This window comes from Erinaceus europaeus, chromosome 13, assembly GCF_950295315.1.
Source record: "Erinaceus europaeus chromosome 13, mEriEur2.1, whole genome shotgun sequence".
Classification (NCBI taxonomy): Eukaryota; Metazoa; Chordata; class Mammalia; order Eulipotyphla; family Erinaceidae; genus Erinaceus; species Erinaceus europaeus.
The window spans coordinates 42,013,288-42,156,534 of record NC_080174.1 but is presented as its reverse complement, the minus strand read 5'-3'; the positions used below and the strand labels follow the sequence as shown (position 1 = coordinate 42,156,534).

Sequence of the window (143,247 nt, the reverse complement as noted above, 5' to 3'; positions counted from 1 at the left end):
ATCAGGGACTAACCCAGTATGCATTCACTTTTGCAGATTTCTACAAGTTCTAGGCTAATTGTGAGTAAATGTACCCCCTTCCCTCTATCAGGATACTTGAACTTTTTATTTTCTTTAATTTAAAACTTTGTTTAGAACTTGTTTGCAGCCACCTGAGGTGTCTCTGTAAGAGCTGAGCCTCTTTCTGAGAGGCCACAGATGCACTCCCACATGGGGAGGGAAAGGAAGCGGACGAGGGGGTTCTTGCGCACATATCTTCCCTCAAACAGGCCCCAGTGCTACTGGACTGGGAGGTAATGACATCTACCAAAATGGGGACCTCCAACTACACTGTCACTTAACAATGATGACTATGGTCTGAAAAGAAATGCTTTTCCTTTTCACATGGGACATGTTTGCTGTGCACTTAAGTAATCTGATTGTATCTTAGGGAGCAGGAAAGCCAAAGCTGAATGTGGTGTATATATCAAGAAAGACTAGCTAGCGCACTAGTGCCACTGTAAAGTGAAGGAAGGGCTCCTAGGAAGTGAGGAGGGCGCCGAGGTTGTGTAGGGTCCGCTGGAGAGGTCTTCTTCCTCAAAAAGGTGTCAGGGAAGCAGTGGAGTCCAAGAGTGCAGATCCACGGACTGGCTCTGAGGCTCCAAGTATCTGGGAGGAACTGGAAAGAATAATTCCAGGAGCTGTAATTACCTCTTTCCCATAGCCACCCAACTCCACCCAAACCCTTCAGCAAGTACCTCCTTAAGAAGGGGCCCTGGAAGGGGTGGGGGCTCCCAGAGGTAACCAGAGGCTCCCTCCGGTCTTTGTCCTTGGCTGGAATCCCCAATCGGTCTGAGCAGCTGGAATGGAATGTTCCAGGGATGAAAAGCCTGCCCCTCCCTCCACTTCTCCCCTTATGGAGTTCCCCAGAGCCCCGTGGTGGGGGGAGAAGGGGGACCAGTCTCGGGATTCCTCATATGGTGATGCTTTGGAGAAGCAGAGGCCCACTGGCTGGGGACTTTGTCCTGTTCTATCCTAGACTAGGCAGATTGGATCGTCAAACATTTACAGATTTCCACTATGCACTAAGCACTTTATATGACCTCTCACTTAAAACTTCAGAAGTTACTTCCTTGGCTCCCCATAAAACACACAGAGAGAATTTGCTCTGAGAAGTTTTCTACCCAGTATCTCTGAGAACTACCAGGACTAGATCCCAGGCCTGTCACACTTTCTGCTCCACTGCAATCACGCTTCTCAGTCACATTCTCCTTAGCACCAGGCACTGCAGTCTAGGTCTGCAAGGAGCAGAGGCAGCCCTCCATGGCGAGCTCAGGCCCTGAGCATCCTTGGCCTGCCCTTGCTCAAAGTCAGGTGTGCTGACTCAGCCTGACTCATGCCCAGAGCCCAGACAACCTAGCAAAGGAGTCAGCGCTGGGGGTGTGCCCAGACTTCAGGGGGCACCTTCTGCCACTCCACCTGTCTCATCACATCCCTCCCCAGAACAAAGAAAGGGCCACTATGAGAGTCCCAAAATTCCACCGGCCTCCCTCACCCAGTTTCTTCATCTGAGGAGACGGGTAATAACCGGTGGGAGGATTGGAACAGATAATAGATAAGCGTTTTGCACAAAACGCTGGCATAGAGGTGGTTCATATATTATTCCAGAACCAGTGACTCCCTTACTCACTTCTGGTCAGGGTATAGTCAAAGACTAATCTCCCAGTTTTTCCAAATATCTCCTCCCCTAAAACTGCAGAACAGGGAGCCACTTCTTCAGGTCTGAGAATCCAGGGCCTCTAGATTTTTCTCCAGATGCCTGGCAATCAAGGGAACCTCCTAGAACCGCAGGAGGCTTGGAGTACCTCAGTCACACCCAGTTGCTTAATCTCTAGGAGGCCACTTGGGTCCCCAAGTGGTGGCAGAACAGGGTGTTCAGATGAATTTAAGTGTCACAAATCTGTGAGCAGCGAAATAACTACAGACTTTTACTTTGATTACTACCAACAGAAACAACTTCTCTTTCCTGCAAAGCCTTTCCTTGAACTAGGCCAAAGAAGATCTCCTTAGTGCCCTGGCTCTAAGTGACCATCACTATCAGCTGGCTCCTCCAGACCCTTAAAGTTCAAGGTCTAGGAAGCCCCCTGCATTGTGGAAAAGAATATGGTTGGGGCCCACACCATGAAGGCCAAGCTAACTCTGGGCCACACACCCCCATTTCTCAGGAAGCAGCCCTATACTGCCCTCTGGTGGTGGTACCAAAAACTGCCATTGCTTGGCTGGAACTTGCAAAGAAAAATAAAAGGTATATCCAGGTACATCAGAGACTAGAACTCTGAACTGGCCTCCCAGAGCTAGCATTAGCCTGAAGATAGCTCCCTTCCCTGAATTCATTACAATGTTCGACACTGCACAGGTCTCTCAAGATCCCCTGTAATTCATCCAGTCCCCAGGGAAGGGGCCATGAAGAAAATGTTGAGAAAGTCATGTGGTGGGGTGGGATGGAGGAAGAGTCATTCTTCTACTACCCAGGGATTTGTTACTTGTGAAGCACTTAAGGCAGCCCCCCAACACTCAGCCTCCCAGAGGGTTCTCTCTGGGAAACGCAGGAGAAAGACTGGAAGACACGAGCCTTGGAGAGTAGAGATCCTCTGATTCAGTGTTGCTTCTTAGGCCCTGGGCTAATGATATCTATATCTATATGTATTTAATGGAAGAGAAAAATAAAGCCTCCTATGGTTGGGGTGGGTGATGAGAGGCCAGACACAGTGACTTATTAGTTGGTCAAAGGACTGTGGGCAGAGTACTGAGTTCCTAAAGGCCTGGGTGAAAAGAGTGGAATATCTGGATGTAGGGGAGAACAAGAAAGAACAGCCTGACTGTGGCACTAGGACCAATCTCTTTTTCCACCCCTCCCACCCCTCCAACACACACATACACAAACACCACTTTCTCCAGCAAAAGTCATCTAATTCCCTACCCTGAATCCAAATCAGGACAAAAGCTGATTACCAATAAATCCCAGAGAAAGGCAAAACTGTGATGACACAGCGCACTTTATACCATTAGCTAAAAGCTTCTCTGCACCAAATGCCCCTCCTCTCATGTGCAAACCAGAAAACAAACAGTCCTGGCTGCAGTGCAGCCTGTGCTCTCCTGGAAGCCCTGCTCAGTCCTGGCTCATGGCAGTGCTGGGGATTGAACCTGGGACTTGGGAGCCTCAGGCATGAGAGTCTCTTTGCATAGCCATTATGTTATCTGCCCCCACTCAGAAGCCCTGGTCCTCTCTGGGCCTCTAGACCCCAAACAACCCAAGTAATTTCAGAAGGTTTTTTCTCTCTGGAGAGGCCAGAGGATGCCAGGCCTCCTTGCTGCTCTTCTGTTCCCCCAAACTCTTCCTCTACACGTTCTTTCCCATAGTTAAGAATGAGTTCAGGGGGAGTCGGGCAGCAGCACAGCGGATTAAGCGCATGTGGCGCAAAGCGCAAGAACCAGAGTAAGGATCCCAGTTCGAGCCCCCGGTTCCCCACCTGTAGGGGCGTCACTTCACAGGCGGTGAAGCAGGTCTGCAGGTGTCTGTCTTTCTCTCCCCATCTCTGTCTTCCCCTCCTCTCTCCATTTCTCTCTGTCCTATCCAACAACGATGACATCAATAACAACAACAATAACTACAGCAACAATAAAAGGACAACAAGAGCAACAAAAGGGAAAATAAATAAAAAGAAAGAAAGAAAGAATGGGTTCGGGCAGGCATGACTGTTAGTGGTGAACCAGTCTAAAAGCTTGATACCCAAGATGAGAACAGGATGGGGGAAGGGGCAGAGGGATGAAGGTCCCTGAGCCTTTCAGACTCTGAGATTAAGCCAGATTCTAAAAATCTGATGTTCTTACCCCTAAGGCCTGCTTCCCATCCCCAGCCCCCAATATGAGGAAGAACGGCTATGTTCAGAAAGGGCCTGCATAAACTGTTGTTCTAGGTCACATAGCAGACTGGCCAGGCACCAGGTCTCCCTAGCCCCTACCCCTGGATGGGGAAGAGATGCTATGGGAAGGACACATACAGACCTGGACACCTGGTTCTGCCTGTTGGTGACTTTGCTATTCTAAAGGGAGGCTTTCAGCTCTCAGCTTCACTGCAAAGATTATGCCTGATGTGTTATTTCAAAGGATAAGAGGTGTTTCTATGATTGGGGCGGGGGGGGGGGGGAGAGTGTGCCCTACGTTAAACTCACTGTATTCCTTCCTGGAGGTGAAGACACTCACTTCACAGACTGACAGGTGAAGCCGCACTTAACTTAGCTGGTCAACAGCCAGACCCATTCACAACTGAGTGGGGGAAAAGAGATTGGGAGCCTGAAAAACATGTGATTAGGAAGAAAAGAGAAGAATGAAGAAAAAAACCTAATTTCAGATCTGGCCCTTTAAGGCCCCCTTTCTAGGAGCTGATGACACATCTGCTCCCCCTTGGGGCCTGTTAAAGGACACTGGTGTCACCTGGCTCCATCTCTGGCAGAGCCATCTTAAAGACAGGTTGGGAGGGGCTGGGGCCCAGGAGAACAGATAAGGCGGTGGCCAAACACCTATCTCCTGCTTTTTCGGTGTAGGGAAGCTGCTCCAGAGAAAAGGTCTTCCTCCTAGAAGAGGAAGGGTCTTAAATCCTCAATCTCTCTGCAAGTTCTTTCTCCCCAAATGAGGAACAGGGACTGAGAGAAAAGAACTCAGTGGCACTCCACTGTCAGCCCCCAGCCCACCCTGGAACCTTATTGCTCAGTCCTCCTGCGGGTTTGGAGCTGAACAGAGGCGAAAAGAAGCGGCAAATCTCAAAGGCAAGATTCTTATTCCCCAAGAGACCTAGGGCTCAACGCAGGTGGAAGAGGTGGGGGCGCTGCCAGTGCAGCTCCGACTTGTCAGAGCGCCGCTAAGACCCTCCAGGGATCTGGGCCGCTTGAGTTCGTCCAACTCTATAGCAGGGGCTTGGTGCCACCAGCTCGCTCCCCAGGTGGGCTGGGAGAGGTGGCAGCAGAAGACGGGCACTTTTACTAGGGACCCAAAGGCTCCAGAAGCCCCAGGGAAGGGAGACAGGGCCTAGCACCCCACACCCCGAGCCCCTAGGATGCACCAGCCGCGAAGAGCGCACCTCAACTTCCGTTACGGGGCCCCGGGCCCCCGACACTCTTCTGTGGTCAGTCTGTCCATCCGCGTCGGTGACACGGTCCATCCGGCCGGCGTGTGAAATCCATCGGTCGGCACCTCGGCGATGGCCTGTGGGCGGGCCCGAGGTCCCGCGCTGAGCTCAGCGCTGGGGGGAGGCAGGGCCGCGGGGCGGGCTTCGGCGGAAAGGGGAGTCGGGCTCGGGGCCGTGGCCGCGCCGCAGGCGCCCCGCACCCCAGGGCACGCAGCCGCCGAGGCCCAGCGCGGAGGCGAGCAACGCGGGCGGGCGGGCGCGTCTGCCTCGGCGCGGGCCCTTCTTGAGGCGGGAGCCGTGCGCCGCCAGGTAGAGCTCGGCCTGCGCCACGCCGCCGCCCAGGCGGCCCAGGCTCTCGGCGCGGTGCGCCAGGCGCAGCTCCGCGGCCAGAAAGACTCGGTGCAGCTGCAGCACGCGGCTCTCCAGCTCCGACACCAGGCGCCGGCGGCCCTCCACCTCCAGCAGCCGCCGCCGCGCTTCCGCCAACTCGAGCGCGCGGCCCCCGGCGCCCGCGCCCCCTGCCGGCCCGCTGCCCCCCGCGCCCCCGCTAGCGCTCGGGCGCCAGCGCTGCAGCTCCTGCCCCTCGGCCGAGCCCGCTATCGCCGGGGCCGCCTCCGCCTGGGGCGACTCTCGAGCCGGAGTCGCGGTCTGGGTCGGGGTCAAGGTCGGAGTTGGGGACGGGGGCTGAAGGGATGACTGGGGATCCCGGGGAGGCGGCGGCGGGGACCCCGGTTCCGCCGTCCCTTCCTGGGCCCCCGGGCCGCAGGCGCTGATGCGGCAGCCCGGCATCCCCCGCCCCCCCGGCGGCCTGCGGCAGTCGGTCCGCTAGTCCCGCGAGCTGCGCCCCCGGCACAGGGGAGGGTGACTCAGCGTTCGCTGAGAGACACCGCGACCCCCCACACTGCGCTGCGCCCGGCGCCGGTGCGCCTTATAAACCGCGGGGCGGAGCGATGGGCAGCGCAGCCAATCAGAGAGAATTTTGCATATGAGTGGTTTGGGACTTTGGGGGGGGATGCTAAAAGTAAGTCTACCAGATCCCCACCTGACACCAGTGGCCCTACGAAGATTGGCAGTAAAGATGTTAACAAAGAGAAGCCACTGGTGTCAGGTGGGGATCTGGTAGACTTACTTTTATCCCAGGTAGGACCTATGCTTCTTGAACAAACCACAGAACTGATTGACCTTGGCATGGGTTTTGGAAACCTTAGCACCCCCCCCCCAAAGTCCCAAACCACTTATATGCAAAATTCTCTCTATGCCCGTGCTCCTGTTTGCTCCTCCCAGGTTTCCCCACACCTTTGCCAGAGGGGTTAATCGGGTCCACCAGATGTAGTGATGCCTTGGTCCAAGGTCACATTGCAGTTACGTGACAGAATGGAATCAGCTCAGCCATTCATGCTCTCTGATAGTCAGATACCTGGCTCTGCTTGTCGGTGAGGAACCCCTTCTTGGGATGATGATGATCATGATGCCTCATCACTCTACATCTGCTTTTTCAGATGAAAGCAGAGAGAAGGAAAAAGACCACAGCACCCAAGCTTCCTCCACTTGACAGCATAATTCTGCCTCATTTTCTTTTCTCTTTTTTAAAAAATATTTATTTATTTATTTATTCCCTTTAGTTGCCCTTGTTGTTTTATTGCTGTAGTTATTGTTGATGTCGTTGTTGTTTGATAGGACAGAGAGAAATGGAGAAAGGAGGGGAAAACAGAGGGGGAGAAAAAGATAGATACCTGCAGACCTGCTTCACCGCCTGTGAAGGGACTCCCCTGCAGGTGGGGAGCCAGGGCTCCAACCGGGGTCCTTATGCCAGTCCTCAAGTTTCGAACCATGTGCACTTAACCCGCTGTGCTACAGCCCAACTCCCTTCTTCCCCCTTTTTAAGATTTTGTTTATTATTAATGAGAGAGCTAAGAGGAGAGAAAGACCTCTGGCTCCCCACCTGCAGGAGAGTCGCTTCACAGGCGGTGAAGCAAGTCTGCAGGTGTCTATCTTTCCCCCTCTCTGACTTCCCCATCTCTCTCCATTTCTCTCTGTCCTATCCAACAACGAACGACATCAACAACAACGACAACAATAATAACCACAACAAGGCTACAACAACAAGGGCAACAAAAGGGGGGGAATAGCTTCCAGGAGTAGTGGATTCATGGTGCAGGCACTGAGCCCCAGCAATAACCCTGGAGGCAAAAAAAAAACAAAAAAGAGAGAGAGCACTCTAGTACGTGTGCTGCCAGGAATGGAACTCAGGACCGCATGCTTGAGAGTTCAACACCTTATCTATTGTGCCACCTCCCGGACCTCTCTGCCTTCTTTTCCATTTGTTACAAAATGCCATCATCAGAAATGGGAAGTCTGAAGGGGAGTCGGGTGGTAACACAGCGGGTTAAGCACAAGTGGCACAAAGCCCAAGGACCAGTGTAAGGATCCCAGTTTGAGCCCTGGCTCCCCACCTGCAGGGGAGTCGCTTCACAGGCGGTGAAGCAGGTCTGCAGGTGTCTTTCTCTCCCCCTCTCTGTCTTCCCCTCCTCTCTCCATTTCTCTCTGCCCTAACAACAACAACATCTATAACAACAACAATATTAACTACAACAATAAGAAACGGGTGGGAGTCAGGCGGTAGCACAGCGGGTTAAGCGCAGGTGGCACAAAGTACAAGGACCGGCATAAGAGTCCCGGTTCGAGACCCCAGATCCCCACCTCTGGGGGAGTCGCTTCACAGGTAGTGAAGCAAGTCTGCAGGTGTCTATCTTTCTCTCCCCCTCTCTGTCTTCCCCTCCTCTCTCCATTTCTCTCTCTGTCCTATCCAACAACAATGACATCAATAATAACTACAACAATAAAATAAGGGCAAAAAAAGGAAATAAATAAATATAAAAAATTTTAAAAAGAAACAAGGGCAACAAAAGGGAAAATAAATAAATAAAAAAAGAAAAAGAAAGAAATGAGAAGTCTGGGGAGTCTGGCAGTAGTGCAGCGGGTTAAGAGCAAGGACCCGCCTAAGGATCCCCGTTAGAGCCCCCGGCTCCCCACCTGCAGGGGGTGTCGCTTCACAAGCAGTGAAGCAGGTCTGCAGGTGTCTTCCTCTCCCCTTCTGTCTTCCCCTCCTCTCTCTATTTCTCTCTGTCCTATCCAACAATGATGACATCAGTGACAACAACAATAACTACAACAATAAAACAAGTGCAACAAAAGGGAATAAATAAATAAATAAATATTTAAAAACAAAAGAAATGGGAAGTCTGGGGGTCAGGCATGGTACAACTGGTTAAGTGCACATGTTGCCATGCTCCAGGACCCTGGCTCAAGCCCTGGGTCCACACTAGGGCAAGGATCCCCCACCTCCCCACATGCAGGAAGGGTAAAGCTTTACAAGTGGTGAAGTAGTGTTGCATATGTCTCTATCTTCTTTCTCTATCCTTCCTCATCAATTTCTTTCTTTCTTTTATTTTTTTTCTTCCTCAGGGTTATCTCTTGGGCTCAGTGTAGGTATTAGGAATCCACTGCTCCTGACGACCATTTTTCCATTTTATTAGATAGGACAGAGGGAAATTGAGAGAGGAGGGGGAGATAGAGAGGGGAAGAAACAGACACCTGCAGGCCTGCTTCACCACTTGTGAAGTAACCCCCTCCTGCAGGTGGGGAGGTGGGGGGAATCCTTGCCTGCGTCCTTGCACTTAGTACAGTGTGAGCTTAATCCAGTGCGCCACCACCTGGCCCTACCACTGCCCGGTCCCCTCGTTTTCTTTCTGTCCTATCCAATTAAACAAAGTTTTAGTTTTTGTTTCTAAAAAATGGGAAGTCTGTGCACGAATAGAGTCATCGTGAAGAAAAGGCTGCATGGGAAACTGCACTCCCTTTCCGTATAGCCCTCCTCCATACATGTTCTCTAAGTGCTGTCAGGTGCTCGAGATTGAGTGATGGGGCTTCGTGGGCGAGACAGCTTGGCTCCTGCGAAGTAGCTCAGAAGTAGGGGGACATCAGGTTTTAAAAAGAGGAGTACTTAAAAATGAGGGGAGGAAGCTATTCGGTGACCAGGAATTACAGAGCCTTGGAGGGAGGAGGGGACAGGAGACTCAGAGATAGGCTTGGGGAAGGTGATTAGTTTGGTGAAGTGGGCGAGGTTTAGTGAGTGCTGGAGGAAGCTTGCCAGGGGAGGAAAGGAGATAAAATAAAGGGGTGGGGGCTAAGGGACTCATTAAGTCAGAGGGACTTAATGAGAGTGACTCAGAAGTTGCTAGGTCTGCCTCCTGCAAGGAGGAAAACTGCTGAATGGCGTCATCCATTTGAACGGTTTCCTCTGTCATCAGATCTTGTGTTTTATTCTCTTGGCAAAAGCACCCCACTGGCACTGTGAAGAAATTGACAGCCGCTTTCCTGCCATCAGGCAGTTCACTAATTGCAACCTTAGTAGAAATCTAGGGGAACAAAACCGGAACTACTCTCCCATCCCCCACAACCAGTCAGATCCAGAGAACCAGCCATGTTTGAGTTTAGATTCTATACCTGCTGCCCAGCTGGGTGACCTTGGGAACATAGTTTCTCTAAATAGGAGGCTCTCAACCTGTATTTACTGAGTGGATGAAGCTTGCCCAAGGTCTCACAGCATGTAAGTAGCTAAGTAAGGACTCAAATTCTGGTTCACCCCAGAGTTATTATCCCTCACCTCCTTGTTAGTCTCTGTGCATTTCCTATTCATGTCCTCTCGCATTTCCCACAAGTTATCAATGTATGTGTATTTGATGATGATGATTTTACCAGAGCACTGCTCAACTCTGGCTTATAGTGGTGGTTGGGGGGGTTAAACCTAGGACTTTGGAACCTCATGTATCTAAGTCTTATTTTTTAAATGTATTTATTGGGGCTGAGTGTTAGTGCATTTGCTTGAGTGCACATGTTACCATGTGCAAGGAACCAGGTTCAATCCCCCAGCCCCCACTTCCAGGGGGGGAAGCTTTCATATGTGGTGAAACAATGTTGTAGGGTTCTCTCTCTCTTTCACTCTCTCTTTCCAGAGCACTTCTCAGCTCTAGGGATTTTTTTTTGTTTTGTTTTTGTTTTTGCCTCCAGGGTTATTGCTGGGGCTCAGTGCCTGCACCATGAATACACTGCTCCTGGAGGCCATTTTTTACCCCTTTTGTTACCCTTGTTATCATAGCCTTGTTGTGATTATTATTGTTGTTGTTGATGATGTCGTTGGTTGTTGGATAGGACAGAGAGAAATGGAGAGAGAAGGGGAAGACAGAGAGGGAGAAAGACAGACACCTGCAGACCCGCTTCACAGCTTGTGAAGTGACTCCCCTGCAGGTGGGGACCTGGGGGCTCGAACCGGGATCCTTATGCTGGTCCTTGCGCTTGGTGCCACGTGCGCTTAACCTGCTGTGCCACCACCCGACCCCCGTTTTTTTCTTTAATGTTTTTATTTATTTTGATGAAAGAGAAAGATACAGAGAGCGATCAGAGCCCTGCTCAGCTTTAACTTATGGTGGTGCTGGGAATTGAACCTGAGACCTCAGGCATGTAAATCTCTTGCAAAACCATTATTCTATCTTCCCAGCCCTCAGACCTGATTTATGGTGGTCCAGGGATTGCAGCTCGGGTTTTAGAGCCTCAGACATGAGATTCTCTTTGTATAACCACTATGCTATCTCTCCTACCCATCTCTCTTCCACTCTCCCTCTCTATCTCCTACTTCTCAATTTCTGTCTCTATAAAAAAATTAAATTTGGGGAGTCAGGTGGTAGCACAGCGAGTTAAGCGCACATGGCTCAAAGCGCAAGGATTGGCGTAAAGATACTGGTTCAAGTCCCTGGCTCCCCACCTGCAGGGGAGTTGCTTCACAGGCCATGAAGCAGGTCTCCAGGTATCTATCTTTCTCTCTCCCTGTCTTCCCCTCCTCTCTCCATTTCTCTCTGTCCTATCTAACAATGACGACATCAATAACAACAACAATAATAACTACAACAATAAAGAGGGCAACAAAAGGGAAAAATAAATAAATATAAAAAATTTTAATTTTATTTAAAAAAAAAAAAGCCTGTCAGGAACAATGGATTCACTGTGCAGGCACCAGTCCCAGCAATAATCCTGGTGGCAAGAAAAAATAAAAATAAAAGAATTTAAGATGCAAATGCCATCAACAATTGTATTGTCATTATTGTTTTGTTTTGTCTTTTAACTTTAGTATTACCTTATTAGAGAAATGTTGATTTACAATATTGTTGTTTTGAGGGTACATTTCTCTATTTCCTCAAGGTACATCAATAGCTTTAAAAGCAGTTTAATGGCTAGATACAGAAGTGAAAGCGGGGAGTTCAGAGGAAGAGCAAGCAAAAGAGGATGGGCAGATAGGGAGGGAAAGGTTCTGCCAGGAATCCATTTTTAAACTATTGTGAGTTTTCCTGATCTTTACAAATGTTACTCAGTCCTTTTGTTGAAATGATGGAAAACAAAGAAAACACTAAGATATACAAAACAATATGAAGAGACAAGCTATCTGGGATCAGACTTGAAACTGAATAAAAGTTCAGTCCTTTCCTAGCTATGCAACTTTGAAAATAGTGCTTTTCCCTCTCTGTAAATTCAGAGTCTAAGAACTAGAACTATAGATCCCTGTGGGATAGATAAAGACAGATAGTTGCACAGATTAATTCAAGGTTTCACAAGCTGATCAGATCTGTCTGTGGCCTGAATCACAGACCCTAAGCTAAGAAGAGGTAGTGAGGTGGAACCTGGTTCCAGAGTTCTGGCCATTCTTTTTTTATTATTATTATGTTTTTTAACTTTATTTATTGGATAGAGACAGTCAGAAATCGAGAGGGAAGGGGGAGATATGGAGGGAGAGAAACAGAGAGACACCTGCAGCACTGCTTCACCACTTGAAAAGCTTTCCCCCTGCAGGTGGGGACAGGGGACTTAAACCTGGGTTTAACATGTGCACTCAACCAGGTGCACCACTATCCACTCCTGGCCATTCTATGCACATTCTTTCCCAAATAGTCACCAGCAGACTCAGCCTTATGTAGGGGGTGAGGAGTGTGCCTCTGGCCTCTGTAAGATTGGGCAGGAGGTCAAGACCAGAGGTAACTACTTGCATTTCAGCCTAGAAGATTTTGGGCTTCTGCTAAGAGATCCAACCCTCCCTTTCAGTTTCTTCCTGGCAACCTGGCCTGGCACCCTCTAGAATGTGATATCAGTTTAATAATTTAGCAGATGCAGACAAAGATAGCAGCTCTGAAAATAACCCAACAAAGCCCCAGCCCCCATCTCCTCTTTCCCAGCAAACATCCTGTCTTCCCCCCAAGGTCTCTGTTGCCTCCCCCACCCCACCCCCACCCTGCCCTCTGCAGGCTTTCCACTTGTCAATGTCCCTGTCTACCATGAACGTTTGATTGAACACCTCCTCCTGCTAGGTCCTTTTCTCTCTTTGTCCTTCCCTTTTCTGGATCTCCCTTTTTGTATTCAGAACTTTTATATTTATTAGAGCTTAAAGGATTTGTGCTAGGAACCGGAGGCCTTGAGTTTCATTTATTTTTTTTAATTTTTTTTATTTTTATTTTATTTTTCCCCTTTTGTTGCCCTTGTTTATAGTCACTGTTGTAGTTATTATTGTTATTGCTGTCGTTGTTGTTGGATAGGACAGAGAGAAATGGAGAGAGGAGAAGACAGAGAGGGGGAGAGAAAGATAGACACCTGCAGGCCTGCTTCACCACCTGTGAAGCGACTCCCCTGCAGGTGGGGAGCCGGGGGCTTAAACTGGGATCTTTACGCCAGCCCTTGCGCTTCACGCCATGTGCACTTAACCCGCTGCGCTACCGCCCGGGCTCCCAAGTTTCATTTATTATGTGTTACCTTCCTTCTCTACTCTAAGCCTCTGTTCCTTCACTTTACTAACATAGCCTCTGGATTCCTGAATGTGATCTGATAGCAATGTTTGGGGAGAGTGTGTGGGACAGGGGACAGACTGGCGGTCTTTACAAGGAAGGTACAACTGCAGCGAGCACCACAGCACAATAGTCCAGCCTGAAACTCCAAGCAGAGGAGCTCCAGCTCTTCTTTGTTTTTTTATTTCTCTTGTGATGAAAAAGCTTGCCCTGGTTACCATTCCTAGAATAAAAGGCTGTGACTTGTGTTCACAGTAGATATAGTAGGTTTCATGTGCTTTTGGCACTTCATCACATTCCTAACAAGTAGAATTTTTACTTCCTTCTGGGAAGCTGGAAAAAGAAATACTCCTCCCACCATAGAGTTTTGCTTGAATTACCCCAGTATCATGAGTCACAGTTTTCACATGTCTAAAATGGCCAGTTGTTAGGTTCCATGATCACGTGACTGTGTTTGTATGTATTCATTCAATTGTAACTAAGTACATACTGTGGACCATGCACTGTAAGCTGCTAGAAGCAAAACAGTAAGTATTCACTCAAAGCTTACATTTCAGAAATCAAAATAATTAAAACCAGTGAAAGGTGTAGCGAATGAATAATAAAATACCTGCTAGTTAGGGTAGTATTATTATCATTTTAATTTCTTTATTGGGGGATTACTATTTTACAGTCGACAGTCAATATATTTGTACATGCATAACATTTCCCAGTTTTCCACATAACCATACAACTCCCACTGTCAACTGTAATTTTTAATAGCTGAGTAGTATTCCATTGTGTATACAGACCATGGCGATTTCACCTTTTTCAGTCCATCTTGGATAGAGCTTGAAGGAATCATGTTAAGTGAGATAACTCAGAAACAGAAGGATGAATATGGGATGATCTCACTCACAGGCAGAAGTTGAAAAGCAAGATCAGAAGAGAAAACACTAAGCAGAACTTGGACTGGAGTTGGTGTATTGCACCAAAGTAAAAGACTCTGACGGGGTGGGGGTTCAGGTCCTGATGGCAGAAGACCCAGTGGGGGTTGTATGGTTATGTGGAAAACTGGGAAATGTTATGCATGTACAAACTATTGTATTGACTGTCAACTGTAAAATAGTAATCCCCCAATAAAGAAATTAAAAATAATAATAATAAAGTTGATAAGAGACAAAACAAACAAAAAATACCTGCTAACATGTACTTAATGCTTTTTCTGTGCCAGGTACTTATCCCATTATTAGCATATTATTATAAGCATTAGCAGAACTTGGACTGGAGTTGGTATATTGCACCAAAGTAAAAGACTCTGGGGGGGGGGGGATTCAGGTCTGATGGCAGAGGTCCCAGTGGGGGCTGTATGGTTATGTGGAAAACTGGGAAATGTTATGTATGTACAAACTATTATATTGACTGTCAACTGAAAAATAGTAATCCCCCAATAAAGAAGTTAAAAATAATAATAAAGTTGATAAGAGACAAAACAAACAAAAAAATACCTGCTAACATGTACTTAATGCTTATTCTGTGCCAGGTACTTATCCCGTTATTAGCATATGCCATTTCACAAGTGAAGAACTGAAGGACAGAGTGGTTAAGTAAATGTGGCCATCCCCACCTGCAGGGGAGTTGCTTCACAAGTGGTGAAGCAGGTCTCAGGTGTCTATCTTTCTCTCCCCCTCTCTGTCTTCCCCTCCTCTCTCTATTTCTCTCTGTCCTATCTAATAACAACAACAATAACAACTACAACAACAATAAAAAACAACAAGGGCAACAAAAGGGAATAAATAAATAAAAATAAATATATAAAAAAAAAGTAAATGTGGCCAAGGTTACAATGGCACAGAATGACCAAATGGGGATTCAACACCCAGGCAGTCTGTCTCCAAAACCTGTTTTGAACCAGTGTTGCTGGAGTATTTCCCTAGAAATTATGAACATGGAATGAGCTGGTAACATAATTGAAAGGGACCCAAAAAGGCTATCTCCCTAGGGTATTTAGGCTGAGAGTAAGAATCAGTTACATGAATTGAGACTTTCTAGTTGGAAAAACAATAGCAAGTTCAAAGGTCCTGAGACAGACAAGAAAAGATAGTGCATTCAGAGCCTGGTGAGCCATCAGGGAGAACTGAGGTCAGAAGAGGAGTCTGGGCTGGAATCAGGACAAGGATCTAGGCTTTTCCACTAAGTGCAGGGGAAACCTGAAGGGTTTCAATGGGGATTGACATGATCTGATTTGTTTTTAAAGTAACATGCTTTTTGCTATATAGGAAATGAGCTAAGAGGGAAATGAGGGAGACCAGTAGGAAGATTATTGCAATAATCCAGCTGAGAGAGGAAGAGGACCAGGCCAGGAGTAATGGTAAGAGATGGGAAAGGGTTGGAGTTTAGTTTTACTAGGAGGTGGACTGAGAACACTTGTGTATGGACAAGTGTGAGTCTGAAGCACTACCTCCTGGATTTATGTCTGGAGCAGCAGAAGACTACTTGACTGAGATGAGAAAGACCAAGTGAGGATTGGGCTTAGCGGATAAATCAAGAGCAAGAGGTTTGGGCTTTTTTCCCCTAAATAATAAGTGCCTATTACAAAAGTAAAAACAGGGGGGCCGGGCAGTAGCAGCATGTTAAGCACACGTGGCACAAAGTGCAAGGACACGTGGTGCAAAGCGCAAGGACCGGCATAAGGATCCCGGTTACAGTCCACGGCTCCCCACCTGCAGGGGAGTCGCTTCACAGGCAGTGAAGCAGGTCTGCAGGTGTCTAGCTTTCTCTCCCCTTTTCTGTCTTCCCCTCCTCTCTCCATTTCTCTCTGTCCTATCCAACAATGACGACAACAATAACAACAATAATAAAGTAGGGCACCACAGTAAAAACCCTGTGGTGAGAAGGAGGGTGGACATGCGGCTTCCTAGGCCGGTGGGTGTGGGTGGGCGTGATGAGACACAGTCTTTTGGTGGTGGGAATGGTGTTTATGTACACTCCTAGTAAAGTGTAGTCATATAAATCACTAGTTAATTAATATGAGAGGGGGAAAATTAATTGTATGTCTCAAAGTTTTTAAAACACAGAGTCTTTTTAATATATAGGCTGTATATTTGATATGCGGACTCTCTAGACCAAGTAGATCAGAAGCAATCAGTGGCACAGCTATATAAGATACTAGGTACTATACAGCAAACCCTGACAAAAGGACATTTCAAAGTTAACCCAATTACCAAATAATGTGATGATAACATTAACTATCCATTGTCTTTTTGAACCCTAAGACAGCAGGAACCTCACATCTCCACTATAGAGCCTATATTTCCCCCAGTCCTGGAACCTTAGGATAGGGCCCACTTTCCCGCATGCCTCTCCCAATCCATATCAAATAATATTGCATCTGCCGATCACAACCTAATCAACACAACGATTGCCACCTCAACATGCTTCAGCTCAGACTGTGTCCAGAGACACATTCCACACCTGAATGTCTCTGGACATTCAGGTGTGGAATGACAACCCTTTAGCTTCATTACTCAGGTGAGACCTTTCCTTTCATAGTATTCTCTAATTCCATCACAGGTGGACTTTCTAACAAAGTCCCAAAACCTAGATATAGACCAGGTTCTGTGAGAGAGAGCATATGTTCACACGTATCCATAAACTAGTGCAAAATATATACCTGAAAGAGAAGTACACTAGAGTTTGCAGTGAGTACCCCCCGCCCAACACTTCCTCTCCATTATTCCAACCTTTGGGTCCATGATTGCTCAACAATTTGTTTGGCTTTGTATGTTAACTCTCTTTTCAGCCCCCAGGTTCCAGATGCCATCAGGATGCCAGCCAGGTTTCCCTGGACTAAAGACCCCACCAATGTGTCCTGGAGCTCCACTTCCCCAGAGACCCACCCTACTAGGGAAAGGAGAGAGGCAGACTGGGGGAGTATGGACCGACCAGTCAACGCCCATGTTCAGCGGGGAAGCAATTACAGAAGCCAGACCTTCTACCTTCTGCAACCCACAAGGACCCTGGATCCATGCTCCCAGAGGGATAGAGAATGGGAAAGCTATCAGGGGAGGGGATGGGATATGGAGATTGGGTGGTGGGAATTGTGTGGAATTGTACCCCTCCTACCCTATGTTTTTGTTAATTTATTCTTTCTTAAATAAAAAATAAATTTTAAAAAAACAATAACTACAACAATAAAAAAGGGCAACAAAAAGGAAAATAAATAATTAAGTTCAGAAAAAAAAAGAAAAGAAAGTAAAAAAACAAAAGGGTTTCCATTAGTAAGCCATTCATTACCTTTTCTCTATATTTCTCTTAAATTTCTCTAAGAAATAGTATATATTGCAGAGGGTGTACATTCAGTGTCAAAGAGGGAATATAATGTGAAATAACTGGCATTAACATAGGATTCAGATAATATGGTTTAAATTATTATGTACTGGAAAATGAGCACCTAGTTTTCAACTTCATATTGATTATGCACCAGTCTAATGTGGAAAGGCAGAATCCAGCTTAAAAAACAGTACAGAGGGAGCGGGGATGGGTAGATAGCATAATGGTTATGCAAAGAGACTCTCATGCCTGAGTCTCCGAAGTCCCAGGTTCAATCCCCCATGCCTCCATAAGCCAGAGCTGGGCGGTGCTCTGGTGTTTCTCTTTCTGCATCTCTCTCAAAATTAAATAAATAAAATATATATATATATAAAGAAAAAACATTCTTAAAAAAAAAACACAGTACAGAGGGAGTGGGCGGTAGCGCAGCAGGTTCAGCGCACATGGCACAAACTCAAGGACCAGCATAAGGACCCCAGTTGGAGCCTGTAGCTCCCCACCTGCAGGGGAGTCACTTCACAAGCTGTGAAGCAGGTCTGCAGGTGTCTGTCTTTCTCTCCTCCTCTGTCTTCCCCTCCTCTATCCATTTCTCTCCTATCCAACAACCATGACAACAGTAATAACCACAACAATAAAACAAGGGCAACAAAAGGGAATAAATAAATATTAAAGAAATATATATATATATTTAAAAAGTACAGAGTAGCAGGAGTGGTACCTCAATGGTAGAGCACAGAACTTGTATGCAGAAGGTCCCAAGTTTGATTCTCAGTGCTGCATGTGCTGATGTGATGCTCTAATTCATTCTCTCTTAAACACCCTCCATTAATAAATAAACCGGGGGATGGGCAGTAGCACAACGGGTTAAGGCGCACTTGGCACAAAGCGCAAGGGTAGGCCTTAAGGATTGCGGTTCGAGCCCCCATCTCCCCAACTGTAGGGGGGGGGGTCGCCTCACAGGCGGTGATGCAGGTCTGCAGGTGTCTATCTTTCTCTCTCCCTCTCTTTCTTCCCCTTCTCTCTCGATTTCTCTCTGCCCTGTCCAATAACAGTAACAGCAACAATAACATTAACAACAAGGGTAACAATAAGAGCAACAAAATGGGAAAATGGCCTCCAGGAGCAGCGGATTCATAGTGCAGGCACCGAGGCCCAGTGATAACCCTGGAAGCAATAAATAAATAAATAAATAAATAAATAAATAAACCTAAAGAGATGCCAGAGGTCCCAGGTCCAATCCCCAATGCCACCATAAATCAGAATTTACTTCAACCCGTGATAAGATAATAGGATCCAGTACACAGGTGAAATTTACACTAGCAGCACTTGATTAATTACATGAGGCATACTGATATTTTCTGGCCTAATCTATTCTATGCAACTTGATTTTTTTTTTAAATGTTGACTGAGAAGATAGTTCAGTTCACTAGGCCACTGGACTTGTTTGCCTGAGGGTCCATCTCCAGCACTAACTTATGTTGAAATCAAGATTCGACTTCCGGAGGCGGAGCTACGAGCAACAGATTGCTTTCTCTCCTCTCCTCTCCCAGATCAACTAGGAATACCAAAGGAGACCACCCGGGACCGAAACAAGACAGGACTAGAATGACCACAGGAACCCAGTAAATCACCGGTGAGTACAAACACGTGTGGCTGGTGACAGAGAGGAGAGGGGCCTAAGGAGAGATTAAGTGACTGCTAACAGTTCAGCAGTTTATCAGTTGAGACACCACCTCCAGTCTGCTCCACCAACAAGGGGACAGCTTAAGGGAGGAGAGGACTCCCCAGAGACTCACCAAGTGCAACTCTGAGTCTCCATTGCTACTACCCTCAGAATCTGGAACAGCGACACCAGGGGACAGAGATCTAACCAGGAAACTCAGAAGACCTATACCTCGGTGGCATAGCTGAGGGGCTGTGAAAGTCTCTTTGCATAACCACTGGATTATCTCTGCCACACCCTGCTTTATCTCTTGGTCAGGAGTCAGTGATTAAGCTAAGAAGCCTATTGACAGTTTAAAAGCCCTAAGGCTCCCATAGCCTACAGGAAAAAAAAAAAAAAGAAAGAGGCTTTTAAACCACTGAGCTCCATCTCAGGGATTGAAATAACTGTTAACTTCCACCACTGTGAACCCTTTAATTAACTTACTTAGACACAAATCAATCCAGGCAATAGTGATCAATAATTTGAAAAGTACTGATAAAGGGAACTCATAACATAATATATAAAATGGTTAAAACAACAAGAAAAATACTGGAGAATCAAACCAGGACAAGAGCCCAGCTAAAAATCCTCCAGAGGGTGAGGCACAAAATAACGAGTTCAACATCCAAACATTAGATAAGGAAATAATAACAGGAGTGAGTAAAGAATTTGAAAAAATTGTAATCAGAAATGCAGGAACAACAAATGAGAATATGGAAGTAAATACTAATTATCTCATGGTCATTAGAGAGCTGAAAGCTGAAATCGCTGAGCTAAGAATGCAACTAGCTGAACAAGCTAAAACAGTATCAGAGCAGGGCAACAAAATAGATGAACTCCAGAAAACAGTAGAGGGCAGAGAGAATAGAATCAATGAGGCTGAAGTCAGAATTAGCAAGATTGAGGATGAATTAGAGACAACTAAAAAAGAAGTAAGAGATCTCAAAAAGAGATTAAGAGATGCTGAAAACAACAACAGAGTCCTATGGGATGACTTCAAAAGAAACAATATACTCATTATTGGCATACCAGAGGAAGAGAGAGAAGGAGAGGAAGAAAGAGAAGGAGAGGAAGAAAGCATTTTCCAGACCATAGTAGCTGAAAACTGCTCTAGTCTAGACAACACCAAAGACATAAAGATTCAAGAAGCCCAGAGGGTCCCAAACAGAATTAACCCAGACCTAAAGACACCAAGACATATCATACTTAGAATGGAAAGGAATAAGGATAAAGAAAGGATCCTCAAGGCTGCAAGAGAAAAACAAAGAGTCACCTACAAAGGAAAACCCATAAGATTAGCAGCAGACTTCTCCATACAAACACTACAGGCCAGAAGAGAATGGCAAGATATCTATCGAGTGCTCAATGAGAAAGGCTTTCAGCCAAGAATACTATATCCTGCTAGACTGTCATTCAGACTAGATGGAGGCATCAAAACCTTCTCAGACAAGCAACAGTTAAAGGAAGCAACCATCACCAAGCCTGCCCTGAAAGAAGTTCTGAAAGGCCTCCTATAAACAACCAGACCACCACAAATAGGACATCTATCAAAACACTCTAAAACTCTACAAGAATGGCGTTAAAATATCTTCAATCTTTGATATCAATAAATGTCAATGGTCTGAATTCACCTATTAAAAGACACAGAGTAGGAAGATGGATCAGAAAACACAACCCAACAATATGCTGTCTACAGGAGACCCACCTAACTCAACAAGACAAACACAGACTTAAAGTGAAAGGATGGAAAACTATCATACAAGCCAATGGCCCACAAAAAAGGGCAGGAACAGCTATTCTCATATCTGACACAATAGACTTTAAAATAGATAAGATTAAAAAAGATAGGAATGGACACTACTTAATGCTCAGAGGATCAGTCAATCAAGAGGACTTAACAATTATTAACATCTATGCACCCAATGAGAAGCCATCTAAATACATCAAACTTCTACTGAAAGAGCTACAGCAATATATTAACAGTAACACAATCATAGTAGGGGACTTCAACACCCCACTCTCTCAACTTGACAGATCATCCAGGCAGAAAATTAATAAATACATAAGGGAGCTAAATGAAGAGATAGATAAACTAGAACTATTGGACATTTGCAGAGTCATTCATCCCAAGAAACTGGAATACACATTTTACTCAAATCCACATGGGTCATTCTCAAGGATAGACCATATATTAGGCCACAAAGACAGCATCAGCGAATTCAAGAGCATTGAAATCATCCCAAGCATCTTCTCAGACCACAATGGAATTAAACTAACACTTAACAATCAACAAAAGATTAGTAACAGTCCCAAAATGTGGAAGCTCAACAGTACACTTCTTAACAACCTCTGGGTCAAAGAGGAACTCAAGGAAGAAATCAAAATGTTTCGAGAGTTTAATGAAAATGAAGACACAAGCTATCAAAATATTTGGGACACAGCTAAAGCAGTCCTAAGAGGGAAGTTCATAGCTATACAAGCACACATTAGGAAACAAGAAAAAGCACAAATAAACAGCCTGATTGCACATCTTAGAGACCTAGAAGAAGAACAACAAAGGAACCCTAAAGCAACCAGAAGGACAGAAATCACTAAAGTTAGGGCAGAAATAAATAACACTGAGAACAGGAAAACCATACCAAAGATCAACGAAAGTAAATGTTGGTTCTTCAAAAGAGTAAACAAAATCGACAAACCTTTAGCCAGACTTACAAAACAAAAAAGGGAGAAGACCCAAATAAATCGGATAGTAAATGAAAGAGGAGATATCACAACAGACACCGCAGAAATTCAACATATCATGCAAGCCTTCTATGAACAACTATATGCCACCAAGCTAGAGAACCTGGAAGAAATGGACGATTCCTAGATACCTACCAACTTCCAAAACTAAGTAAAGAGGAAGTGGATAACATGAACAGGCCCATCACAGCTAATGAAATTGAAACAGTTATCAAAAATCTCCCCAAAAATAAAAGTCCTGGACCAGATGGTTTTACAAATGAATTCTACAAAACCTTCAAAGAAGAACTAATACCTCTATTTTTAAAAGTCTTCCAGAAGATTGAAGACACTGGAATACTCCCTGCCAGCTTCTATCAAGCCAACATCACTCTGATACCAAAAGCAGACAGGGACACAACCAAAAAAGAACACTACAGACCAATATCTCTGATGTACATAGATGCTAAAATATTGAACAAAATTCTAGCCAACCGGATACAGCAGTATATCAAAAAGATTGTTCATCATGACCAAGTGGGGTTTTTATCCCAGGCATGCAAGGTTGGTTTAATATACGTAAATCAATCAATGTGATCCACCACATCAACAAAAGCAAGACCAAAAACCACATGGTCATATCAATAGATGCAGAGAAAGCCTTTGACAAAATACAACATCCCTTTATGATCAAAACACTACAAAAAATGGGAATAGATGGAAAATTCCTGAAGATAGTGGAGTCTATATATAGCAAACCTACAGCCAACATCATACTCAATGGTGAAAAACTGGAAGCATTTCCACTCAGATCAGGTATTAGACAGGGCTGCCCACTATCACCATTACTATTCAACATAGTGTTGGAAGTTCTTGCCATAGCAATCAGGCAGGAGCAAGGAATTAAAGGGATACAGATTGGAAGAGAAGAAGTCAAACTCTCCTTATTTGCAGATGACATGATAGTGTACATGGAAAAACCTAAGGAATCCAGCAAGAAACTTTTGGAAATCATCAGGCAATACAGTAAGGTGTCACGCTACAAAATTAACATTCAAAAGTCAGTGGCATTCCTCTATGCAAACAGTAAGTTAGAAGAAATTGAAATCCAGAAATCAGTTCCTTTTACTATAGCAACAAAAACAATAAAATATCTAGGAGTAAACCTAACCAAAGAAGTGAAAGACTTGTATACTGAAAATTATGAGTCACAAAGAAATTGAAAAAGACACAAAGAAGTGGAAAGATATTCCATGTTCATGGGTTGGAAGAATTAACATCATCAAAATGAATATATTACCCAGAGCCATCTACAAATTTAATGCTATCCCCATCAAGATCCCAAGCACATTTTTTAGGAGGATAGAAAAAATGCTACAAATGTTTATCTGGAACCAGAAAAGACCTAGAATTGCCAAAACAATCTTGAGAAAAAAGAACAGAACTGGAGGCATCACACTCCCAGATCTCAAACTGTATTATAGGGCCATTGTCATCAAAACTGCTTGGTACTGGAACATGAATAGACACACTGACCAGTGGAATAGAAATGAGGCCTCACACCTATGGACATCTAATCTTTGACAAAGGGGCTCAGACTATTACATGGGGAAAGCAGAGTCTCTTCAACAAATGGTGTTGGATACAATGGGTTGAAACATGCAGAAGAATGAAACTGAATCACTGTATTTCACCAAATACAAAAGTAAATTCCAAGTGGATCCAGGACTTGGATGTTAGACCACAAACTATCAAATACTTAGAGGAAAATATTGGCAGAACTCTTTTCCGCATAAATTTTAAAGACATTTTCAATGAAACGAATCCAATTACAAAGAAGACTAAGGCAAGTATAAACCTATGAGACTACATCAAATTAAAAAGCTTCTTCATAGCAAAAGAAACCACTACCCAAACCAAGAGACCCCTCACAGAATGGGAGAAGATCTTTACATGTCATACATCAGATAAGAGTTTAATAACCAACATATATAAAGAGCTTGCCAGACTCAACAACAAGACAACAAATAACCCTATCCAAAAATGGGGGGAGGACTTGGACAGAATATTCACCACAGAAGAGATCCAAAAGGCTGAGAAACACATGAAAAAAATGCTCCAAGTCTCTGATTGTCTGAGAAATGCAAATAAAGACAACAATGAGATACCACTTCACTCCTGTAGAATGTCATACATCAGAAAAGGTAACAGCAGCAAATGCTGGAGAGGGTGTGGGGTCAAAGGAATCCTCCTGTACTGCTAGTGGGAATGTAAATTGGTCCAGCCTCTGTGGAGAACATTCTGGAGAACTCTCAGAAGGCTAGAAATGGACCTACCCTATACCCTGCAATTCCTCTCCTGGGGATATATCCTAAGGAACTCAACACATCCATCCAAAAAGATCTGTGTACACATATGTTCTTGGCAGCACAATTTGTAATAGCCAAAATCTGGAAGCAATACACAGGTGTCCAACAACAGATGAGTGGCTGAGCAAGTTGTGTTCTATATACACAATGGAATATTACTCAGCTGTAAAAAATGGTGACTTCACCGTTTTCAGCCGATCTTGGATGGACCTTGAAAAAATCATGTTGAGTGAAATCAGTCAGAAACAGAAGGATGAATATGGGATGATCTCACTCTCAGGCAGAAGTTGAAAAACAAGATCAGAAAGGAAAACACAAGTAGAACCTGAACTGGAATTGGCGTATTGCACCAAAGTAAAAGACTCTGGGTGGTTGGGTGGGGAGAATACAGGTCCATGAAGGATGATAAATGACATAGTGAGGGTTGTATTGTTAAATGGGAAACTGGGGAATGTTATGCATGTACAAACTATTGTATTTACTGTTGAATGTAAAACATTAAAAAAAAGATTTAAAAAAAGAAACTTCAATTGAGTTAAACATAAAAAAAAAATCAACCAGTGCTCACTTTCTCTCTCTCTGTGTCTCATAAATAAATCTTTTAAAAATGCTAGTCAAAGGGCAGGGGTAGATAGCACAATGGTTATGCAGACACTCTCGTTCCTGAGGCTCTGAAGGCCCAGGTTCAGTCCCTGCACCACCATAAACCAGAGCTGAGCAGTGTGCTGTGGTTTAAAAAAAAAAAAAAAAGCTACACAAAAGTGGGGGAGATAGCATAATGGTTATGCAAACAGACTCTTATGCCTTAGGCTTCAAGGTCCCATGTTCAATCCCCAACACTACCATAAGCCAGAGTTTAGCAGTGCTCGGGGGGGGAAAAAAAAAAAACTACACAGACAAGTTGCTTATGATCCACTGTGAGTGTTCTATTTGGGGAAGAGGAAGTCAAATTGCAATCACACTGTGAGTTGCAATCAGGAAGCATTTAGAAAAAGGCATCATCGCATGTTGGAGGGGCAGCATGTTTTTTTTTGAAAAAAATTTCCCTAAAGAGACTTTATTTGAGCAGAAATTTCAAGTGGACAGTTGACTTTGTGTATCTGGAATTCAGAGAGAGTACTTGGCTGCAGATATGAATTGGAATTATCAGCACACCAACAGAATTTCTCTAACTGGATGACATGACCATGGAATAAGAGGAGAAAAGAGAGAACCAGTGAGCCAAGCTGGACTGTTCAGCAGTCCGTGAGACTCAGCAACCCACAACCTTTGTCCTTTTCTTTCTCTTTTTCTCGGTTCTGGAGAGAGAAATATGACACAGTGGATGCAATCTAAGACACAGCTTCATCTAGGGGTGATACTGCAGTGACTTCCTGGGGGCAGGGAAGTCTGATACTTCTTTATTTTATTTATTTATTTATTTATTTTTCTTTTTTTCCTCCAGGGTTATTGCTGGGCTCGCTGCCTGCACCATGAATCCACCGCTCCTGGAGGCCATTTTTCCCCCTTTTCGTTGCCCTAGTTGTTGTAGCCTCGTTGCGGTTATTATTGCCATTGTTGACGTTGCTTTGTTGTTGGATAGGACAGAGAGAAATGGAGAGAGGAGGGGAAGACAGAGAGGGGGGAAGAAAGATAGACATCTACAGACCTGCTTTACAGCCTGTGAAGAGACTCCCCTGCAAGTGGGGAGTCAGGGGCTCAAACCGGAACCCTTATGCTGGTCCTTGTGCTTTGGGCCACGTGTGCTTAACCCACTGGCTACAGCCTGACTCCCTGAAGTGTGATACTTCTTAATGCATCTAATCCCTGACACAGAATAAAATCGAGGAACTCCTGGAAAAACTGATCGAGGGAAGCACCAATAAAGTCCAGTTTGAATAACAATACTACAGACCTACAGCTGTAGAAGAGATTTAAAAGAGAATAGAAAATGATAAAGAATTCTATGACAATAAATTTAAAACAAAGGTAAAATAGAAAAAAAATCCTGGTCAAATAAAACTATATCAAAAAACAGCCAAGGACAGTATGAGAAAACAAGATTACAGAATAATATTACTTAAGGATATTGATATAGATGTTCTAAGTAAATCTCACAATATATTTAAGACCGTATACATATTGGGCTAGGGAGATTGCATAATGGTTATGCAAAATACTTTCATGCCTGATGCTCTGAAGTCCCTGATTGAGTCCCCAGCACCACCATAAGACAGAGCTGAGCAGTGCTTGGCGGGGGGAATGCAGTGGAAGTCAGAGCACTGATCAACGCAGGTACTTAGCGGTTCTGGGAAGATGCCTTGGTAGTACAGTGGTGAGCATAGCTGCCTTCCATAGTGGTTCTGGGATTAAAACTGGGACTTCAGAGCCTTAGGCATGGAAGTCTTGTTGCATAACCACTATTTTACCTCCCTAGTCCCCAGTAAACATTTTTATTTGTTTGCTTTTGAGAGAGAGAGGAAACTGGAAGACTACTCAACTCAGGCATATGGCAGTACCAGGCATCAAACCTGGGGACACTAGGGTCTGAAACGCCAGTGCAAGTCCTTTGCTTTAATGCTCATATATCTCCCCAATACCTTTTCTTTTTTGCCTCCAGGGTTATTGCCAGGGCTCGGTGCCTGCACCACAAATCCACTGCTCCTGGAGGCCATTTTTTCCCTTTTGTTACCCTGGTTGTTTTACCATTGTTATGGTTATGATTGTTGTTGTTATTGATGTTGTTGTTGTTGGATAGGACAGAGAGAAATGGAGAGAGGAGGGGAAGACAGAGAGGGGAAGAGAAAGATAGACACCTGCAGACCTGCTTCACCGCCTATGAAGTGACTCCTCTTCAGGTGGGGAGCCAGGGGTTCGAACAGGGATCCTTCAGAGGGTCGTTGCGCTTTGCACCACGTGTGCTTAAGCCACTGTGCTACCGCCCGACCCCCACCCAATACCTTTTTTTTAAAAATTAATTTTACTTTACTAAGAGAAAGACAGAGACAGAGAAAGGGCACTGCTTAGCTCTGGCTTATGGTGGTGCTGGGGATTGAACCTGGGCCCTTGGAGCCTCAGGCATGAGAGTCCTTTGCATAATCATTATGCTATCTCCTCAGCCCCCTAATCTGTTTTTAATTAAGGCTGGAGAGGTAGAAGCCTGTCTTACATACTTGAGAGCTTGTTTGGAGGTTCTAGCAGGGGAGCACAGCTACTGGTATAACCTCCACCAAAGACCAGTCTGCCCCTACTAGTGAAGGCCATCCTCTTCTGGAAGGACGCCCATGGAGCAGTGAGGGAGGGGAAGGGGACACACGCCTAGTCCGACACATCAGCTGAATCAACCCTGGCGATCAATGGGGTGACAGCTGTGGCAGCCAGATGGCTCTCACAAGGATCTTACAGACTTGAGATCTTAACTCTGAACCTCAGTACAACACAGAAGCAACAGACAAAATGAGTAGAACTGTATGGATGGTAGAATAGTGTCCTGTGCTATCTTTACCTATGTCTATTTTTTTTTAAGATTTTATTTACTTATGAGAAAGATAGGAGGAGAGAGAAAGAACCAGACATCATGGAACATGTGCTGCCGGGGATCGAACTCACGACTTCATGCTTGAGAGTCCAAAACTTTACCACTGCGCCACCTCCCGGATCACACCTATGTTTATTTCATACTCTGACTTGAAGTCTTTTGAATAATCACTAAACTACCTAACCTGAAAATTTTATTTTAATAAGTTAATTAAATTTTTATTATCTTTATTTTTTAAAATATTTTTTAATATTTAGTTATTCCCTTTTGTTGCCCTTGTTTTTTTATTGTTGTAGTTATTATTGATGTCATTGTTACTGGATAAGACAGAGAGAAATGGAGAGAGGAGGGGAAGACAGAGGGGGGAGAGAAAGATAGACATCTGCAGAACTGCTTCAACACCTGTGAAGCGAATCCTCTGCAGGTGGGGAGCCTGGGGCTCCAACCGGGATCCTCAGGCCCGTCCTTGTGCTTTGCGCCACCTGCGCTAAACCCACTGCGCTACCGTCGGGCTCCCAAGTTAACGTTTATTTGTTTATTAATGATAGAAAGAGATAACCAGGGCACCATAGAATGCAGGGGATTAAATTCACAGCCTCATGTCTCATGTTTGCAAATATAGCCCTTTAACTTCACCACCTTTTGTGTCACTAAAAAAAAAAAGGACAATTGGAGCCAGGAGGTTAAGCACTCACATTTAAGTGTGCAAGGACACAAATTCAAGGCCCTGATCCCCACGAGTAGTGAAGCAGGGCCACAGGTGTCTGTCTCTCTCCTGTTGTATCTCCTGGTTTCCTCTCAATTTCTCTGTCTCTAGCCAATAATAAAAATAAATTTAAAAAAAATTAAATGTATAAGGACCAGGTCTGGGGAAACCCTGTAGGCCTTGGGCCCATAATTAAATGACCGTCTACTTCTGGGTCAGGTCTCCCTGCTCTCTCATAAAACTCCAGATCTGACTGCCATCAACACCCAGCTCCCCACAACCCCCCACCCCCACTCCAAAACACATACCATGGGTGGGGTGTCTAGGGAACTTCCTTCAGACTCTCTGGATTGGTCTGAAACTCCAGACCCCAGAGAGACTGCGATGTTGAGCCCAACTAAGGGACAGTCCAGTCTGAGGGGCCAGAGAGATGCAAAAGCATGACTCTGGAAGAGACAACTTAAGTGGAGTTTCTTCTTCCTACTTTCTTTTTTTAATTAATTAATTAATTTATTTATTCCCTTTTGTTGCCCTTGTTGTTTTATTGTTGTAGTTATTATTGTTGTTGTATTGATGTCGTCATTGTTGGGTAGGACAGAGAGAAATGGAGAGAGGAGGGGAGGATAGAGAGGGGGAGAGAAAGATAGACACCTGCAGACCTGCTTCACCGCCTGTGAAGCGACTCCCCTGAAGGTGGGGAGCTGGGGCTCAAACTGGGATCCTTATGCTGGTCCTTGCGCTTTGCGCCATGTGCACTTAACCCACTGCGCTACTGCCAACTCCCTTCTTCCTATTTTTTTTTCTTTCTTTCTTTTTTTTTCAAGAGAGATTTCAGCTAACCTGAAAGGCTAGCTACTTTGTCATGTATTTTTCCCTTTTTTTTCTTTATTCATTTCCATTTTATTGGGCAGAACAGAGAGAAATTGAGAGAGAAGGGGAGGTAGAGAAAGACACCTATAGACCTACTTCATCACTCATGAAGTGTCCTCCCTGCAGGTGGGGAGCGGGAGCTCAGGCCTAGATCCTTGTGACCAGTAATATGAGCACTTAACCGGGTACCCCACCACCTAGCCCTTCTACCTGGGGTTTCTAATGACCAGAATGGGAGGGAGGCTCTTCACAATCTCATTGGGTCCTGGGACAGCAATTCAGATTTCCCAAATCCCAGAGAATAGATGCATCTAGGCCCTACACTCAAGAGGTCAAGTGGCATCAGAAAACTGGACCCCATATCCCTGGCGTCATCATAAATTGGAGCTGAGCTGCAATCCGGTAAATACAATAAAATAAATCATCATCATCTGTACTTCAGTCTGGGAGTGCAGTAGATACAGCAGAGCACTGGACTCTCAGGCATAAGTTCCAGTTTGATCTCTGACATCATATCATATGTGCCAGTGTGGTTCTTCTCCTCTCTCATAAATAAGGAAATCTTTTAGAAGAAATTCTATGTGGGGCCAGGTGGTGGTACACCTGGTTAAGTGCACACACTACAATGCACAAGGACCCAGGTTCAAGCCCCTGGTCCCTAACTGCAGGGGAAAAACTTCACAAGTTGTGAAGCAGGGGGTGCAGGTGTCTCTCTATTTCCCTTTCTCTAAATCCCCCCTCTCCTCTCAATTTCTCTCTGTCTCTATCCAATAACAAATAAATACTATATTTTAGTGGGAAAAAATTCTATGCTTCAAACATGGCTGGTACTGAGTGGCACAGTCCTTGACTTGATGGATTCATGTCATATATATGACCAGGGAGGCCTGGTAACTAGATTCAAGGACCTTGTCCATGACTATTTCTTATCTTCTTCCAGAGCACAGCTCTAGTTTATGAGGTTTATGATGATGCTGGGGATTGAACCTGGGACTTTGGAGCATGACACTTTCTTTGCATAACCTTTATGCTATCTCCTCCACCCTCATGTCCATTTTTCTATTACCCTTGGGGTTTAACCCTACTCTAGGGACTACCATAAGTTGAGAGTTAATCATGGACGCTGAAATCCCCACCAGCCAAGTAAAGTGAGGGCTCTGAGTGAGTTTTTAAAAATTAAAAAAAAAATTTTTTCACGACCAGGAAGTGGTCCACCCAGTTGAGTGCACATGTTGCCATGCACAAGGACCCAGGTTCAAGCTCCAGTACCCACTTTGTCGGGCAGCCCCCCTGCTCCATCCTCCATTGCTGACACTATGGCCTATTTACATAATCATTGTTTTGCCTGAAAGATTCCCCACCCATTCCTTTGATCTATCTTCTTTCTCCCTCAAGACTTGCCCTGCCTACAGAGTAACAGTAATCCCACCAGTTAAAACCATCGCAACAGTTGCTAAGGAAGTTCCCAGCATGCCTTTTTCCTTTCTCCACCCCCTTTCCTAGACATTTCCATTTCCAACTTGCCACTTCCGGTTTTATCCTATAAAGCCACTTCTGTTTCTGGTTTCTCTCTCTTTTCTCTCCCAAGACCCGACCTGGAGAAGGGCTGGTGTGCAGAGCGGGGAGGCGGCCATTGTGGTTTGGCACCATGTGGCTTAACCCGCTGTGTTCACACCCGACTCTGGAGCTCCCACATGAATAAAGAATTGTCTTACCATGCCGCCACGAGTTCCTGGTCTCTCTCCTGCCACGCAAGCCCGGCACACTTGTATGGGAAAAGCTTCACAAGTGGTAAAGCAGTGCTGCAAGTGTCTCCCCCCCTTTTTCTTGCCTTCAGAGTGCCAACACTATGAATCCACTGCTCCTGGAAGCCATTCCCCCCCCCCCATTTTATTGGGTAGGACCGAGAGAAATTGAGAGAGAATGGGGAGATAGAGAGGGAGAGAGAAATATAGACACTTGGGGGCCAGGCAGTGGTAAACCTAGTTAAACACACATATTACGAGACACAAGGACCCAGATTCAAACCCCTGTTCCCACCTGCAGAGGGAAAGCTTCATGAGTGGTGAAGCAGGGCTGCAGGTGTCTCACCAAGTGCGTTTAACCCACTGCACCACCACCAGGCTCCCTCAGGTGTCTCTCTGTCTCTTTCACTCTATCTCTCTCTCAATTTCTATCTATACCCAATAATAAATAAATAAAATATATTTTAAAAAAGAAAGACATCTGCAGACCTGCTTTGCCACTTGCTCATGAAGTGTCCCCCCCGTAGGTGGGGAGTGGGGGCTCAAACCCATATCATTGTGTGGGTCCTTGTGCTTTGTATTCTGTGCACTTAACCAGGTGCACCACCACCCAGCTCCCTCTCTCTCCTTCTCTACCTCCCCTTCCCTCTCAATATCTCTCTGCTCTATCAAATTAAAATAATAATAATAATAATAAATCTATTTTTTTATTTTAAGAATTTCTTTTCTTTTAACCTGAATACTATTCAACTCTGGTTTATGGTGTTTCTGGGGATTGAACCTGCGACCTCTGAGTCTCAGGTATAAAAGTATCTTGCATAACCACTATGTTATCTCCCCAGCCCCAAAATTAAAGAAAAAATTTTCCTGACCTCAATGTGTGGACAGTATTCATGCTTATAACACCTGCTTCTGCCTTTCCCCCTTCTCTCTCTTTTGGATTTTCTAGGCTTCTCTCTACTTCCCTTTCCAGGTCTTTCTCTGCCTCTGCCTCTCCCTTCCATAGTGCATCCCCTATACTTGGTCTCTTGGGCTGGCTTCCAGCTCTACTGCAGAGCACTCTGGCTCCAAGGAAGAAATGTTTTTGCTGTGAGTGCATCAAATGCTAGGGTCTCCGTTTTTACCCCCAACCCCCATATCTCTCTACCACCCCCCTCTAGTATTTGAGGTCTGGATTCAGCAGCTAGCTCATAGCCCCCAAGGGAAGACAAAAAAGCAGAATTCAAGCTAGTTTGGGATGTGGAGCTGCCTTTCCCTGCAGAGGAAAAGTTAAGAGTTCTGCTGGCTCATGAATTATTGAGCTGCTGTGGCTCCACTGGCAGAGCACTGGGGAACCTCGACACCAGCCTAGAAATGTAGGACAGCTCAAGGGCACACAGACTCCAAGCTCCCTCCCACCCCAACTCCGTCTGATACCCTAGGGCTATAGTTGACACCCCTGTTCTTCCCCCATATGGGGATCACAGCTCAGACTTTACCAGGGGCACAGCCCGCTCTTCCCTCCTTAACTTCTAACCTCCACAGTGTTTCCCTCTGCCTTTCACCCCTCATACCTATAGTCCCCCAACGCCTCAGTCAAGGGACATCTGAGAGCTGGACTCCACAGGGGGAGGACAGAGGGCAAAACTGTAGTACTCACCTCAGACTGGGGGCTCCAAGGCTGGCTTTGCCTATTCCCAGTCCACGTCACCATTCCCTTTAATGTCTTCTCTTTGGGCTCTTCCTTCTTTGGGGGGTATGGCGCCCTACAAAGGGTTCCCTCATTCCCACACCAGTCTCAAGAGCCATCCTTGCTAGCACAGAAAAAGCCTTCCCTGCCTTCACCTTCCCTCAGAATGGCAAGAATGGGATAGTGTGGAAAGAAGACGGGAAGGTGAGGAACCAAATCGGGATTGAGTGAATTCCCTGCCTACCCTTAGTTTGCTCATCCATAAAACAGAAAGGAAGATGTCTGCAGATGGTCTTTCCAGAGCCCACAGCAGGTCTGCTTCTGCTCCTTCACTGCCAGGGCTGGAAAGCAGCTGTCCCAGGCTGGGGTTCTTAGCTCCACCACCTTACTAGACAAGTCCTTTTTTTTTTTCTTTTTTTTTTTTAAATTTATTTTTAGAAAGATACAGAGAGACCACTATACCAAAGCCTCCTTTGATGCACTAGGAGCCAGACTCAAACCCGACTTGTGCACATGGCAAAGCAGCACACTGTCCAAGTGAGCTATTTCACCAGCCCTGATCAGCTCAGGTTTATGGTGGTGCAGGAGACTGAACCTAGGACTTCAGAGTCTCAAGTATGAGAGTCACTTTGCATAATCATTATGCTATCTACCCCCACCTGCCCCTAGCTCTTTGTACTAGCACTCCATTAGGAAGTAGTCCTAGAAATCCCTCCCCCCAAAACCCAAGGGGCCTAGAACAACTTTTAGCCTGCTGCCTCTAATACTATTAGCCCTTCGGAGTTTGGCCAGTCTGCCCCACAATGTGAGTTCCTCAAGGCCCACATTGAGTCTGTTCCTCTGTGGCTGTATCACTGGGCCCAGCAAAGGGGCCAGAGCTGAGGGATGGTCTGCAGACTCTACGGGTTTTCCATCCTCATAACTGTGACAACTTAGCCCCACCCCTGCCCCAGACCACCCTCACCTTGCTTGCTAGGGTCTCTGTGTCATAAGATGAAAGAGTCCAACCAAGTAGAATGAGCTATGAGTGAGTTTTTTTTTTTTTAATTTTAGCCTTTATTTTATTTTATTTTTACCACTAAGGTTATCACAGGGGCTTGGTACCAGCAACTACGAATCCTCTGCTCCTGGTGGCCATTTTTCTTTCTCCTCCTCCTCCTCCTCTTTCTTCTCCCTTTTTCCTTTCTATTGTGCTTGATAGGACAGAGAGAAATTGAGAGGGGAGGGGAGATAGAGAGGGATAGAGACAGAGAGACACCTGCAGATGTGCTTCACCTCTCATGAGGTGTCCTCCTGCAGGTAGGAAGTGGAGGCTCTGACCTGGGTCCTTGCACATGGTGACTGATACGTGTACTTAACAGGTGCGCCACTGCCCCCTGCCCCCAAATCTTTTCTTTTCTTTTTTAGAATTTATTTATTTATTTTTAAAGAATGTATTTATTTATTCATGAGAAAGATAATAGGAGAGAAAGAACCAGCTATCACTCTGGTACATGTGCTGCCAGGGATCGAACTCGGGACCTCATGGTTGAGAATCCAATGCTCTATCCACTGTGCCACCTCCCGGACCACATTTATTTATTTATTAATGAGAAAAATAGGAGAGAGAGAGAAAGAACCAGACATCACTTTGGTACATGTGCTACCCAGGATTGAACTCAGGACCTAATGCTTGAGAGTCTAGTGCCTTAGCCACTGCGCCACCTCCTGGACCACCCCAAATTTTCTTTATTTACCTTTTTTTTTTTTTCTGATCCAGGCCTTCACACATGCATGATTGCACCACTCCCACGCTATTTTTTCATTCAGACAAAACTTCCTTTGGTACTACAGACCTCCCGTGTGATGCAAACACATAATACTGGTGAGTTCACTGTGGCTGCTCTTCATTTACTCTTTCCACTAACACTCCTAGATGTAGCTTTAGGATAGTGCCCTACCTACCCTGGGCTGGGTGCTGAGGTTTCAAGAATAAATCAGACCAGACTTTGGCAACTCTGAATGGCCATCCATCCACTCTGTGAGTTGAGCAGACAACCTGACCAGTCAGAGGAGCTGTGACCATTTCAATTCCCACATTCTAATTCTGTTTACCTTCTGTAAGGGCTTGACCTGAGGAGCCCCATCTTGGACCCCAGTGACTCTGCCAATATCAGTCAGTTCCAGCAAAGTTCTTGCCCCACTAAAACTCTTTCCAGTACATTTATGGAATACTCTTAAGAAAGAGGGAGTAGCGGGCATGGATTTCTCTGAAAAGAAGGTGTTGGGGGTCAAGAGGGGGAGTTCTAAAATTAACTGGAGTTGGGAGTCGGACGGTAGCACAGCAGGTTAAGCGCAGGTGGCACAAAGCGCAAGGACCAGTGTATGGATCCCGGTTGGAGCCCCCAACTCCCCACCTGCAGGAGAGTTGCTTCACAAGCAGTGAAGCAGGTCTGCAGGTGTCTATCTTTCTCTCCCCCTCTCTATCTTCCCCTCCCCTCTCCAATTCTCTCTGTCCTATCCAACAACAATGACAACAGTAATAACTACAACAATAAAAATAACAAGGGCAACAAAAGGGAATAAATAAAATAAATATTTTTTAAAAATTAACTGGAGTTATAAAATTAACTGCCTATATTAGCTTCTGTACCCTGCTTGCTTGCGAAAGTTGTGATTTTTGCCTATATAACCAGTTGTGTAAAAAGGGCTGCTACTGGGAGTCGGGCGGTAGCACAGTGGGTTAAGCGCACATGGCGCAAAGCACAAGGACCGGCATAAGGGTTCCGGTTCAAGCCCCCGGCTCCCCACCTGCAGGGGAGTCGCTTCACAGGAGGTGAAGCAGATCTGCAGATGTCTATCTTTCTCTCCCACTCTCTGTCTTCCCCTCCTCTCTCCATTTCTCTGTCCTATCCAACAACAACAACCACGGCATCAATAACAACAACAATAATAACTACAACAACAATAAAAAACAATAAGGTCAACAAAAGGGAAAATAGATAAATAAATTAAAAAAAAAAAAAAAAGCTGTGGTCCAGAAGGCAGTGCAGTGGCTAAGGCACTGGACTCTCAAGCATGAGGTCCTGAGTTCAATCCCCAGCAGCACATGTGCCAGAGTGATGTCTGGTTTTCTCTCTCTCTCTCTCTCTCCTATCTTTCTCATTAATAAATAAATAAAATCTTTTTTAAAAATGGGGGGGCCACTACTGTTCTCTGAACAACACCTTGCTGGAGAGACAGTCACCGGCCAAGAAATAAAGACTCTCATAATTAGACTTTGGTCTCAGGTTGTCTTCCTTGCCTGGACCCCACAACACCTCCACTATTCTTCTCCCTTCTCCTTTCTTTTCCACCCCTTATGGTTTCATTTGAGTTCAGTTCAGTTTCATTTATCCTACTTAGAATTCTAGGGAATTCTATCTGTGGAAGAAGAGTGTGGCAGGCATAAAAGGAACTACTACAAAAAGGGATTTTTTTAAAAAATTAAAACAGTCAAGATTAAGAAGGATTTTGAGCAGATGCTTTTCTTTTTTTTTTTTTCTTCCAGGGTTATCACTGCAGCTCAGTTCCTGTATTACGAATCCAAGGCTCCTGGAGGCCATCTTTTCCCCATAGTTGTTGTTGGATAAGACAGAGTGAAATTGAGAGAGAATGGGAAGACAGAGAGGGAGAGAAAAATAGACACCTGTAGACCTGTTTCACTGCTTGTGAAGCAAACCCCCTACAGGTAGGAAACCAGAGGCTCGAACAAGAATCCTTGCTCTTCGCACTATGTGCACTTAACCCAGTGCGCTATGGCCTGTACCCCGATTTTTTTTTATGAGACACAGAAAGAGAGGGAGACCACAGCACCAAAGTGTCCTTCGGTGTGCTGGACACCAGAGTTGAACCTGGGTCACACACAGGGCAAAGCAGACATTATAAAAGTGAGCTAACCCACCAGTCCCAGAAGGCGATTCTTGAGGAGAGAATCTGCCATTCTTCTAAGGTCTGGGACAACCTCTGTGGGAGAAGAACCACTGCAAATACCTCAGTTTCTGAATGAAATAAAATTGGTCTCAGCTCTGGCCTCTAACTAGTTACCTGTAACCTTGAGCAAGTGATTTAAATCTCTGAACCTATTTCTTTAGCTGTAAAATAGGAGCAGGGGAAGATCTATTCACTGAGTTATAAGGATTAAGTGAAAAGAGAAAAAAAGTGCAAAATATACCTATCATATAGTAATTGGTCATGACCGGTAGTAGTAATATGATTTGCTTATTCTCAGACTTAGTGGTCTTGTCACAGAGTCCTGCCCCAAAAGAGTAGGGAAAGAAGCTAGACAAAAGGATTAAAAACAAAAACAAAAACAAAAACTGGGGGCTGGGCAGTGGCACAGTGGGTTAAGCGCACATGGTGCAAAGTGCAAGGACCAGTATAAGGATCCCGGTTCAAGCCCCAGGCTCCCCAGGCTGGGGGGTCGCTTCACAAGTGGTAAAGCAGGTCTGCAGGTGTCTTTCACTCCTCCTCTCTGTCTTCCCCTCCTCTCTCTATTTCTCTCTGTCCTGTCTATCAACAATGACAGCAATAATAACTACAACAATAGACAATAATAATAACAACAACAATAAACAACAAGGGCAACAAAAGGGGAAAAATAGCCTCCAGGAGCAGTGGATTCGTAGTGCAGGCACCAAGTCCCAGAAATAACCCTGGAGGCATAAATAAATAAATAAATAAATAAATAAATAAATAAATACTATTGGGGGCCAGGTGGTGGTGCACTTGGTTAAGCACACACAGTATGGAGCACAAAGACGTGTACAAGGATCCCGGTTCCAGGTCCTGGATCGCCACCTGCAAAAGGGTCGCTTCATGAGCATTCTGCATTCTCTTCCCCTCCCTTTCTCTCTGTGCTATCCAACAAAAATTGGGGGGGAAATAAGCTGCAAGGAGAAGTGGATTCGTAGTGTTGACACGGAGCCCAGCGATAACCCTGGAGGCATAGATGGATGGATGGATGGATAGATAGATAGATAGATAGATAGATAGATAGATAGATAGATAGATAGAATTAGCTAGGAGATATCTCACCCAGTAGAATACACGTTGCCACACATGAGGACTGGTTTGAGCACTAACCATCATGTGGGAGCAGCAGGCAAAGGAGAAAAAGCCTTATGAGCAGTGAAACATTACTGTGAGGTCTCACCTCTCTTAGTTTTTCCTTCTATCTTTCAGCCTTTATCTGGGGGGGGGGGAATCTGTTGAGAGCAGTGAACTTAAGTAGGCACAAAAATCTCATCTTAGCCCAAAAGAATTGCCAGTTGGAAGACAGCTCTAAGAGAAAGGAACTGGGTTCAAGTCCCTAGCCACCAAATGGGAGTACCAGGCACAGGGGGAGCTTTAGAGTGGTGTGGCAGTGCTGTTGGGCCTCTTCTTCTCTTTCTCTGTCACCATCTGTCTAAAAAGGAATCTCCACAGAGAGGTGGAACCCTCATATGAAAGCTCTGGTGGCAAATCATCATCACCGTTACCATCATCTTCATACTCGGCATCACCAACTGTATTCTTGTCACCTATTATCACATGAAACTATCACTACTTACACACAAGACATCTATGCGAAGAGAAGTATAATAACTTAGACACACAGTAAACAGTCCAGCTGGGACAAGTATTTAGTTCATACTCTGAGTCAACGTGTTCTCCTATTTCACACTGAGGAACACCTGAGAAGGAACACAAAAGAAAAGAAGGAAGGAAGGGAGGGAGGAAGGAAAGAAGGAAGGTAGAAAGAAAGAAATGCTGAGGTTCAAAGAGGTCAAGTTTACATCGCAGTTAACTGCATTCTGGTACATCTAAGGCCAACTCAGCCCGTTAACTCCAAAATTCTGACAATTTCTGCTGTTGTGTGCTGCCCCCTAGTGTTTCGGGAGAAACACACTAGAGTAACAACACCTGAGAAAGGACACCAGAGTAGTGGATGGGATTCCAAATTCTATTTTCTGACCCACTGACTGATCTTCACAGCCAAATCTGCAGCAAGTATAGCTTCTAGATATCACCCTGAGTGTCACTCACATATACAATCATGATATCTGTTGGCTATCTCACAAATTCTCAAAATTGGGGCTGGGTGATGGTACACCTGGTTGAGAGTACATATTACAGTGTGCAAGGGCCCAAGTTCAAGTCCTCCCAGTCCCCGCCTGCTGGGAGAACGCTTTGTGAGTGGTGAAGCAGTGCTTCAGGTTGTCTGTCTTTCTCCCTCTCTACCTCTCCCTCCCCTCTCAATTTCTCTCTGTCTTAATCCAAAAATAAATAAAATTAATATATAAATAAATAATTTTTTTTTAATTCTCATTGTCCGAGAGGTAGCACAGTGGATAAAGCACTGGACTCTCTCAAGCATGAGGTCCTGAGTTCAATCCCCGGCAGCACATGTACCAGAATGATGTCTGGTTCTTTCTCTCTCTCTTTCTCTCTCTCTCTCTCCTGTCTTTCTCATTAATAAATAAATAAAAATCTTTTTTAAAATTCTCAAAATTCCCCACCTGCAAGGAAAACGCTTCACAGATGGTAAATCATGTCTGCAGGTGTCTATCTTTCTCTCCCCCTCTCTGTCTTCCCCTCCTCTCTTCATTTCTCTTTGTCTTATCTACAATGATGACATAAATAACAACAATAATAATAACTACAATAACAATTAAAAAAAGCAAGGGGGGCCAGGCAGTGGCGCACCTGGTTAAGTGCTCATGTTAAAGTGCACAAGGATGAAGGTTCAAGCCACTGGTCTCCGCCTTCAGGGGGAAAACTTCACAAGTGGTGAAGCAATGCTGCAGGCATCTTTCTGTCTCTCTCCCACTCTATCTTCCCCTTCCCCTCTCAATTTCTCTCTGTCTCTAGCTAGTAAATAAATAAATAAAATAAAATAAAGTAAAATAAAATAAAATAAAATAAAAACAACAAGGGCGAGGCCAGGTGGTGGCACACCTGGTTGAGTGCACATATTACAATGCGTAAGGACCCAGGTTCGATCCCCTGGTTTCCACCTGCAGGGGGAAAGCTTCACAAGTCATGAAGCAGGTCTGCAGGTGTCTCTCTTTCTCTCCCCCTCTCTGTCTTCCCCTCCTCTCTCCATTTCTCTCTGTCCTATCCAACAATGATGACATCAATAATAACTACAACAATAAAACAACAAGGGCAACAAAAGGGAATAAATAAATATTTTTTTTTAATTCTCAAAATTAAAGAGGCCAGGTAATGGCAATGACTCATGCAATGACTCATGCAAGGAACCCGGTTCAAACCCCCACTCCCCACCTGCAGTAGAACCTTCCCAAATGATGAAGCAGTTCTGCAGGTATCTGTCTTTCCCTCTCCCTCTCTACCTCCCCCTCCCCTATGAATTTCTCTCTGCCCTATTCAGTAAAAAGGAAAAAATGGCCAACAGGAGCAGTGGATTTGTAGTGCTGGCATCAAGCCCCAGCAATAACCCTGGAGGCAAAAAAATAAAATAAAATAAAAACATTTCAAATTAAACAAATCCAATATTAAATTTACACCTTTTTAAAAAGATTTTATTTATTTATTTATTTATTTATTTGGAAGATAGGAGGAGAGAGCGAAAGAACCAGATGTCATTCTGGTACATGTGCTGCCGGGGATTGAACTCAGGACCTCATGCTTGAGTATCCAATGCTTTATCCATTGTGCCACTTCCTGGACCACAAGTTTACACTTTTATATTCCAAATTCCCAGTCACCTCCATCCATCTATCTGTAAACTCAATCCAGGACCCAGGATAGTGGCTGAAGATGGAAGATCACAAAAGTAGAAATTGAACACAGTAGTACAACAATGCTAAAAGCAGAGGATCAGGACAATAGGCCCTGGTCTTGGATAAGAAACCAAACTCAGTTCAGGTGGCTTTGCCTGAAAAAAAAAAAAAAAAAAAGCAGGTTTTGGGGGCCACAAGGTGGTTCACTCAGTTAAGCAAACACATTACTATGTACATGGACTATGCAGGTTCAAGTCCCTGGTCACCACTTGAGAGAACCTACGTAGGGGAAGGTTTCCAAATGATAGTTCTCTCTCCCTCTATCTAGAAAGAAAAAAGGTGACTTCCAGGAGGAGTTGAGTCATGCTGGTTCCTAACCTCACTGATAACCCTGGTGTCAAAAAAATAAAAAATTAAATAAATAGCAGGCCAGGTTGTGGCGCACCTGGTTAAGTGCATGTATTACTATACACAAAGACCCAGGTTCAAGCCTCTGGTCCCTATAAGTTGTGAAGCAGTGTTGCAGGTGTCTCTGTCTCCCTCTCTCTCTCCCTCCTCTCAATTTCTCTCCTCTCTCTCTCTCTCTCTCCCTCCTTTTTTTCCCTCCAGGGTTATCACTGGGGCTTAGTGCGTGCACCAGGAATACACTGCTCCTGTGGCCATTTTTTCTTTTTCTTTTTTCTTTTTAAATAAGGCAGAGAGAACTTGAGAAGGAAGGGGAAGATAGAAAGGGAAAGAGAAAGACAGAAACCTGCAGACCTGCTTCACCGCTTATGAAGTGACCCTCCCCCATAGGTGGGGAGCCAGGGGCTTGAACCAGATCATTGCTCAGGTCCTTATGCTTCGTACTATGTGTGCTTAACCCGGTGCACCACCTCCCAACCCCCTCTCTCTGTTCTATCAAATAAAATTATATATATATATATATATATGTATATATATATGTACATATATATATATATATATTCAGAACTTTCTGCTTAGAAATGAACCCAACCCCCATAGGACCTTGCCCTCAACTTGGATCAACAATGGTAGAGAATGTTCCATCCTACAAAGGGAGGATGGACAACATACTCTATGCTACACCTGAGGAAGATGGGTCCTGATATTGGGGTAACTTGGAATATTCCTACTCATGACCACAGAATGTGAGCTCAGATCTACAGGGATGCAGAGGTCACATAGGCTCCTAAGATGAATATGGGCCCCAGACCAAATCAAATCGATGGGGTTTACAGTCAGCAATATTTATTTATTTATTTATTTTTCTTTCCCTCCAGGGTTATTGCTGGGCTCGGTGCCTGCACCATGAATCCACCACTCCTGGAGGCCTTTCCCCCTCCCCCTTTTGTTGCCCTTGTTGTTGTAGCCTCATTGTGGTTATTATTGCCATTGTTGAGTCAACAATATTTATACTCCTTTCCCATATTAAGGAGCTACTCTCTTCCTTGATCCAGCTTTCTGGTCCTTTTTCAGCCATGACATCATCTCCCCAGACAATAACTTGGATTCACCTGCATATCAGACTTCAGGCTCAGGGGAAAAAAAAAAAACTAGTATAGCCACGGACCCTTTGGAATATAACTAAAATATGTCTACTAGCTATCTACTAAATAGAGGACCCCCAACTCTTTGTCTGCACTATTCCAGCCCTTAGGTCCACAATTGTTGAACAATTTGTTTGGCTTTGTATGTTAACTCTCTTTTCAACCACCAGCTTCCAGATGCCAACCAGACTTCCCTGAACAGAGAACTACACCAATGTGTCCTGGAGCTCTGCTTCTCCAGAGCCTCACCCTACTAGGGAAAGAGAGAGGCAGGCTGGGAGTATGGATCGACCAGTCAACGCCCATGTTCAGAAGGGAAGCAATTACCTTCCACCTTCTGCCTCCCACAATGACCTTGGGTCCATACTCCCAGAGGGATAAAGAATAGGAAAGCTATCAGGGGAGGGGATGGGATACGGAGATCTGGTGTTGGGAACTGTGTGGAGTTGTACCCCTCATATCCTATGGTTTTGTCAATGTTTCCTTTTTTTTAATGTTTCCTTTTTTAAAAAAATATTTATTTATTCATTTTCCCTTTGTTTTTGCCTTGTTGTTTTTTATTGTTGTAGTTATTATTGTTGTTGTTGATGTCTTCATTGTTGGATAGGACAGAGAGAAATGGAGAGAGGAGGGGGGGAGACAGAGAGGGGAGAGAAAGATAGACACCTGCAGACCTGCTTCACCGCTTGTGAAGCGACTCCCCTGTAGGTGGGGAGCCGGGGGCTTGAAGGGATCCTCTCGCCGGTCCTTGTGCTTTGTGCCACCTGTACTTAACCGCTACGCTACCACCCGACTCCCTTAATGTTTCCTTTTTATAAATAAAAAAATGAACCCAAATATAAATATTTGTTTGGGGGGCTGGGCGGTGGCACCCTGGGTTAAGCACACTTGGCGTGAAGTGCAAAGTGCAAGGACCAGCCTAAAGATCCTGGTTGGAGTCCCCGGCTCCCCACCTGCAGGGAGGTTGTTTCACAGGTAGTGAAGCAGGTCTGCAGGTGTCTGTCTTTCTCTCCCCCTCTCTGTCTTCCCCTCCTCTCTCCATTTCTCTCTGTCCTATCCAACAATAACGACAGCAATAATAATAAAAACAACGATAAACAAGGGCAACAAAAGAGACAAAATAGCCTCCCTGAGTAGTGGATTTGTAGTGCAAGCACTGAGTCCCAGATATAATGCTGGAGGCAAAATAAATAAATAAATAAATAAATATTTGTTTAGTTGCTTATTTATTTATAGAGAGATACAGACAGAGGGGACCAGGTGGTGGCATGCAGGGTTAAGCACACATAGTATGAAGTGCAAGGACCCGCTCAAGGATCCCAGTTCGAGACCCCAGGTCCCCACCTGCGGGGCTGGGGGGGTTGCTTTGCAAGTGAAGCAGGTTTGCAAATATCTATCTTTCTCTCCCCTTCTCTGTCTTCCCTTTTTCTCTCAGTTTCTCTCTGTTCTTTTTATTTTTTTATTTTATTTTTTTTTATTTATAAAAAGGAAACATTGTAGGGCATCAAAGTAAAAACCCTGTGGTGAGGGGTAGACATGCAGCTTCCTGGGACAGTGGGGGGTGGGAGTGGGTGGGAGGGATGGGTCACAGTCTTTTGGTGGTGGGAATGGTGTTTATGTACACTCCTAGTAAATGTAGTCCTATAAATCACTAGTTAATTAATACAAGAGGGGGAAAATTAATTGTCTCGAAGTTTTTCAAAACACGAACTGAATCTTTTCAATATATAGGCTGTGTAATTGATATGCAGACTCTCTCAAAAGCCTAGACCAAGTAGATCAGAAGCAACCAATAGCACAGCTATATACAAGATACTGGGTACTGTACAGCAAACCCTAACAAAAGGACTTTTCAAAGTTAACCCAATTACCAAATAATGTGATGATAACATTAACTATCGATTGTCTTTTTGAACCCTAAGACAGCAGGAACCTCACATCTCCACTATAGAGCCTCTACTTCCCCCAGTCCTGGAACCCTTGGATAGGGCCCACTTTCCCGTATGCCTCTCCCAATCCCTATCAAATAATATAGCATCTGCTGATCACAACCTAACCAATGCAACAATTGCCACCTCAACATGCTTCACTTCAGACTGTGTCCAGAGACTTCACGTGTGGAATGACAACCCTTCAGCTTCATCACTAGGGTGAGACCTTCCCTTTCATAGTATACTCTAATTCTATCTCAGGTGGTTCACTTTCTAACAAAGTCCCAAAACCTAGATATACACCAGTTTCTGTGAGAGAGAGCATATGTTCACACGTATCCGTAAACTACTGCAAAATATATACCTGAAAGCAGAAGTACACTAGAGTTTGCAGTGAGTACCCCCCTAAGACTTCCTCTCCACTATTCCAAGCTTTGGGTCCATGATTGCTCAACAATTTGTTTGGCTTTGTATGTTAACTCTCTTTTCAGTCACCAGGTTCCAAATGTCATCAGGATGCCGGCCAGGCTTCCCTAGACTGAAGACCCCACCAATATGTCCTGGAGCTCCGCTTCCCCAGAGACCCACCCTACTAGGGAAAGAGAGAGGCAGACTGGGAGTATGGACCGACCAGTCAACGCCCATGTTCAGCGGGGAAGCAATTACAGAAGCCAGACCTTCCATCTTCTGCAACCCACAATGACCCTGGGTCCATGCTCCCAGAGGGACAAAGAATGGGAAAGCTATCAGGGGAGGGGGTGGGATATGGAGATTGGGTGGTGGGAATTGTGTGGAGTTGTACCCCTCCTACCCTATGGTTTTGTTAATTAATCCTTTCTTAAAATGAATAAATAAATAAATAAATAAAACAAAAAAACAATGGAGAGAAAAAAAAAGGAAACATTAACAAAACCACAGGATAAGAGGGGTACAACTCCACACAATTCCCACCACCAGAACTCCGTATCCCATGCCATCTCTTGATAGCTTTCCTATTCTTTATCCCTCTGGAGTATGGACCCAAGGTCATTGTGGAAGGCAGAAGGTGGAAGGTCTGGCTTCTGTAATTGATTCTCTTCTGAACATGGGCATTGACTGGTTGATCCATACTCCCAGCCTGCCTCTCTCTTTCCCTAGTAGAGTGGGGCACTGGGGAAGCGGAGCTCCAGGACACATTGGTGGAGTCCTCTGTTTAGGGAAGTCTGGTCGGCATCATGCTAGCATTTGGAACCTGGTGGCTGAAAAGAGAGTTAACATACAAAGCCAAACAAATTGTTGAACAATCGTGGACCAAAGGGCTGGAATAGTGCAGATGAAGAGTTGGGGGTCCTCTATTTTGTAGATAGCTAGTAGGCATATTTTAGTTATAGTCCAAAGGGCCTGTGGCTATACTAGTTTGTTTGGTTTTTTTTTCCTTTTTCTTTTTGCCCCTGAGCCTGAAATATGATATGCCAGTGGATCCAAGTTATTGTCTGGGGAGATGATGTCATGGCTGAAATAGGACCAGAAAGCTGGATCAGGGAAGAGAGTAGCTCCCTAATATGGGAAAGGGGTATAAATATTGTTGATTGAGTTTCTCTCTGTTCTATCCAACAACAACAAGCAGCAGCAACAACAACAACAACAATAACAGCAACAACAACGAGGGGAAAAAAGATAGTCACCAGGAGCAGTAGATTCCTAGTGCAGGCACTGAGCCCCAGCGATAACCCAGGAGGGAAAAAAAGAAATAGTAAAAAAAATTTAAAAGAGAGATACAGAGAGGAACATATACAGAGATAGAGGAAGATAGAGGAAGACAGCTCTGGCTTATGGTGTTGCTGGAGACTTCAGAGCCCCAGGAATGAACGACTTTTAGATTAACCATCATGCCATCTGCCCAGCCCCAAATGTAGATTAAGTGCTGGAAGAAGGGTGCACACACAGTAAGGAGCTCTGTACTGGGAATCAGAAGGTCAGGGTTTCTACAAAGTTCCACTACTCATTCATAGCACAGCCTTGGGCAAATGGTCTAAACTTAAAGTGCTTCTGTTTTTTCTTTTTCTTCCTATTTATTTATTTACCAGAGCATTGTTGATCTCTGGTTTATGGTGGTGTGGGAGGGATTGAACCTGGAACTTTGGAACCTTAGACCTGAGAGTCTGTTTGCATAACTATTATGCTATCTACCCTCCGCTCAAGTGCTTCTGCTTTTTCCTTCAGTGAAATAAACATAGCAATGTCTACCTCTAGGGTGTGACAAGGGTCAAATTAAAAAAATGAAGTTTTATTGTGGGAATGCAAACTGGTAAAATCCCTTCAGAAAACAGTCTCAAGAGTCCTTGGGGGCAGGTGACGGCACACCTGATGAGCACACAAGTTACAGTGCCAAGGACCTAGTTTGAGCCCCTATTCCCCATCTTCAGGGGAAAAGCTCTGTGAGTGGTGAAGCAGTGTTGCAGGTGTCTCTCTTCCTCTCTATCACCCTCTCCCCTCTCGATTTCTGACTGTCTCCATCCAATAAATAAATAATGATAATTTTTAAAAATTGGGAGGAGTCGTGCGGTAGCGCAGCGGGTTAAGCGCAGGTGGCACAAAGCACAAGGACCAGCGTAAGGATCCCAGTTCGAGCCTCCAGTTCCCCACCTGCAAGGCAGTTGCTCCACAAGTGGTGAAGCAGGTCTGCAGGTGTCTTTCTCTCTCCCTCTCTGTTTTCCCCTCCTCTTTCCATTTCTCTTTGTCCTATCTAACAATGATGACATCAATAACAACAACAATAATAACTACAACAACAATAAAACTATAAGGGTAACAAAAAGGAAAATAAATAAATATAAAAAATTGGGGGGTCAGGAGCACCTGATTGAGTGCACATGTTACATTGAGTGCAAAGATCTGGCTCGATCTCCTGGTCCCCATCTGCAGGGGGGAAGCTTTGCAAGTGATGAAGCAAGTCTGCAAGTGTCTCTCTGTCTCTCTCCCTCTCTCCTCCTTTGTCTCAATTTCTGGCTGTCTATCTAATAAATAAGTAAAGATAATAAAATATTAGAAAAATGGGGGGCTGGTGGTGATGCACCTGGCTAGGCACACGTAGCACCTATGCACAAGGACCCAGGGTTCAAGCCCACTCCCCACCAACAGCAGGGATGTTTCACCACTGGTGAAGCAGATTTGCATGTGTCTGTTTTTCTCTCCCTCTTTCTCTCCCTCTCCCCACTCAAATTCTCTCTGTCCTAGCAGAAAGAGAGAGAGAGTCCTTAAACAAATAAGAAGAGAATTACCTTATGACCCAGTGAAACTACTCTTTGGAGTTTATCCAAAAGACACTGAAACACTAATTCGATGGGACATATTCACCCCTATGTTCATAGCTGCATAATTTACAATAGCCAAATACTGGAAGCAGCCTAAATGCCCATCTACAGATAATTGGTTAAAGAAGTTATGGGGGAGTGGTCAGGGAAGTGGCTCAGTGGATACAGCATTGGTTTCTCGAGCATAAGGTCCTGAGTTCAAACCCTGGCAGCACATGCATCTGAATGATGTCTGGTTATTTCTCTCTCTCTCTCCTATCACTTCTCATGAATAAATAAAATCTTTTAAAAAAAATTTATGGGGGAAATATATTCCATGGAATACTACTCTGCAGTCAAAAACGATATTGTGTCCTTTGGGATAAATGGATGGAACTAGAGGTCATTATGCATAGAGAAATAGATAAAGAGATGAAAGACAACTAGCAGGTAGTTTCACTAATATGTGGAATCTAAGCAAGACTCTAGACACATTTTGCTGCCTTGAGAACTTTGCAAGTGGCTGTACCCTTACTTATCTAGAACATAAACTTCTATTTTTCATTCCATCTTTCAAAAATGAAAGCTAGATTGAGAGCTCACCCAAGGGGAGGGTGTTGTTTTAATTCGGGGCTTCAGCAGGCCGGGCTGGCTTCACGGGCGGGTAACAGAGACGACCAGAGACATACGACTGGGCCGGGAAGCTGTATTTCTTTATTCAGGAAAAACGATTCATAAACTAACCCAAACTAATCACCAAACAGAACTCTCCTGCCTCCTTCCCTCGCGGCGGCGCCAAGAAATCTCGAACTCTGGAACTCTGGAACTCTCTCGGGGTTCCTTGGGGCGGGGACAAGCGGGCCGTGAAACTAGCAGGACTGAACCAATTTTCTTGGCAGGGGGAGAGCTAGAACAAACCAATGTAGAGCATACAACAATTCCCCCTTTTCTTTTTAACTAAATGACTACAGTATCAGGGGTGTGGGGTGAACAGAAACCTATATCGTACAGGCATTTTAAAAAAAAGAAACTGGCACAAACATGGAGAAACATGTAAGCGAGTAACAAGAACCAGTGTGCTGCCAAGGGAAGGCCTGAGGGGGCCATTTGTTGTATGCTTTAGATTGGTTTGTTCTAGCTCTCCCCCTGCCAAAAAAATTGTTATGCAAACAGACGCTCATGCCTGAGGCTCCAAAGTTCCAGGTTCAATTTCCCGCACCACTATAAACCAGAGCTGAGCAGTGCCCTGGTGATTCTGTGTGTGTGTGTGTGTGTGTGTGTGTGTGTGTGTGTGTGTGTCTTTCTTTGCATCTCTCTAAAAGCAAAATAAATAAAATATTTTTTAAAAGAGAGAGAGATAGCTCACCCAGTAGAGTACATATTTTGCCATGCCTGAGGATCCAGGTTCAAGTCCCATCTACCACATGGGAACATGATGAACAGTGCCAAGAGGACGTTCCATGAGTGGTGGGGTGGTGCCTGGTGTCTCTCTTTCTCTCTATCTCTTTTTTTTATAAGGAAGTTTCAGTGCTGAGGTCTCTTTCACTCTATCTCTAGAAAAAAAAGTGGGGGGTTGGTGAAGATGGGCAGCTTGCAGGATGTAGGGAAGCATAAAGAGTTTGGTTGTGAGCAATGAGAGCTCTCTCTCACTCTTACTTTTACTCTTGATCTATCTCTCTTTATCTCAGATACTAAGAGATAGAGAGTGAGAAACCACAGCACCCAAGCTTCCTTCAATGTGGTGGGTGCCAGACACAAAGCTGGGTTGTGCATATGGCAAGGCAATGCACTACCCAGGTGAACTATTTTTCAGGCCCTTTTCTCACATTGTTAGTGGAAAAAAAAAAACAGTGATTTAGAGCTCTTTTTTTATATTTTAAAATATTATTATTATTATTGGATAGAGACAGAGAGAAATTGAGATAAGAGGGGGAGGTCGAGAGGAGAGAGACAGAGAGACAGCTGTAGCCCTGCTTTACCACTTGTGAAGCTTTCCATTTGCAGGTGGGGACCAGGGGCTTGAACCCAGGTCCATGAGCACTGCAATGCGAGCACTTAACCAGGTGTGCTACTACCCAGATCCAACCTAGAACTCTTTTTTAAAAGATAAGTGCTGTGGACTATTTTGGGGGGTGAGGGGTGGCTCATACATATGAAGCTATATTTCCCCCAAACTTTATAGAAAAAAGTTATTAGAACTTTAATTTAGGTTATATTGTTATATGGAAAACTGGCAAATGTTATGCATGTAGAAACTATTGTATTTACTGTCGAATGTAAAACATTAATTTCCCAATAAAGAAAAATTTTTAAAAACTTTAATTTAATTGTTTTCTCCAGACCCTGATTTTACAAGGCTTATTGCACCTGAAGTTCTATATAACTTTTATATTATATATATTTTATATAGCATTTTTGTGTATATAAGTTTTGTACAGGTGGAACCTTTTTCCATAAGTTTCATTAAACTTGCAAAGGCTATAATTTCCAGCATTATCATAATGTCAACATTTGGAAATAAAGCCATTAGTCAGTCTTTCCACTGCATCCACAAGAATATAAATGTCACAGTGAGTCAATACCCACTACTACCTGCTTTAAAAATATGCAGACACATTTCTCTTGAATGTTTGTGTATTTCATGTTGAATGTATTTCCTCCTTGATGTAATCTCTTCATTCCACATGGCCCTGAGAATACCTCCCTGCATTCTGGGAAGCTCAAGGCTCCCTGCCCATTTTCCTTGCCCTGTTTGGCTGATTTAAGTGGGGTTTGGTCTAACTGGGTTCTCTATCTCTTTCTATCTGAAGTTCATAGGAAAAGAAAGTTCGGTAGGAGTAATAGAATTGTGTAGGAATAAAATTCCAGTGGCAATGAAACAAACAAACAAAAAAATGAAAGCTTGCAGTTGGAGAGGTAGAACATGACATTTACACACATGAAGTCCTGAGTTCCAACCCTGGCTCTATATAGGCTATAGTGATGTCCGAATTCTTTTCTCTCCCTCTCTCTTATTAAAATAACTAAGAGGATTGAAAAACCTGTTAACTTCCACCACTGTGAACCTTTTAATTAACTTACTTAGACACAAGTCAATCCAGGCAATAGTGATCAATAATTTGAAAAATACTGATAAAGGGAACTCATAACATAATATGTAAATTGGTTAAAACAACAAGAAAAAATATTGGAGACTCGAACCAGGACAAGAGTCCAGCTAAAAGTCCTCCAGAGGGTGAAGCACAAAACAATGAGTTCAACATCCAAACATTAGCTAAGGAAATAACAGGAGTAAAGAATTTGAAAAAATTGTAATCAGAAATATAGGAACAACAAATGAGAATATGGAAGAAAATTCTAATTATCTCATGGTTATTAGAGAGCTGAAAGCTGAAATCGCTGAGCTAAGAAGGCAACTAGCTGAACAAGCTAAAACAGTATCAGAGCAGGGCAACAAAATAGATGAACTCCAGAAAACAGTAGAGGGCAGAGAGAATAGAATCAATGAGGCTGAAGACAGAATTAGCAAGATTGAGGATGAATTAGAGACAACTAAAAAAGAAGTAAGAGATCTCAAAAAGAGATTAAGAGATGCTGAAAACAACAACAGAGTCCTATGGGATGACTTCAAAAGAAACAATATACGCATTATTAACTTACCAGAGGAAGAAAGAGAAGGAGAGGAAGAAAGCATTCTCCAGGCTATAATAGCTGAAAATTTCTCTAGTCTAGACAACACCAAAGATATAAAGATTCAAGAAGCCCAGAGGGTCCCAAACAGAATTAACCGAGACCTAAAGACACCAAGACATGTCATACTTAGAATGGAAAGGAATAAGGATAAAGAAAGGATCCTCAAGGCTGCAAGAGAAAAACAAAGAGTCACCTACAAAGGAAAACCCATAAGATTAACAGCAGACTTCTCCATACAAACACTACAGGCCAGAAGAGAATGGCAAGATATCTATCGAGTGCTCAATGAGAAAGGCTTTCAGCCAAGAATACTATATCCTGCTAGATTGTCATTCAGACTAGATGGAAGCATCAAAACCTTCTCAGACAAGCAACAGTTGAAGGAAGCAACCATCACCAAGCCTGCCTTGAAAGAAGTTCTGAAAGGTTTCCTATAAACAACCAGACCACCACAAATAGGACATATATCAAAACACCCTAAAACTCCATAAGAATGGCGTTAAAATATCTTCAATCTTTGATATCAATAAATGTCAATGGCCTGAATTCATCTATTAAAAGACACAGAGTAGGAAGATAGATCAGAAAACACAACCCAACAATATGTTGTCTACAGGAAACTCACCTAACTCAACAAGACAAACACAGACTTAAAGTGAAAGGATGGAAAACTATCATTCAAGCCAATGGCCCACAAAAAAGGGCAGGAACAGCTATTCTCATATCTGACACAATAGACTTTAAAATAGATAAGATTAAAAAAGATAGGAATGGACACTACTTAATGCTCAGAGGATCAGTCAATCAAGAGGACTTAACAATTATTAACATCTATGCACCCAATGAGAAGCCATCTAAATACATCAAACTTCTACTGAAAGAGCTACAGCAATATATTAACAGTAACACAATCATAGTAGGGGACTTCAACACCCCACTATCTCAATTTGACAGATCATCCAGGAAGAAAATCAGTAAAGACATAAGGGAGCTAAATGAAGAGATAGATAAACTAGAACTATTGGACATTTGCAGAGTCATTCATCCCAAGAAAGTGGAATACACATTTTACTCAAATCCACATGGATCATTCTCAAGGATAGACCATATGTTAGGCCACAAAGACAGCATCAGCCAATTCAAGAGCATTGAAATCATCCCAAGCATCTTCTCAGACCACAGTGGAATTAAACTAACAGTAAACAATCAACAAAAGATTAGTAACAGTGCCAAAATGTGGAAACTCAACAGTACACTTCTTAACAACTTCTAGGTCAAAGAGGAAATCAAGGAAGAAATCAAAATGTTTCGAGAGTTCAATGAAAATGAAGACACAAGCTATGAAAATATTTGGGACACAGCTAAAGCAGTCCTAAGAGGGAAATTCATAGCTATACAAGCACACATTAGGAAACAAGAAAAGGCACAAATAAACAGCCTGACTGCACATCTTAAAGACCTAGAAGAAGAACAACAAAGGAATCCTAAAGCAACCAGAAGGACAGAAATTACTAAAGTTAGGGCAGAAATAAATAACATTGAGAATAGGAAAACCATACAAAAGATCAATGAAAGTAAATGTTGGTTCTTCGAAAGAGTAAACAAAATTGACAAACCTTTAGCCAACTCACAAAACAAAAAAGGGAGAAGACCCAAATAAATCAGATAGTAAATGAAAGAGGAGAAATCACAACAGACACTGCAGAAATTCAACATATCATGTGAGGCTTCTATGAACAACTATATGCCACCAAGCTAGAGAACCTGGAAGAAATGAATGATTTCCTAGATACCTACCAACTTCCAAAACTAAGTCAAGAGGAAGTGGATAACATGAACAGGCCCATCACAGCTAATGAAATTGAAACAGTTATCAAAAATCTTCCCAAAAATAAAAGTCCTGGACCAGATGGTTTTACAAATGAATTCTACAAAACTTTCAAAGAAGAGCTAATACCTTTACTTTTAAAAGTCTTCCAGAAGATTGAAGACACTGGAATACTCCCTGCCAGCTTCTATGAAGCCAATATCACTTTGATACCAAAAGCAGACAGGGACACAACCAAAAAAGAAAACTACAGACCAATATCTCTGATGAACATAGATGCTAAAATATTGAACAAAATTCTAGCCAACCGGATACAGCAATATATCAAAAAGATTGTTCATCATGACCAAGTGGGGTTTATCCCAGGTATGCAAGGTTGGTTTAATATACGTAAATCAATCAATGTGATCCACCACATCAACAAAAGCAAGAACAAAAACCACATGGTCATATCAATAGATGCAGAGAAAGCCTTTGACAAAATAAAACATCCCTTTATGATCAAAACACTACAAAAAATGGGAATAGATGGAAAATTCCTGAAGATAGTGGAGTCTATCTATAGCAAACCTACAGCCAACATCATACTCAATGGTGAAAAACTGGAAGCATTTCCCCTCAGATCAGGTACTTGACAGGGCTGCCCACTATCACCATTACTATTCAACATAGTGTTGGAAGTTCTTGCCATAGCAATCAGGCAGGAGCAAGGAATTAAAGGCATACAGATTGGAAGAGAAGAAGTCAATCTCTCCTTATTTGCAGATGACATGATAGTATGCATGGAAAAACCTAAGGAATCCAGCAAGAAGCTTTTGGAAATCATCAGGCAATACAGTAATGTGTCAGGCTATAAAATTAACATTCAAAAGTCAGTGGCATTCCTCTATGCAAACAGTAAGTTAGAAGAAATTGAAATCCAGAAATCAGTTCCTTTTACTATAGCAACAAAAACAATAAAATATCTAGGAGTAAACCTAACCAAAGAAGTGAAAGACTTGTATACTGAAAAGTATGAGTCACTACTCAAAGAAATTGAAAAAGACACAAAGAAGTGGAAAGATATTCCATGTTCATGGGTTGGAAGAATTAACATCATCAAAATGAATATATTACCCAGAGCCATCTACACATTTAATGCTATCCCCATCAAGATCCCAAGCACATTTTTTAGGAGAAAAGAAAAAATGTTACAATTGTTTATCTGGAACCAGAAAAGACCTAGAATTGCCAAAACAATCTTGAGAAAAAAGAACAGAACCAGAGGCATCACACTCCCAGATCTCAAACTGCATTATAGGGCCATTGTCATCAAAACTGCTTGGTACTGGAACATGAACAGACACACTGACCAGTGGAATAGAATTGAGAGCCCAGAAATGAGGCCCCACACGTATGGACATCTAATCTTTGACAAAGGGGCCCAGACTATTACATGGGGAAAACAGAGTCTCTTCAACAAATGGTGTTGAAAACAATGGGTTGAAACATGCAGAAGAATGAAACTGAACCACTATATTTCACCAAACACAAAAGTAAATTCCAAGTGAATCAAGGACTTGGATGTTAGACCAGAAACTATCAGATACTTAGAGGAAAATATTGGAAGAACTTTTTTCCACATAAATTTTAAAGACATTTTCAATGAAATGAATCCAATTACAAGGAAGACTAAGGCAAGTATAAACCTATGGGACTACATCAAATTAAAAAGCTTCTTCACAGCAAAAGAAACCACTACCCAAACCAAGAGACCCCTCACAGAATGGGAGAAGATCTTTACATGCCATACATCAGATAAGAGTTTAATAACCAACATATATAAAGAGCTTGCCAGACTCAACAACAAGACAACAAATAACCCCATCCAAATATGGGGGGAGGACTTGGACAGAATATTCACCACAGAAGAGATCCAAAAGGCCGAGAAACACATGAAAAAATGCTCCAAGTCTCTGATTGTCAGAGAAATGCAAATCAATACAACAATGAGATATCACTTCACTCTTGTGAGAATGTCATACATCAGAAAAGGTAACAGCAGCAAATGCTGGAAAGGGTGTGGGGTCAAAGGAACCCTCCTGCACTGCTGGTGGGAATGTAAATTGGTCCAACCTCTGTGGAGAACAGTCTGGAGAACTCTCAGAAGGCTAGAAATGGACCTACCCTATGACCCTGCAATTCCCCTCCTGGGGATATATCCTAAGGAACCGAACACATCCATCAAAAAAGATTTGTGTACACATATGTTCTTGGCAGCACAATTTGTAATAGCCAAAACCTGGAAGCCACCCAGGTGTCCAACAACACATGAGTGGCTGAGCAAGTTGTGGTCTATATACACAATGGAATACTACTCAGCTGTAAAAAATGGTGACTTCACCGTTTTCAGCCGATCTTGGATGGACCTTGAAAAAATCATGTTGAGTGAAATAAGTCAGAAACAGAAAGATGAATATGGGATGATCTCACTCTCAGGCCGAAGTTGAAAAACAAGATTAGAAAAGAAAACACAAGTCGAACCTGAAATGGAATTGGAGTATTACACCAAAGTAAAAGACTCTGGGGTGGGTGGGTGGGTGGGTTGTTGGGGAGAATACAGGTCCATGAAAGATGATGAATGACATAGTGGGGCTTGTATTGTTAATTGGGAATCTGGGGAATGTTATGCATGTACAAACTATTGTATTTACTGTTGAATGTAAAACATTAATTCCCCAATAAAGAAATAAATTATTTATTAAAAAATTAAAATTTAGGGGAGTTGGGCTGTAGCGCAGCGGGTTAAGCGCAGGTGGCGCAAAGTGCAAGGACTGGCATAAAGATCCCGGTTCAAGCCCTGGCTCCCCACCTGCAGGGGAGTCCCTTCACAAGCGGTGAAGCGGTCTGCAGGTGTCTATCTTTCTCTCCCTCTCTCTGTCTTTCCCCTCCTCTCTCCATTTCTTTCTGTCCTATCCAACAAAAAAACAAAAAAAACTAAGAAAAAAAATTGGGTAAGGAGGTGGTGCACCTGATTGAGGTATGTATTACCATGCTCAAGGATCTAGGTTCAAGCCCCTGCAGTGGGCAACTTCACAAATGGTGAAGCAGTACTATAGGTGTCTATCTTCCTCTCTCTCTCTCTCTATCTATCTCTATCTCTATCTCTCCTTCCCTCTCAATTTCTCTCTGTCCTATCATATTTAAAAATAAGTAAATAGGGAGTCAGGTGGTAGAGCAGCGGGCTAAGCTCAGGCGGCATAAGGATCCCAATTCGAGCCCGGGCTCCCCACCTGCAGGGGGGTCGCTTCACAGCGGTGAAGCAGTTCTGCAGGTGTTTATCTTTCTCTCCCCCTCTCTGTCTTTCCCTCCTCTCTCCATTTCTCTGTCCTATCCAACAACAATGACATCAATAACAACAACAATAACTACAGCAATAAAACAAGGGCAACAAAAGGGAATAAATATAAATAAATAAATGAAAGTAAATAGTTTTTAGGTTTTTTTAGAGTTCTCTATTTTTTAAAGATTTTTAAAAATATTTATTCATTCTCTTTTGCTGCCCGTATTGTTTTATTGTTGTAGTTATTAGTGTTGTTGTTATTGATGTCGTTGTTGTTGGGTAGGACAGAGAGAAGTGGAGAGAGGAGGGGAAGACAGAGAGGAGGAGAGAAAGATAGACACCTACAGACCTGCTTCACCAGCTGTGAAGCTACCCTCCTGCAGGTGTGGAGCTGGGTGCTGGAACTGGCATCCTTATGCCGGCCCTGCACTTTGTGCCACCTGCACTTAACCCGCTGCGCTACCGCCCAACTCCCTATATATATATTTATTTATTTTCCCTTTTGTTACCCTTGTTGCTTTTTATTCTTGTTGTAGTTATTATTGTTGTTGTTATTGATGTCGTCGTCGTTGTTAGATAGGACAGAGAGAAATGGAGAGAAGAGGGGAAGACAGAGAGAGGGAGAGAAAGACACCTGTAGACCTGCTTCACTGCTTGTGAGGTGACCCCCCTGCAGGTGGGTAGCCCGGGCTGGAACCCGGATCCTTACACCGGTCCTTGAGCTTTGGGCCATGTGCACTTAACCCACTACACTACCGCCCGACTTCCAGTTTTTAGGGTTGTTGTTTTTTTATAAATATTTATTTGTTCCCTTTTGTTGCCCTTGTTGTTTTATTGTTGTAGTTATTATTGTTGTTGCTAATGATGTCGTCGTTGTTGGATAGGACAGAAAGAAATAAAGAGAGGAGGGGAAAACAGAGAGGGAGAAAGATAGACACCTGAAGACCTGCTTCACCGCCTGTGAAGCGACTCCCTTGCAGGTGGGGAGCCGGGGGCTGGAACCGGGATCCTTATGCCGGTCCTTGCACTTTGCATCATGTGCGCTGAACCTGCTGCGCTACCACCCGACTCCCAGTTTTTAGGTTTTTTGTTTTAAATATTTATTTATTTATTTATTTATTTATTTATTCATTCCCTTTTGTTGCCCTTGTTGCTTTTTTTTATTCTTGTACTTGTTGTTACTGATGTTGTTGGATAGAACAGACAAATGGAGGAGGGGAAGGCAGAGGGAGGAGAGAAAGACATCTGCAGACCTGCTTCACTGCCTGTGAAGCGAACCCCTCTGCAGGTGGGGAGCCGGGGACTCGAACTGGGATCCTTATGCAGGTCCTTCGCTTTGCACCATGTGCATTAACCTGCTGCGCTACCGCCCGACTCCCATTTTTAGGTTTTAATGAAATTAAAAGCTAAAATTTAATTTTTAATGAAAATTCTTGAATTCACCAAGCGAAGAACTAGAACATTATTAAAAAATTATATCTACTGGGAGTCGGGCGGTAGCGCAGCAAGCAGGTTAAGCGCAGGTGGCGCAAAGCGCAAGGACTGGCTTAAGGATCCTGGTTGGAGCCCCCGGCTCCCCACCTGCAGGGGACTCGCTTCACAGGCGGTGAAGCAGGTCTGCAAGTGTATGTCTTTTTCTCCTCCTCCCTGTCTTCCCCTCCTCTCTCCATTTCTCTCTGTCCTATCCAACAACAATGACATCAATAATAACTACAACAAGGGCAACAAAAAAGGAATAAATAAATAAATATAATTTTTTTAATTATATCTACTAATGGATTCCTCTTATATTCAGAATGCCTCCTTTGCCCTTAGATATTCACTGAAATTTTTGTCTCTCGTTCTATTGGGGATTTTTTTTCCAATAGTTTTTTTCATATATACCTTAGACAAAACTTTAGGTATTTTATGTTTTGTAGGTCAGCAAAGAGCCATTTCATATGAATAAACTCCAAATTATGCCTAATATAGCCGTTCTAGCTGTGTTTGGACTTTATATAAGTGCATCATGCCACGCAGACTCTTTTAGGACTTGTCTTTTTCCCATTCAATATTATATTACCAGTCATATTTCCGTTTTTCATTCATATTTCTCCACTGTATGGTTATCCCACAATAAAATTCTCCCACATTTCTTTGTCTTTTGTCAATGGCATTTGGGTATTTTTTTATTTGAGGGTCTCACATAAACGATGCCTCTATTGATTTTTCTTAATTTATTTATCTTGGATAAAGACAGAGCAATTGATAAGGAAGGTGGAGACAGAGAAGGAGAAAGAGAGACACCTGCAACACTGTTTCACTGTTCATGAAGTCGCCCCCACACCTCCTGCTGCTGGTGGGGACCAGGGGCTTGAGTCTGGGTCCTTGTACTTGTTGGCACATGAGCTCAACCAGATGTCCCACCGCCTGGCTCCTAACAATACTTCTATTAACATTCTTGTACAGGTCTCCTGATGCATGTGTGCAAAAGTGTGACTAAGCCCCAGGAATTGGTATTCTGAATCTTAGGGTACACAGATATTTAACTGCACACAGTGCCAGACTCTATCACAGAGCTCCAAGTGAATATACAAAGTGCCACTTGAAAAGGAAGACAAGATGCGTTGGGATGACTGTCGTAGAGGGTCTTTGGTAGTAATTGGTCACCTACTATGTGCAGATGGTAGGGCATTAACTATGAGGAAGGAGAGGATTTTGTGCTGAGAAGAGAGATAGGCAAGGTAAACCCCCATTTCTATGTTCATCATCTTCCACGAGTGTCCCATCCTGGTTGGGAAACTCCAACAGGGTTCTGTCCTAATTTTCACTATTTCTATGCCAAGCACACTGAAGGAAGAAGGCCTTATATCTTTCTTTTTTTAATGGTCCCAGGGCCCTGAGTAGCCTACCCAAGACCAAACAGTTTTCACTCTTTTTTTTTATTGTTATCTTTATTTATTGGATAGAGACAGTCACAAATTGAGAGGAAGGGGGAGATAAAGAAATAGACAGCAAGACACTGGCAGCACTGTTTCACCACTCCTGAAACTTTCCCTCTGTAGGTGAGGACCATGGGCTTGAAACCAGGATACCTCTCTCTCTCTCTCTCTCTCTCTCTCTCTTTTATTTATTTATTTATTTTTACCAGAGCATTGATCAACTCTGGCTTAAGGTGGTGCAGAGGACTGAACCTGTGACTTTGGAACCTCAGGCATTACAGTCTGTTTGCATAACCATTATGCTATCTACCCCGCCCGGACCTCGCATATTGTATGAAGTGTGCTCAACCAAGTTACCACCACTGGTCCTACCAAAGTTTCACTATTTTAGAAGATGGGGCACGGGGACACTAAAAGGAAAAGAAAGACAGGAGAGAGACCTTAACACCACTCTACCATTTGTGGAGCTTCTCTGATGCCCTCCATGTTGCTCCCATGTAGCACCAAGGCTGGAACACAAGACCTTGAGTATAATAAGATGCATTTGCTATCACATGAGCTATCTTCCAGTCCCCAGGGGTATATCCTCTGGGGACTGGAAGATACCAGCTATACCTTGGCTATAGCTGGAGGGGAAGGGGACTAAGTAGTACTGAATTCCTTCCACTTACTATCCTTTGCCCAAATGACTGCTTCCTACATCCTTTATCTCCCCTTGCACTCATTATCTTTTTCAATCTTCCTGGTTAGAGAGAGCTACTACAATCATATCTGTGTAATGATGACAACACAGTCATTAGGCAATTTAGTCATTGTGTGAATATCCTAGTGTATTTACACATACCTAGATAGTAGAGCCTTCTACACACCCAGGTCATCTAAAGGACCATCATCACATATACAGTCTATCACTGATCAATAAATATGGCTTTATGTAGTACATGACTATATTATCTTCATAGATGAGGCTTAGAGAAACAAAGTGTCCTGCTCAAAGTCCCAAGGCTTGAACTAATTGACTGAGCAAATAATTTCTTCTCCTTAAACTTTACTTTCATCATCTGTGAACTACTGGGAGGATTAATACTATGTCAGTAAGGAGCTAGCATGGATTCCTGCAGGTGGTCCCGAAAAATAACTTTTTATTGATGATACTATTGTTTCTCTCTCTCTCTCTCCCTCCCTCTCTCTCTCTCCCTCCCTCTCTCTCTCTCTCTTTAATCCTCTTTCCCTCTGTAGTTCTTCCTCTCCCTCTCTCTCTCTCTCTCTCTTTAATCCTCTCTCCCTCTGTAGTTCTTCCTCTCTCTCTCTCTCTCTCTCTCTCTCTGCCAGAGCAAAAAAGCAGTTCAGAGAGCCAGCAGGTAGTTCACTCTGTAGAGTGTACATGTTACCATGTGCAAGGACTATTGTTACTCCCTCTCTCTCTCTTTCATTCTCTCTCTCTCTCTCTCTCTATCTCTATTTCTATCTCTCTGTCAGAGCAAAAAAGCAGCTCAGACATCCAGTAGGTGGTTCACTCTGTAGAGTGTACATGTTACCATGTACAAGGACCTGGGTTCAAGCCCTAGGTCATGTGGAAGACTACATAGGAACACCTGCAGGGATGAGGCTTCACTAATAGTAGAATGGTGCTACAGTCTCTCACTTTCTTTTTTTTTTCTTTTATTTATTTATTTTCCTTTTTTGTTGCCCTTGTTGTTTATTGATGTCATCGTTGTTGGATAGGACAGACAGAAATGGAGAGAGGAGGGGAGACAGAGAGAGGAAGAGAAAGACACCTGCAGACCTGCTTCGCTGCCTGTGAAGCAACTCCCCTGCAGGTGGGGAGCCGGAGGCTCGAACTGGGATCCTTATGCCAGCCAGTCCTTGACGTGCACTTAAGCCACTGAGGTATGGTCGGACTCCCAGTCTCTCACTTTCTATGTAAAAGAAAAAGGAATTATCACAGGCTGAAGGAGCAAGCAGAAGACAAGAAAGTAACAGTGTGTTTACTATTAAGTATAGGAAAATAGCCTACATAACAAAGCTAAACGGGCCTATGGATAAAGGGAGACTTTTTTTTTAAAAAAAAGATTTTTCTTTATTTATTCATGAGAAAGATAGGAGGAGAGAGAAAGAACCAGACATCACTCTGGCACATGTGCTGCCGGGGATTGAACTCAGGACCTCATACTTGAGAGTCCAGTGGCTTATCCACTAAGCCACCTCCCAGACCACGAGACTTTTTTTTTTTTATCTTTATTTATTTTTTGGATAGAGACAGCCAGAAATTGAGAGGGAAGGGGTTCATAGAGAAGGAGAAAGACAGACACCTGCAACACTTCTTCACCACTTGCAAACCTTTCCCTCCTACAGGTGGGGGACCAGAGGTTCGAATCCAGGTCTTTGCGCATTGTAACTTGTGTGCTCAACCAGGTGCACCACCACCCAGTTCCCTTAAAATAAAATTTTCCCCCTCGGGCACTGCTCAGCTCTGGTTAATGGCAGTGCAGGGGCACTGAGCCTGAGAGTTTGGAATTTCAGGCTTGAAAGTCTTGCGGGAGTCAGGAGGTAGCACAGCGGGTTAAGTGCACATGGCGCAAGGTGCAAGGACCAGCGTAAGGATCTGGGTTCAAGGATCTGGGTTCAAGCCCCTGGATCACCACTTGCAGGGGAGTTGCTTCACAGGCAGTGAAGCAGGTCTTCAGGTATCTTTCTCTACCCCCTCTATCCTCCCCTCCACTCTCCATTTCTCTCTGTTCTATCCAACAACGACGACAACAATAATAACTACAACAATAAAACAAGGGCAACAAAAGGAAATAAATACATATTAAACAATTTTTTTTTAAAAAAGTAAGTCTTGCTAAAGAAACTACTACCCAACCCAAGAGACCCTTCACAGAATGGGAGATCTTTACATGCCATACATCAGACAAGAGTTTAATAACCAACATATATAAAGAAGTTGCAAATCTCAACAAGACAACAAATAAACCCATACAAAAATGGGGGGAGGACATGGACAGAATATTCACCACAGAAGAGATCCAAAAGGCGGAGAAACTCATGAAAAAATGCTCCAAGTCTCTGATTGTCAGAGAAATGCAAATAAAGACAACAATGAGATACCACTTCACTCCTGTGAGAATGTCATACATCAGAAAAGGTAACAGCAGCAAATGCTGGAGAGGGTGTGGGATCAAAGGAACCCTCCTATAGTGCTGGTGGGAATGTAAATTGGTCTAGCCTCTTTAGAGAACAGTCTAGAGAACTCTCAGAAGGCTAGAAATGGACCTACCCTATGACCCTGCAATTCCTCTCCTGGGGATATATCCTAAGGAACCCAACACATCCATCCAAAAAGATCTGTGTACGCATATGTTCTTGGCAGCACAATTTGTAATAGCCAAAACCTGGAAGCAACCCAGGTGTCCAACAACACATGAGTGGCTGAGCAAGTTGTGGTCTATATACACAATGGAATACTACTCAGCTGTAAAAAATGGTGACTTCACTGTTTTCAGCCGAACTTGGATGGACCTTGAAAAATTCATGTTAAGTGAAATAAGTCAGAAACGGAAGGATGAGTTTGGGATGATCTCACTCTCAGGCAGAAGTTGAAAAACAAGATCAGAAAAGAAAACACAAGTAGAACCTGAACTGGAATTGGCCTACTGGACCAAAGTAAAAGACTCTGAGGTGGGTGGGTAGGGAGAATTCAGACCCAAGAAGGATGACAGAGGACTTAGTGGGGGTTGTATTGTTATATGGAAAACTGGGAAATGTTATGCATGTACAAATTATTGTATTTACTGTTGAATGTAAAACATTAATTCCCCAATAAAGAAATTTTTTTAAAAAAGTAAGTCTTTTGCATAGCTATTATACTATCTCTCCTAGCTCAGGGGAGACTTCTTAAGACACCTGGGTCTCTAAGACCCTGTCAAGCAGACCCCAGGCACTCAGAGACTGCTAGGACCACATGCCCATGTAACAGAAGGCGAGACTGAGCCACAGTGTCTGTCTGCCCTCTCAGTCAGGTTTCAGAAAAGGCAGACAGAGGTTCTCCAAATATGCTATGCTGGGCGGCTAGGCGTCCCATCCCCTAAGCGGTAAGCGGTGTACGCCCAGCCCTGGGCGGAGCCTCGGCTCAGGTGCGCCGCGGCTGCTTTTCGCGAAGGCAGGAAATGTGTCCCTAGCGGCGGCCCGTGCAGCGCTCCCGCGAGACGCTCACCTGCGCCCCAGGTGAGCAGCGGCGAGGGGGGCGGGGGGAGTGGCCGAGCCGGAGGCGGCTCACCGGGCGGGACAGGTAAGGCCCGCGCGGGCCGGAGGGGACGTGAACCTGGGCCGCACCTGTGTGAAGATACCCTGGAGGCAACTCCCGGACAGAGGAGCGTCTCCGGACAGGTTCCTCGGGGGCCACCCTCCCACTTCCGGGGTGCGCGGGCTGGGCCGGGCCGGGCCGGGCCGGGCCGGGCCGGGGAGCGGCTTGAGCGGGCCCCTGGGTCGGGCGGGCAAAGCCGGGTGAGTGTTGGGCCGGGGGGCGGTGTCTGTGCCCTGGGATCGCGCTGGCTGGGGGGGCAGGAGTCGTGCTGCCCGGGAGAGGGGCCCCGCTCACCCTGCGGGCATGTGTCGGGGAGCGAGGTGGAGCTGCGGCGGCGAGGGCCCCATGGCCGGAGGCTGCTCGCCCCGGGGGCTTTGCGGGTGTGGACGCTGCGCTGGTGCGGGGGCCACTGCCAGGGACTGGCTCTCCCACTAGGTGCCCGCGGAGGGCTGCGCCTGTGGAGATCCGGGTGATTGCACGGGAGCCGGCCGCTTCGCGGGCAGGGCTCGCCTGCCCCTCCCCGCCGGGTTTGCAAATCTTCCGCGGGGCAGGGGATGAGGCAGCGGCCGGCGGGGCCGGTCTGTCCAGAGGACTTTGGGCGAAGGATCGAGACCGTAGGGATGCACCCCAGAGTGTTTCGGGGAGAGGTTTAGGGGGCAGGGGTTGGCTAGCAGGGGCCTGAGACCTTCGGGCCTCCAGGAAGAACTCCACATTGCCATTCTTCTCTTCCCACTAATCAAGCTCCCCCCTCCACCCCTATGCCAGGCATCAGGCTAAGTTCTCTGCATACACTATTTTCTTCATCATGGCTCATGAAGATATTAATCTCTCCCCTTATTAAGGATGAGAAAACTGAGATTGAGAGTCTTGCCTCGGGCCACAATAGGAGTTGGAACCTACCTCTCTCTCTTTAAACCAAGTCAACAGGTGTTTCTAGAACTTGGGAAGCAGGGGGCAACAGTAGTGAAGAAGACGTATATAGCCGGGACAGAAGGAACAATGACTTCAGGAGAGACCAAGACCCAGAGAAGAGGAGACAACTGAAAGCTTTTTTTCCCTTTTCCCCCTCCTTCTTTAAGATTTATTTATTCATGAGAGAGAGAGGAAGAGACAGGAAAACAGAGAATCGGAAGTCGGGCAGTAGCACAGAGGGTTAAGCGCTTGTGGCACAAACAAGGACCCGCGGAAGGATCCCGTTCGAGCCCCCAGCTCCCCACCAGCAGTGGAGTCGCGTCACAGGCGGTGAAGCAGGTCTGCAGGTGTCTGTCTTTCTCTCTCCCTCTCTGTCTTCCCCTCCTCTCTCCATTTCTCTCCTATCCAATAACGACATCAATAGCAACAATAATAACTACAACAATAAAACAAGGGCAACAAAAGTGAATAAATAGATATTTAAAAAAAGAAGAAGAAAACCAGAGAATCTGGTTTTCTCTGGCATATGCAATACCAGGGATTGAACTCAGGACCTTATTCTAGAGAGTCCAATGCTTTATCTACGGTGCCACCTCCTGGGCCACCAGGCACTGTCCTCACATCATATCTTGCTCCCATTCCTTCATCGCACCCCCAATCAAGACTTGTAGCACAGAGCAAAACGGGGGATCTGGAATCTGACAGACTATAGTACACATTCTTCTCCATCCCTTTCCAGCTAGGTTTCTCTGGGCAAGGCATTTACCTCTCTGTGTTTCAGATTCCTGGTCTGTAAAGTGGAGCTATAATGTCTATAAGGCAATGTGAGTGTTAAATAAAGACTTAAGTTCTTGGGTTTAAGCCTGTTTCTGGCTCCCCACTACCGTGGAGTATTTGGTGGGTGCCAAAATATTTGTTGGATTGATTCATGAATAGTAAGCCTCAGAGGTGAGGAAGGAGTCTGACCTAGACCATCATCACTTATCTATTGAAGTTGTTAAAGATATCTGGTATCCCAGAGCTCAGTGAGATTTGGAGGAGGATAGATGGGTCTATTTTTCGTTATCATAGGTTCAGATGAGAAGACTTAGTTTTCCTTGGGCACAGGCTTGTCCTTGGAACCAGCAGGTGGCCACTTTGACTGTTCTGTCCTTCCAGGGAAGAGAGGGGATGGAGTGCTGGAAAAGAATCTGAGCCAGGGGGAGTCTGGCGGCAGCTAACCTAAGGCGGTGCAAAGCGCAAGGACCCGCAGAAGGATGGAGGTTTGAGCCCCGGCTCTCCACCTGCAGGGGAGTCACTTCACAGGCGGTGAAGCAGGTCTGCAGGTGTCTATCTTTCTCTCCCTCTCTCTGTCTTCCCCTCCTCTCTCCATTTCTCTCTGTCCTATCCAACAACGACGACATCAATAACAACAACAATAATTACAACAATAAAACAACAAGGGCAACAAAAGGGAATAAATAAATATTAAAAAAAAAAAAAAGAAAATCTGAGCCAGGGAGCTAAGTGGTGGTGGACCTGGTTAAGTGCACACATCACCATGCACGGGGACCTGGCTTCAAGCTCCCAGACCCAACTCTGTCTCTCCTCTCCCTGTAGTTCATGAAATAAATATATTTTTAAATTTTATTTATTATTTTCTTTTTTGTTGCCCTTGTTGTTTTAATCATTGTTGTGGTTATTATTATTGTTGTTATTGTTGTTGTTGCCAGATAAGACAGAGAGAAAATGGAGAAAGGAGGGGAAGACAGAGAGGGGGAAAGAAAGGTAGACACCTGCAGACCTGCTTCACCGCTTGTGAAGCAAACCCCCCCCCCCCCGCAGGTGGGAAGCCAGGGGCTTGAACCGGGATCCTTAATGCTGGTCCTCCAGTTAAGTGCCATGTGCACTTAACCCGCTGCTCTACAGCCTGACCCCTGAAATAAATCTTTAAAAAAAAAAAAAAGAAAAGAAAAGAAATTTAGGACAGGGGAGGTGGTTCAGTGGGTAGTGTGTATTCTTTGCACAAGTGATGTTCACAGGTTTAGTTCCTAGCGCCACATATGAGAGTTGTACTCTAATCTCTTTCTCTTGCTTATATAAAAATTAATAATAGTCAGAGAAATAGCTTACTTGAATAGTGACGGGAAAGTCAGTCCATACCCCCAGCCTGTTTCTGTCTTTCCCTAGTGGGGTAGGGCTCTGGAGAGGTGAAGTTTGGGACACATTGGTAGGACACATCTACCCATGGAGTTCAGGATAGAATCATAGTAGCATCTGCAACTTGGTGTCTGAAAGGCAGTAAGTTATGAAGCAGGAAAACTGTCTAATAAATAGGAACCAGAAAGTAGGAATAGAGCAGGTGAGACTAGGGATCTTAGGGTGGTGACACACTAGGAATTCTAGTCTAGGTATGTTCCTAGGGGCCCATGACTTTAGTGATTCTTGCCTGAGCAACATAGTGGTGGGTTAAAAATATTGTCTGGGTGGTCCGGGAGGTGGCGCAGTGGATAAAGCATTGGACTCTCAAGCATGAGGTCCTGAGTTCAATCCCTGACAGTACCAGAATGATGTCTAGTTATTTCTCTCTCTCCTCCTTTATAATTAATAAATAAAATATTTTTTTAAAAAAATAATATTGTCTGGGAAGATGGTGTCAGAGTTAAGAAGAAAACTAGAAATCTAGATTAGGGCAGAGAGTAGCTCCCAAACTTGAAAAATATATGTAAATACAATTAACTGTTTACCCCATCAGTCTGACTCAGGGCCCATGAATATTCATATATAGGGGCAGAGGTAGATGGCATAATGGTAATGCAAAGATATTCTCATGCCTGACACTCCAAAGTCCCAAGTTCAGTCCCCTGCACCACCATAAACCAGAGCTGATCAGTGCTCTAGTTAAACTAATATCAATTATGTAGTCTGGGAGATGGCGCAGTGGATAAAACATTGGATTCTTAAGCAGGAGATTCTGAGTTCAGTGCCCAGCAGCACGTGTACCAGGGTGACATCTGGTTCCTTCGCGCTCTCCTATCTCTCTCTTTAATAAATAAATTTTAAAAAATAATATCAATTACTCATATTTAGCACAGAAACCTGTATATCCTCCAAGCCCGTCAGTCAGAGCTGTAGTCCATGGTCACAGCTGGGAACACTCTAGGCTGCACTCATTTCAGGACCAGTCTTCCTCGAGTGGCAGAGTGGGCTGACCCAGCCTCCCAGCGGAAAGTGGGGCAGTCCCTACCATTGCTACTTTACAGTGAGGGCAAGGCCCTGGAGAGGCCCACAAGAGGGATTATGATGGCATTTCTGATGGAAGTGACCGGCGACAGTGGCGAGAGGGGTCTGTTAGAGGTTTAGACCCACTGTATCTACAGGAGAATCCTAGAAAACTCTCGCTTGGGCCCCAGGTGATGGGTGACCCAGTAGTGACCAAAAGGCCACCATTAAGTGAGCCAGTCTCTTGCCCGAAAAAGAGTTTTTTGTTTGTTAACAGTGGCAGAATTAATCCATATTGATCAAGCCAAGGCGAAAGTTTTTTGTTTTTATTTTTCCTAAAATTTATTTATTTATTTAGTAATGAGAGAAAAAGTGAGAGAAAACCAGAGTATATTCTGGCACATGTGATACAGGGGATTGATTGATCTGGGTACCTCATTCTTGACAGTTCAGTGTTTCATCCACTGAGCCATCTCTCGGGCTGTGGCAAAGGTTGTTTTTTTAATATTCTCTTTTGTTGCCCTTGTTTTATTGTTGCTGTTATTGATGCCATTGTTGTTGGATAGGACAGAGAGAAATGGAGAGAGGAGGGGAAGACAGAGAGGGGGAGAGAAAGATAGACACCTGTAGACTTGCTTCACTGCTTGTGAAGTGACTCCCCTCCAGGTGGGGAGCTGGGGGCTCGAACTGGGATCCTTACGCCGGTCCTTGCACTTTACACCACATGCACTTAACCTGCTGCGCTACTGCCCAACTCCCTGTGGCAAAGTTTTTAACCACTTGTCTCTCTAGGCCATGAGGTACTTAAAAAAATTTTTTTTAATTATTTTTTATTGTTTTATCAGAGTACTGCTCAGCTCTAGCTTATGATGGTGTGGGAGATTGAACCTGGGACTTTAGAGCCTCAGGCATGAGAGTGTCTCTGCATAACCATTTTGCTATCTACTCCCACCCTAAATTTTTATTTTATTTTTTAAATATTTATTTTATTTATTTATTCCCTTTTGTTGCCCTTGTTGTTTTATTGTTGTAGTTATTGTTGTCATCGTTGTTGGATAGGACAGAGAGAAATGGAGATAGGAGGGGAAGACAGAGGGGGAGAGAAAGATAGACACCTGCAGACCTGCTTCACCGCTTGTGAAGTGACCTCCCCTGCAGGTGGGGAGCTGGGGCTCAAACTGGGATCCTTACGCTGGTCCTTGCGCTTTGCGCCATCTGCGCTTAACCCGCTGCACGTCTGGCTGACTTTATTTTATTTTTGAGAGAGAGACAGAAACATCAGAGCACTGCTCAGCTCTGGCTTATGGTGGTGCGGAGGAATCGAACCTGGGACTTCAGAACCTCAGGCATGAGTCTCTCTTTGCATAACCATTATGCTATCTACCCCCACCCTAAAATTTTATAAAGGAAATAATAAATCAGAGTATTATTCTGGTATATGTAGTCCAAGGAACAAACTCTACCAGTGGAGTCACCTTCCTCATGAGCTCCATGAAGGACTTTAAAGTCACCTATTACAATTTCAGTTTGCACACCTTTGTGTTTTTCTCCCTTTTTTTCTCTTCTTTTTCTTTTCTCTGATAAGGACAAGCATAAATTGAGAGGGGAAGGGGAGATAGATAGAGACCTCATGGTCTGGGAGATGGCACAGTGGATAAAGCGTTAGGCTCGCAAGCATGAGGTCTTGAGTTCATTCCCTGGCAGCACATGTACCAGAGTGATGTCTGATTCTTTCTCTCATTCTGTCTTTCTCATTAATAAAATCTCTAGAGAGAGAGAGAGAGACTGATAGCACTACTTCACTGTTCATAAAGCTTCCTCCTTCCAGATGGGGACCCAGGCTTGAACCTGGGTCCTTGTGCATGGTAACATGTATGCTCTACCAGTGCCCAGTCCCCATGTTCCATTTTAATATTTACTTCTTTATTAACATGAGAGAACTGTAGCACTACTCTGGCATATGCAGGGCTGGAGATTAAGCTCAGGACCTCATGCTTGAAAGTTCAATGCTATATCCACTATACTGCTTTCCTTTTTATTACACACACACACACACACATATACCACCACCACCACCACCACCACCCCTAGACTACTGCTTGCCCCACTTTGATGCACTGAGTGTTTGTTTTGCCACTGGGGCTTGATGCCTGCACAATGAGTTCACTGCTCCTGGAGGCCTTTCTCTCTCTCTCCCCCCTCCTTCCCTCTTTCCCCCTCCCCCTCGGATGTCATAAATCATAGTGGGTCCTCATGTAATGTGTGCATTTTACCATATGAACCATGACTCAATCCCAAGGTTTTCTGTTTTTGATGGAGGATAGACTAGAGAACCCATAATTTTTATTTTATTTAATTTGGGGGTGAATAATGGTTTATAGTAAATATAGTTATTGGTATATGTGTAAAACTTGTTTTCTGCAAAACACTCTCACCCCCAGCCTAGGTCCTTCTCCACCATTATGCATTAGGACCTGAAATCCCCACCCCACAAAGTCCTTAAATTTTTTTAAATATTTATTTGTTTAATTTTTCCTTTTTAAAAAAAATCTTTTTAGTTTTCCAGGAGGTCGCCCAATGACTAAGGCACTAGACTCTCAGGCATGAGGTCCTGAGTTCAATTCCCAGCAGCACATGTACCAGAGTGATGTTTGGTTCTTTCTCTCTCTCCTGTCTTTCTCATTAATAAATAAAATCTTTAAAAAATTTATTTATTTATTAATTTTTTTTTTTTGCTTGTTATTGGCTAGAGATGGAGAAATTGAGAGACGATGGGGAGATAGACATCAGCAGCCTTACTTCACCATTTATGAAGCTTTCCCCCTGAAGGTGGTGACCAGGGCCTTGAACCTGGCTTTTTATGCACTGTCATGGGTGCATTTAGCCAGGTGCACTACCACGGGATCCCCAGAGTACTTTGCTTTGGTGCAATACACCAAATCCAGTTCAGGTTCTACACTGTGTTTCTTCTTTCTGTCCCCCCCCCCCCTTTCTGTTCTTATTTCTCAACTTCTATGAGTAAAATCATCCCAAATTCATCCTCTTTCTGGTTTATCTTACTTAACATGATTCCTTCAGGTTCCATCCAAGTTGAGGTGAAGAAGGTGAATTCATTATTCTTAATAGCTGAGTAGTATTTCATTATGTATATCTACCACAAATCTCTCAGCCACTCATCTGTTGTTGGACATCTAGGTTGCTTCCAGATTTTCTCTATTATAATTGTGATGCTATGAACATAGGTATGCACAGATCTTTTGGATGGGTGTGTTTGGTTTCATACAATATATCCAGGAGAAGAATTGCCAGGTCATAGGGTAGGTCCATTTCTAGACTTGTGAGTGTTCTCCAGACTGCTCTCTACAAGAGTTGAAGCAATTTACATTTCCACCAGCAGTGAAGGAGGGTTCCTTTATCTCCACAACCTCTCCAGTATTTTTTGCTGCTACCTTTTCTGATGTATGACATTGTCACAGGAGTGAAGTAGTGTTTCTTTTTGTTTGTTTGTTTTTTTTTTTTTTTTTTTTTTTTTTTTTTTTTTGTTCGCAGGTAGATCTTCCTGGGCGGAAACCCTGAAGTAGTGTTTCATTATTGTCTTTATTTGCATTTCTCTCTCTTTTTTTTTTTTTTCACCAGAGCAGTGTTCAGCTCTGGCTTATGGTGGTGCGGGGAATTGAACCTGGGGCTTTGGGGCCTCAGGCATGAGAGTCTGTTTGCATAACCATTATGCTGTCTACCCTCTGCCCTTTATTTGCATTTCTCTGACAGTGACTTGGAATATTGTTTTCATGTCTGTTGGTCTTTTGGATCTCTTCTTTGGTGAATGAACATATCCTCTCCCCATTTTTTGATGGGGTCACTTATTTTTTTGTTGCTGAGCTTGATGAGCTATTTATATATTTTTGGGTAGAATAGTCATTTTAAAAAAAGATTTTTAAAATATTTATTTATTCCCTTTTGTTGCCCTTGTTGTTTTATTGTTGTAGTTATTGTTGTTGTTGATGTTGTTGTTGGATAGGACAGAGAGAAATGGAGACAGGAGGGGAAGACAGAAATGGGGAGAGAAAGATAAGACACCTGCAGACCTGCTTCACCACTTGTGAGGCTAACCCCCCTGCAGGTGGGGAACCAGGGGCTCGAATCGGGATCCTAATACAGGGTCCTTGCGCTTCGCGCCACGTGCACTTAACCGTCTGCGCTACTGCCAGACTCCCAGAATAGTAATTTTTTTTTTTAAGATTTAATTAACTTATTTATTAATGAGAAAGAAAGGAGAGAGGGAAAGAACCACTCATCACTCCAGTACATGTGTTGCCAAGGATTGAACTTGGGACCTCATACTTGAGAATCCAGTGCTTTATGCACTGTGCCATCTCCCAGACCACAGAATAGTCATTTTGATTATGTTAATTCTTCTAATCCATGAACCTGGGATATCTTTCCACTTCTTTGTTATCTTTTTCTATTCCATTGAATAGTGACTCATAATTTTCAGTATACAAGTCTTTCACTCTTTTTGTTAAGTTTATTTCTAGATTTTTTTTTTAATTTTTAGGTTTTTTATTTATTCCCTTTTGTTGCCCTTGTTGTTTTATTGTTGTAGTTATTATTGATGTCATTGTTGTCCGATAGGACAGAGATGAATGGAGAGTGGAGAGGAAGACAGAGGGGGAAATACCCATTTCTAGATATTTTATTGTGAGTGGGACTGACTTCTGTATTTCTTATTCTTAGTGTTTGCATAAGGAATGCCACCAACTTTATTATATTAATTTTCTAGCCTGACACCTTACTACATTACCTGATAATCTCCTGAACCTTCCTGCTGGATTCTTTAGGTTTTTCCATGTATACTATCATATCATCTGCAAATAGTAGCAGTTTGACTTCCAGTCTGTATCCCTTTACTTCCTTGCTCTCATCAGTTGCTATGACAAGAACGTCCAACACTATGTTCAGCAGTAATGGTAATAGTGAGCAGCCCTGTCTGGTACTTGATTTAAATGGGAATGCTTTCAGTTTCTTACCATTGAGTATGATATTGGGTATAGATTTGCTGTATATGGGCTCTACTAGGCTAAGAGATTTTCCGTCTATTCCCTTTTATTTTAGTGTTTTGATCATGAAGGGATGTTGGATTTTGTTAAAGGCTTTCTCTGCATCTATTGAGATAATCGTGGGGTTTTGTTTGTTTTTCTTTGATGTGATGGATCACATTGATTGATTTGCATTTATTAAACCAGCCTTGAATCCCTGGGGTAAATTCGTTTGGTCATCATGTACAACTTTTTTAATATACTGCTGTATCTGGTTGGCTAGAATTTTAAAGTTTTTTTTTATCCAAGTTTTTTTCTTTTCCTTTTTTATATTTTATTTTTTATTAATATTATTTTCTTCCCTTTTTTTCCTCCAGGGTTATCACTGGGGCTCGATGCCTGCACTACAAATCCACTGCTCCTGGAGGCCATTTTTTCCCCTTTTGTTGCCCTTGTTTCATTGTTGTTGTTATTATTGTTGTTATTGCATAGGACAGAGAGAAATCAAGAGAGGAGGGGAAGACAGGGGGAGAGGAAGACAGACACCTGCAGACCTGCTTCACCACTTGTGAGGCGACCCCCCTGCAGGTGGGGAGCCGGGGGTTCGAACTGGGATCCTTATGCTGGTCCTTGCACTTTGCACCATGTTAACTCACTGTGCTATCGCCTAGCCCCCTTATTATTTTTTATTATCTTTATTTACTGGATAGAGGCAGACATTTATTTACTGGATAGAGGCAGACAGAAATAGAGAGGAAAGGGGAGAGAGACACAGAAAGACACCTACAGCACTGCTTCACCACTAATGAAGCTTTCCCCTTGCAGGTATGGACCAGGGGCTTGAACCCTGATCCTTGCACATTGTAACACGTGTGCTCAACTAGGTGCACCACCACCGGGCCATATATATATTAGAGACAGAAAGAAATTGAGAGGGGAGGAGACAGAGAAGGAGAAAGACAGGTATACCTGAAGCCCTGCTTCACCACTCGTGAAGCAAGTGGGGACCAGGGGCTTGAACAAAACAAAACAAAATTCTGGGGCCACGTGGGGCGTGAATGGTCCTTGTGTACTATAATGTGAGCACTGAAGCAGACGTGCCCCACCTGGTCCCAGAATTTTGTTTGATTTTTTAGCATCTATGTTCATCAGAGATATTGGTCTACAGTTTTGTTTGTTTTGTTGTTGTGTTCCTGTCTGCTTTTGATATCAGGGTGATGTTAACTTCATAGAAGGTGGAAGGGAGTGTTCCTGAGTCTTGAGCATTTTAGAAGAGCTTTAAAAGTATAAGTGTTGGGGCCAGGCAATGGTGTACCTGGTTAAGCGCACACATTACAGTTTGCAGGACCCAGGAGCCCCTGATCCCCCTCTGCAGGGGAAAGCTTCATGAGTGGTGAAGCAAGTCTGCAGATGTCTCTTTCTGTTTCTTTTCCTCTCTATCAATCCCCTCTAAATTTGTCTTTGTCTCCATCTAATAAATAAATATATATTTTTAAGTATAGGTATTAACTTTTGCATGAAGGTTTTGTAGAACTCATTTGTAAAACCAACTGGGCCTGGACTTTTATTGTGGGAAAGTTCTTGGTAATTGTTTCAATTTCTTTTAATTTTTTTAAATATTTATTTATTTTTCTCTTTTGCTGCCCTTGTTTTTTATTGTTGTAGTTATTATTGTTATTGATGTCGTCATTGCTAGATAGGACAGAGAGAAATCAAAAGGGGGGGAAGACAAAAAAGGGGAGAGAAAGACAGACACCTGCAGACCTGCTTCACCACCTGTGAAGCGACTCCCCTGCAGGTGGGGAGCCGGGGCTTGAACTGGGATCCTTACACCAGTCCTTGTGCTTCGCGCCACATGTGCTTAACCCGCGCTACTGCCGGACTCCCACTGTTTCAATTTCTTTGGCTGTTATGAAGATTCTTTTTTTTTTTTTTAAGTTATTTAAGGGGCAGGCAGTGGCACTCCCAGTACAGTGCACACATCCCTACATAACAAGGACCCAGGTTCAAGCCTCTCAGCCCCACCTACAGAGACAAAGCTTCACAAGTGGTGAAGCTGTGCTGCAAATGTCTCTTTCTCTCTCACTCTATCTTCCTTTCTCAAGTTCTCTCTATAATATCAAAAAAAAAAAAAAGAGAGAGAAAACAAAAAACAAAAAAAAAAGGGGGGGATGGCAGGCACCAGACCAAGCAATAGCCCTCGTGGAAAAAAAAAAAAAAAAAGGGAGTTGGGCGGTAGCACCGAAGGTTAAGCGCACGCACGTGGCACAAAGTGCAAGGACTGGTGGAAGGATCCTGGTTTTAGCCCCCAGATCCCCACCTGCAGGGGAGTCACTTCACAGGCGGTGAAGCAGGTCTGCAGGTGTCTGTCTTTCTCTCCCCCTCTCTGTCTTCCCCTCCTCTCTCCAATTCTCTCTGTCCTATGTAACGATGACATCAATAACAACAACAATAACTATAACAATAATGAAAAAACAAGGGTAACAAAATGGAAAATAAATATTTTAAAAATTTAAAATAAATCAATGAATAAACAATAATACTTTTTTTTTGCTTCCAGGCTTATTGCTGGGGCTCAGTGCCTGCACTACAAATCCACTGCTCCTGGCGGCTATTTGTTTTCCGTTTGTTGCCCTTGTTGTTTACCATTGTTGTTGCTGTTATTATTGTTGTTGTTATTGCTGTCATTGTTGCTGGATAGGACAGAAAGAAATCAAGAGGAGAGGGGAAAAGAAAGATAGACACATCTGTAGACCTGCTTTACCACTTGCGAAGCGACCCCCTGCAGATGGGGAGCTGGGGGCTCATACCAGGATCCTTACACTGGCCTTGCGCTTAACTCGCTGTGCTACCACCCAGCTCCCAATAATACTTTAAAAATACAGTGTTACTTATTCAGGGACCAGAGAGTTAGCTTACCAGGTATGGCACGTACCTTGCCATGTACAGCCCAGTTTTGAGCCCCAGCACCACATAGTAGTAGCATAGCAGCACTGGGGGAAACTTCAGTGCTGTGGTCTCTCTCTCTCTCTCTCTCTCTCTCTCTCTCTGAAAAAGTTAGCCTAGGAACAATAAAATCATGGATGAATAAGACCCCATGTCTGCCAAGAGAGGGAGCGGGGAGTTTGAGAGAGAGAAGAGAACCAGAGCATTAGTTCTGGTTCAGTGCCAGGGATTGAACTTGCTACCTCATGTGCAAGTCCTGTACTCTATGGCTGAACCCCCTTCACAGCCTTGAGAACTTCTGTGGGCCACAGGGGAACACCAGATGAGAGCTCATGCATATACTTGCACTTTTCTGCACCATTCAGGAACCAGAATCTGAAGCTTCTCAAGTCAGTGCAAGACTGATCCAGACTTTCTTGGCCTCGCCCCACAGGTGCCTGTATACAGTAAGCCATGCAGTGAATCATGCCCCGTCCGGGACACCCCCGCCCTTCATCTGGGCCCCCTAGCTTGGGACCCTGGCAGCATCCAGCAGAGCTGTGTCTGGAGACATACAATGAGCCACCCCGCCCTGCAACAAGCCGCCGCACCCGTAGGCCAGATCCCAAGGACCCTGGTCACCATGGACCAGAGAGCCTCACCTTCATCTCCGGCTCTGCTGAGCCAGCTGCTGAGCCCCCGGCGTGCTGCCTGTTCTGGCGACCCTGGGTGTGGGACTGGTGTCGGGCCGCCTTCTGCTTCCGCCGCTGCCGGGGTTGCCTCCAGCGTTGGGGAGCCTGTGTGCGGGGCTGCAGCCCCTGCTTGTCTGCTGGGGACTCCACTGAGGGGGCTTCCGAAGCCAACTGGGCAAAGGAGCACAATGGAGTGCCCCCCAGCCCCGACCGGGCACCCCCTACCCGGCGGGATGGCCAGCGGCTCAAGTCCACTATGGGTAGCAGCTTCAGCTACCCCGATGTCAAGCTTAAAGGCATTCCGGTCTATCCCTACCGCAACACCACCTCCTCAGCCCCTGATGCAGACTCCTGCTGCAAGGAGCCACTGACTGAGCCCCCACCCATGCGGCACAGTCTGCCAAGTACCCTGGCCAGCAGCCCCCGAGGCTCCGAGGAGTACTACTCGTTCCATGAGTCAGACCTGGACCTGCCTGAGATAGGCAGTGGCTCCATGTCGAGCCGAGAGATCGACGTGCTCATCTTCAAGAAGCTGACAGAGCTGTTCAGCGTACACCAGATCGACGAGCTGGCCAAGTGCACATCGGACACTGTGTTCCTGGAGAAGACCAGTAAGATCTCAGATCTTATCAGCAGCATCACCCAGGACTACCACTTAGATGAGCAGGATGCTGAGGGCCGCCTGGTCCGAGGCATCATTCGCATCAGTACCCGGAAGAGCCGTGCCCGCCCACAGACCACCGACGGGCGCTCAACTCGAGCAACTGTCCCTGCTGCTACTGCTGCCCCTGACAGCGGCCATGAGACCATGGTGGGATCAGGGTTCAGCCAGGACGGTAGGTGGCTCTTTGGCACTGAGGGCAGAGTAGAGGCTCAGACCAGGGACTGCAATGGGCCCTCAGTCGCTATATGCCGACCTAGCACCTCCTCCCTTTTTCTTCCTCGTGCTCAACTCCTACATCCGTTAATAGGCCTCTCTCCCCTGCTTCTACCTGCCAGAGTAGCTTCCAGGTCTGCCCTGGTTAACAGGAGCCAGGAAGTCTGTGAATTGGGACCCACAGTATGTCCTACCCTAACCAAATCTCCACCATTATACAGTCAGTTTGTATTTTTGTTTTCTGTTTGATCAATTTGGTGGTTTCCCCCGTTTTGTTCATAAATATTCATATATTTAAAATGTTATTATCTATATTTACTTATTGGAAATAAGTAGAAATTGAGAGGGAAGGGGGAGATAGGCGGGGGTAGAAAGACACCGGCAGCACTGCTTCACCACTCGCAAAGCTTTCCTCTTGAAGGTCGGCTTGAACCCGATTTCTTTCATACTGTAACATGTGCTCAACCAGGTGCGCCACCACCTGGCCCATTTTAAATCTCTTATAAAACAGACTGGAGCACACTCTGGCATATGTAGTAAAGGAGATCAAAAGCAGAGCCTTACACATACAAGTTCAGCTGAGCCACTTCTCCAGCTGCTGTGCCTTTTAGACATTCCCCCACCCCAGCCCAGGGGTGTGTGGCCCCTCCTTTGGGCTGAGAACAACTGGGGAGTATGGGTGAAAGAATGTAATAATGATCATCAATACCCCATGTTTCCTTCCTAGAACTGACAGTGCAGATCTCCCAAGAGACAACCGCAGATGCCATCGCCCGAAAGCTGAGGCCTTATGGAACCCCAGGTTTGGCCTTCACATGATAGGGAGTACAGAAAGGAAAGGGGGAAGTTCTAGGGGGGGTCCACATGTCCCTCTTTCTGCTTCTTCCTGGAGTGGATGAGGGTGGAAACAAAGTGGAAAAGAACTTGAACAGCCGCACCCCATAGCCAGTCTTGCAAGCTGAGTCAATGAAAGTTCAGTTGAAAAGAGGCGGGTGCCCAGAAAAAGCAAGTTTGGGGGTTGATAAGACCCCACCCTGTAAGCCCAGATCATGGGTAGGAAGGTGGAGTGTGGGAGGTCATCCTCTCCTTGGTGCTAAAAAGGTACCCATAAGTTTTCTTATTTTTACTGATTTAATATTGATTTATAAAATTATAGGTATAATTTCGAAATATTCCCACCACTAGAGTTCTGTGTCCCCATCCCCTCCGTTGGAAAGGAAACAGTTCTCTTAAGATCACAGACATGGGCTGACTATATCTACTTTATTGCCCATTTTTTCTACGTCCTTACCTTCACTTCCTTTCCAAGTCACACCTATGTCTATTACTACTTCTGAGTGTCCTTCCTTTTTTCTTTTCTGATAAGGAAAAGTGTCTGGCTTCCTCTGGTGTTTCCCAGATTCACTCTCCTTTCTATGGTACAAAAACAAGATTTCTGGTGACAAACACTCCAGGTCCTTGTAGAACTGGGATTCAGAGCCCTTTGGACTTCTTTTATCCTTTACCCCTCTGGGAGTATGAACCAAAATCCTCTTTGGGGGTGCAGAAAGTGGTAGTTCTGGCTTCTGTAATTGCTTTTCCTCTGGATATGGATATTGGTAGATCAGTCCATACTCTTAGCCTATTTCTATGTTTCTCTAGTGGGGTAGAGCTCTGCTGAGGTGAGGTTCCAAGACACATGGGTGAGGTCATCTGCCAAGGGAGTTAAGAATGGAATCATAGTAGCATCTGCAACTTGATAGCTAAACCCATAGGTATTCTACTGCCATCTTCTCTACCTTCACAATAAACCCCTGGAAGCAGGCTCATTGCTCTGCTAGAGTGAAACAGGCTGAGAGGTCAAGAGACTGAAAGGGTCACCCAGTCTGAATCAGACAGACCTAGGCTCCAGTTCCACTCTACCTGGACCTCCTACCCCTCACCCTCTTTCCTTCTTCCTCCCTCAGGATACCCAGCCAGCCACGATTCATCCTTCCAGGGTACTGACACAGACTCATCAGGAGCACCCCTGCTCCAGGTGTACTGCTAACCACTGCTGGGCCCAACAAACACAGCCCTTCCAAGAGCAGCACAGCTTACAGGATGAAGAAAGGGACCAGGACCCCCTTTGGGGAAGGCAGAGCCATGAACCAAGAATGCTGCCCACTTCTGTCCCCTCCTGCCTTCACTAACTGGTTCCTGGATCATTTCACTGGGCCATCATGCCTGCCTGCCCCTGGGTCCCCAGCTGGCCTGACACATGCCTGGACCTGCTCCTTCCTACGAGTGTCTTCAGGCCATCTGGATTGTCAAACACAGACTTCGAAGTCCCTGTCCGGACTCATCCCTGACTCCACCCCTGTAACATACTCCCTAACCAATCACAGAAACTTCTCCTCCTTCAGGTTGGCATGAGGACCCGAGTAAGCAAAGCTTATCTCAAATGGACTAGGTTGGGAGTGGGCAGGGGTTCTGTCTGAAAACTGTGGGCAGTGCCCACTCCATGTTGTTGAGCAATTTTGTTGAGTGACGACCTACATGTTGACATGACTACAGCTCCAAGTACAAAGGTAATTGTTCTACTGTGTCTCAGCTGTGACACCTTTCTCTTCTGTCCCACTTGTCTTGAGTGCTGCCTGGAGCTGGTGAGTGTCCAGCCGGTATTGTGGGGCCAAAGTGTGGATACAGTGGGAGCAATGATCCCTACCTCTTGGGTTTCACTGTTTAGGAACCAGAGTCAAGCAGTATATCTAAGAAAGTTCTAACAAGTGGTCTGCCCTGATTAAGATGCTCTTCTGGGCAGACTGACCTAGTCTCTTTTACCTGCAGGCCCACCTGCATTTGATCAACCCGAAACTCCCTCACATTCCACAAACATGTTAATTCCTACCCAGCCTCCCACCATATCTCCCTGGTGCTAGCAGCACTGTTGTCATTCTTTCACCGGAGTAGGTTGAGGCTCAAGGAACTTAGTGGGCATTGCATAAGTAACTGACTGGACCTGGAAGTTGGCTTCTTGGCAATTTTGCCCAACTGACAAGCTGATCTGCTGGAATAGATCTGCTGTTTGGACATCAGAGCCCAAATAAGGCTCAAATGATCAAACTTTCCTCCTCTCACAGCAGAATTAGGTATCTTCCAGCAGTGAAACCAGAGGGCCCATAGTTCATTTAAAAAAAAAAAAAATTGGGCCAGTAGCTCACCTGGTAGCGTGCTTGCCACGTGACCCAGGCTTTGAGCTTGGCCCATAGCAGCTGAGCAGCTTTTGTGCTATTGTGTCTTTCACTGTCTCGCTCGCTCTGAAAAAGCCCGTAGTAGTGAAATCCCAGAACAACAACAAATACAGTTTTTGAGGTAACCTTGGGTTTATATAGTCCATTTTCACAAAATGTGTTACCACACCACTCCCATCAAAGTCCACTGAGCCCCATCCCCTCTGGTAAACTCAGTTCTGTAGTCTGAGTCCAAAGGTTTGCCTTCACTTTATTCTGCTTGCTACCTTCCACAAGCCCATTCTTGGCTAAGGAACAAATCAGGCCCCCAGTCCTTTACATCATCTATATGGGCATTCTTTCAAGTGACAACCAAGCAAACTACTTGTATGTGCAGATTCCTATTAGATACACAATGATAGAGGGCAACCCCAGGGCCATGGTCCAAGGATAAAACTGGCCCCTTTCCTAGGGCTCTGCTGTTTCATTCAGTTCAAGGCCTCACACCAAGATTAAAAGTGATCACAAGGCATTGGAGCCCAATGCTATCACCAGACAGTAGACAGCAATGTCATAGTCCCCTCACCCTAGCTTTGAACCTAGAGCACCGTTTTCCAAACGAGCTTCTTTACCACTAACATACCTGGAAGGAAAAAGAAAAAAATGGGGATAGGGGAGATACACAACCACCAAGGTTGGAAGTCATGGAAAGCTAGGGTTTTGTAGCCTATCATTAAGAAGCTATTTCAAAATGCCAAAAGGCTATGCTGTGTTATAGGTATTAACCCAAATAACCCGATTCTTACTATAACCACATCCTCTGTGAACCCTCACTCAGTGACCACCTTCTGGCCAGTGGGGTCAGCTCCAGGGGCTTGATTTGCGCAGAAGTGAGTTTCTCTCTAGACATGGTTGAGAAATGCTAAACCCCACTGTGGTCCAGGTCAGAGACAAAAGCAGTAATATCTGAGCGGACTGTACCCTCAGAGCACATCTGAGGTTTGCGTTTTGCTGCTCTCAGTCCCAAGAAACTGCAGTTTTACAAACAATTGAGTCAGGGCTGAGGACTAGACCTCCCTGCAGTAGAAGCTGTCTTAGGTGACAATGAAACCACTGGATTCAGCTGGTCTTAAAACTTTGCTGTCATGGATCCTTTTTAAGACTCAGATCCTAGAGTCAGAAAAATCCATTTTTGCTCAGAATTATAGTTTATCTCTCCTCTCTAAGTAATGAGACACTGGTCTCTGGAAGGTGCTAATCTTACCCTTGGTCACATGACAGAATCTGAACTTCCAGAAGCTAAGCCCCCAGCATTCATAAGAACCAGACAAAAGTCAGAAAGAAGAGAACATAGGTGGGGCTGGGTAAATAGTTTTAATGTGTAACTGTAGGCCAACTGGGAGGACATGAGTTTTCCCACCAAAGGCCCTAGCACTTCTCCGGTGATGCCCTGGGACCCGAGTGCCTGGGCCAGTCTCATGCCTGCCCTAGCCCTGAGGCCCCCAAGTCCCGGGGAAGGATTCAGAAAGGAAGGTGAATGACTTAGTGTTCAGCCCCAAGAATTCAGGGAGGCAAACACAGGAACTAGTTGAATTTGGCCTTGGAAAAATCCATCTCTGGATGCTGATCCATGAACCTAAGGAGGGAAAGTAGAAAAGAGTGAAACAGGCTATCTGTCAAGGCCTATCTCTTATTCTAAAGCCAGGCCCCCAAATCAAGTCTGATCTGATCTCTCTAGGGCCATGAAAGACTTGGGTTCAGGTCAGCAGGGATGGGGCCCAGGGTCTCTGAGGCCTGTCTGAGCTCCTGAGGCTGGAAGCAGTGGCACCAACAGTGCACTATTTCCCTGTAGATAGTAATGACTGCCTGTTACCTTCCTCCCCACCCCGCGGTGGCCTTGCCCTCAAGATGACCTCAACAAGTGATATGAGTAGGTGAGCCAAAGCTATAAAGCCATAAACCGGCTGGCTAATCCTGGAAGAGACAAGGCAGCTCCTGTATGTTGGCCAGTGGCCTACTTGCTGCTATCACCCAGGTCCAAGTCCCTAAACACACCCCCATCCCCACCCCCAAATCACTTACTTCTTCAGAATCTCCTGTTTCTTCTGCTCATCTGAGGTAGGCAGCCCCATGGACTTCTGTCTCTGGTCATACATCATCTTTTCCACCATGCTGCGTGTCTCGCTGTCCAGATCCGACAGCTGGAGGAAAACAGTGACAGGGATGGATAGGGCTCTGGGGCCGCCTTGGCCATGCACCTCACTTACTCCCTCAACCAGCCAGGGCTCACCTTAGAATTTTCAGGGTTTATCTTCTTAGTATTGATCTCAGGGTCACTGGACACCAAGCGGCTCCACCACTCCATCTTGTTGATCTGTAAGAATGAGGGACAGAGGGAGTCGGGTAGTAGCACAACGGGTTAAGCGCACATGCACAAAAGGCAAGGACCGGCGTAAGGATCCCGGTTCGAGCCTCTGGAGGTGGGGTCACTTCGTGGGCGATGAAGCAGGTCTGCAGGTGTCTGTCTCCCACCCCCTGGCTTCCCCATCTCTGGATTTCTCTGTCCTACCCAACAACAGCAGCAGCAATGGCAACAACAAGGGCAACAAAATGGAAAAAATTGCATCCAGGAGCAGTGGATTTGTAGTGCAGGCACTAAGCCCCAATGACAACCCTGGAGGCAATAAAAAAAATAAAGTCACTTAAAAAAAAAAAGATATTTGTTCTGTGCCCCAGGAATCGCCCAGTCCTTGCATGTTCAAACTATTCAACAACATCCTGCACCTGGGTGCCAAAGCAGATATGTGCTGGAACATGGCACAGTTAGATTGCAAAGAATGAGATCCAATGTTCAACCCCTGGCATTGTATTTGCCAGAGTGACGCTTTTGTTCCCCCCACCCCACCTCCCCATTAAGAAATACACCTGGGGAGTCGGGCAGTAGTACAGCGGGTTAAGCACAGGTGGTGCAAAGCGTAAGGACCGGCATAAGGATCCCGGTTCAAGCCCCCGGCTTCCCACCTGCAGGGGAGTCACTTCATAGGTGGTGAAACAGGTCTGCAGGTTTCTGTCTACCTTTTTCTCCCCCTCCTCCCTCCATTTCTCTCTGTCCTATCCAACAACTACAACAATAATAACTACAATAAGTCGGTAGGAGAGAAATGCACAGAAAATTAGGTATCAGTAAAATTAAAAGTGCAGGAGAGGGAAAGAAGTGGCACCTGGGCCAGGCCTTAAGGAACAGCAATATACCAAGTGTGTGAGCAGGGAAGAACATCCACGTGAGAGGAAAACAAGTGCCGGGGCAGGAAGAGGTGTGAAAGACAGGGTCTCACGAACCATAAGATACTCTTCTTGGATCCCTGGCACTTTACAGTGACCATCTTTAAAGTTTTAATTAAATACAAGTACAGGGGGTCAGGCAGTAGCTCAGCTCAGCGGGTTAAGTACACATGGCACAAAGCATAAGGACAGGACTAAGAATCCCGTTTCGAGCCCCCGGCTCCCCACCTACAGGGGAGTCACTTCACAGGTGGTGAAGCAGGTCTGCAGGTGTTTATCCTTCTCTCCCCATCTCCCCTCCTCTCAATTTCTCTCTATCCTATCGAACAACACAACAGCAATGACAATAATAATGACAAAAAGAGCAACAATATAGGAAAAATGGCCTCCAGGAGCAGTGGATTCCTAGTGCAGACACTAAGCCCCTGCAATAACCTTGGAGGCAAAAACAAAAAACCACAAGTACAAACCTAGAGCAAAGGAAGAGGTTGCTGTGATCCCACTTCCACCATTCCTCCAGGTTGAAGCCTGCGCTCATCTCTACCAGCTGCTCATTTTCTTGTTCAGAAATGGTCCAGATCCTGAATTTTTTTAGTATTTATTTATTCCCCTTTGTTGCCCTTGTTGTTTTAGTTATTGTTATTATTGATGTCACTGTTGTTGGATAGGACAGAGAAATGGAGAGGGGAGGATAGAGATGGGGAAAAAAAGAAAGACACCTGCAGACCTGCTTCACCGGTTGTGAAGCGACTCCCCTGCAGGTGGGGAGCCAGAGGCTCGAACCAGGATCCTTACACAGTCCTTGCACTTAACCTGCTGCACTACCACCCAACTCCTGAATTTTTTTTAAACGTTTATTTTATGAGAGAGAAGGGCAGAGAGAGAACCAGAGCATCACTCATCATTTTAGTATATGTGATGTCAGGGGCTGAACTCAAGACCTTGTGTTCAAAGATCAACATTATCCACTGTGCTGTCTCCCCCGCTGCAGATCTCCAACTTTTAAGTCTTGTGGAGACTGAGATATGTCTAGCAGACCCCCAGCAGTTTCCAAGGGAAGCAGATAGCCTCCCACTTTTCAGGAGGCCCGATCGCACGCACCTTCTCTAAATGCACAGTCACCACCTTGCCGTCTTCAATGAGCCACGAGCTCTCCTCCACCTTCACTTCGTTGTACAGCTCCCCATCAATGATGGCCGGCTGGCCCTTGAGTCCCACCCGGAGGTGCCGCCGCTGGATGTCCACCACCACATCCTTCCCCTTCAGGCGAAAATTCACACGAAAGGGCACTGCCAGCTGCATGGGACAGGAACAGTCAAGAGAGGCCTGTGGGTCACCTGAAACCCAGGCTGGCTCCTGAACCTCTGCCCCAGCCCGTCACTCACATCCAGCTCTGACAGGGTCTGCGTCCAGCGGTAATTGGGCAGGTCTGCTCCATTACCAAGATTGGGCTTTAGTTTCCCTTTGTCCTTCTCATCTTCTTCTTCCTCTTCCTCAGCATCCTGTTCAAGTAGGGATGCTTCATTACTTTACACAGACTAAATCACATTGGACCAGGCCTATGGCTGGCACTAGACATAGTCACAAAACACAGACCTGGTCCCTTGCCTTCTCGATGGCCCACTGGCTGCAAGAAGTAAAACCTGGTGATCTCTGCTTGAAAGAAGTTCAGACTGCTATGCCATGAGACATGGGAGTCAATGACAGAGAGGGAACTATAGGCCCCAACTGGGAGTCCAGTGGGGGTGGGGGAGAGAGCAGCAAAGAGGTCACTAGGTGGATGTGACCACAGTATCAGACAGCCAAAACAAACTCCTGTTTGCTCTATCTGTAGGGTTTAGAACCCCTCCTCCCCCAACACACACACCAGTCTCCCTCCAGAACCTTGGGAAAGCAACACAAATGTCCTGAGGACTGTTTGGGAAGCTGAACTGGAGTCCTGAAGAGCACATTCCCAGATCCTGATGGTCATGTTTTTTTTTCCCCTGGTAGATATGGGAGAGGAAGGTCGACAAACACTGCAGTTCCACTCACGCAGCTCCCCCTTTGTGGTGGCTCCCATCTGGTGGCCAGAGGCTCAAACCCAGATCTTAAGTTATGGTAACCTTCACTCTACTGGGTAAGCCACTCTTGGCCCCTTGTTCTTTTGGTGTGTTTTTATTGTCACTGAGGTTATCACTAGAGCTCCCTCAGTACCAGCACTATGAATTCAATGCCCCCAGAAGCCATTTTTCCTTTTTTTTTTTTTCTTTGATAGGACAGAGAGAAACTTAGAGGGGAAGAGGAAATAAGAGGGAGAAAGAAAGATACCTGCAGACCTGCTTCACCACTTGTAAAGTGCCCGCCCCCCACAGATGGGGAGTAGGGATTCAAATCTGAGTCCTCGCACATACTAACATGTGCACTCAGCCAAGTGAGCCATTGCCCAATCTGGTTTGTTTTAAGCTCACTTGACCCAATGTCTCTGAGTAGCCTCTTGTAATATGTGAAGGACTATGAATGCTGGGAGGAGTGGACAGAAGAAGGCATTCTAGAAAAGGGAGGAAGCTGAAGGTCCTGTGAGTTCCCAGTCTCTACAGTCCATCTCACCTGCTTTCCTGGTGAGTCAAGGCTGCCATTCTTGACCTGGAGCTCATGATTCTCAGCATCCTTTTTCTGTAGCAAAAGACACAGCAGTTGGCAAGAGGGCCCCCAACCCCTAATGCCAATGGGAGTCATGGTGTTGGGGGAGGGAAGCCTACTCTTACCTGGTCAATCTCCAGCTGCAACCTCTCTGCCTCCTCATCAGTCAGCTCTTTGATCTGGGGTCCAGAGGTCTCTGACTTGGCCTCCTTCGCCATCCTGGCTGCCCGCTCTGCCTTCTCCCGCCGCTCAGTCTCCTGCCGAGCTCTCTTCTCTCTCCGAGCCTTCTGTGCTAGCTGGTTGTGATGGCTAAAGGTCTGTGTGATCAGCTGCAGAAGAAAGAGAAGGTGATGAGATATCTAAGTAGGGAACCGGATCCCAAGAGAAGGAGTCCAGTCCCATCTCTATCTGCTGGGTAGTGGGCAAGGTAATGTACTCATAACTTCAGTTTCCTGTGGCCAGGTGGTAGCACACCTAGTTGAGTGCACGTGTTACAATGCACAAGGATCCAGGTTTGAGCCCCCACCCCATCTGCAGGGGGGAAGCTTTGCGAGTGGTGAAGCAGGGCTGCAGGTGTCTGTCTCTCTTCCTCTCTATCATCCCCCTCCCTCTCAATTTCTGATTGTATATCCAATAAATAAATAAAAGAAAAAGAACTTCAGTTTCCTTACCTTTAAAAGAGTAGCAGCATACACCTACCTCAGGGAACTATCATCCGCTGAGTCTGAACTCAATAGTGACTACTTAGGAATTACAATCTAGGGAGTCAGGCAGTAGCGCAGCAGGTTAAGCGCACGTGGCGCAAAGCGCAAGGACCGGCATAAGGATCTCAGTTCGAGCCACCGGCTCCCTACCTGCAGGGGAGTCACTTCACAGGCAGTGAAGCAGGTCTGCGGATGTCTATCTTTCTCTCCCCCTCTGTCTTCCCCTCATCTCTCCATTTCTCTCTGTCCTATCTAACAACGACAACAATAACTACAACAATAAAAACAAAGGCAACAAAAGGGAAAATAAAATTTTTAAAAAAGAATTACAATCTAATAATTAAAAGCAAAGATACTGACATTGGACAATCTGAGTTCCGATTCAGGCTTTGTCACACAGTGGCTATTGTATTTCTGGCAAACTGGGTAACCTGTAAGAGCTTGATTCCTCACTAGTGAGAATGAGTCCCTACCACATCAAGTTGTTGTGCAGACCAATCAGTGCCCTCAAAGTCTCTTGCTTTTTCCCCAAAACTGAGTTTTGGGGAAAGCTCCAGCCCTGGTTCACACTGGCTGCTCCTAACTAACCTCTCTTGCTTATGTAGATTTCTGTCACAAGAATGGAGCCCCAGCTGTGCGGCAATGTACACCCCCCCCCCAATAGTACATCTGCAGAAACCAAGAGGGGAAATTTTGTTTTTGTCATCATGAGAGCTTTTCTGCATTGGATTCTTCAGATATAGAGAGACCCCACAGCACCAAGGCTTCCCCTAGTGTCACCACAGCTAAGAACTCAAATATGGGTTCTTTGAGGAGAGCTTCCTTGAGGAAGAGGTTAATCTCTTCTTTTCCTCAGACCACAATTTCAGATCCTTTCTCTTCCAACTCCATCTTCCCAGGAAGTGTTTTTGTTTTGATTTTTTCCTGGACCACTGCTCAGCTCTGGCTAATGGTGGTGAGGAGGATTGAACCTGGGACCCTAAGAGCCTCAGGCATAAGTGTCTTTTTGCATAACCATTATGCTGTCTCCCTTGCTGCCAGGAAGTTTTCAACCCACATCCTGCTAGCTGGCCTCCATCCTACCTAAAAGTTACCCTAATACAAATGCCACCTGTCACTACATCTTTACTTAGTTGTGACACTGAACAAGTAGACAACTTGTACATTAAGCCTCATCTGTCATGAAGATCAACCATTTTTTAATAGTAGTAGTATTATTAAATAAAATAAAGTAAAATAATTCAGGTTAAACACATCACAACACACAGCAAGTATTTAATAAGCATTTTTCTTTTAATTCTGCTGAAAAATAGTAGGTGGTTTCCTGAGTAAAGTTTACTCAGTAAAAGTATTTTCGACACTACACTAACATATTTATTTATATGAGTATAAATATTATCTCATTTAAACACTGCAGATTCTAGGGGCGCACACCTGAGTTTTTAGCAGCATTATGAAGTTGGTATTAGTAGCTCCCCACCCCATTTAAGATGAGAGTCAGCAAGCTAGCTCACCTAGACAGTGCACCTGCTTTGTCATGCACATGACCTACTTTCCAGCCCAGGCTCCACTAATCTGGCATAAACTTCAGCACTATGGTTGGTATCTTTCTCTTCTGTCTCTCTTTCTAACTGGGAAGGGGGAAAAAAGTTAGCTCAGAGTAGTGGTATCCTGGAAATTATGAAAAATAAAATAACAAACAAATGATGGAGAGATTAAGACATAGAGGGAAAATCCCAGAAAATTGGGCGGTGGAACCAAAGCCCCTGCACCTGCTCATCTGTGCTAAGAGGGAATGGCTCGGACTGTACTATCTGCTGTGGCTGGTTTCATGGCTGCCACGTTTGCAACTTTAATTGACTGTTCATATTCCTTCTTTGTCTTCCACTCTTTTCTGTCTCTTTAGAGGGTGCTTTTTGTTTGTTTGTGGGTTTGTTTTTATTTTGCCACCAGGGTTATCACCGGAGAAGATCAACTATTATTGCCAAGGACTTGCCATCAACTTTGCTGCATCAAAGGCCATATATGCAATATTAGCTTCCTAACAACCCTTAGCTGGCCAAGGCAAATCCAGTGTCAGCTGGTGGGAGGTGGGAAAATCACTCTCTTATAAAACACAATGGGAGAGCTGGGAAGATATGCCACCGGACAGGGGCATATGCCTTACTGTGTATACAGTTCAGGTTCAAGCTCTAGCAGGGGAAGCACCAGTGCTGTGGCTCTGCCAGTTTTTCTATCTAGATGAAAAAGTCAACCAGGAGAGGCCACTCAAGGCACACACACACAAAATAGGAGATATGGTTTCACAGCTTGGGGGGGGAGGCGCGGGGCGGCGCACATGCATGGGGCAGGGGTTGGCATTGGTCGGCACCAATGCGTCTTCCTCCAGTGTAGTAGGGCCTGAGTTTGAACCTGGGTTGTGTTAAGATTTTGCTTTAGACCGTACCCATTACAAACTGAGACAAACAGGCAGACACAAGAAATAGATGAAGTTGAAGAATTTATTTACACAAGAACATAGAATAGTCAGTAAAAAAAACACAAACTCAAACAGGTAAAGACATGGGGGCTCAACTGAGGGGTAGACACACAGGAGGGTTTCAGCTGAGGAGCCCACAAGCCGGAATGCCAAAAAGTCCCGTAGCTTGTGAACTGTTTAGTTCTAAAAACCAGGATGGGGAGTTGGGTTGTAGCTCAGCAGGTTAAGCACACGTGTCGAAAAGCACCGGCATAAGGATCCCGGTTCGAGCCCCCAGCTCCCCACCTGCAGGGGAGTCACTTCACAGGTGGTAAAGTGGGTCTGCAGGTGTCTATCTTTCTCTCCCCCTCTCTGTCTTCCCCTCCTCTCTCCATTTCTCTCTGTCCTATCTAAAAAAAGAGAGAGAGAGAGAGAGAAAGAAAACTTAGGATCTCTTATAACCCCTGGGATGGGAGCATTCACTCTTATCTGGGGGTCAGTGGTTGACCAGGCAGCGTCTGTCCCCTTGTAGCATCTTGCTTGGGTAAGATAAACATTTACATCCTGTATACACAGGCTAAACAAAAGGGTCGCAATCTCTGGAATCTCTGCCTTTTCACAAGCAGGGTAAACCATCACTTAACAACCCATGGTGCCTAAACCCTCCAGGCGGCCCTGGGGTAAAGCTGGGGGGGGGGGGGTAAGAGTCCCTTGACTTCCCCATACTTGTGGCAGCTTTGGCTCTGAAATGGAGAACTTGAAATGAAATTTGTTCAAGAAACTCACTTTCTTAAGAGTTGCACACATAGCAAAGCAGAACGCTATTCAAGTGAGCACTTTCACTGGCCCTTCAGCTCAGTTTTATACTAGTAGCCCCCTGACCCCCACCCAGAACTTGTTATAAAGGGTAAACCTCAGGTCCCTCTTCAGACCTACCAAGTCTGCAGGAGGGTAGGCGAAACAGAACAGCAGTTGAAACAACAGACTTTCATGCCTGAAGCACTGGAGGTGACCTTAAGTCACAGCTGAGTAGTGCTCTGGTTTTTTCTGTTTTGTTTTTTTTTAAAAAAGGAAATTCTGGTGGTCCATTTCCCCCCCCCAAATATATTTATTAATGTGAGCAAGAAAGGAAGAGATACAGCAGAGGGAATGAACTAGAGCACACAGAGCATACGCTGGCACATGCAATGTCTGGGGACCAAACTCAGGGTCATGATCATACACGCAAGCCCGGCACTCTACCCACTGCACCAAACCCTGGCCCTCCTAAGTAATCTTCTAATTTTAACTAGAGCTCTACTCAGTTCAGGCTTATGATGATGACCTGGGACCTCAGAGCCCGAGGTATTAAAAATCTTTTTGCAGGTGGGGAGAATACAGGTCCATGAAGGATGATAAATGACATAGTGGGGGTTGTATTGTTAAATGGAAAACTGGGGAATGTTATGCATGTACAAACTATTGTATTTACTGTTGAATGTAAAACATTAATTCCCCAATAAATAAATAAATTAAAAAATATATATTTTTGCATAACCACTGTACTATCTCTTAGCAATCTATTTTCAAAAGACCCCCGGCCAATTCCCATGCATATTTGAGTCACCTTTGAATTCCTGACTTATTCCTCTGCCTGTGTGATCCTAAAGTAGTGTTTCTATGTCTCTATTTTATTATTTTTCCTTTTTAAAAATTTTTTTTATTTATTTAATATTGGATAGAGAAATTGAGAGGGCAGAGGGAGATAAAGAGGGAGAGAGACAGAGACACCTACAGCCCTGCTTCACCACTTGTGAAGCTTTCCCCCTGCAGGAACCAGGGGTTTAAACCCAGGTCTTTACACGCTGTAATGTGCACTTAACCATGTGCATCACTGCCTGGTCCCCTATTATTTCTTTTCTTTCTTTTTCTCTCTCTTTTTAAAAGATGTATTTACTTTTGCCTCCAGGGTTATCGCTGGGAATCGGTGCCAGTACTACGAATCCACTGCTACTGGGCCACTTTTTTTGCTTTATTGGATAGGACAGAGAGAAGCTGGGGGGGGGGGGGGATAGGAAGAGCCGGAAGAGTCACCTGCAGACCTGCTTCACCACTTGTGAAGCATCCTCCCTGCAGGTGGAGAGCCAGGGGCTAGAACCAGGATCCTTGCGCAGGTCCTTGCACTTCATACTATGAGCGTTTAACCCAATGCACTACTGGCTGGCCCACTTATTTACTTATTAATGAGACAGGAGAGAAAGAACCATGGCATCCCTCTAGTACTTGTGCTTTTGGGATCAAACTAATGACCTCATGCTTGAGAGTCCAATGCTTTATCCACTGTGCCACCTCCAGACCACTCTCTCTCTCTTTTAATATTTATTTATTCCCTTTTGTTGCCCTTGTTTTATTGTTGTAGTTATTATTGTCATTGTTGGATAGGACAGAGAAATGGAGAGAGGAGGGGAAGACAGGGGGGAAAAGAAAGACGCCTACAGACCTGCTTCACCACTTGTGAAGAAGAGACTCCCTGCAGGTGGGGAGCCGGGGGATCAAACTGGGATCCTTATGGAGGTCCTTGCGCTTTGCGCCACGTCCACTTAACCCGCTGCACTACTGCCCAATTCCCTCTCTCTCTCTCTCTCTTTTTTTTTTTTTTTTTTTTTGTTAAAGTAGAGCACTGCTCAGCTATAGCTAATGGTGGTGCTAAGGCTTGAACCTGGGACTTTGGAGCCTCAAACATAACCATCTTTTTACATAACCATTATGCTATCTTCCCCCACCCTACCTTATTATTTCATATATATAACCATGCTCAAGGACCAGAGTTCAAGCCCTCTAGTCCTCAACTATGGGGGGGAAGGTTTCACAGAGCAGTGAAACAGTGCTGCAGGTTACTTTTTTCTCTCCTGCTATCCCCTCCCAATTTCTCTCAGTTCCATCAAATAAAAGTGATTTTCTCTTGCTATCTTCCCCTTCCCTCTCAATTTCTCTGGGAGGGGGAAAGAGAGAGGGGGAGAGCAAGGGAAGGAAGGAAGGACAAACAAGCTGCCAGGAGTCGTGGATTCATTATTCAGGCACTGCACCCCAGTGATAACCCTGGTGGCAATTAAAATTATGAAAATTAAGAGTGGGGAGGGGCCCAAGCAGTAGCACAGTGGGTTCAGCACATACAGCGAGTGCAAGGACCAGTGCTAAGGATCCTGATTTGAGTCCCAGCTCCCCGCTTACACAGGGACTGCTTCACGTAAAGCAAGTGAAGCAGGTCTGCAGATGTCTATCTTTCTCTCCCCTCTCTTGATTTCTCTCTGATCTGATCTATCCAAGAACAAGAGCAACAAAAAATGGATATAAATGGCCTCTAGGAGCAGTGGGTTCGTAGTGTAGGCAATGAGCCCCAGCAATAACCCTGAAGGCAAAAAGAATTAGAGTGGTCTCAAGTATGAGGTCCTGAGTTCAATCCCTGGCAGCGCATGTACCAGAGTGATGTCTGGTTTTCTCTCTCTCACTCACTCTCCTCTTATCATTCTTCATGAATAAATATTTTTTTAAAATGGGGGAAAAAAGATAAAGTGGGTGTGATAGCATAATAATTATGCCAACACTCTCATGACTAAAGCTCTCAGGTTCCAGGTTCAATCCCCTGCACCACCATAAACCAGAGCTAATGAGTGTTCTGGTTTAAAGAAAAAAAAAAAAAACAGTGCTTGAGACTGAACACCTGGGACCTCTTGCTTGCAAACCTCTCACCCATTGCAGTACTGAGCCACAAAAACTGTTACTTTCTGTTTGTGGAGATTAATGTTTTCTGCAGTGCTGAGAATCTCCCATATGTGGAATTCCACTTCTCCCAAACCAACTTTTTCTCTTTAAATATTTATTTTTTATTGGGGGGGGATTAATGGTTTACAGTCAGCAGTAAATACAGTTGTCAGTACCTGGAAAAATTTGTTTTCTGCAAGACTCTAACCCCGTGCCTAGGTGCTCCTCCACCATCATGCACCAGAACCTGAAAGCTCCCCCATGCCCAGTACTTTACTTTGGTGCAATATACCAATTATTCATAAAGTTTAATGAGACACCAGCTCAGCTCTGGTTCATGGTGGTGCCAGGGATTGCACCTGGGACCTCAGAGTCTCAAGCATGAAAATTTACATAACCATTATTCTGTCTCCCCAGCCCCAGGCCAACCTTTTCATTCTTTTAATTTTAGATAAAGAATGAGAGAGAGGGAGCCCCCGGCAGTGGCACACCCAGTTAAGCACAATAGAACTAAATGTAAGGACCCGGGTTCAGACCCCCCCGGCTCCCCACCTGCAGGGGGCATGCTTCAAAAGCAGCAAGGTAGGTCTGCAGGTGTCTTATCTTCCTCTCTCCCTCTCTACCGCCCCCTCAATTTCTCTCTATCCTATCCAATAAAAAATACATATTTAAAAATAAAGGAAAATGGCAACACTGGGCTCCACCGCAAGCCAGAGCTGAGCAGTGTCCTGGTGTTTCTGTGTCTTTCTCTCTCATTAAAGAAATTTGGGGCAGGGTGGTGGTGCATGATCTAACTCACATGTTACAATGCACAAGGACCCAGGTTTGAGTCCCCAGCCCCCACTTGCAGGGGGCAAGCTTTGCGAGTGGTGAAGCAGTGTTGCAGGTGTCTATTTCCCCCTTCCCTCTTGATTTCTGGCTGTCTCTATCCAATAGATAAAATAAGTAAAAGGAAAGAAAGAAAGAGAGAGAGAGAGAGAGAGAAAGAAAGAAAGAAAGAGAAAGAAAGAAAGGCAGACAGACATGCAGAAAAGGGAGGCAGGCATTACAACACTCCTATCATTTGCAGAGCTTCCTTCCTTGGTACCATGATGCTCAAACATAGTACTTTGCACAGAGTAAGGTACATGCTCTATCTGGAGAGTTCTCTCTGCCCCCTTAGCTAGTGCCTCAGATATGTGATCTTATTGCTCCAGGCCTTTTTTCATTCACAGAAGAGACATTACAGAATCTGAGTCTCCCATATAGTGCTGGGGTTCAAACCTGGGTCTCTCAGGAAAAGTAGGCACAGTACCTGGTAAGTCACCTCCTGGTCTTTACCCCCATCACATATTAATTTGTTTCTACATCTTTTTAATTTTTTAAAAATATTTGTTAACTTCCTAGGTCACCTGACAAACTCCTACTCTCTCAGTTTCACCACTGTTACTTCCACAATCCAGAAGCATGCCCAAATCAGGAAGCCACTTTGTGTTGACCTATCGCTTGATTAGAAGTCAGTAAGATATCTTTTCAGTCATGTCCATAAGAGCCGAGGGGCCAGCACAGGGCCAGTCACTCAGAGGTTCCCTGTGGTTTCTCATTCATCTGATGCCACTTCCTCCTACTAGTCTCATATCCTATACACTCCAATCTGTGCAAGTTAAGACATCAAAGGAATACCTCCACATGGCGCGAAGCACAAGGACCAGTGTTAAGGATCCCGGTTTGATCCCCCGGTTCCCCACCTGCAGGGGAGTCACTTCACAAGTGGTGAAGCAGGTCTGCAGGTGTCTATCTTTCTCTCCCCCTCTGTCTTCCAACCTCCTCTCTCCATTTCTCTCTATCCTACTCAAGAACGACATCAATAACAACAATAACAATGGCAACAATAAAACAAGGGCAACAAAAGGGAATAAATAAATATTTAAAATAATAAATAAAGGCACAGCTCAATCAAAGGGTTAAAAAAACATGGTGTGTAAGGGATAAATGAGCACCTGAAGGCCATTCTGTCAATAGGATCAATCATGAGGCTGTTCCACCAGAAGGCCTTGGTCCCAAATTCCTAATCAGGGAGACCTTGAACTGAAACCATTTGCTAATCAGTAACAGGAGAGGTGGGAACAAGGCCCTCCCCTCTCCTAACTTCAGTGAATCCTGTCACATTTCATTCATTTTGTTCCTTCCTAGCTCCTGCAGGTCGAGTGAGGGCAAAGACAAAGCCAATCACAGCAGCCTCTGACCTATCCTCCCCGTCTCCTCCCATCAGCTTCACCCAGGTCCAGCCCCAGCAGAGACCCTTGGCGCTGTATGTCCCCCCTCCCCCCACCCCACCCCCCCCACCTACCCCCTCCGTGCCAAATCTGTTTGGGAACACTCACCCACCCCTGAGCAGAAAGAGGAAGAGAGGAGAAGAAATGGAGCAGTTCTAGAAAACAAGGCCCCAATCTGCTCAGTGGGTATAACTCAACACAGGCTTCCTTCACATAGGTTGGGTGACGGGAGAGTAAAGATTTGTTCCTACAGTCTGATCAGGGAAGACCCTGAGAGATCATGTAAGCCTAAACCAAAGACATGGGTGGGAGAGGAACCACCGTACACACAACCGAGGGAGATAGCAAACTCATTTTCTGTCACATAAGTGGACCCATATAATGTAGGTTGTTCTGGGTGTCTATATTTGTTTATGCATCCATCACTGAGTGTCTGGACCTGATAGTGATTGTGAGTCATGGCACTGTAAGCATGAGTGTTCAAATCCCCAAAAGCCCTGCTCAGTTCATCCGGGTATATACTCAGAAGTGGAATTGTCGGCCACGTGGCAGTTCTACTTTCGATCCTTTGAGGAATCTCCAGACTTTTTGCTTGTTTGTTTGTTTTGCTTTTTTTTCTATACTTAACTTTGATCTTGGGTCCCAAACACAGTCAGTGAGTCAAGATTTACTTTTAGAAACTTGGGAGTCTAAGTTAGATTTTCTTAGAAGATTCTTGAATCCTCTTTCCCTCAGGGGTTAATCTATTCTTTGGAGGCAATGAAAGGGCTGAATGTTAGGCTTGATTGGAAGAGATTAGAGTAAGGGACTTGATTTTTAGCAATATTTATCTCTTTTTTTTTTTTTGCCTCCAGGGTTATTGCTGGGGCTCAGGGCCTGGCCTGCACCATGAATCCACTGCTCCTGTAGGTTATTTTTTTCCCCTTTTGTTGGCCTTGTATTTTTTTATCATTGTTGTATTATTATTTTTATTATCAATGTCACTGTTGTTGGATAATACAGACAGAAATGGAGAGAGGAGGGGAAGACAGAGGAGAGAGACAGACACCTGCAGACCTGCTTCACCACTTGTGAAGCAACCCCCCTGCAGCTGGGGAGCCGGGGACTTGAACCAGGATTTTTACACCAGTTCTTGCACTTCTGCCATGTGTGCTTAACCTGCTATGTTTAACCTGCTATGCTACTGCCTGACCCCTGGAATATCCATAAACTCTTCATAATGGCCACACCCTCACCTTACATTTCTACCAAGGATGCATGAGATTTCAATTTTTCCACAACCTTGTCAAAACCAACTTTTTCCTTTTTTTTAAATTAGTAATTTAATAATGATCAACAAGATGTGGGAGTCAAAACCAATTTCCTTTTCTTTTCTTTCTTATGCCATCAGTTCTAACAATGGGGCTCCAAGCCTGCATGATTCCACCTTAGTGAACTTTTTTTTTTTTTCACAAGAGGGAGCTACAGGGAGAGAGAACCAGAGTATCACTACAGCACATACAACACCAAGGACTGAACTCAGGACTACATGATTCAGAGCCCAAAGACGATAGAGGATAAGAGACAGAAGAGATACCACAGCATCCCTGCACCACTTGTGTTCCCCTTGGAGTGGTGCTACCATGGCAACTGGGAGCTTGAGCCCAGGTCCATGCTCACAGCAAAATGTGCACTCTACAGGGTGAGCTATCTCCCAGACCCCTTGTTTTCTTTAAAAAAAAATTTTTTTGAAGATTTATTTACTTAATGAGAGAGAAGCACTGCTCTGTCACATATGGTATGTAGGGTCATACCTTGATTTACAAGTTTTATGCTCACTCTATTCACTGAGTCACCTCCCTCATTAGATATCCTAGTCATCTTAATGGATGTGAGGTGCTATCTCACTGTGCTTTCAAGACCGTCAATAATTCACTTTTAACCAGTGTCCGAAGAGTACCTGTTTTCCACAATCTTGTAAACAATTTAAAACATTTTGTTGTTGCTGATAGCAAGAAAAGAACATCTCACGGTCTAACTTAATTTCCTTGACTGAAAAATTTAAGTGTCTTTCTTTTCATAAATTCGCTGAAGCTGCTCTTCTAGAAATTACTTTTTTTTTTTAACCAGAGCACTGTTCACCTCTGGCTTATGGTGGTGTGGGGATTGAACCTAGGACCCTGGAGCCTCAGGTATGAGAGTCTGTTTGCATAACCATTCAACTATCTACTCTCCACTCTTTTTTTTGCCACCAAGGTTGTCACTGGGGCTCGTGCCAGGACATGAAATCACTGGTCTTGATGGCCATTTTTTCTTTTTACTTATTTATTTTTTAATATTTATTTCCTTTTTGTTGCCCTGGTTGTTTTTATTGTTGTTGTAGTTACTGTTATTGTGTTACTGATGTCGTTGTTGTTAGATAGGACAGAGAGAAATGGAGAGAGGAGGGGAAGACAGGGGGAAAAAAGATAAGACACCTGCAGACCTGCTTCACTGCTTGTGAAGTGACTCCCCTGCAGGTAGGGAGCTGGAGGCTCAAACTGGGATCCTCACGATGGTCCTTGAACTTTGCACCACATGCGCTCAACCCGCTGCACTACCACCCAACTCCTTATTTTATTTTTTTTTATTGGAAAGAAATTGAGAGAGGAGAGGAAGACAGTGAGGGAAAGAGAGAGATTGAGAGGGGAGAGGAAGACAGTGAGGGAAAGAGAGAGATAAGAGACACCAGCAGACCTGCATCACCATCTGTGAAGTGTGAGCCTTACAGGTGGGAGACCAGGGGCTTGAACCTGGGTTCTTGTGCATGGTAACATGTGCACTTAACTAGGTACACCACTGCCCCCAGAATTATCCTTTTTTTAAAAATGCCTGCATACTGAATTAGCTATCTGTCCACAACATTTTTTTTCCTACACACAATGGTTCCTAGCTTTCTTTAAAACACTGTTCTCAAAACAACAAGGTCAACAAAAGGGAATAAATAAATATTTAATAATTAAAAAAAAAAAAACCACTGTTCTCTCAGGGGGTCAGATAGTGGCACACTGGGTTAAGCGCACATAGTACGAAGCTCAAGGACCTGCACAAGGATCCCGGTCCAGCTCCCGGCTCCCCACCTGCAGAGGGGTAGCTTTACAAGTAGTGAAGCAGGTCAGCAGGTGTCTGTCTCCCTCCCCCCCTTTTATTCTTGCTTTCTTTTTTTGTCTCCGGGGTTATCCCTGGGGCTCGGTGCCTACACTATGAATCCACTGCTCCTTGAGGTCATTTTTTCCCCCTTTTTGTTGCTCTTGTTGTTATATCTATTGTTATTATCACTGCTGTTGGATAGGACAGAGAGAACCAGAGGAGGGAAGACAGTGAGGAGGAAAGACAGACACCTGCAGACCTGCTTCACCGCTTGTGAAGCCACCCCCTCTACAAGTGGGAAATAGAGGGCTTGAACCGAGATCCTTACTCCAGTCCTTGTGCTTTGTGCCATGTGTGCTTAACCCATTGCATTACTGCCCATCCCCCCTTCTTTGTCTTCCCCTTCTCTCTCAATTTCTCTGTCCTAGCCAATTAAAATAATAATAATAATAGGGAGTCAGGCGGTGGCTCAGTGGGTTAAGCGCACATGGTGCAAAGCGCAAGGACCGGCGTAAGGATCCCAGTTCAAATCCCCGGCTCCCCACCTGCAGGGGGTTCGCTTCACAAGCGGTGAAGCAGGTCTGCAGGTGACTATCTCTCCCCTCTCTGTCTTCCCCTCCTCTCTCCATATCTCTGTCCTATCAAACAATGACATCAATAACAACAATAACAATAAACAAGGGCAACAAAAGGGAAAAATAATTTTAAAAAAGGCCACAGAAGCAGTGGATTCATAATGCTGGCACCAATCCCCAGTGATAACTCAAGGCAAAAAAAAAAAAAATTCTTCTCTCTTTTTCCAGATATAAAGTGTGAAAAAGAGAGACAGATGTTGAGGGAAAGATACCACAGTACCAAAGCTTCCTCCAGTACAATGTGGGCTGGGACCTGAGTGACATACAATGCCGGTATACTTACTATCCAGGTAAACTACCTTGTTGGCACAAAAAATCATTCCTTTTTAGTTTGTAAAAGAGAAAGAAAAAGAGAACCATAGCATCACCCTGACATACACAAATGCTGAAAATTCCAGCATATGGTAGCTATCAACACCCTGCTTAGCATCCGTGTCATCTCTCCCTTCTTCAGGCTACCTCTTACTCGTCCCTCACACGCAAGTACCACACCACTTCCTTGATCCTGAAACTAGATAAGTATCCATTTTATGCTCCCAGGGCTTCTGCCCTAATACCTACTACTGTATTTTCATTTTTGTTTCTCCTCTCCCCTCCCCACCTCCTACTCTCTCTCTTGGGGGCCATATTATGAGATCTATAAAGACCATCTGAACTCACCTCTATAATCTCAAAGGATGAGGCACAGCACCTGACACAAGCAAAGTGTTGAAGCATTCATTGGGGAGTCGGGCGGCAGCGCAGCAGGTTAAACTCACGTGGCACAAAGTGCAAGGACCGGCATCATGATCTGGGTTCCAGCCCCCGGCTCCCCACCTGCAGGGGAGTCACTTCACAAGCGGTGAAGCAGGTCTGCAAGTATCTATCTTTCTCTCCCCATCTTCCCCTCCTGTCTCCATTTCTCTCTGTCCTATCCAACAACAATGACATTAATAATAACTACAACACTAAGGCAACAAGGGCAACAAAAGGAATAAATAAAAACCTAAAAAATAAAAAAGTATTCATTGAATGATTAACTCCTGATAGAAAGTAGTCCAGCCCCCAGAAAAACAAGAAGTACAGGGCCAGGTGGTGGTGCACCTGGTTGAGCGCACGTTATAATGCGCAAGGACCCAGGTTTTAGTCCCCAGTCCCCATTTGCAGGGGGAAAGCTTCATGAGTGGTGAAACAGTGCTGCAGGTGTCTCTCTTCCTCTCTATCCCCCTTTCCCTCTTGATTTCTGGCTGTCTCTATCCAATAAATAAAAAAAGATAGTAAAAATTAAAAAAACTAGAAGTGCCAAAGCTAATGCAGAAATAGTATTTGACTCAGAAGGGATCCTATAGGGCAAAGAGCCCATCTTCACTTTATAGATGTGAAGATATAAAAGATCAGAGAACAGGGCCACACTATCCAAGACTCTTCCCAGACAAGTGTGTCTATGACAGAGTCATTAAGACATTTATCTCTCAAAAATACAAGATAGGGGCCAGGTGGGAGAACACCTGGTTGAGCACACACGTTATAATGCTCAGGGACTCGAGTTTGAGCCCACAGTCACCACCTTCAGGGGGAGAGCTTTTCAAGTGGTGAAGCAGGGCTGCAGGTGTCTCTCTCTCTCTCTCTCATCTCCCCTCCCCTCTCAATTTCCAGCTGTCTCTACCCAATAAATAAACATAATAAAAATATTTTTTAAAAAATACAAGTGGTCTGGGAGGTGGCACAGTGGATAAAGCATTGGACTCTCAATTATTAAGTCCCAAGTTCAATCCCTTGCAACACATGTACCAGTGTGAATTGGTTCTCTTTCTCTTTCCTCCTCTCTCTCTCAAGCTTCACAAGTGGTAAAGTAGGGCTGCAGGTGTCTCTTTCTCCCCTCTATCTCTGCCTTTCCTCTCAATTTCTGTCTATCCAAAATACATAAATAAAATATTTAAAAAACAAGTATCACAGTTAAATGAGGTATCTTCATACCTATCTACTTTTTTAAAGACTTTACATTTACTTCATTTGTTTTGTTTTGTTTGCTTGTTTTGCCTCCAGGGTTATCGCACTCAGTGCCTGCACTATGAATTCACTGCTCCTGGAGGCTATTTTTCTTTTTCCCTTTTGTCGCCTTGTTTATCATTGTTGTTATTATTGTTGTCATTATTGTTGGAGGCCATTTTTACCCCTTTGTTGCCCTTGTTGTTCATCATTGCTGTTATTATCATTGTTGTTGTTGTTACTGCCGTCATTGTTGGATAGAACAGAGAGAAATCGAGAAAGGAAGGGAAGACAGAGGGGGGAGAGAAAGACAGACTCCTGCAGACCTGCTTCACTCCTTGTGAAGCGACTCCCCTGCAAGTGGGGAGCCCGTGGCTGAAACCGGGATCCTTACGCCGATTCTTGAGCTTTGCGCCATGTGTGCATAACCCACTGTGCTACTGCCCAAAATTTAAATACATTTTCTTTTCTTTTTTAAGATTTTATTTATTTATTCATGAGAAATGACAGGAGAGAGAAAGAACTAGACATCACTCTGGTACATGTGCTGCCAGGAACTGAACTCAGGACCTCATGCTTGAGAGTCCAAAGCCTTATCCACTGCACCACCTCCCAGACCACTTTCTTTTCTTTTTAAAAATTATCTTTATGTGGGGGTAGATAGCATAATGGTTATGCAAAGAGACTCTCATGCCTGAGGCTCCAAAGTCCCAGGCGCAACCCCCCGCACCATAATATGCCAGAGCTGAGCAGTGCTCTGGTTAAAAAATAAAGTTATCTTTATTTATTTATTGGACAGAGATAGCCAGAAATCGAGAGGAAAGGGGGTAATAGAAAGGGAGAGAGGGAAGTCGAGCAGTAGCGTAGCAGGTTAAGTGCAGGTGGTGCAAAGCACAAGGACCAGCGGAAGGATCCCGGTTTGAGCCCCCGGCTCCCCACCTGCAGGGGAATCGCTTCACAGGCGGTGAAGCAGGTCTATAGGTGTCTATCTTTCTCTCCCCCTCTGTCTTCCACTCCTCTCTATTTAACAACGAAGACATCAATAACAACAATAATAAGTACAACAACAATAAAAACAACAAAGGCAACAAAAGGGAAAATTAAAAAAATGAAAAAAGAAAGGGAGAGACAGAGAGACACCTGCAGCCCTGCTTCACCACTCACAAAGCTTTCCCCCTGCAGGTGGGGACCAGGGGGCTTGAACCCAGGTCCTTGTGCACTGTAACATGTGAGCTCAACCAGGTGCTCCACCACCCAGCCTCAAATTTATTTCATATAAGAGGAAAGCCAGAGCACTATTCAAGTACACGCAGAGCTAGGGATTGAACCAGAAGCCTTAGGTATGCAAGTCCCATACTTAACTAGTTATTTCCCCAGAAACATAATTTATGAGTTTCCTTTATTATTAATTTTTTATTCTTTATTGATTTTTTTATTATTATTATTATTGTTGTAGTTATTATTGTAGTTGTCGTCACTGTTGGATAGGACAGAGAGAAATGGAGAGAGGAGGGGAAGACAGAGAGGAGGAGAGAAAGGTAGACACCTGCAGACCTGCTTCACCACCTGTGAAGCGACTCCCCTGCAGGTGGGGAGCCGGGGTTCGAACCGGGATCCTTATGCTGGTCCTTGTGCTTTGCGCCACCTGCACTCTTTATTGATTTATTGAAGAGACAGAAATTGAGAGGTAAGGTAGGGATAGAGAGGGAGAGAGACAGAGACACCTGCAGCACTGCTTCACCACTCGCAAAGCTTTCCTCCTACAGGTGGGGACTGGGGGCTTGAACCCAGGTCCTTGTGCACTGTAACATGAGTTCAACCAGGTGCACCACCACCTGGCCCCAATTTATGAATTTTCAAAAATCTAAGTACAACCTAAGGAATCAGAAGAGGGACTGGATGATGGCACACCTGGTTCAGCACACGTTATAATGTACAAGGACCCAGGTTCAAACCCCAGGCCCCCAACTGCAGGTGGAAAACTTTGCAAGTGGTGAAGCAGTGCTGCCTGTGTCTCCCTCATCCTCCTCATGTTCCCCTTCCCTCTCAATTTCGGATATTTCTATCCAATAAATAAATAAAAAGATATTTATTTAAAATTTTTAAAAAAGGAAACATAATAAAGTTCAAGGTCTCAGAATTGTACCACGAAGCCCAATTACCAATTACCAAATTCTTTGTGACTATGGGAAGACAGACTATATCAACTTACTGTTAAGTTTTTTTTTTTTAATTTTCTGTCTTCTAAACTTTATTTCTAACTTTTGTCTATTTATTTCTCAAGTTAAGTAATTAGATAAAACATCCTCAATAGAAAAAGAACCAAAGGTGGTCCGGGAGGTGGCACAGTGGATAAATTGCTTGACTCTCAAGCATGAGGTCCTGAGTTCAATCCCCAGCAGCACATGTACCAGAGTGATGTCTGGTTCTTTCTCTCTCCTCCTAGCTTTCTCATTAATAAATAAAATCTTTGGAAAAGCAAAGAAAAGAAAATGGGACAGGGGTAGATAGCATAATGGCTATGCAAAGAGACTCTTGTGCTTGAGGCTCCAAAGTCCCAGGTTCAATCCCCTGCACCACCATAAGCCAGAGCTGAGCAGCAAGTGCTCTGGTTAAAAAAAAAAGAAGAAAAGAAAGTAAAGGACGAAAGAACATGGTACCAGGGACAGAAGGCAGGTTAACAACAAACACTAATTCCAACACTGGCTCTCCTACAACTCAGCTCAAGACAAAGCAGCAAACAGCTAAACCAGTTGTTTTTCTTCTAAAAGACAAAGCTGGGGGGGAGGGGGGGCAGGCAGTAGCGCACATAGTACAAAGCGCAAGGACCTGCACATGGATCCCAGTTGGAACCCCTGGCTCCCCACCTGCAGGAGGGTCACCACACAAAAAATGGAAAAAAGCCTACAAGAGCAGTGGATTTATAGTGTCGGCCTCAGTGATAACCCTGGGGGCAAAAAAAAAAAAAAAAGACAAAGCTGTCAAGGAACAGAACCCCACCCCTCTTACCTTCTCTGCCATCCCCTCTTCTCCTCCAATGAAGAAGTCTGTTTTACGTCGAAGAAAACTGAAGAAGGTGTTTACAAGCTGAAAGACAGAACGGTTAAAATGTGAAGATGTGGGAGCCAGGCGGTGATGCACCTGGTTAGTGCACTTTATAGTAAGGACCCTGGTTCAAGCCCCTGAGCCCCACCTGCAGGGGGAAAGCTTTCACGAGTGGTGAAGCAGGGGTGCAAGTGTCTCTTTGTCTCCTCCTCCTCTCTCAATTTCTCAGTCCCGATCCAATAATAAATAAATGAAAATACATATTTTTAAAAAATGTGAAGATGCTATTTTAAGAGCACTTCAACTGCAGTCAGCTTCCTACCTGGGGATAGGGGGTGAGGGGTGGACAACCTAGATTATCCAAAGGCAGATAATTCTCATTGCTTTTGTTTATGTACATATACCTGGGCCTGGGTGGAGATATCCTCTCCAGATAGTAAAGTCCATCCAGTGGCTGAGTTACCAGGACAGCACCAGAAGGAGAGGAGCAAATGTGGCCATTTCAAAGGTTAAGACCAAACAATCGGCATGCATTTGAGTATAAGACTGACAGGTACTGACAGGTACCAGTGATCTTGGGGAAGCATCTTAATTCTGTAAAATGGGATTTTTTTTGTAAAAACTTATTTCTAGGGATCTTCTGAGGATCAAGTGAGATAACAAAGATGAGGCCTTTAGCAGTGCTTGGCTCAAAGTAAGAAGTGTCCTGCTAGAGAGTGAGCTTCTCACAACTAGGTCCCATGAAAACATGGCTCATTCTGTATACATCTCTAATACCCAGCTAAGAACTGACTCACAGTACACGCTCAGTAAAAAATTTTTGCTAAATGGATACTGGCAAGCAGAGACTACTACGTATAAGCTCATATATCTGACCAAGTGAATGATACTAAATCTGATCTCAAACTTACCCCAATGGTTTTGATTCCTGGTTGTCGTTTTTCTCATCTTTTTTTTTTTTAATATAGACAGAGAGAAACTGAGAGAGATGGGGGAGATAGAGAGACCTGAAGTACAGCTTCAGCATTCACGAAGCTACCCAGGTCCTTGTGCATTGGTAATGTGTATGTTCCACCTCTGGTTTCAACTCCTGTTTCCAAACCTTTTTCAACCCATTCAGAAATTAATTCATCCCCAAATCTAATTTGTGCCAAAAATTTAGGTGAGAAAAAAAGAAAAATATAGTCCCTCCTCACCAAAAAGGGTTGAGGAGTCTTTGGTCATCAGAAGAAGCTGGGTGAAAAATGGAAATCTCATTGAAAACCCACCCCAGATGGGGCAGATACAAAAAGGTTATGCAAACAACTTTCATGCCTGATGCCCAAGAGGACCCAGGATCAATCCCCTGTACCAACATAAGCCAAAGCTGAGCAAGTCAAAGGGAAAGAAAATGGGAGAAAGGATAGGTGTCCCACTCAAGAAACAAAAGCAGCAGTGGGCCCTGGAATAAGCATACTAGCCTAAGGACTGTGGCCTCATCTATATCAAAAACCTGTAAGATTACCTTGATCTAGTCTAGCCCCACGTCTCTTTTTCATTATAGAATGAGAATTCTGAATCGATATTGATAAGGCTTTTTTTTTTTTAAATTAAACCAACACACTGTCAGCTCTGGCTTATGGTGGTGATGGGGATTGAACTTGGGACCTGGGAGTTTCAGGTATGAAAATCTGTTGCATAACTATCTGGCTATCTCCCTGCCCCAGCTCTTCTATCCTTAACTTGCTGTTTCTGCTAAAAAAAAAAAAAGAAAAAGAAAAAAGAAAAACTGCAGTATCTACACTAGTTGCCTTCCTCATTCATCATGCGTTATTGTGCCTAGTCGCCACACATAAATTACACTTCTGAATAGTTCTTTGTAAATTCCATCAGGACAAAGGCAGGTTTCAGCTCAAGTCTGTACCCTTGGGACCCAGTGCAATGAGTGTCTAACACATCTTAATCACTTAAAAAATACTTGAGTGAACCAATCGGGCTACTGAGGATCAAGATGTTATTCTCCCACGAAGAATCAGGGGGAGGGGGGAGCTCACATGTTCCAGCACACAAGGACCCGGGTTCAAGCCCCCAGTCCCCACCTGCAAGGGGGAAGTTTTGCCAGTGGCAAAGCAGTGTTGCAGGTGTCTCTCTACCTCCCCTTCTCTCTCGATTTATCGCTGTCTATATCCAACAAATAAAGATACTAAAAAAACTTTAAAGGGGGGGCAGGCAGTGGCACACCTGAGTGCGCATGTTACAATGCGCAAGGTTCCTGGTTCAAACCCCTGGGCCCCACCTGCAGGGGGAAAGCTTCTCAAGTAGTGAAGCAGGGTTGCAAGTCTCTTTCCATCTCTCCCTCCCCATCCCTCTGCATTTCTGTCTCTATCCAATAAATAAAATAAGTCAAAAAATTTTAAAAAGAATCAAGTTCGCTACTCGCTATCAAACACAAAGAAAACGATGCTTGGAGATGTTTAACGGCTCCATGTTGGTAGGTGGCGGAAACTGATCATCAGCCTCCCATATTCTATTACTTTCTTAAACTTATTTGGTAGGACTGAGAGAAACTGAGAGGGAAAGGGAGTGGCGGGGGGCGGGGGGCGGGAGGCAGAGACACACCGACCGAGCTGCAGCACCTGCAGCACCTGCAGCACCTGCAGCACCTGCAGCACCACCTGACCGCTCCGGAAGCCTTTTTCCCAGCAGCTGGGGTCGGGCTTGCGAGCACAAGCACTCAACCAGATGCACTGCCCCCGCCCCGACACCCTTTCCTTAGACTAAAAGGACCGCCTGCTAACACTACCCGCCGCTAGTCTCCCCACCCGGCACACACCCCTCGGCTCAGACAAGCTTCCAGGCTTCCCAGATGCAAATCGCAATGTCTCCTCCCAAGGGGACGTCCCAAAAGATGCTCTTCCGGAGGGGGCGGCCATCAAGGAGAAATGGGGCCGGAGGCCAATGTGCGAGTCTAGGTCTGCAGCGTGGACTTAACGGCCTCGCGGCTCTGAGGGGCTCCGAGGAGCGGATTCGGGGACGCCGGCGTTTCTGAGAACCACCGCGCGTGGCTCGGGGGCTTCCGAGACGCGGGTGGCCGGACCGGAAGCTGGGGTGTGCGGGAAGATCCCAGCAGCCTGCGAGGCGCGGGGCCGGCTCTCAGCCCCCGGAGGCCGCCTCGCAGAGCGACCGGAGTGTGCAGGGGCCCCCCGGCGGGCGGGCGCCAGGAAATCAGGCCTGGCTACACCGCGCGAGCCATTACCTCCTGCACGCCGCCCTCGTGCTGCTGCGCCATGGCCAGCAACATGCCGTCGAACCTCTCTTCTTCCTGCTCTCCGCCCATCGCGCCGCCGAGCTCAAGCACTCGCCTCCCGCACTATGGCTCGCAGCCGGCCCAACGGCTCCAGTCGCCCACCTTCCGCAGCGGAGCCGGAAACACGCAGGCGTCGGCCCCTAGGCCTGCCTTCTTCGCCCTCTCTTCCCGCCTCCCACCTATCCTCTAGCCATTGATCGCGCGGCACACAACCCGCCTCGCCAGCCATTGGTCAATCTGCTAATCCAATCAACGAGTGCGTCCGATAAATGGTAGGCGGAGCCTAGAGCGCTGGAGTTTGGCGTCTGTTGCTATGGTCACCAGATGGTTTGGAGCCTTCCAGAAAGCTCTGGGCTCAAAACTGGAGGCTTCGAAGTTAAGCTGACTGCCTGGCTTATAAAATGGTATAGCTCAAAGTGTTCTTACTCACCTCTTCCACGCCTTCGGTGAGGCCATTGAGGTGCAGAAAGGAGACTTAAAAGCACAGGCATTATACCTGGTCACTATAAACTGAACCTGCAGTAGCTCTATAGGCATACAATTCCGGGGCCCCGGACTGAACAGGCCTCTGTGATTTGTTTGTTTGTTTTAGAGATAGAAGGGGAGGAGAAAGAGAGAAAGAGCCCACGGCAGGAAGCTCCCTTCAGTGCTCTGGGGTTCAGGCTTGAACCTGGATTCACATACTGTCCAAATAAGCTGTTTTACCAACACCTCCATGCCCATTTTAATCTTCTTTTGTCTTGATATTATTTTTCATTTACTTATTTTAATCAGTGCACCACTGCTCAGCCTCCTGAAATACTTTTTTAAAAATTTAAAGGGGCTGGGGAGACAGCATAATGGTTGTGCATGTGGCTTTCATGCCTGAAAGCTCTGAGTTCTCAGTTCAGTTCCCCCACATCGCCATAAGCCAGAGCTGAACAGTGCTCTGATTAAAAATATAATTAGTGGGGAGTCGGGCGGTAGCGCAGCGGGTTAAGCGCACGTGGCACAAAGCACAAGGACCGGCAGAAGGATCCCGGTTCGAGCCTCCAGCTCCCCACCTGCAGGGGAGTCACTTCACAGGTGGTGAAGCAGGTCTGCAGATGTCTTTCTCTCCCCCTCTCTGTCTTCCCCTCCTCTCTCCATTTCTCTCTGTCCTATCCAACGACAGCAAGAACAGCAATAATAATAATAACCAAAACAATGATAAAACAAGGGCAACAAAAGGGGAAAAAATGGTCTCCAGGAGCAGTGGACTCGTGGTGCAGGCACTGAGCCCCGGCAATAACCTTGGAGGCCAATAATAATAATAATAATGGCCCGGGAGATGGTGCAGTGGTAAAACTTTGGACTCTCAAGCATGAGGTCACGAGTTCGATCCCCAGCTAAACATGTGCCAGAGTGATGTCTGGTTCTTTCTCTCTCCTCCTATCTTTCTCATAAATAAGTAAAATCTTTAAAAAAAAAAAAAAAAGAAAGAAAGAAAAAAAGAAAAGAAAAGAAAAGGAGAAAGAAATCTCCCATCTTCTGGTCGGACTTTGTTCTAGACCTTGAGAACTGCTGACATACAGATAAATGAAGCCTACTTTTTGGCCTCCAGAGGGGTCCACAAAGTGTGTATATATGTGTGTGTGGTAGAGAGGGGGGTGACTAAGAACATTTATTGTGATCTGGTACAATAAGGTAGCACCAAGGGAATGGATGAAATCTACAGTTGACTTACAGTTTAAAAAAATAAATAAATAAATAAATAAATAATAAAATAAAAATCGGGGGCTGGGCAGGTAGCACAGCACGTTAAGCTCACATGGCACAAAGCATAAGGACTGGTGTAAGGATCCCGGTTCCAGTCCCCGGCTCCTCACCTGCAAGGGAGTTGCTTCATAGGTGGTGAAGCAAGTCTCCAGGTATCTGTCTTTCTCTCCACCTCTCTGTCTTCCCCTCCTCTCTCAGTTTCTCTCTGTCCTATCCACAATGACAGCAATAACAATAATAATAATAACAATAACGATAAACAACAAGGACAACAAAAGGGAGAAAATAGCCTCCAGGAAAAGTGAATTTGTAGTGCAGGCACAGAGTCCCAGCAATAACCCTGGAGGCAAGAAGAAGAAAAAAAAAATCAGGGGGCTGGGTGGTGGTTAACACCTGGTTAAACATACTCATTACAGTGCTCAAAGACCTGGGTTCAAGCCCCAGGCTCCCACCTACAGAGGGAAAGTTCAGAGGGATAAAGCAATGCTATGTGCATCTCTCCCTCTCAATCTCCCCCTTCCCTCTTAGTATTTTCTCTGTCTCTATCCAATAAGTATATAAAGTATTTTTTTAAGTATTTTAGGGGGTCAGGCTGAGTGCACATGTTATCATGACCAAGGACTCGGGTTCAAGCCCCGGGTCCTTACCTGTAGGGGGGAAGCTTCACGAAGCCGTGAAGTGGGGCTGCAAGTGTGTCTTTCCCTCTCTATCTCCCCTCTCCTCTCAATTTCTCTCTGTCTCTATTAATAAGTAAATGTATATATATATATATTTTTTCCCTCCCCCAGGGTTATTGCTGGGCTCGGTGCCTGCACCATGAATCCACCGCTCCTGGAGGCCATTTTTTTCCCCCTTTTGTTGCCCTTGTTGTAGCTTCGTTGTGGTTATTATTATTGCCCTTGTTGACGCAATTCGTTGTTGGATAGGACAGAGAGAAATGGAGAGAGGAGGGGAAGACAGAGAAGGGGAGAGAAAGATAGACACCTGCAGACCTGCTTCACCGCCTGTGAAGCGACTCCCCTGCAGGTGGGGAGCCGGGCCCTGGAACTGGGATCCTTACGCCGGTCCCTGCGCTTTGCGCCACATGCGCTTAACCCACTGCGCCACCGCCCGACCCCCGTAAATGTATATTTTAAAAATAAATTTTTTAGGGGGGCAGGGGAGATAGCATAATGGTTATATAAAAAGAGTCTCATGCCCAAGGTTTCGAAGTCTCGGGTTCAGTCTCCCACACCAACATAAGCCAGAGTTAAGCAGTCCTTTCTAATTTTTATTAGATAGGACAGAGAGAAATTGAGAGAGGATGGGGAGATAGAGGGAGAGAAAGATAAACACCTGCAGACCTGCTTCACCGCTTGTGAAGAAGACCCTCCTGCAGGTGGGGAGCAGGGGCTCAAACCAGGTCATTGCTTGGTAATATGTGCGCATAACTGGGTGTGCCACCACCCAGTCCCCATATTTTTCTTCAAATTCCTGTGTTGGGGGGTCAGTTGGTGGTGCACCTGGTAAGTGCATACATTACAGTGTGTATAGAACCAGGTTCAAGCCCCTGGTCTCCACCTTCAGGAGGAAAGCTTCACGAGTGGTGAAGCAGGGCTACAGGTGTCTCTCTTTCTCTTTCCCTTGCTCACTCCCTTTCCTCTCAATTTCTCTCTGTCTCTAGCTAATAATACATAAATAAAAATATTTTTAAAAATTCCTATGCTGGGTGGTCCGGGAGGTGGCACAGTGATAAAGCTGTGTGTGTGTGTGTGTGTGTGTGTGTGTGTGTGTGTGTGTGTGTGTGTGTGTGAGATAAAGCTTTGGACTCTCAAGCATGAGGTCCCAAGTTTGATCCCGGGCAGCACATGTGCCAGAGTGATGTCTGGTTCTTTCTCTCTCCTACTATCTTTCTCATAAATAAAATCTTTTTTAAAAAATTCCTGTGTTGGGTTTCATCTCACTGACTTCTGAAACAAAGGTAGTATCCATGATCTACTAGAACTTGGGGAAGGGGTACAAATAAGTAGATTTAAAAGTATTGTGGGGGCCAGGAGATAGCTCACTTTGTGGAACTCACATGTTATCTGTGTAAGGATCCTCTATGGGGAAAGAAGGGAAGAAGGGAGTGGGGAAAGGAATAGAGGTAGGGAAGAGGCCCAGCTGGTGGCCATCCCGAAGTCATGCAGGCATTAAGCCACAACAATAAACCTGCTGGCAAAAAAAAAAAAAAAAAAAAAAAAGACATATGACCTGTCAAATAAAAATTTAAGAAAAAATGGCCACCAGGAGCAGTGGATTTGTAGTGTTGACCTGAAGAAGCCCCAGTCATGACCCTGGTAGTGGAAAGAAAAGAGGAGAGAAGGGGAAGGGAGAAGAAGGGAAGGGAAGAGAGAGGGAGAGAAAGAGAGAGAGAGAGGAGGAAAAGAAAGGAGAGGAGGAAGAGTATGCCAGAAGCAGGTGAACTTGCTCACTTGAATAGTACACTGTTTTGCCATGTGTGCAACCCAACTTTGAGCCCAGCGCCAACCATAATGAAGGAAACTTCAGTGCTGTGCTGTGCTGTGCTGTTTTTTCTCTCTCTCTCTCTCTCTCTCTCTCTCTGTCTCCCACAAGCACATGCCAGGAACAGCTAAATCCCTGCCAAGAAAAAAAAAAAAAAGTTGCCTGGGAGGGAGCACAGTGGATGAGGTGTTAGAATCTCAGGTTTGAGGTCCTGAATTCAATCCTTGGCATCACGTGTTCCGGAGTGATGCTCTGGTTTTCTTTTTTCTTTTCATTTTCTTTTCTTTTTGCATCTAGGATTATTGCTGGGCCTCAGTACCTGCACTATGAATCCACTGTTCCTGGAGGCTCTTTTTCCCTTCTGTTGCCCTTGTTGTTTATCGTTGTTGTTATTATTGCTGTCATTGTTGTTGGATAGGACAGAGAGAAATTGAGAGAGGAAGGGGAGACAGAGAGGTGGAGAGAAAGATAGACACCTGCAGACCTGCTTCACCCCTTATCAATCGACACCCTGCAGGTGGGAGCCGGAGGCTTGAAACGGGATCCTTACACAGGTCCTTGTGCTTTGAGCCACCTGTGCTTAGCCTGCTGAGCTACTGCCTGGCCCCTGATGCTCTGGTTTTCTATAACATGAATAGTTTTTAAAAACACACATAGAGGGGGCCAGATGGTAGTGCAGCAGGTTAAGCACACATGGCCCGCGTGAATCAGGGACTGGCGTTAAGAATCCGGGTTCGAGTCCCTGGCTCCCCACCTGCAGTGGAGGTCGCTTCACAAACAGTCAAGCAGGGTCTGCAGGTGTCTTTCGCTCCCCCTCTCTGTCTTCCCCTCCTGTCTTGATTTCTCTCTGTTCTATCCAACAACAACAGCAATAACAACAGCCATAATAACAACAACAAGGGCAACAAAAATGGGGAAAATAGCCTCTAGCAGCAATGGATTCATAGTGCAGGTACTGAGTCCCAGCAATAACCCTGGAAGTGAATAAATAAATAAATATTTTATTTTATTTTATTTTATTTAAGAAAGGATTAATTAACAAAACCATAAGGTAGGAAGGGTATAACTCCACACAATTCCCACCACCCAATCTCCATAATCCACCCCCTCCCCTGATAGCTTTCCCATTCTCTATCCCTCTGGGAGCATGGACCCAGGGTCATTGAGGGTTGCAGAAGGTAGAAGGTCTGGCTTCTGTAATTGCTTCCCCGCTGAACATGGGCGTTGACTGGTCAGTCCATACTCCCAGCCTGTCTCTCTCTTTCCCTAGTAGGGTGTGTCTCTGGGGAAGCGGAGCTCCAGGACACATTGGTGGGATCTTCAATCCAGGGAAGCCTGGCCAGCATCCTGGTGGCATCTGGAACCTGGTGATTGAAAAGAGAGTTAACATATGAAGCCAAACAAATTGTTGAGCAATCATGGGCCCAAAGCTTGGAATAGTGGAGAGGAAGTGTTAGGGAGGTACTCACTGCAAACTCTAGTGTACTTCTGCTTTCAGGTATATATTTTGCAGTAGTTTATGGATACGTGTGAACATAAGCTCTCTCTCACAGAAACTGGTGTATATCTAGGTTTTGGGACTTTGTTAGAAAGTGAACCACCTGAGATGAAATTAGAGTGTACTATAAAAGGAAAGGTCTCACCCGAGTAATGAAGCTGAAGGGTTGTCATTCCACACGTGAAGTCTCTGGACACAGTCTGAGGTGAAGCATGTTGAGGTGGCAATCGTTGTGTTGGTTAGGTTGTGATCGGCGGATGCAATATTATTTGGTATGGATTGGGAGAGGCATACGGGAAAGTGGGCCCTATCCAAGGGTTCCAGGACTGGGGGAAGTAGGGGCTCTATAGTGGAGATGTGAGGTTCCTGCTGTCTTAGGGATCAAAAAGACAATCGATAGTTAATGTTATCACCACATTATTTGGTAATTGGGTTAACTTTGAAAAGTCCTTTTGTTAGGGTTTGCTGTACAGTATCCAGTATCTTGTATATAGCTATGCTATTGGATGCTTCTAAAATAAATAAATTTTTAAAAAACAAACATAGTGAAGTCATTCAAGTGGTCCGGGAAGTGGCACAGTGGATAAAGCATTGGATTCTCAAACATGAGATCCTGAGTTCGATCCCTGGTAGCACATGTACCAGAGTGATGTCTGGTTCTTTTTCTCCTCCTATCTTTCTCATGAATAAATAAATCAATTCTTTAAAAAGAAGAAGGAGAAGGAGAAGAAGAAGTCATTCAAAGCTAGCTCTCCTGCTTTGCCCTGTGTGGAACCTTGGTTCAAGCCCACATGGGAATACTGCTACAACAGGATAAGCAATTCTTCTTCTTCTAGCGTTTGCCTCGGCTAGGAAGGATCGTCAGTTTCCCCAATGAATGGGTACTCACGAGATGCACCACGGGAAGGTCGATCCAATGCATCCCGGGATAAGCAATGATGTGGTGTAGCTCTCTCTATATCATCATCTCACTCTCCTTGAAAAAAGTATGCCTGGGAGTAGGGCGGTGGCGCAGCGGGTTAAGCGCACGTGGCGCAAATCGCCAGGACCTGCGTAAGGATCCCAGTTCGAGCCCCTGGCTCCCCACCTGCAGGGGAGTCGCTTCACAAGCGGTGAAGCAGGTCTGCAGGTGTCTGTCTTTCTCTCCTCCTCTCTGTCTCCCCCTCCTCTCTCCATTTCTCTCTGTCCTATCCAACAACAACGACATTAATAACCACAACAAGGGCAACAAAAAAGAAAATAAATAAAAACTTAATTTATAAAAAAAAATCATTTTAAAAAGAAAAAAGTATGCCTGACCTTCTGCACCCCATAAAGATCTTTGGTCCATACTCCCAGAGAGATAAAGGATAGAGAAATTTCCAATGGAGGGGTGGGGTTATGGAACTCTGGTGGTGGGAATTGTATGGAATTGTACCCCTCTTATATCACAATCTTGTCAATCATTAAATCACTAATGCAAAATTATTTTTAAAAAAGTAGACCTGTGGTCTGGGAGATGGAGCAGCAATAAAGCTTTGGACTCTCAAGCATGAAGTCCTGAGTTCAATCCCCTGCAGTACATGTGCAAGAGTGATGTCTGGTTCTTTCTCTCTCCTCCTATCTTCCTCATTAATAAATAAATAATTTTTAAAAAAGTAGGCCTGGAGGTATGAAGATCCAACACACGCACACACACACACACACACACACACAAAGTATATTGAAGTCATTCAGGTTCATGGTACATCAATTCTACTTAAATAACCATAACAAATTTAGAAAAGACATCACAACCGACATAAATACCCTGGGGTCGCTCTCCCAGGCTCTGTCCAGGTAATGGCAGGAGCGCAGGGCTCTGCTCAGTGATGTACAGTCCCTTTCCACAGCGTCAGAGATGAAGTCAGGCCCGAGTCCGCACCTGCATATTCCTATAGCTTCTCAGAGTCCCATGGACCGTGACTGAGAAGACAAACCATGCAGGAAACAGTTTATCTGAACACCATGCCTAGGTGTAGTTTTTTTCTCTTTTTTAATTTTTTTATATTTATTTATTTTCCCTTTTGTTGCCCTTGTTGTTTTTCATTGTTGTAGTTATTATTGTTGTTGTTATTGATGTCTTCATATATGTATGTGTGTGTGTGTGTGTGTGTGTGTGTGTGTGTGTGTGTGTGTGTGTGCCTGCAGCCCGGGAGGAAGTATGGTGGATAAATCCTTGGACTCTAAAGCATGAGGTCCTGAGTTCAATCCTTGGCATCACATGTGCCAGAGTGATGCTCTCGTGTTCCCTCTCCCTCCCCCCTCATTCCCCTTCCCCCTTTTTCTTCCCTTTTTACCCCTCTTCCCCTCTCCCTATCTGTTCCTGAGACTCAAGGGTCCCAGGTTCAATCCTGGCACCACAATAATCCAGAACTCTTAAACACACACACCACTCTTAAAACACACACCACTCTTAAAAGGGATCAAGGTCTGGGGCCCTAATCGAGGAATCCTGAGATTCCCAAAGAGACTTAATGGGCCTAGAACTCGAATAAATCCCTCTCTCCATTGTTACTGGTCATTTCTATCAGTAACAACAAAACAGACCCCTTTGTGGGCCCCCATAGGACCTTGCCTTCAACTTGGATCAACAATGGTAGAGAATGTTCCATCCTCTGAAGGGAGGATGGACAACATACCCTATGCTACACCTGAGGAAGGTGGGTCAATACTGGGGCAGCATGGAATGTTCCTACTCATGACCACAGAATGGGAGCTCAGATCTACAGGGATGCAGAGGTCACACAGGCTCCTAAGCTAATTATGGACCCCAGATCAGATCAAATCGATGGGGTTTACAGTCAACAATATTTATACCCCTTTCCCATATTAGGGAGCTACTCTCTTCCCTGATTCAGCTTTCTGGTCCTTTTCCCAGCCATGACATCATCTCTCCAGATAACAACTTGGATCCACCTGCATATCAGATTTCAGGCTAAGGCAAAAAAAAAAAAAAAAAACACTAGTATAGCTACAGGTCCTTTGAAATATAACTAAAATATGCCTACTAGCTATCTACAAAATGGAGGACCCCCCCCCCAACACTTCATCTGCACTATTCCAGCCTTTAGGTCCATGTTTGGCTTTGTATGTTAACTCTCTTTTCAGCCACCAGGTTCCCAGATGCTAGCAGGATGTGACCAGACTTCCCTGGACAGACAACCCCACCAATGTGCCTTAGAGCTCTGCTTCCCCAGAGCCTTTCCCCACTAGGGAAAGAGAGAGGCAGGCTGGGAGTATGGATCCACCAGTCAACACCCATGTTCAGCAGGGAAGCAATTACAGAAGCTAGACCTTCAACCTTCTGCATCCCACAATGATCTTGGGTCCATACTCCCAGAGGGTTAAAAAATAGGAAAGCTATCAGGGGAGGGGATGGGTTACGGAGGTCTGGTGGTGGGAACTGTGTGGAGTTGTACCCCTCTTATCCTATGGTTTTGTCAATGTTTCCTTTTTTTAAAATTTATTTTTCTTTTTTTTATTGGGGAATTAATGTTTTACATTCAACAGTAAGTACAATAGTTTGTACATGCATAACATTCCCCAGTTTCCCATATGTTTCCTTTTTATAAATAAATTTTTTTAAAAAAGGGGGATCAAGGTCATGAAAGTCAGGGATAGACAAGAGAATCTTCTGATTGACAGAGACTAAGGAAACATGACAAAAATGCATTGTGATGGTCCAGGAGGTGATGCAGTGATAAGGCTTTGGACTCTCAAGCGTGAGGTCCTGAGTTTGATCCCTGGCAACACATGGGCTAGAGTGATGTCTGGTTCTTTCTCTCTCCAAGTATCTTTCTCATTAGTAAATAAATAAAATCTTTGAAAAAAAAATAAAAGGAAATGCAGTGTGTAGTTCTGGACTGAGTCCATTCACTATCAGGGTTTTAATGAACATTTGGTGAAACTTAAATGGGGATGAGGTTAGATAGTAAATGTTCAATGTTAATTTCCTGGTTGAGGGGGTTACATAGGAATGTGTCCTTTTAGTAAGAATCACATCCTGAAGTATTTGGAGGTTATGGGGCATCAGGTTGGCTCAAGGAAAAGAAAGGTTCCTTGCACTATACTTGCAACCTTTCTGTATTTATAATGGTTCAAAATAAACATATTAGTAGTGAAGAGCTGAGCAGAGTGGGCAGTTAAGGCATGTAGGCAAATATTGTCAGGCAGTTGATCAAGACTATTTGTTATTCTTCTGTTTTGTAACATTTGTGTTTTCAGTTAGCTTTAATTTGTTATTTGTTTTCTCATTTTAAATATGCACTTCATACCCGAGTTTGCATATTTGCTTGTTTTGTTTGTTTGTTTTGTTGTTGTTTTGCCATCAGGGTTATCTCTGGGGCTCAGTGCCTGCATGACAAATCCACTGCTCCTGGAAGCCATTCCCTCCTTCTTTTTTTTTTTTTTTTCCCACCGCCCAATCTCCATATCCCACCCCCACCCCCGATAGCTTTCCCATTCTCTATCCCTCTGGGAGCATGGACCCAGGGTCATTGTGGGTTGCAGAAGGTAGAAGGTCTGGCTTCTGTAATTGCTTCCCCCATTCCCTCCTTCTTTAAAAAAAAATTATTTATTGGGAGTCGGGCAGTAGTGCAGTGGGTTAAGTGCAGGTGGCACTAAGCACAAGGACCACTGTAAGGATCCCGGTTCGAGCCCCCATCCCCCCACCTGCAGAAGAGTCGCTTCACAGGCAGTGAAGCAGGGTTGCAGGTATTTTTCTCTCCCCCTCTCTGTCTTCCCCTCCTCTCTCTATTTCTCTCTGTTCTATTCAACAACAATGACATCAATAATAACTACAACAATAAAAAAACAATAAGGGCAATAAAAGGGAAAATAAATTAATTTTTTAATTTTATTATCTTTATTTATTTAAGAGACAGCCAAAAGTTCAGAGGGAAGGGGGAGATAGAGAAGGAGAGAGACACCTGCAGCCCTGCTTCATCACTCGTGAAGCTTCCTCCCTGCAAGTGGGGTAAATTTGTTTTTTTTCTTTTAGTACTTATTTGTTAATGAGAGGGATAGGAGGAAGGAGAGAAAGAACCAGATACATGGTACATGTGCTGCCAGGGATTGAACTCAGGGCCTCAAGTTTGAGAGTCCAACACTTTATCCACTGCGCCACTTCCCAGACCACAGATAAAATTATTTATTTATTTATTGGATAGAAACAGCCACACCATAAACCAGAGCTGAGCGGTGCTCTAGTATGGGGGGGGGGGGGGGGAATGAAGCCAGAAACTACGAGGGAAGGGAGTGATAGAGGAGAGACACCTACAGTACTGCTTCACCACTTGCAAAGTTTTCCCCCTGAAGGTAGGGATGGGGGCTCAAACCTGGGTCCTCGCTCATTGTAATATGTGCACCCAACCAGATGTGCCACCACCCAACCTCTACCTCTTTTTTTTATTTGATAGGGTAGAGAGAAATTGAGAAGAGAGGGAGAGGTAGAGAAGGAGAGAGACAAAGAGACACCTGCTGTGCTTGCTTCGCCACTTTCCCCCTGCAAGTGATCCCCAAATCCAACCTTGGTCCATGCCCATAGTAAAATGTATACTCAACCAAGTGTACCACCACCCAACCCTCCCACCATGAGTGTCTATTCTTTTATTAATATTGTCATTATTACTCAGTTTATTTCCTTTATTTATTGGGGCAGAGATAAATCAAGAGGGGAAGAGGAAAGAGGGAAAGAAAAAGGGACACCAGCATCACTACTTCACCACCTGTGAAGCTTCCCCTACAACCCCAAGTCCTTGAACACTGTAATGTGTGCACCCTCCCAGGTGTGCCACCACCCAGCTCCTTCTGTTCCTTTCTTTTTTTCTTTATTTTTATTATTTATGTATTTGATAGAGACAGAGAGAAACTGAGAAGGGGAAAGTAGAGAGGGAGAGAGAAAGAGAGACACATGCAACACTGCTTCACCATTTTTTTTTTTTTTTACCAGAGCACTGGGTGGTACAGGGATTGAACCTGGGACTTTGGAGCCTCAGGCATGAGAGTCTGTTTGCATAACCATTGTGCTATCTACCCTCCACCCCTTCTGTTCCTTTCTTAAAGATTCTCTTAAATATTACTTCTTTTTAAAAAATATTTTATTTATTTATTAATGAGAAAGGAGGAGAGAGGAATCAGACATTACTCTGGTACATGTGCTGCCAGGGATTGAACTCTGGACCTCATGCTTGAGAGTCCAGTCCTTTATCCACTGCACCATTCACTTACAGATTACTTCTTTTTTGCCTCAGGGTTATTGTTGGGGTTCAGTGCCTACATTATGGATCCATTGTTCCTGGAGGCCATTTTCCCCATTTTGTTGCCCTTATTGTTACTGTTGAATAGGATAGAGAGAAATCCAGAGAGGAGGGGAAGACAGGGGGAGAGAAAGACACCTGCAGACCTGATTCACCTCCCATGAGATGACACCCCCCACCGCAGTTGGGGAGCTGGGGGCTCAAACCGGGATCCTTACGCTAGTCCTTGCACTTCGGGGTATGTGCACTTAACTCGCTATACTACTGCCCGGGCCCCTAAAGATTACTTCTTAAAGAGTTAAACACCCAGGCCCCACACCTATGGACATCTAATCTTTGACAAAGGGGCCCAGACTATTATATGGGGGAAGCAGAGTCTCTTCAACAAATGGTGTTGGAAACAATGGGTTGAAACATGCAGAAGAATGAAACTGAATCACTGTATTTCACCAAATACAAAAGTAAATTCCAAGTGGATCAAGGACTTGGATGTTAGACCAGAAACTATCAGATACTTAGAGGAAAATATTGGCAGAACTTTTTTCCGCATAAATTTTAAAGACATCTTCAATGAAACGAATCCAATTACAAGGAAGACTAAGGCAAGTATAAACCTATGGGACTACATCAAATTAAAAAGCTTCTTCACAGCAAAAGAAACCACTAGCCAAATCAAGAGACCCCTCACAGAATGGGAGAAGATCTTTACATGCCATACATCAGATAAGAGTTTAAGAACCAACATATATAAAGAGCTTGCCAGACTCAACAACAAGACAACAAATAACCCCATCCAAAAATGGGGGGAGGACTTGGACAGAATATTCACCACAGAAGAGATCCAAAAGGCCGAGAAACACATGAAAAAATGCTCCAAGTCTCTGATTGTCAGAGAAATGCAAATCAAGACAACAATGAGATATCACTTCACTCCTGTGAGAATGTCATACATCAGAAAAGGTAACAGCAGCAAATGCTGGAGAGGGTGTGGGGTCAAAGGAACCCTCCTGCACTGCTGGTGGGAATGTTAATTGGTCCAACCTCTGTGGAGAACAGTCTGGAGAACTCTCAGAAGGCTAGAAATGGACCTACCCTATGACCCTGTAATTCCCCTCCTGGGGATATATCCTAAGGAACCCAACACATCCATCCAAAAAGATCTGTGTACACATATGTTCTTGGCAGCACAATTTGTAATAGCCAAAACCTGGAAGCAACCCAGGTGTCCAACAACAGATGAGTGGCTGAGCAAGTTGTGGTCTATATACACAATGGAATACTACTCAGCTGTAAAAAATGGTGACTTCACCGTTTTCAGCCGGTCTTGGATGGACCTTGAAAAAATCATGTTGAGTGAAATAAGTCAGAAACAGAAGGATGAATATGGGATGATCTCACTCTCAGGCCGAAGTTGAAAAACAAGATTAGAAAAGAAAACACAAGTCGAACCTGAAATGGAATTGGAGTAATCCACCAAAGTAAAAGACTCTGGGGTGGGTGGGTGGGTGGGGAGAATACAGGTCCATGAAAAATGATGAATGAAATAGTGGGGGTTGTATTGTTAAATGGGAATCTGGGGAATGTTATGCATGTAAAAAAAAAAAAAAAAAGAAGTAGAAACGCAAAGCAGAAATTGACTGAGTTTGGAGTATGGCACCAAAGTAAGAAAGCAGAAGTACACTAGAGTTTGCAGTGAGTACCTCCCTAATACTTCCTCTCCACTTTTCCAAGCTTTGGGTCCATGATTGCTCAACAATTTGTTTGGCTTTGTATGTTAACTCTCTTTTCAGTCACCAGGTTCCAGGTGTCATCAGGATGCCGGCCAGACTTCCCTGGATTGAAGACCCCACCAATATGTCCTGGAGCTCAGCTTCCCCAGAGACCCACCCTACTAGGGAAAGAGAGAGGCAGACTGGGAGTATGGACCGACCAGTCAACTCCCATGTTCAGCGGGGAAGCAATTACAGAAGCCAGACCTTCTACCTTCTGCAACCCACAATGACCCTGGGTCCATGCTCCCAGAGGGATAGAGAATGGGAAAGCTATCGGGGGAGTGGGTGGGATATGGAGATTGGGCGGTGGGAATTGTGTGGAGTTGTACCCCTCCTACCCTATAAAAAAATAAATTAAAAAATAAATTTAAAAAAAATGGATTTGCAAACATCTGTACACTAAAAGAGATATGCAAGGGAGATAGCATAATGGTTATCCAAAGAGACTGTCATGCCTGAGGCTTCATAGTGCTAGGTTCAATGCCCTGCACTACCATAAGCCATAGTAGAGCTTGTAAATAATAATAGTAATAATAAATATGCAAGTATTATCCCAGTAATATTTGTTGTCCAGAAATTGTGAGGAGCCTCACAAAGCACCCTGCATTCCTGATACTATGGCCTATCTACATAATCATTGTTTTTCCTGAAAGATCCCCACCCATTCCATTCCTCTGGTCTATCTTCTTTCTACCCTCAAGACCCTCCCTGCCTCCAGGGTAGTATTAATCCCACCAGTTAAAACTCTCACACACACACACACACACAAAAAAAAACTCTCACAACAGTTGCTAAGGAAGTTTCTACCTTTCCAGCCTTTCTCCGCCCCTTTCCTAGCCATTTCCTTTTCTGACTTTTATTTCCAGGTCTGTCCTTTAAAAAGCCTTGGCTCTCTCATCAATAAAGGTATTGCATTGCCTCACGTCACATGTTTGGTTCCTGAGTCATCTCCCTCGAGTCACTGAGTGAGTAGCAGCCCAGGCTGGCTCCAGTTGTATTCTCTCCAACCCAGAGAGTACGTGCCTGGGAAGAGGCACCCACACGCTAACCCAGCAATTTGTCATGGCCAATAATTGAGAACAGGCAGCTGCATTTTGCTCTCTGGGTCAGCTAGGAATAAGAAAGAGGATAACCTGAGAATGCACCACAACAAGACTAAGATTACTTTGGGAACCCACCAAGTGTCTGGTGAGTGCAAACACATGTGGCTCATGGACAGAAAAGAACTTGAGAGATTTCTGGGGCTAAAAATCTATATCTACTCGGGAGTGGCTGGTAACAGCCCAGCAGTTTGCCACTTGAGGCTCCATCTCTGGTCGGAGTTTTATCACCAAAAAAACTGCTGAAGGTAGGAGTGGACCCCCTAAGTCTCATCAATTACAACTGTGAGTCTATTGCCACTGTCCCTTGGAGGCTGGAGCAGCAGCAGGGAGGCAGTGTACTGACATCGGGGGGAGAGAACTGACCAGGCACCTAAAGAGAACATCTACATTCCTGGTGGCCTGGAGGTGGGGCTGTATAATGGGAGCCTTTCCAAATTGTTCTCCTGATGAGTTGGAAGATAAGGCGAACCCACGGAGTACAAACAGGATTTGTTTAGAAACTCTCAGGACCAAGGACTGCTGACCAGCTCAGCTCTGACTGCTGGCAGAGCATGGAATTGGGCCCAGGGCTTTGGACCCTCAGGGTGTGCATGTCTCTTTCATAACCACTGTGCTATCTCTCCCCCACTGTTTTATTTCTTGGTCAGAAATGAGTGATTAAGCCGACAAATCTATTTACAGTTAAAAAGCCCTCATGCGGGGGGCCGCGTAGTAACACAGTGGGTTACGCGCACATGGCACAAAGCACAGGGACCGGCATAAGGATCCTAGTTCGAGCCGCGGCTCCCCACCTGCAGGAGTGTCCCTTCACAGGCAGTGAAACAGGTCTGCAGGTGTCTATCTTTCTCTCCCCCTCTCTGTCTTCTCCTCTTTCCATTTCTCTCTGTCCTATCCAACAACAACGACATCAATAATAACTACAACAATAAAAAAACAAGGGCAACAAAAGGGAATAAATAAAGAAATATAATAAAAAAAAAAGATAGTGATGGACATTACTTAATGCTCAGAGGATCAGTCAGTCAAGAGGACTTAATGGTTATTAACATCTATCTACTCAATGGGAATCCATCTAAATATATCGAGTATCTACTGAAAGAGCCCGGTCCCCTGGACTCCAGTTTTCTTTTTCTTATAATTTTTTAATACTTATTTATTTATTTTCCCTTTGTTGCTCTTGTTGTTTTTTTATGGTTGTTGTAGTTACTAATGTTGTTGTTAGATAGGACAGAGAGAAATAGAGAGAGGAGGGAAAGACAGAGAGGGGGAGAGAAAGATAGACACATACAGACATGCTTCACTGACTGTGAAGCGATCCCCCTACAGGTGGGGAATTGGGGGCTGGAACCGGGATCCTTACCCGTCCTTGGGCATTGCGCCCTGTGCATTTAACGCCCTGTGTTACCGCCCCACTCCCAGACTCCAGTTTTCTAAGATCACTTCCAGTCAGCTAAGCACCCTTGCTCTCTGACATCTCTGTACATTTACAACTGTCATTCTCCCAAAAGGATGCCCCTCTTTTGGCTTGCCTGACCAAGGCGTATTCCTTCTCTTTAAAAATTTTATTACTGGGAGCCGGACAGTAGCGCAGCGAGTTAAGCGCAAGTGGCGCAAAGCACAAGGACTTGTGTAATGATACAGGTTCAAGCCCCGGCTCCCCACCTACAGGGGAGTCGCTTTACAGGCGGTGACGCAGGTCTGTATGTGTTTATCTTTCTCTCCCCCTCTCTGTCTTCCTCTCCTCTCTCCTTTTTTTTTTTTTTGCCTCCAGGGTTACTGCTGGGGCTCGGTGCCTGTACTACGAATCTACAGCTCCTTGAGGCTATTTTCCCCATTTTGTTGCCCTTGTTGTGCTTGTTGTAGTTGTTATTGTTGTCATAGCTGTTGTTGTTGGATAGGACAGAAAGAAATGGAGAGAGGAGGGGAAGACAGAGGAGAAGAGAAAAATAGACACCTACAGACTTGCTTCATCTCTTGCGAAGCGGCCTCCTACAGGTGGGGAGCTAGGGGCTTGAACCGGGATCATTACGCTTGTCCTTGCGCTTTGCACCATGTGCACTTAACCCGCTGAGCTACCGCCCGACTCCTTCCTCTCTCCATTTCTTTCTGCCCTATCCAACAATGACGACAACAATAACAACAACAATAATAACTACAAAAAGGACAACAAAAGGGAAAATTAATAAATATAAAAGTTTAATTATTATCTTTATTTACTTATTGGATAGAGACAGTCAGAAATAAAGAGGGGGGCAGGGGTACATAGCATAATGGTTATGCAAACAGATGTTAAGCCTGAGGTTCCAAACTCCCAGGTTCAATCCCCTGCACCACCATAAACCAGAGCTGAGCAGTGCTGCTCTGGTAAAAAAAAGAAAAAGAAAGAAAGAGGGAAGGAGGTGATGAAGGAGAGAGATAGACAGACACCTGCAAGACTGCTTCACCACTCGCAAAGCTTTCTCTCTACAGGTGGAAACCAGGAACTCCAACACAGTTCCTTTTGTATTGGTCACCACCTGGCCCTGACAAGCCTATTATCTTTTCTTTCTCTTTTTCTTCTTTTGTTTTCTTTCTTTTTTTGTTCAAAGATTTTATTTATTAATGAGAAAGGTAGGAGGAGACAGAGAAGGAACCAGACATCACTCTGGTACACGTGCTGCTGAACTCAGGACTTCATGCTTGAGAGTCTAGTCCCTTCGCCACTGTGCGAAGACTGTACCACTCTTTTTTTTTTTTTTCCCTCCAGGGTTATTGTTGGGGCTATGTCTGCACTATGAATCCACTGCTCCTGTGCCTTTTTTTTTTTTTTTTTTTGATAGGACAGAGAGAAAATAAGAAGGGATAGGAGTTAGAAAGGGAGAAAGATACCTGCAGACCTACTTCAGCTGGAACCAGGATTCTTGGGTGGGACCTTGTGCTTCATTCTATGTGCGATTAGCCTGATGTGCCACCACTCGCCTGTTCCACATGCCCCCCCCCCAAGTCTATTCTCAAAGTAGTCACCACTTGGGGGAAGTATTTCTCATCTCTACGCAAACTTAGTCACTTCCCATCACTTTCTCTTCTGAACTTCTGCTGCCTATTGCATATCCCTCTCCCTGAATTTGGATCATTTGGTATGATCAGTGAAAGCAGAATCTACTAACATATTTGTTCTCTGGCTCCCACTTCCTGGCATCTTGCACAGGGTCTTATACAAGTGGACCTCAAAAGAGATGTTGAATAACAGAGCGAGTGGATGCATGGGTAGTGGATATTAACTTTTTTCTTTTTTTTCAGCATCAGAGGTTGGAGAATGAGTGACTGCCCCAAGGACAGGGTGTGTCGACAACCCAAGTCAGCTGCCTGACTGCTTATTAAGCAGTCAATGAATTGACTAATGAAAATAGAGATAATGATGAGGATAAATGGTACCTGAAGCTGATCACAAGCCACAACCACTCTCTTGCTTTCCTGAGTCATTCCTAGCATGGCCTGCAGACAGGTATCATGACTGAGAGGGTGGATGACAGTGGCTGCACTGACTCAAGACAGCCTGTTCCTGGCTGTGACTCATACCAGCATATGCTAATAGGGAAGGTCTTGCCTCACTAGAACCATCATATTATGGGGGAAAGGAGGATTCGGTGGTTGTTCCCCCAACATTAAAAAGTTTGTCGCACATTATCTCAACAAAGAACTGAGGAGAGAACAAGATTATCAGGTACTTTACACTTTATTTGAGAAAATTGAGAACATTCATGTCTTACGACATGAGAGAGAGAGAGGAAGACAGAGAGAGAGAGGGAGAGAGAGAGGTAGAGAAAGAGTCAAAAGATCAAGTTGGTGATCTGGGGAGGTAGCGCAATGGATAGTGTTAGGCTCTTGTTTAAAAAAATTTATTTCTTTATTGGGGAATTAATGTTTTACATTCAACAGTAAATACAATAGTTTGTACATACATAACATTCCCCAGTTTCCCAAGTGTTAGACTCTTAAGTATAAGGCCCTGAGTTCAATCCCCGGCAGCACAGGTACCAGTGTGATGCCTGGTTCTTTTTCTCTTCTTCTATTTTTCTCATTAATAAATAAACAAAATCTTTGAAAATTAAAAATAGGGGAGTCGGGCAGTAGCACAACAGATTAAGTGCAGGTGGTGCAAAGCATTTGCTGCTGTTACCTTTTCTGATGTGTGACATTCTCACAGGAGTGAAGTGATATCTCATTGTTGTCTTTATTTGCATTTCTCTGACAATCAGAGACTTGGAGCATTTTTTCATGTGTTTCTTGGCCTTTTGGATCTCTTCTGTGGTGAATATTCTGTCCAAGTCCTCCCCCCATTTTTGGATGGGGTTATTTGTTGTCTTGTTGTTGAGTCTGGCAAGCTCTTTTATATATGTTGGTTATTAAACTCTTATCTGGGCCTGTTTTTATAGATTTGTGGGAAACCCAAAGACTCAGGTCTGTCTGCTTTGGAGGCTACATCTCTGTTCACTGTGACAGAGAAATACAGGGGATGACGGGCAGGCTGCGGTGCATGGGCATCTCCACGTCATGTGCCCCACCCTTGGGTGCAGAGTTATGTGTGACCTGACTCGTGTACGTGTCTGTTGTATGAGTGTGTGGGATCCATGTGAGTTGCTGAGTCAGTAGGTTTGGGCTGTGCATTTATTTTTAATTTAATTTTTTTTTTACCAGAGCACTGCCCAGCTCTGGCTTATGGTGGTGTGGGGGATTGAACCTGGAACTTGACAGAGCCTCAGGCTTGAAAGTCTGTTTGCATAACCATTATGCTATCTACCCCCACTTGGGCTGTGCATTTTGGAACTGGGTATGAGCAGATAGAATGTCTGTCTGAAGGTCTGTGTGTATGTTTGGATTGCATGTTGTAGTATATGTGTAAGAGAGTTGTGGGTTTGAAGTGCACATATCTGTCATGGGTCTGTGCTGTGTGCTTGTCTCATCCTGGGTGTCTGAGTGGTGCATAAGTGACCTAGTAAGGGACGATGGTGCCCTTGCTGCTGGTCCTAGGTGCCTGTGATGAGTGCATGGCTACTTCTCTGTCCCAGGGATTTGGGTAAAAAGGCCTAAACGGTAACTCCTAGACTATAGCCCCTGAGTGAATGACCTTTCCTTGTGCAATAATTAACTTGACCCTCTGAGAAGAATCCAAACTGTGGTGGTGAAGGGGGTGGGGCCTGGTTGGGGCAGGCCTTATTGCTGGAAAAAGGAGGCCTGAAAGGGGGATCCTATGGGAATGTGTGTTGTAATCATTTCCTCCTGCCCACCTTTTAGTCAGGCGGTCAGTCATCCCGACCTAGACAATATTCAAAATATTTAACAAACAGTGGGGCATCACCAGTGCAAATAGACACAAGCCACACAATGAGTGGCACAGTCCTAAAGCCCTGGATTGGCCACACATTGCCTCTCCAGCTGCTGGATTTGGAGTGGATTCCAGAAGGACTGGCAATGGAAGGGAACTCAGCAGGGTCTAGCAGTGGCTATGAATCAACTGCCATTGAACAAGTCTTCAGATTTGTTTTTTGTCTTCACAGAGGACTCAACTCTCTAAGCTGACTTTTTCAGACAGACATAGAGAGCCTGGGCTGTGGGGAGGTCATGGCACAAACATTACCTGCACTATCTGGTAGAACACAAACATTAGTATGCACTAGGACCTCAGTTCAAGCCCCTGGTCTACCTGCAGTGAGGAAACTTCAAGAATAGTGAAGCAGTGCTACAGGCATCTCTCTGTCTCTGTCTCCCTCTCTCTCTTCCTCTCCCTCTCCCTCTGTGTGTGTGTGTATGTGTGTTTGTGTCCCTTTTTATTTCTCTTTTTATCAGAAAAATAAAGAAAAAATGGAGCATGGGTTGGGGAAATAGCATAATGGTTACTCTCATGCCTGAGGCTCCAAAGTCCCAGCTTCAATCCCTGCACCACCATAGTCTAGAGCTGAGCAGACCTCTGGTTTAAAAAAAGGCAGTGGGGAGGGGGGAGAGCACAGCACTAAAGTTCTCTAGTATGGTGGGGGGCTGGGCTTGAACCTGGGTTGTGTGCTCTCAAGGAAGTGCACCATACAAGTCAGCTATCTTGTCTGCCTAGCTGACATGGCTGCTAAGCCTGGCCTGCTTTGGTCTCCAAGCAGTTGCTAGGCCTTCCCTGGGTCCTGGTCCCCTCTCATGGGAGAGAACAGTAGGTCCTCTTCCTTTGTCAGCAATAGTCACTGGGACGGGAATGTCCCAATCTGCAGAAATCTCAGTGACCTTGTCTGTTTCAGTGTGTGCACAGGCTGCTTCATTTTCCTTGCTGTCTAGGAGCCAACTCTCACAGAGGGAGCCTGCAAGAGACAGGAACTGAGGAAGGGGGCTGTTGGGGAGATTGAGTCAGGGAGAATGCCCTCCTCCCAATGAAAATGGCAAGGAGGTGGGGAAGGGGCAAGTCCTGACTTGATCCTACATCCAGTTTCAGACCAGTGCAAAATAATCTTTTCCCCAGAAATGAAATCATCATCCCACTTTGAAAAATCAGTCTCCCAGCCCACTACCCCTCACTCTTATATTCCTTCTTCTCAGGTTTCCTCTAATAGGTGCAGAGTGACCCTGGAGGAGAGATAGTCCCTTCCACCTACACAAACTACAGTGTCAGACTCTAAGGGTTTTACATTTTTATTACAAAAACCAATAACTTAAAACAGTTCTGTACAAAGTCAGTAGGACTCCTGTACAAGAAGTAGTCTAAAGGGACACCCAGGAAAGGATAGGAGTCTGGTCCTAGAGGCCAGAGGTTCTGGTGTGCACCAGGGACCAGTCGCATTGCTGGATCACTATGTCTAGCCAAAGGAAGGCCAAGTTGGGGATGGCTAAATGAGGGCCCTGTAGCCCATCTGATTGCACCAGGGCCCACTTGCTCGCAGGGAGGTGAGTACTGTCTGCGCTGGCTTACCCACTTTGGGAGTACTAGGTCATCCTGAGGGCAGCTGGGCACAGTCAATACTGCCAGCTTCTATCCAGCCAACATCTGGCCTCTGCTTGGGTGGGAGCAGGTTGGCTCAGCAAAAGCATATCCTCAAGGAGTCCAGCGATGTCAATGTCTCCAATGATAGGGCGAAAGAAGAGGTCCCCAAGCAGGCTGGGTGGGATGGACTTGAGAGTGGAAGCTGTGAGGAGGACCCTGGCCAAGCGGCTTTGGCCTGCCGGGCACCAGGGCTCCAAGACCTCACACAGTGCCTGGTGAGCTTCTTGCTGCAGGTGCCCGATGTGAGAGCAGGCATGGAGGCCTGGTACATCTGTGGGTAGAGAAGGTGAAGAGCGTTGGTGAGTACCCCACTCACAGAGCGATGCCACAGGGTGAGACTGAGCCCAAACCTGAGGCCACTGGTCAGCCTTTGAAGTCCCATTATAATCTTTTCCATTTATTTGACATTTTATTCACCCATTCATTGATAGAAAAGCAATATAGGGTGGAGGGTAGATAACATAATGATTCTGCAAAAAGGCTCTCGTACCTGAGGCTCCCAAGTCCCAGGTTAAGTCCCCTGCACCACCATAAACCAGAACTGAGCAGTGCTCTGGTAAAAACTGAAAAAAAAAAAAAAAAGGAATATAGAGTAGTGGTTAAGAGGCAGGCTACCTGGGTATGAGCTCCAGGCTATCACTTATTATGATAATGTTGCTCAAGTTATTTAGCCTCTGTGCTTCATCTCGAAAGTGGGGACTATAATAGTGCCAATCAGAAAAGGCATTATAAGTGGCAGGTGGTAGAACACCCAGTTGAGTGCACATATTACAATGCACAAGGACCCAGGCTCAAGCCCCCAGTTCCACCTATAGGGAGGGGGAGAGTTTCATGAGTGGTGAAGCAGTGTTGCAGGTATCTCTTCTCTCTCCCATTCTCTTTTTTATTTATTTATTTATTATTGTATAGAGACAGAGATAAATTGAGAGAGAGGTGATAGAGAGGGAAAGATACAGAGAGACACCTGCAGCCCTGATTCACCACTTATGAAGCTTTCTCCCTGTAGGTGGGGACCAGGGGCTTGAACTTGGATCCTTGTGCGTTGTAATGTGTGCACTTAATCATGTGTGCCACTGCCTGGCCTGCTTCTCCTGCTCTTTAGCTTCCTCCCCCATCTTGATTTCTCTTTGTCTCTACCCAATAAATAAAAAAGGAAAGAAGGAGGGAGGGAGGGAGGGAGGAAGGAAAGAAGGAAGGAAGGAAAGGAGAAAGGAAGAAATGAAGGAAGGAAGGAAAGAAGGAAGGAAATGAAGGAAGGAAGGAAGGAAGGAAGGAAGGAAGGAAGGAAGGAAAGAAGGAGTAAAGAAGGAAGGGCAGAGGAGATAGCATAGTGGTTATTCAAAGAAATTCTCATACCTTGGGAATTGTGTGGAGTTGTACCCCTCCTACCCTATGGTTTTGTTAATGCACTAACTAGGTGAGCTATTTTGACAGCCCAGTTATTTTTATTTTTAATGTATTTGTTTTGGAGTCGGGTGATGGCGCACCTGGTTGAGCTCACATGTTACAATGGGCAAGGACCCATGTCTGAGCCCCTGGTCCCCACTTGCAGGGGGGAAGCTTTGCAAGTGGTGAAGCAGGCTCCAGGTGTCTGTCTCTCTCCCTCTCTATCACCCCCTTTTCCCTCTAGACTTTTGGCTGCCTCTAGCTAATAAATAAAGATAATGAAACTTTTAAAATGTAAGTTGGTTTTAAAATAATTAAATAAGTGCCCGGCTAGCTCAGTCGGTAAAGCATGAGACTCTTAAAATAATTAAATAAAATATTAAAAAATAGAAAAAAAAAAAGAAATTCTCATACCTAAGGCTCTAAAGTCCCAGATTCAATCCCCAACACTGCCATAAGCCAGAGCTGTGCAGTGTTCTGGTACAAAAAAAAAGACATAATATCATTAAAATATTAGACCAGTCAGGAGTCAGGCAGTAGTGCACGTGGTGCAAAGCACGTCCTGAGTAAGGATCCCAGTTTGAGCCGCTGGTTCCCCACCTGTAGGGGAGTAGCTTCACAAATGGTAAAGCAGGTCTGCAGGTGTCTGTCTTTCTCTCCTCCTCTCTGTCTTCCCCTCCTCTCTCCATTTCTCTCTGTCCTATCCAACAACAACGACATCAATAACTACAACAATAACTACAACAACCATAAAAAACAAGGGCAACAAAAGGGAAAATAAATAAATATAAAATTTTTAATAGAAATAGACCAGTACTATAGTGACTAAGGTGTTGGACTCTCAAGTATGAGGTCCTGGGTTCAGTCTCCAGAATTACGTGTGCCATGTGATGATATATGTATCTCCTAGGCTTAAATGAGCCAGTATATGTAAAACCGTAAGAATTGGGCCTAACATATGCATGGAAAGGTTGAGTGACTTCTACTGTAGTTTATATACATTGTGATGGTCTTTAGAGACGAATTTTTTTAATTTTATTTTACTTTTGAGAGAGATGCAGAGAGAGAGAGAGAAACGCCAGAACACTGCCCAGCTCTGGCTTATGGTGGTGCGGGGGACTGAACCTGGAACTTCGAAGCCTCAGGCATGAAAGTCTCTTTGCATAACCATTATGCTATCTACCCCCACCCGGAGATGCATTTTTTTAATTAATTAATTTATTAGATAGATACGGAGAGAAATCAAGAGAAAAAGGGGAGACCAAAAGGGAGAGAGAGAGAACTCCAGCACTGCTTCACCACTCACAAAGCTTTCCCCTTGCAGGTGGGGAATGGGGGCTTGAAACTGGGCCCTTACACATTGTAACTGGAAAGGAATCCTTCTCTCACATGCTTTCTAGATTACAAAAAAAAAAAAAAGTGTGGTCTGGGAGGTGGCACAGTGATAAAGCTTTGGACTCTCAAGCATGAGGTCCTGAGTTCAATCCCTAGCAGCACATGTGCCAGAGTGATGTCTGGTTCTTTCTCTCTTTTCCTGTCTTTTTCATAAATAAATAAAATCTTTTTTTAAAAAAAGCCATGTGGTCTGGGAGGTGGCTCAGTGGTTAAAGCATCGGACTCTCAAGCATGAGGTCCTGAGATCAATTCCCGGCAGCGCATATACCAGGGTGATGCCTGTTTCTTTCTCTCTCTTTCAATGTTTATCATTAATAAATAAATAAAGCATTAAAAAAAAGCCATATATATCTATTGCTGATTCAATTTCATTAAGACTTCCCCACTCCATGTCTCCCATTTTCATTCCTTTTATGAGAGGGTATTTCTGAATCCAGAATTTTTTTTTGCCTCCAGGGTTATCACTGGGGCTTGGTGCTGCACTACCAATCCACTGCTCCTGGAGGCCATTTTTCCTATTTTGTTGCCTTTGTTGTTATTGTTATCATTGTCTTTGTTGTTGTTGTTGTTGTTGGATAGGACAAAGAGAAATCAAGAGAGGAGAGGAAGAGAAAGACACCTGCAGACTCGCTTCACCACTGGTAAAGCCACCCCCTGCAGGTGGGGAATCCTCGAACTGGATTCCTTATAGCCATCCTTGTACCATGTGCGCTTAACTCACTGTGCTGCCACCTGGCCCCCTGAATCCAGAGAATTTTATATGGGATTGAGGCACAGCTGGATTTCTCCCCTCACCTTCCCCAAGATCAGGAAAGCTTGCTTTTTTTCTTTCTCTCATTTCCCCTTTCTTTTCTTCTTCTTTTTTTTTTTCCCCCATAGCACTTCTCAGCTGTGGCTTATCATGGTGCTGGGAATTGAACCTGGAACTTTATAGCTTAAGGAATGAGACCTTTTGCATAACTACTCAACTATCTTGCTAGTCCCAGAGCAGATTTTCAGAGCAGAAAAGTGATGGTAAGGCTCATCTCTGGAGCAAATAGATCTGAGTTTCCATTCCTGCCTTCTCCCCACCAGACTGCAAATCACTTAGCCTCTCTGAACCTCTTTTGTGACTGTTTGATAATAAATAGAATTCACAGAGGTCAGGCCCTTAGCTGGGCCCTGCACCCCTCCAGCCTTGACCCTATTCAGAAGTGTCTGGGAGCTCACCAGGATTGAAGAGCATGGTCCCCTTCAGATAGGCATATTCCTTGGGGCTCAGCTCCAGGCTCCAGAAGGACTCCAGGCAGCACCGAAGCCACTGTACCCCAGCCAGAGAAGGCTGGGGCCTGTCTGGCAACTGGATGCTGCTTGCACTGCTGCTGGGCTCCTCCAACAGGATCTTCTTGAGTATGCTGGGAACCGGGGCCTCAGTCACCTCAAAGGTCACAGTATCTTGGGCTAACCCAAGAAGAAAAAGGGGGCCCCAGCAGCCCCACAGTAGCTGTCGCTGATCCTGGTGGGTCAGCTGGCAGAAGGATGGCAGGTTCCTGAGGAAGACCACTGTCTTACCCAGAACATCCAAGGCCTTGCGGCAGGTGCGATGAGGTGTACACAGCCGGACAGGTCGGTGCTGCCTGCACAGGCAGTGGCTTGGGGCAGGGGGCACAGAGGGCCTGGCCCTGAGGCTGGGGTTCAGAAGCGCATAGAGAATGTTTGGGCGACCTGCAGCACCCTGGCAAGGGCAGGTCCCTGGCTGACTGGAGCTCATGGTTGAGGATCTGCTTTTCCTCCAAGCTCTCTGGCCCTCTGTTCTGCCATGGGTGCTATTTATACCCTAGTGGGAGGGAGGGACCAACCAGCAACCTTGACTCCAGAAGTTATGTTCATTGAAAAAAAAAAAAAAAAAAAAGACACACACACAGACACTGATCGTGGCAGCACTGACTGGGACGTGGTGGGGGAGGGGGTCTTAGGAGCTCCACGTGGCGCGGATATTGCTTCAGTCAATGAAACTGGCCAGCTCAGGGCACAGGGCTGCCTGCCTGCTGGCCTAGTTGCCTCTTATCGGATGACTCAAGTGGATAAACAGGGTCATTAACCCAGGCTGTACCAGGGCACCAAGGCCTCAGGTGCACTATCAGCAGGTGACACTGGCAGGTGTCCCTATTGGTGCTTGCTTTTGCGTATACACAAGGCTAGGGCCCTTGCTAAGCCAGAAAGCCAGCCCCAGAGCTAGACAGGCCTTGAACACAAGGCCCAACCTGGAAGTGCCTTATCTCTGGCTTGTTTGCCTGACCTTGGGGCTCTGCTCCTGTAGTTGGTAAAGAGCAAACTTCAGGAAGAGGAGCCAGAACTCTGGGGAACTGGGAGGACACTGCCCACTGTGCCACTGAGGATGCCCCTCCACCATTCCAGCTCTAGGTCACCCTGCAAAAGTTCTCTCAGGCTCAGACTCCTAGAGGTACAGGCTATATCTGCTGAGAAATACTTACAGAATCTCAGTGAGTGAAATGTGTCAGCTGTTTATTGAGGACCTACTAAGTCTCAGACACTTTCCATTCGAATACTCAAGATTTCCATAGAAGACAAGTTTATTTTTGTTTTTGAGAGTTACTTTTCTTTCTTTCTATTTATTTTATTTTATTTATTCCCTTTTGTTGCCCTTGTTTTTTTATTGTTGTTGTTACTGATGTCATTGTTGTTGGGTAGGACAGAGAGAAATCGAGAGAGGAGGGGAAGACAGGGAGAGAAAGATAGACATCTGCAGACCTGCTTCACCACTCGCGACTGAAGCGACTCCCCTGCAGGTGGGGAGCTGGGGGCTCGAGCCAGGATCCTTACTCAGTTCCTTGTGCTTTGCACCACCTGCACTTAACCCGCTGTGCTACCGCCTGACTCCCTGTTTTTGAGACTTATAAATGATTTGCACAAGGTCACATTTAATGATTTGACAAAACTCATATCTATTTTTATAAATTTATTTTTTAAATTTTCTTTGTTTATTGGATAGAGACAGCCAGAAATTGAGAGGAAAAGAGAAGATAAAGAGGGAGAAAGAAAGAAACCTGCAGCACTGCTTCACCACTTGCAAAGCTTTCCCCATACAGGTGGGGACTGGGGACTTGACCCCAGTTCCTTGTGCATTGTAACATAGTGTGTTCAACCAGGTGTACACCACCCAGTCCCCAAAACTTAAATCTTTCTGATTTTAGCATTCTTTTTTGCTTCCAAGTTTCCTAGCTAGGCAACCTGAGCTGTGTGGCCTAAGTTTCCCAGAGTTGGTGGCTACGTGGGCTCTCACTTTGTTGCTCCCTGGCTTGCAAATGTTGCCCGCTTATGATCTGGGCTTAAATACTGCTCTGCTACCAGCCACAATGTTCCTCAGTGCTGGGCATCCATGTCAAGCAATGTGGCCTGGGAGTTTGAGAGCTGGTGGTTAGGTCCTTGGCTTTGTCATGTCCCTGGACCTTGACTGGACAGCTCTGACCTGGTAAACCTTCTGTTGTCACCCTATTGGACAGCTATCAGCACATTGATATCTGTTCCTATCTCCTTTATTGTCCAGTTGTGTGACCTTGGACTGATCCCCAAATAAATGTGGACCCTGAGAATTTCATTTGAGATAATAATGCCTGCCTACAAGGCTGCTGTGGGGACAAAGTGATGTTTCAGATGTCAGTCTCCAAGCAGTCTGGTATACAGTAAAGAAAACTTGCTCTCACATTCCTCTGCCTAAGGAATGAAGTCCCAACAAACAGCTATTTGTCTTTCATTTGACTGTACATCATCTTTATCCTGACCTCTGTAAAGTTTCTTCCATGTCATTTTAAAAGTGTTTCCTTCTGCATAGATGACAGGTTGTACATATGTGTGGAAGAGTAAACTGTAAATAATCAATCCCCTCAATAAAGTGGGGAAAAAAGTCTAAAAAAAGTGTTTCCTTTATATATTACTTTTTTTTAGATTAAAAAAATACTCATTTATTTATTCCCTTTTGTTGCCCTTGTTGTTTTATTGTTGTAGTTATTGTTGTTGGCTAGGACAGAGAGAAATGGAGAGGGGAAGGAAAGACAGAGGGAGGAGAGAAAGATAGACACCAGTAGACCTGCTTTACTGCCTGTGAAGTGACTCCCCTGCAGGTGGGGAGCCGGGGCTTGAACTGGGATCCTTACACCAGTCAGTCCTTGTGCCTTGCACCACTTGCGCTTAATCCACTGCGCTACTGCCTGACTCCCCTTTATATATTTTTGAGATAAGAGACCAGGACACCACTACATTTGTGATGCTTTTTATTTTGATTTTATCTTATTTTTATGCAGTGTCAGAGATTTTAACCCAGAGCCATAGTCTGTAGATGAGCCACCACCCTGGCCCTTCTATGTTTGCGTTCATGCTTATGTTTGCGTTTTTTAAAGTATTCATATATTTATTCCCTTTGTTGCCCTTGTTGTAGTTATTATTGTTGTTGTTGATATCGTTGTTGGATAGGACAGAGAGAAATGGAGAGAAGAGGGGATGACGAGAAGGGGAGAGAAAGATAGACACCTACAGACCTGCTTCACCACATGTGAAGTGACTCCCCTGCAGGTGGGGAGTCGGGGGCTTGAACTAGGATCCTTATGCAGGTCCTTTCGCTTTGCGCCACCTGTGCTGTTTTTTTTTTTTTTTTTTTTTTAACCAGAGCACTGCTCAGTTCTGATTTATGGTGGTGGTGGGAGATTGAACCTGGGACTTGATGAGAGTCTGTTTACATAACCATTATGCTATCTACTCCCCCTATTTGTTTGTTTACCAGAGCACTGACCATCTCTGGCATATTGTGGTGTGAGTATTGAATACGGAACATTGGAGCCTCAGGCATGACAGTCTTTTTGCATAACTACTAAGTTATCTAACCCTTATGTTCTTTAAAAAATGTCATTTAGGGTGGAAGTAGATAGCATCATGGTTATGCAAAGAGACTCTCATGCCTGAGGCTCCAAAGCCCCAGTTTCAATCCCCCATACTACCAGAAGCTAGAGCTAAGCAGTGCTCTGGTTAAAAAGAAAGAACATTTTCATTTATTTATTTTTGCAAGAGTACTGCTTAGCTCTGGTTTATGGTGGTATAAGGATTGAACCTGAGCATTCAGAGAATGAGAGTATTTTGCAAAACCACTGAGCTATCTCCCCACCCCTTACCCTTATATGCTATTTTTATCTCAAGAATCCTCAGTGTCCCCTTTAAGGAGATTCTGGAGTCAGACCTCTTTCACCCTTTATTTCTCCCTTTCTCCCTTTCTCTCCCTCTTTCTTTCTTTCTATCTTTCTTTCGTTCTTTCTTTCTTTCTTTCTTCCTTCCTTCCTTCCTTCCTTCCTTTCTCTCTTTCTTTCTTTCTTTCTTTCTTTCTTTCTTTTGATAAAAGACAAAGATAATTGAGGAGGAGGAAGAGTCAGAGAGATACCTACAGCACTGCTTCACCACTTGTGAAACTTTCCTCCTTCAGGTAGGGACAGACAGGGGCCTTGAACCTGGGTCTTTGCATTTGGTAACATGTGCACTTAACCAGGTGTGCCACCGCCTGCCACCTGGAGTTAGATTTCCAGGGTCCATACCTGGTCTTTCACTTAGCTGAGTGACCTTGAGCAAGTCACTTTACATTTCTGTGATTCAGTTTCTTTATCTCTTATATGACACCAAGAAAGAAAACCAGAAGTGCACCTTTTTTTTAAAAAAAAAAAAACTTTATGTATTTCTTAATATCAGAAAAAGGATTGATAGAGAACCAGAGCATCAATACAGCATATGGGATGCCAGCAACTGAGTTTAGAACCTTTTACTTTCAAGTCCAGTGTAGCCACTGCACCACCACCTGGACTGCGTGGCTATTGGTTTTATGGGGCCTGAAGTTTTTATAGTTGTGAGATCTTTCAAGAAAGATTTAAAAAATATTTTCTAGGTTTTTTTTTCTTAAATTTTATTTATTTATTATGATAGGACAGAAGGAAGTAGAGAGGGAAAAGGGGTAAAGAGGGATAGAGGGGGGCCAGGTGGTAGCACACCTGGTTAAGTGCACACATTACAGTGCGCAAGGATCCAGGTTGCAGCCCCTGGTTCCCACCTGCAGGGGGAAGCTTCAGGAGTGGTGAAGCCAGCCTGCAGGTGTCTTTCTGTCTCTTTCTCTCACTATCCCCGCCTCCCCTCTTAATTTCTCTCTGTCTCTAGTCAATAATAAATAAGTAAATAAACAGAGAGAAGGCGAGAGAGAACACGAGAGACCTCTAGCCCTGTTTCACTGCTCATGAAGCTTTCCCCCTGAAGGTGGGGACCAGAGGCTTGAACTCAGGTCCTTGTATATGCTAACATGTGCACTTGGCCAAATGTAAGACCACTCAGCTTCAGAAAAGTTGTTTTTTTTTTTTTAACCAGAGCACTGCTCAGCTCTGGCTTATAGTAGTGCAGGGGATTGAACTTGATACTTCAGAGCCTCAAGCATAAGAGTCTGTTTGCATAACCATTATACTATATACCCCTGCCCGCCCAAGAAAAGATCTTTAAGAAGTAAATTTTTTTCTTAAGATTTTTAACTTTATTTATTTATTTTGATAAGACAGAGAGAAATTGAGAGGGAAGGGGGATAGAGGAAGAGAGAGACAGAGACACCTGCGGACCTCCCTTCACTGCTTGTAAAGCTTTCCCACTGCAGATGGGACCAAGGGTTGGAACCCAGGTTCTTGTGCATGATAATATGTGTGGTTGGGGCTGGGTGTTGGTGCACCTGGTTGAGCTCACATGTTATAATGTCCAAGGACCCCAGTCCAAGCCCCCAGTCCCTACCTGCCGGAGGAAAGCTTCATGTGTGGTGAAGCGGTGCTGCAGGTGTTCTTCTGTCTCCTCTATATCCCATTTCCTCTCAATTTCTGGCTATATCTATAAATAAATAAAGATAATAAAGTATAAAGGTATATAATATATATTATAAATACACAAAATAAGGTATAAATATAATAAATATAATAAAGGTATAAATATAAATAAGTTATAAATATAATAAAGTATAAAGATATTAATAAAAAAGTAATATGGGTGTTTAACTCTTTTTTTTTAATTTTTAATTTTTTTTTATTTAAGAAAGGATTAATTAACAAAACCATAGGGTAGGAGGGGTACAACTCCACACAATTCCCACCGCCCAATCTCCATATCCCACCCCCTCCCCCGATAGCTTTCCCATTCTCTATCCCTCTGGGAGCATGGACCCAGGGTCATTGTGGGTTGCAGAAGGTAGAAGGTCTGGCTTCTGTAATTGCTTCCCCGCTGAACATGGGAGTTGACTGGTCGGTCCATACTCCCAGTCTGTCTCTCTCTTTCCCTAGTAGGGTGGGTCTCTGGGGAAGCTGAACTCCAGGACATATTGGTGGGGTCTTCAATCCAGGGAAGTCTGGCCGGCATCCTGATGACACCTGGAACCTGGTGACTGAAAAGAGAGTTAACATACAAAGCCAAACAAATTGTTGAGCAATCATGGACCCAAAGCTTGGAAAAGTGGAGAGGAAGTATTAGGGAGGTACTCACTGCAAACTCTAGTGTACTTCTGCTTTCTTACTTTGGTGCCATACTCCAAACTCAGTCAATTTCTGCTTTGCGTTTCTACTTCTTTTTTTTTTTTTTTTTTACATGCATAACATTCCCCAGATTCCCATTTAACAATACAACCCCCACTATTTCATTCATCATTTTTCATGGACCTGTATTCTCCCCAACAATGGATTTGGTCAATCAAGAGGACTTAACAATTATTAATATCTATGCACCCAATGAGAAGCCATCTAAATACATCAAACTTCTACTGAAAGAGCTACAGCAATATATTAACAGTAACACAATCATAGTAGGGGACTTCAACACCCCACTATCTCAACTTGACAGATCATCCAGAAAGAAAATCAGTAAAGACATAAGGGAGCTAAATGAAGAGATAGATAAACTAGAACTATTGGACATTTTCAGAGTCATTCATCCCAAGAAACTGGAATACACATTTTACTCAAGTCCACATGGATCATTCTCAAGGATAGACCATATGTTAGGCCACAAAGACAGCATCATCCTATTCAAGAGCACTGAAATCATCCCAAGCATCTTCTCAGACCACAGTGGAATTAAACTAACACTTGACAATCAACAAAAGATTAGTAACAGTGCCAAAATGTGGAAGCTCAACAGTACACTTCTTAACAACTTCTGGGTCAAAGAGGAAATCAAGGAAGAAATCAAAATGTTTCGAGAGTTCAATGAAAATGACGACACAAGCTATCAAAATATTTGGGACACAGCTAAAGCAGTCCTAAGAGGGAAGTTCATAGCTATACAAGCACACATTAGGAAACAAGAAAAGGCACAAATAAACAGCCTGATTGCACATCTTAAAGACCTAGAAGAAGAACAACAAAGGAACCCTAAAGCAACCAGAAGGACAGAAATTACTAAAGTTAGGGCAGAAATAAATAACATTGAGAATAGGAAAACCATACAAAAGATCAATGAAAGTAAATGTTGGTTCTTCGAAAGAGTAAACAAAATTGACAAACCTTTAGCCAGACTCACAAAACAAAAAAGGGAGAAGACCCAAATAAATCGGATAGTAAATGAAAGAGGAAATATCACAACAGACACTGCAGAAATTCAACATATCATGCGAGGCTTCTATGAACAACTATATGCCACCAAGTTAGAGAACCTGGAAGAAATGAATCATTTCCTAGATACCTACCAACTTCCAAAACTAAGTAAAGAGGAAGTGGACAACATGAACAGGCCCATCACAGCTAATGAAATTGAAACAGTTATCAAAAATCTTCCCAAAAATAAAAGTCCTGGACCAGATGGTTTTACAAATGAATTCTACAAAACTTTCAAAGAAGAACTAATACCTCTAGTTTTAAAAGTCTTCCAGAAGATTGAAGACACTGGAATACTCCCTGCAAGCTTCTATGAAGCCAATATCACTTTGATACCAAAAGCAGACAGGGACACAACCAAAAAAGAAAACTACAGACCAATATCTCTGATGAACATAGATGCGAAAATATTGAACAAAATTCTAGCCAACCGGATACAGCAGTATATCAAAAAGATTGTCCATCATGACCAAGTGGGGTTTATCCCAGACATGCAAGGTTGGTTTAATATACGTAAATCAATCAATGTGATCCACCACATCAACAAAAGCAAGACAAAAAACCACATGGTCATATCAATAGATGCAGAGAAAGCCTTTGACAAAATACAACATCCCTTTATGATCAAAACACTACAAAAAATAGGAATAGATGGAAAATTCCTGAAGATAGTGGAGTCTATATATAGCAAACCTACAGCCAACATCATACTCAATGGTGAAAAACTGGAAGCATTTCCCCTCAGATCAGGTACTTGACAGGGCTGCCCACTATCACCATTACTATTCAACATAGTGTTGGAAGTTCTTGCCATAGCAATCAGGCAGGAGCAAGGAATTAAAGGAATACAGATTGGAAGAGAAGAAGTCAAACTCTCCTTATTTGCAGATGACATGATAGTATACATGGAAAAACCTAAGGAATCTAGCAAAAAGCTTTTGGAAATCATCAGGCAATACAGTAATGTGTCAGGCTATAAAATTAACATTCAAAAGTCAGTGGCATTCCTCTATGCAAACACTAAGTTAGAAGAAATTGAAATCCAGAAATCAGTTCCTTTTACTATAGCAACAAAAACAATAAAATATCTAGGAATAAACCTAACCAAAGAAGTGAAAGACTTGTATACTGAAAATTATGAGTCACTACTCAAAGAAATTGAAAAAGACACAAAGAAGTGGAAAGATATTCCATGTTCATGGGTTGGAAGAATTAACATCATCAAAATGAATATATTACCCAGAGCCATCTACAGATTTAATGCTATCCCCATCAAGATCCCAAGCACATTTTTTAGGAGAATAGAACAAATGCTACAAATGTTTATCTGGAACCAGAAAAGACCTAGAATTGCCAAAACAATCTTGAGAAAAAAGAACAGAACCGGAGGCATCACACTGCCAGATCTCAAACTGTATTATAGGGCCATTGTCATCAAAACTGCTTGGTACTGGAACATGAACAGACACACTGACCAGTGGAATAGAATTGAGAGCCCAGAAATGAGGCCCCACACGTATGGACATCTAATCTTTGACAAAGGGGCCCAGACTATTACATGGGGAAAGCAGAGTCTCTTCAACAAATGGTGTTGGAAACAATGGGTTGAAACATGCAGAAGAATGAAACTGAATCACTGTATTTCACCAAATACAAAAGTAAATTCCAAGTGGATCAAGGACTTGGATGTTAGACCAGAAACTATCAGATACTTAGAGGAAAATATTGGAAGAACTTTTTTCCGCATAAATTTTAAAGACATTTTCAATGAAACGAATCCAATTACAAGGAAGACTAAGGCAAGTATAAACCTATGGGACTACATCAAATTAAAAAGCTTCTTCACAGCAAAAGAAACCACTACCCAAATCAAGAGACCCCTCACAGAATGGGAGAAGATCTTTACATGCCATACATCAGATAAGAGTTTAATAACCAACATATATAAGGAGCTTACCAGACTCAACAACAAGACAACAAATAACCCCATCCAAAAATGGGGGGAGGACTTGGACAGAATATTCACCACAGAAGAGATCCAAAAGGCCGAGAAACACATGAAAAAATGCTCCAAGTCTCTGATTGTCAGAGAAATGCAAATCAAGACAACAATGAGATATCACTTCACTCCTGTGAGAATGTCACACATCAGAAGAGGTAACAGCAGCAAATGCTGGAGAGGATGTGGGGTCAAAGGAACCCTCCTGCACTGCTGGTGGGAATGTCAATTGGTCCAACCTCTGTGGAGAACAGTCTGGAGAACTCTCAGAAGGCTAGAAATGGACCTACCCTATGACCCTGCAATTCCCCTCCTTGGGATATATCCTAAGGAACCCAACACATCCATCCAAAAAGATCTGTGTACACATATGTTCTTGGCAGCACAATTTGTAATAGCCAAAACCTGGAAGCAACCCAGGTGTCCAACAACAGATGAGTGGCTGAGCAAGTTGTGGTCTATATACACAATGGAATACTACTCAGCTGTAAAAAATGGTGACTTCACCGTTTTCAGCCGATCTTGGATGGACCTTGAAAAAATCATGTTGAGTGAAATAAGTCAGAAACAGAAGGATGAATATGGGATGATCTCACTCTCAGGCCGAAGTTGAAAAACAAGATTAGAAAAGAAAACACAAGTCGAACCTGAAATGGAATTGGAGTATTACACCAAAGTAAAAGACTCTGGGGTGGGTGGGTGGGTGGGGAGAATACAGGTCCATGAAAAATGATGAATGAAATAGTGGGGGTTGTATTGCTAAATGGGAATCTGGGAAATGTTATGCATG

The 143,247-nt window shown here is 44.6% G+C and overlaps 4 protein-coding genes and 1 non-coding gene across 11 annotated transcripts in view; 2 read left to right on the top strand and 3 right to left on the bottom strand.

Moving 5' to 3' along the window:
* Window positions 1-6,078, bottom strand: part of TRNP1 (TMF1 regulated nuclear protein 1) — a 6,120-nt gene extending 42 nt beyond the window's left edge. Inside the window, exons 1-2 of one of the 2 annotated variants that reach the window (XM_060205618.1) lie at window positions 5,117-6,078; window positions 1-658 (exon numbers count right to left, since the gene is read on the bottom strand). The exon at window positions 1-658 is cut by the window's left edge and continues 42 nt beyond it. In XM_060205618.1, the coding sequence (XP_060061601.1) occupies window positions 5,273-5,953 (681 nt within the window). In that variant the 5' untranslated portion in view covers window positions 5,954-6,078 and the 3' untranslated portion in view covers window positions 1-658; window positions 5,117-5,272. Of the gene's footprint in view, window positions 659-821; window positions 840-5,116 lie in introns of those variants that run through there. The other variant, XM_060205619.1, reaches the window with a different exon arrangement.
* Window positions 6,079-63,060: 56,982 nt separating this feature from the next.
* On the top strand, window positions 63,061-79,429 carry KDF1 (keratinocyte differentiation factor 1). 5 transcript variants are annotated; one of them, XM_060205616.1, is made up of 4 exons: window positions 63,061-63,149; window positions 75,757-76,830; window positions 77,599-77,673; window positions 78,818-79,429. In XM_060205616.1, exons 2-4 carry the CDS (start codon window positions 75,789-75,791, stop codon window positions 78,898-78,900), a joined length of 1,200 nt encoding a protein of 399 aa, XP_060061599.1. In that variant the 5' UTR covers window positions 63,061-63,149; window positions 75,757-75,788; the 3' UTR covers window positions 78,901-79,429. The 5 variants fall into 5 exon arrangements, with proteins under 5 accessions (XP_060061599.1, XP_007532552.1, XP_060061598.1 ...); XM_007532490.3 differs by having other exon boundaries at window positions 63,146-63,213; XM_060205615.1 differs by lacking the exon at window positions 63,061-63,149 and adding an exon at window positions 63,182-63,311.
* Window positions 79,430-81,417: 1,988 nt separating this feature from the next.
* NUDC (nuclear distribution C, dynein complex regulator) lies at window positions 81,418-107,302 on the bottom strand. Of its 2 annotated transcripts, none has more exons than XM_060205617.1 (9): window positions 107,116-107,302; window positions 103,845-103,922; window positions 86,092-86,295; window positions 85,922-85,999; window positions 84,730-84,837; window positions 84,446-84,640; window positions 82,353-82,436; window positions 82,145-82,263; window positions 81,418-81,698 (listed from the first exon to the last, which is right to left on the bottom strand). In XM_060205617.1, the coding sequence occupies exons 1-9, from the start codon at window positions 107,194-107,196 to the stop codon at window positions 81,647-81,649; spliced, it is 999 nt and encodes a 332-aa protein (XP_060061600.1). In that variant the 5' UTR covers window positions 107,197-107,302; the 3' UTR covers window positions 81,418-81,646. The 2 variants fall into 2 exon arrangements, with proteins under 2 accessions (XP_060061600.1, XP_007532553.1); XM_007532491.2 differs by having other exon boundaries at window positions 84,730-84,846; window positions 85,934-85,999; window positions 107,116-107,301.
* A 7,358-nt stretch (window positions 107,303-114,660) lies between these two features.
* LOC132532528 (small nucleolar RNA SNORA73 family) lies at window positions 114,661-114,859 on the top strand. The gene has a single exon (XR_009544476.1). It is a non-coding gene; the product is annotated as a small nucleolar RNA SNORA73 family (small nucleolar RNA).
* Window positions 114,860-128,662: 13,803 nt separating this feature from the next.
* Window positions 128,663-133,601, bottom strand: NR0B2 (nuclear receptor subfamily 0 group B member 2). The gene is made up of 2 exons (XM_007532501.3): window positions 133,026-133,601; window positions 128,663-129,306 (listed from the first exon to the last, which is right to left on the bottom strand). Exons 1-2 carry the CDS (start codon window positions 133,564-133,566, stop codon window positions 129,008-129,010), a joined length of 840 nt encoding a protein of 279 aa, XP_007532563.2. The 5' UTR covers window positions 133,567-133,601; the 3' UTR covers window positions 128,663-129,007.
* Between the last annotated feature and the right edge of the window lie 9,646 nt (window positions 133,602-143,247).

Coding starts and splice junctions, on each gene's coding strand:
- KDF1 (XM_060205616.1), top strand. CDS start 75,789: ATGCCCCGTCCGGGACACCCCCGCCCTTCATCTGGGCCCCCTAGCTTG. Junction 76,831..77,598: donor ATCAGGGTTCAGCCAGGACG/GTAGGTGGCTCT, acceptor TTTCCTTCCTAG/AACTGACAGTGCAGATCTCC. Junction 77,674..78,817: donor GAGGCCTTATGGAACCCCAG/GTTTGGCCTTCA, acceptor TTCCTCCCTCAG/GATACCCAGCCAGCCACGAT.
- NUDC (XM_060205617.1), bottom strand. CDS start 107,196: ATGGGCGGAGAGCAGGAAGAAGAGAGGTTCGACGGCATGTTGCTGGCC. Junction 84,838..85,921: donor GAAAGCAGGTGAGATGGACT/GTAGAGACTGGG, acceptor CAGGATGCTGAG/GAAGAGGAAGAAGAAGATGA. Junction 84,641..84,729: donor AGACCCTGTCAGAGCTGGAT/GTGAGTGACGGG, acceptor TGTCCCATGCAG/CTGGCAGTGCCCTTTCGTGT.
- NR0B2 (XM_007532501.3), bottom strand. CDS start 133,566: ATGAGCTCCAGTCAGCCAGGGACCTGCCCTTGCCAGGGTGCTGCAGGT. Junction 129,307..133,025: donor GACCATGCTCTTCAATCCTG/GTGAGCTCCCAG, acceptor CTCTACCCACAG/ATGTACCAGGCCTCCATGCC.